This window comes from Pleurodeles waltl, chromosome 3_1 (assembly GCF_031143425.1).
Source record: "Pleurodeles waltl isolate 20211129_DDA chromosome 3_1, aPleWal1.hap1.20221129, whole genome shotgun sequence".
Taxonomy (NCBI): Eukaryota; Metazoa; Chordata; class Amphibia; order Caudata; family Salamandridae; genus Pleurodeles; species Pleurodeles waltl.
In genome coordinates this window covers 1399600692-1399744870 of record NC_090440.1, presented here as the reverse complement: position 1 = coordinate 1399744870, position 144179 = coordinate 1399600692, and positions in this window count along the sequence as shown.

Below are 144179 nucleotides of genomic sequence, written 5' to 3'. Positions count from 1 at the left end.
TAAGTCCATAAAGTGCAGCCCTCACCATTCCAAGTGGGACGATTTTGAGAGTAAGCCAAGTTCTCATGGCCCAAATGAAAAACTAAAACCCAAAATAATCAAATGCCTTCTTGCTTGATGTGGGATAAGGTGTTTTAGAGTGCGGGGGAGAGCTGAAAGACTGTTACCCCCTTCAGTTGAGGTGGGGGCGTAACCAGGCCCATACTGGTTGGTAGCCACCACCCCAATATTTTTTTTTTTTTTTTAATTCCCTGGCATCTAGTAGACTTTCTGCCCCCCCGGGGTGTGGATCAGGGGTAATTGCCCCATCTGCCCACTAGTGGGCAGAACAACTTTGGCCCCATTTATTTGGGGTGGGGATATGGCAATACCCCCACCCTCTTATTTTGGGAAAAAAATCTTCCCGGGCCTCTGGTGGGCTTTCTGCCCCCCCCTTGGGGCTGATGGCCCATCCTAAAAATTAGGCAAGGGTTGATCCCCTGGGGGGGGGGCAAATTGCATTTAGACCATATCTGTCCCCAAGGGGGGCAGATATGGTCTAAATGCAATTTGCCCCCCCCCCCCTAGGGGAGCAACCCTTGCCTAATGGGTCCCTCCCCATCTCTAAAAAAAAAAAAGAAAAAAAAAAAAAAATTTTTTTTTTAGCCCTGGTGCCTACAGGTTTCTGCCCCCCGGGGGCAGATCAGCCTAATAACAATGGGGCGATTTTCCCCCAGGGGGGCAGAAATGGGCTAAGATGAATTTGCCACCCCACCCAACAACCCCTCCCGGGAGCGACCCTTGCCTACGGGGTCACTCCCCTTGCGTGACATTGGCACAAAAAAAAATGGTCTAAATACAATTTGCCCCCCAGGGGAGTGACCCTTGCCTAAAGGGTCGCTCCACAGCTCTAAAAAACAAACAAAACATTTTTTTTAGCCCTGGCGGCTAGAGGTTTCTGCCCCCCCGGGGGCAGATCGGCCTAATAACAATAGGCTGATCTGCCCCCGGGGGGCAGAAATGGCCTAAAATAAATTTGACCCCCCAACCCCCCAAACACACTCCAGGAGCTCCCCTTGCGTGACATTGGCGCAAAAAAAGAAATCCCCGGTGCCTAGTTGTTTCTGCCCCCCTTGGGGGCAGATTGACCTAAAATCGGCTGATCTGCCCCCAAGGGGGGCAGAAATGGTCTAAATTCAATTTGCCCCCAGGGGAGCGACCCTTGCCTAATGGGTCGCTCCCCATCTCTACAAAAACAAACAAACAATTTTTTTTTTAGCCCTGGCGCCTAGAGGTTTCTGCCCCCCTGGAGGCAGATCGGCCTAATAACAATAGGCCGGTCTGCCCCCAGGGGGGGCAGAAATGGCCTAAAATAAATTTGCGCCACCCCCCTGGGGAGCGGCCCTTGCCTACGGGGTCGCTCCCCTTGCTTGACATTGGTGCAAAAAAAAAATCCCCGGTGCCTAGTTGTTTTTGCCCCCCGTGGGGGCAGATTGACCTAAAATCGGCTGATCTGCCCCTAAAGGCGTCAGAAATGGGCTAAATAAATTTTGACCCTCCAGGGGAGCGACCCTTGCCTAAGGGATCGCTCACCATCTGTAAAACAACAAAAAAAAAATCCCTGGTGCCTAGTGGTTTCTGCCCCCCAGAAATGGCCTAAAATAAATTTGCCCCCCAGGGGAACGATCCTTGCCTAAGGGGTCGCTCCCCTTGCGTGAAATTCACAAAGAAAAAAAAACCTCCCTGGTGTCTAGTGGTTTCTGTCCCCCTTGGGGGCAGATTGGCCTCATAAAAATAGGCCAATCTGCCCCTGAGGGGCCTAAATATAATTTGCCCTTTGGGGGGGCGACCCTTGCCTAAGGGGTCGCTCCTCACCTCTAAAAACGAAAACATAACAAAAACAAAACAAAACAAAAAAATGATCCCTGGTGCCAAGAGGTTACTGCCCCCCCGGGGGCAGATCGGCCTAATAATAGGCCAATTTCCACATTGAAACAAAATCATTGGTGTCTAGCGGGTGTTTCAAAAGCCGGATTGCAAAGCAATCCGGTTTTTGAAAAGCTCAGAGAGACTTCAAAGGGAAGGAAATTCATTTCCTTCCCTTTGAAGCCTCCCCGGCCTCCTCCACGTGATCAGAAGAGAAATGCTTTGCATTTCTCTTCCGATCGCGCTGGAAGCTGAGCTTGTTTTTTCGGTAAAGGTCATTTTTAGGGTCTGGAGTGAGTATAGGATTATGCGTGGTAAGTGTCTTCTTAGGGTTTAGGGTGAGTATGGGTTTTTGGGTGTTAAGATGTTTTTAGGGTTTAGGGTGGCTATAAGTTTTTGAGTGGCAAGGTGTTATTACGGTCTAGGGTGATTAAGGTGTTTTTAGGGTTTAGGGTGGGTATGGGTTTTTTGGTGTTAAGGTGTTTTTAGGGTTTAGGGTGGGTTTGGGTTTTTGGGCGGTAAGTGTATTTTTAGGGTTTAGGATGGGTAAGGGTTTTTGGGTGGTAAGGGGTTTTTAGAATTATGGTGCATATGGGTTTTTGGGTGTGTGACCGGATTGGCACGGTGGAAGCACTCACGACACACTTGTGTTATATCGAAGGGTTTTATTAGTAGGTTTTTGTAGGTTACAGGCAAGGTAGATCTGAGTCTATCTTCTCCAGACGGGGACAGGGAGGGTCATCTCTCGTAGTCTGTCCTTCACTCTTCTCTTTTGTCTCCTCGTTTCACAGGTGTCCCCGGGAAGCGTATGTGGAGAGAACAGAACAACAGAGGTAAGTGGTCAGGGTTTGGCCCTCAGTTAGGTTTATTATTCTCACTTCCTGTCTCCTTTCCTGGTGAGCTTTCTTTACTTTCACTCTCTTATAGTCTTGTCTTCTCTGATACTCTTGCTCTGGGGTTTTCTCTTTATCAGTGCATTCTAGGCTATTCTCTTTCTCCCCTTTGTCTGTTCCTTTTCTTTTTATCTGGATCTATGTCTTGTCTATCTTCTTCTGCGGCTGTAGGATCATGCGCTCTGTGCCTTGTGTGATACCTACTGGTGCTACGATGCTTCGATGTGCTTTTAGTGATAGTGCTCCCCAGGTCGTTTCCTTTCTCTCTCTCTTCGCTTTTCTCTCTCTCACCCCCCCTTTATTTAAGTGCCTGCATTTGTGAATTCTCCCCCTTCCCCCCCCTTATCTCTCTCCTTACCCCCCTCTCACTCTTCCACTCTCTCTCCTTTCGGGCAATGGCCCACGCACCTGATTCTGACATGCTTCTCCAGAAGCGTGGCGGGGCGCAGCGTTCCGTCCTCCCAGTTGCCTGCTGTTAGGCCTCCAGCCGGATGCCTCTGAACTCCTCTCTGTGATGGACCGGAGCTCTCCGTCTCAAAACTCCGCTCGCGGTTCCGACTTCTGTCTTCCTCGTCTGTGGGGAATTCGCAATCCTCCTCCGGCTCCCCGGACTCGTCTCTTCTTCCTCCTCTCCCTGTATGTGCTGACACCGGGGTATTTGACCTCCCGACATCCCGCACCCATAGTCCACTCCACCAATCACGGGACGGGAGGCCGGGAAGGTCAGGAGCATGAGTGGCAGCGCCACCACTAGTCCCGTCCATGTGCAGGTGATCCGAAGCCAGCCCATCACAGGGTGGTAAAGTGTTTTTAGGGATTTTGGTAGGTATGGGGTTTTGGATGGTAAGAGGTTTCTAGGGTTTAGCGTCGGTATGGGTTTTTGGGTGATAAGGTGTCTTTAGGCTTTAGGATGGTATGGGTTTTTGGGTGGCAAGTGTTTATTTTGGGTTCAGGGTGGATATTTGTTTTGGGGTGGTAAGGGTTTTTTAGTGTTTAGGGTGTGCTTGGGTTTTTTGGGTAGTAAGGTGTTTTTAGGGTTTAGGATGGGTATGGGGTTTTGGATGGTAAGTGTTTTTTAGGGTTTAGGGTGGGTATGGGGTTTTGGGTGGTAAGTGTTGTTTGGTTCTGGGGCGGATGTGGGGATTTGGGTTAAATGGGTTTTTAGGGTTTAGGGTGGGTTTCATATGCTGTTACCAAACATGCTTCTACATTGAAATTTTCTTTGTAAGGGCATGCGTGGTAAAGGCATATTCTTGGTAAATGTTTTCGTTGGAATTGAATGCATGCTAGTGTCTCAGACGTTGTAGTGACCACAGAGTAACTGCTTGCCTGGCAATGGGACGCGTGCTTCCGTCATACAACCCAGAGGCAGGCCTGAGGCAGGGTTAGTGGGATATTTAAGTGGGTGGCACTATAAGTGCTACAGACCCACTAGTTGCATTTAAGTTACAGGCCATGGGTACTTGTAGTGGCACTTTACTAGGGACTTACAAGTAAATTGAATTGGCAGTTGGGAGGAAGTCAATGTTACCATGCTTAAAGGAGAGAGCACAAGCACTTTAGCACTGGTTAGTAGTGGTAGAGTGTGCAGAGTCCCAAAGGCCAACAGAAATTGGTCCAGAAAACAGGAGAGTGACTGCAAAAGTTTGGGGTTGGCCCTGCAGAAAGGGCCAAGTGAAACAGGGCGCCTAGCCTACCATCAGATCAAATGAAAATGAAAATCTAAGTCAATAATGTTTGCTATGACAAAGTGGCCCGCCAACTTGTCTGAGCCATCATGTAAGCTGTTGTTGAAGATAATGAAAATAACATTTATGCCTACTTTAAATTATGGCTGGGAAATATTTAAATCCTCGCAAATTGTTTGATGCAATTCAATGAAGTCTGTTTAAGCATATGCTTTCACTCCAATTTTCTACATTTCTATCACAGCTAAAACTGGGATTGTGCCTGCTTAGCCAGCAACTCTGGCAAGAATTGTCCATAATAGGCTTTTGGCATAAGTGCATAGCCAGCCTAATTAAAAAGATCTCTTTAGATCGATTTTGAAAATGAGGATTAAACAAGCAAATTTGACCAATCTGCGAAGCTCTATTTAGCTCTAAATATCTCAAACTTGCAAGAACCTTAGGAAGCTAAATATTAGATTAAGCATTTTAAAGAAATTCTAATTAATTAAACATGCCCTCTTTTTTAAATGGATTCAAAGTCTTGCCCCTTGGTGAAATATCATGGTGTATTATAAATTTCCTATGGCAAAAATGAACTGCAGTCTTATCCGGTAGAAAACTCCTTAATGAAATTCTAAAAATTGTATGCCAGACTAATCAAATGTTAAAAAATGACATAGAATCTAAAAAGTATTATTCATTTATTATTATAAATTATATTTATAATATAATTTTAATATAAAAATAAAAGTAGCTTCTATTTTGTAAAAAGTATGCACATTAATTTAAATGAATTTCAATCATTCAGTTCAATTTCAATCTTTCGTCTACCCAAATTTTGATCATAAAAGAATCATCAATAGCCATAAAAAACAGAATATAAAATAGAAGTTAAAAAGTGAATAAGTTAATCACAGCACAACACAATAATTGTCCTTTACTCAGGGCACAGAAGTATAGAAAAACAGTTTGAACTCATTACATAGCCATAGTTGCCCTCAGCCTTATAGCACATTGGATGTATACAGCGGTTAAGGAGCGTATCCTCCGAATTAGATATGTTTGCAGATAAAAAAAAGCTGCTCTGGTGAATCGTATATTGGCCTGCTTTAAAAACGGTAAAAGATAACATTTTCTCAATGCTATATGAAATTTGCACACAAACATAAAGTAGAGAGTGCTTTTTGCAGAACAGCCATCACAAAGACAAGCGGGTAGATTTGTGAAATAGAAGCCCTGGAGGGGAAAGACAGCAAGAAAGTGCATTGTGCTTAGCCTAAACCTAACAAACAAAAGCCTATGATATTGTCTGCACACCTAGGTTAAATAGGGCTCAATGTTAATAGGTCCATCAAGTTGCAGGCAGCCAGTGAGCACAGTCCAATCAAAAAGGTCTGGCTCCTTGCCCAAATTCTAAACCACAAGAGAATATATCTAATCCCAACCTCCGAGTGACATAAAAAGGAGCCGGAGCTTTTAGGGACAGACGATAACCTTTTTGTTAAAGCCGTTCTCGACCCTTTTCCAACCTCTACTGATCACAATTCTCCATACCCCAGCCCCATAAGAGGCAACTGCACAGTACTTTGCTCTGTAGATGACTGTAAGTTCTTGAATTGATTGACCATTGAAGAAGTGAAGGACAGCCTCCACAGCTTTTGAAAAGGTAGTCATTCGGCTAGTCTTCAATGGACTCCACATAAGGTGCTTGTCAAAAAGGATTCCTAAAAATGAGAACGTAAGAAAAGTGTGAACTCTGTCATTATTTACTATGAAATTAGGGTTTCTTTCTTCCTTGCACCAAACACCATGACATGAGTTTTAGCCTGTTCAACCCTCAGATCCAAAATCATCATATATTTGCAGAAACAGTCTAGTAGGGCTGCAGGTCATTAGCAGTCATGGCTATTAGGACTGTGGCACAAACATAGATGAAAGCAGGGATGCTGTGACCTCCTATACAGGGGCAATCTGCTCCAAGTTCTAAGAGCTGCTCTTCCAAACTCTTTATCTACAATTAAAAACAAAAGGGGGCCATCACACTCCTGACGCACAACAATAGCAAGATTAAAAGCTGCTGTAATCTCCCCCCCTGGGCCATACCTCACACTAGCGGTGACTTTATGATGAAGTTCTCTTAAAAAGTTAACTGTATACTGGTCCAACCTCATATCTGAAATAATGCTCCACAATTTGCTTCTATTAAGAGAGTCAAAAGCAGAGCTACACTCCATAAATGCCAGATACAGCTTGCCCTTTTTACCACAGTATATTTTCCAATTAGGAAGTACAAATTAAGGGACTGCTCCACTGTTCCGAGGCTGAATCAAAAACCAAATTGCAGCTCCGACAGCAAATTACGTTCACTAGCCCATGTCTGTAAGCATTCCAGCAATATTCTCCCCATTATTTTGGCAGTTGAATTAATCATAGAGATGGGGTGATAACAATGTGAACCTCCTGTGAAACTCTTTTTGAATATGGTGGCATGAGACCAAGACTTTGGCGGGCCTGTAGCTAGTACAATATTGAGGACATTGTTCAGGAGTGGAGCCCACAATGCGGTGTTGGCCTTAAACAAATAGGAAGAAGCCCCGTCAGGGCCAGAAGCGTTCCCAGCTTGACAATTCTCCAGTGGTAAAATAGCCCCGGTAAATTCGATGTCTGGGGCAGCCGGGGATACAGCCAGCAGCTGGGAAGGCATGAGACAGTCTAGGGATGGCACCTGTAAGTTAACAACTGCTTCACCGGAGAGGAAATGACCCTTGCATCAGGGTTGGCAGAAAAGCTTGTAAAATGAGCAACCCACTTATTAGGTAGGGTCACTATATATTAATCCCTGAGTCATTGTTGATGCCAAAGTAATTACGGTTTACTGTTGTCCAAAAAGCTTTGCTATCTTGTAGCTCACTGGCATGTAGCAGGGAAGAAAAGGCTTCCTCTCTTATATCAGCCCTACTAGCTCTAAGAACATTTCTATACTGGGCCTTGAACCTGCACACCATTTGCTGGTCTCTCGGGGCCAGTTTTAGAGCCACCAATAGCTGGTTGTGTGCTTTAGTGCAGTTTACATGAACCTGAGAGAGCGTAGTTTAAACATTACCTATTTTAGATGTGAAAGGCTTATATTAACAACGCTGCATTAACAATATTATTCATTGAAACGTATTTTAAACGTGGAGAATTTTCACATGCATAAACTAATGTCGACTGTAAGAAATAATTGCTTGTATTATGATTAATTGAATATGTTAACACGTGCGATGATTGCATTTTATTAGAATCCATAAGCCTTAAAGTTAGCGTGAGTCGAAAACTAGCTGTGTAGCTCTCCTATTAAAGCATATTTTTTCTGTTTCTCCAGTGTGCTGACTTGCAAAAGGCCATGACCCAGCATTTGTTCTTTTCTCCGCTTATTGTATCATTGACCGTTATATTCTCATCCGCATGCTAGTTGCTTTAGGATAAAGTTGTACGCTTTGCAACAAAATATGGACACTTTCAAGGACACTGAACCACGGAAAAGAGAACTCTTGACCCGAAGAACGTGCCAGAAAATGAAGTAACCCCGGATGTGCCACCTACGAAAGACGTCAATTATGAAGACCAATCAAAGAGTTGTAAATTATCGTAAAATGACAAATGCATTACTTAATGTATAATTTGATAGGTTACAGATAGTGGGGTGTAGTGACTATCCAATAGAATTTCGGGGGAATGTATTATGAAAAAGGGATAAAAACCCATGACACGAGAGACTCGAGAGCGCTAGGTAGGGAATGATATTGATTGCATCCAGAAACTCTGTCACTTTGTTTGGTGATTTGAGACTTAATAAAACCATCCTCACCCTTTTTCGCCCCATTGCATTTTCCTCCTTATGAGGGAAGTGTCCCCTGCCCTTAGACTAGATAGACTGACGGCGATCTAACTGATGTCCTGAAGACGAAGACTGATCCTGTATGCTGACCTATTCTGAGGAGGGTAATTATGTTGTTGCTATTGAAATTCATTTCTTTGCCTTTTTATTCTAGGTACCAACTGCTGTGTATTTTTTATTAGAGACCTTAGTCAGATGTTTTCCAAATTGATGTTCTAAATTGTTTTGCATGAAGTCCAACATGCTGATGCTAATTTGTGGTTAGATGAGGCATTTCATCTTGACTGACGTAATGGACGTGACTGACGTGGTGCTATGCTGAACTAAACATATATGAGGTTTTATGCATTTAGATTTGTTTATCTTCATATTACTATCTTATGTCTGTGATCTTTGCATTATTACCACATTGTGACTATGCTCTTTGCTTCTTGATTTTGAGATTAATACATTTGCTATTAGATTGTAATCAATAGGGAATAAAATTCACAAAATGTCAATAAGGTGTGGTTATTCATGACTGAAAGGTCATGGTTGCGTCGAAGGTTTAACTAATGTCTACAGTGAAATATATTGTGGTGATATGTGTTGGCAATATTATTGATATATTGCTTGATATATTGATCAGTTATCTCGTCTTACGGTGTCTCACCACTGGGTCCAAAGATTCATCGGCCTAAAACGAGTCCTGATGTGTATAACTTAACATAGAAGGACGCGTTAACAGTTCTGGTAGCAGAGCGACGGTTTGGCCCTTGGGGGCCCTAGGACGGAGTTTCATTGTTTAATTTCTTTTCTGTGATAATGCAATTTGGAGAGATGATGGGTTGCTAAGTTCGCCATGGCTTTCCTGGGATCTCGGAGCCTGCCTAAATGAGTTGGGAATGTTCTCGGCGCTATAGTGTGCGTGGTTAGGGTCTTTGCGCTTACCTAAGCTTATGCATTTTGCAGGTGGTTGTGAAAATGTTGTGTGTATTTAGACCAAATTAAGTGTTGTTTAGCAGGAGTAGGCGTACTCCACAGTATGAGAGTAGGGAAGTTGGCGTACTTCATGTGAATGTAGCACTTGTTGCTCAAAATTATCCACGTGGTTGGTTGTCGTGTACGGACCTGTTGAGGTCTAAGACTCCGGAGTATGATGGTAAATGTGGTTTATGTTGTAATCTGTGCGGTTTAGTAGATCAATCGGGCGTGGTTGACAAGTCGAGTTTGAGTTATGATGCATGTATGAAACCTTCGATGGAGATTTGACAAATTCTAAAGTGCACTAGAAGGAGTCATTGACAAGTCGAGAGTAGAATTTGCGGGTCGAATTCTGCTTGCGTATGCGGGAACTGAGTAGGAGAGAGTAGCGGCCGAGGCTTCAAGTGAAATCTCTGTAAAGTTCTGAAGCAAATGTATTACCTTTCCTGTAGTAAACCGACAGATTTGTGTCGTCATTTTAAGGTGCTCGCAATAATTAGTTTGTATGAGTTGTAGGGATCAGTGAAGAGTGGACAAGCCGCAAGACTTTGTCAGCTGCAGTGTGTGTGAGTGTGACGTCAGTGGTGCCGCGCTGAGATAGGTCAGATGCCGAGAGGGGTCCCGCACGGATTGGCTGCCATCTGTGAGAGGCAATAGGTTGAGAAGGGGCAGGTGAACAGTGTCCTGGGAACTAAGCCATTTCTGATTAATTTTGTCAAGGCATTCAAGAGCGCTCTAAAGGGAGATGTGTACATTGTAGCAACTGATGGGGAATCTACACCACCTGAGGGTACTCCGGCTTACATGGTGATGGAAGAGAAAGGTGTCACACCTTGTTTATGGATGAAACAGTGGCGCAAATTTACAGAAAAAGAAGGGTGTTTAGCGTTTCCAGAACATGGGACGTTTAATCAAAAGGTACTAGAAAATCTGAGGTGGATGTTAAGTACACAGAAGCCACCTCCAAGACCGGCACAATACGAGGCTTTAGCGATTTGGGACTTAATGGCTCTTAGATACAGACAAGAAAGGTTTCAGAGAAGGCTGAGAAGGGCAGAAAAATCATATGCAGAAGCTAGGTGGGACAACGAGAGCAAAATGTGGAGAAGGGGAATCGTAGATGGGTTGAAGTTATTCCCAGCAATAACCCAGGGAGAAGAGACACAGGGAAAGAAAGCCTCCTGTAAAACCGACAAAGATTCTGGCAAAACTAAAGAAAATAAAAGGTCCTGGGAAGAGGAAGATGATTCAGATGTTGAGGAGTTTATGGATAGATTGTTACATGATCGTCCACCACCGTATGCAGTGAGCGACAGCGCTCCAAGCACTAGCTTGGATCCTGGGAACCAGACGCAGGAGAAGGGAGTTACTGATACGGTACAGACTAGCGATACAGCTTTGATACAGAATGGTGTCAGTGTACCCACTGCACCAGACTTGCCGATACAGTTGCAGCCTCCACCGCAGATAAAGAGAATTTACCCTGATGTTCCAGTGCTTGAGACTACTACGAACTTGATAGTGCCGCCAGACCCGATATATACAAAGCCAAAGTTAATACAGATTGAATCGACCCCGAAGCTAATTTCTCAACCGCCACAGTTGATACCTGGGTATAACCCTGTAGCGGGACCACCGTTAGTACCTGTACCGGGTGCACTGGAGCAGACCTATGGTGTTGCGGCTCCAAGAAGTCTGGGTTCAGGTCAGACACCTGCCGCTATATCGTTACCTATTACTGTTGGTCCCCCAGTGCCATTGTATGTGCAAGATAAAACAGGGGCGTGTGATCAGGGAGTTATGACTCAGGAAGCGATAAGAGGAGGGCCTATGAGAACTCCACAGATAATGGCCCCGGGAGAGCAAGTAAATGAGCCACCAAGACCCTTGATGGACCTTAGTCCAGTAGGGGCACCACTCGAAGCGATGCGTCAAGCAGGGTTGGGAGTTTTAACTCCCCAAACCATGAGTACAAATACTTCACACTCTCCAATGATACATGCAGGGAACATTTCACTGCAGGGTTTTACAGTACAACAGTTAAATGAGTGGTTAGAGAAAACTTGTACCTCACAAAAGACTACAGTAACCACAGTTGAACCTGAGAAAGAAAAACAAGACGAATACTTGAGAATTTTGTACGACTAGGGACAGAAGCTGCCGAGTTAGTGGAAGGAACAATGGGAGTAAATAGGTTGGAATCATACACTGAGGCAGAATTGAGATACTTATGTCCCAAGATTATCAAAGAGGTAGGCAAAGTACATCAGAGATTAGCGAATTTGGCAGACAAATACAATATCGATATCGGAAATACTAAACATTTGAAAAGAAGTTACAGATTAGATTTTGACTCCAAAGATTTTGAACACATGAGATCTGCAGGCATGAAGGCACATCTGAGAGAACTGTTGCAAAGTGCACAAATTTGGGGTGCATTGGAGAAATGGGAAGGCCGATGGGCAAAGAAAAGAGATAAGGGAAAGGGAGATAGTCCAGGGTCCAGTGAAGTTAGGACCTCAACTAATCTGGATTCAGTAAAAATCTTACCTATGAGAGAGACAGCTGGTGGTGTTTTAGTGCATGTGCCATGGACTAGAGGAGACATTTTATCCTTTACGAATGATTATCCTAGGCTAAGAGAGAAGCCGATCGAGTGGTATCAACAAACGGACAGGTTCGTGAAGCTTGCAAAGTGTCTCTGGGAAGACTTGAATACTTTGTTTGAGATCATTGTTCCGCCGGATTTGTGGCTTGAGTGCAAGAGAGGGGTAGATTGGCCCACGAAGGAGCCGGCAAGAGATAAGGTGACTGGAGCACCATCAGAAGAGGTGATGAAATATTATCATAAAGTAATTGAGTTCCTGAAACAAAAGGTGTCACCGAAGGTGACCGATTGGCAGAAAATAGACCGGACCTCTCAAGAGGTTAAGGAGTCAATACATGCTTATTACGAGAGATTATTGAAAGCGTTCAAACATTACAGTGGTACTGAGACTATCGAACCGAAAACATGAATCACCTTGTGTTTAGATTTGTTGAAGGGCTGAGACCAGAGATTAGCCAGATGATTAAGAATAATTTGATTTGTTGGCAAGCTAAACCGATTGATGAGGTGTTGCAGTATGCGAAATACTGTAGTGATGAGATAAAGTTGAAGGAGAAAGTGATGGTGATGCAGATAAGGGCTGCACAAGCTGGAATACAGGGAAATGGAGTTCAGCAAATGATACAGCAACAACCGCAAATGAATGGTGTGTTTCAGGCACAGCCGAGAGGCAGAGGTCGAGGGTTTGTGAACCGTGGTTCGGACATGAATAATGTTGTTATTCAAAATGACGGTCAAGGAGTGAAAAAGATGTCACCATGTCACGCGTGCGGGGGCGTGGGGCATTGGAAACGGGATTGTCTAAATATGATGCAGGATGGTGCAGTTCAGCAAAGCATTAATGTTGGTACATTACAAAATCCGCGAGGTCCAAAAGTGAGACATCAAAACCCAAATTTTCAGAATAATTTGGTACAAATGCAAGGGGTACAGCCCATGCAGCAGATGCAAATGCTGCGTTTTCAGTCAGTACCAATGCAACCAGTGCAGCAGCAGATTCCTATGGTGCCTAGACAGCAAATGCAATTACCAATGGCTCCGATGGGACAGCAACAGGTGATGCTTCCTCAGCAGGTCACAGGCCAGGTAACCAATCAAAATAACACTGTGCAACAATTCCCATTACGAGGTGAAAGTGGCATGAATGAGGATTGGTCAGATGATAGCTCAGACAGTGAAGAGTGCAGGCTTGCAGCATCTTTAGAGGTGGATCAGAAAGGCCCATATGTAGAGGGAAAAGTAATGGGCTATAAGGTTTCATTTTTGGTCGACACAGGAGCTACACGCTCTACAGTTCGAAGTGCAGAAGTCCCGAGATTACCTCTCTCAGGGCGTACTATACGAGTGGTTGGTGTGGCAAACCAGTACCTGACTAATCCGATTACTGATCTGGTGCAGGTTGAAATTGGTAATTTCCAAGGCCTGCATAGATTTGTTGTATGCAGTTTAAGCCCAGTATCCTTACTAGGAAGGGACTTACTGTGTAAGACAAAATGTTTCGATTACCTGTTCCAACGATGGAATAGAAGTACAGACAAACAGTGAAGATGAGGGAGACGAGAGTCAATTTGTAGAGGAAGAACCAGAAACAAATGAAGACTACCCTTTGATTACTTTATTCCCAATGCATACTTTGATCGACCTACCTGTTGATCTACAAGGGACCGTAACAGAGAAAGTGTGGGATTTGACTGGGAAAGAAGTAGGGTTGATAAAAGGAGTAGAACCAGTCAAGGTTCAGATAAAGCTGAATGCAGTGTTCCCACAAGTGCCACAATACCACATGACCCAGGATGTCCTCATTGAGGTGTCACAAATAATTGCAGATTTTCTCAGACAGGGAGTCCTGAAAGAAGTTTTGAGCAGTCCGTGTAACTCTCCCATAATGGGTTTAAAGAAGCCCTGTGGGAAAGTTCGAATTGTGCAGGATTTGAGAAAAATAAACGAAATTGTGATAAAATGCTGCCCTGTGGTACCTAACCCAGTAGTAATAATGTTCCAGGTTCCTTGTGATGCTGAATGGTTTACTGTGGTAGACCTATCACAAGCATTCTTTTCGATACCTCTTCATGAAGACAGCCAATTTTTGTTCAGTTTCAAATTCCTGGATAAGGTGTACAGTTGGTGCAGAATTCCTCAAGGGTTTTCTGAGTCACCATCCATCTTCAATCAGATATTGAAGAAGGACTTGGAACCTCTTGTGCTGCCTTTTAATTCGACTCTTGTGCAGTACATTGATGATTTGCTGATTGCATCCAAAACCAGAGACAGTTGTAAATATGATACCATTGCATTATTAAATCATCTGGGAAAAAATTGACACAAGGTGTCACCAGGAAAGTTACAATACTGTCAAAAAGAAGTGAAATACTTGGGACATTTGATTGAGAAAGGGTCTCGAAAGAATATCAAAGGAAAGAATAACAGCTGTTTTGCAGATGAATCCCCCAACAACATAAAGAGACGTCAGGATGTTTTTGGGAATGGTGGGCTACTGTCGCCAGTGGCTACCCAACTTCTCGATCATCTCAAAGCCTTTAATAAAAATGACAAAAAAAGAAGTCAAGGATGAGCCATACACAATAACTTTGACAAAAGAGGAGCTTGAATCATTTGTAGAATTAAAGGAATGCATGTGCAGGGCACCAGCATTAGGAATGCCTGACTATGAGAAACCTTTTCTGTTGTTCTGTCATGAACGTGATGCTTGTTCTTTGTCTGTTTTAACACAGGTCCACGGAGATGCAAATCGCCCCGTAGCATATTTTTCAGCTACCTTGGACCCTGTCGCAGCAGCCTTACCGGGTTGTTTGCGGGCAGTTGCAGCAGTTGGTCAAAGCCTTTCACAATGTGAAGGCATAGTCATGGGATACCCTCTGACAGTAATGGTTCCACATTCAGTTGAAATTCTGTTGACACGAACTAAGACACAACACATGACAAATGCACGACTCACTAGATATGAGACGATTATACTGGGGTCACCAAATGTCACACTAAAGAGATGCACTGTACTGAACCCGGCAACCTTACTTCTCAATGAAAATACTGAAATCAAAGATGGGGAAGAATTTGAACATGATTGTCTTGAGGTGACTGAGCTCTGTACCAAACCTCGCCCAGACACACAGGATACCCAGTTAAAAGAAAACGATTGCATTATGTTTGTTGATGGGTCCTGTCTAAGAGATTCAGCAGCAAAAAATTGAGAGCCGGTTACGCAGTATGTACCATAACTGGCATTGTCGAAGCCTCCTGGCTCGAGAAAGTGTTTTCTGCACAAGTGGCAGAATTAATAGCTCTTACAAAGGCATGTCACGCATCTGTAAATTTAAAAGTCACTATCTATACTGACAGCAGATATGGATTTGGAATTGTGCATGATTTTGGCCAACTCTGGTCACAGAGGGGTTTCATGACCTCCTCTGGTTCTCCTGTGAAAAATGGTGAACAAATAAGAGATTTGTTACATGCGATTCAGTTACCTCTTGAAATTGCCGTGGTGAAGTGCAGTGCTCACACCAGATCACAAGATTTTGTGTCTATGGGAAACAGTTATGCAGATCAGGTCGAAAGATTTTGTGCATTAAATTGTATATCGTTTAAAGAGCAGTGGGAATTGTTACCACAACCTGAAAACGACACGAGTTTAAGTCTAGCATTACGAGTGGTTGATACCTTAGACGAACTGAAAACATTACAAGGTCGTGCTAGCAAGGAAGAAAAACGTTCCTGGCAGAGAATGCAGTGTGTACAAAGGGCAGATGATTTATGGGTTTCAGAAGAGGGAAAATTGGTTCTGCCAAATAGTCTTTTGTCACAGTTTGCCCGGTTATACCATGGGCAGGCACATCTGGGAAGAGACGCCATGATCAGATCCTTTAAGATTGATTGGTTCAATCCAAAATTCAGACATGCCGCAGAAATCACTTGCCACAGATGCGTCATCTGTCAACAGATGAATGCTGGAAAAGGAACTGTGGTAACTTTGAGCCACATTGGGAGAGCTGGAGCTCCATTCAACAAAATGCAAATGGATTTTATCGAAATGCCTGTTTGTGGAGGATTGAAGTACGTGTTGGTGATTGTGTGTGTTTTCAGTCATTGGATTGAGGCATATCCCACACGTAGGAATGACAGTCTTACAGTTGCAAAACTACTACTCAGGGAGCTGATACCAAGATTCGGGTTTCCAGTTTCTATAGAATCAGATAGGGGGAGACACTTCGACAATGAGGTGATTAAACTTTTATGTGCCGCACTCAACATTGAACAAAAGCTGCATTGTAGCTATCGCCCTGAAGCATCAGGACTAGTTGAACAGATGAATGGCACCTTAAAATCAAGAATAGCAAAAATGTGTGCAGCCACAAACATGAAATGGCCAGATGCCTTACCTCTAGTACTGATGTCTATGAGAAACACCCCAGATAAGAAAACGGGACTGTCCCCCCATGAAATCCTCATGGGCAGAGCAATGAGATTACCAGCGGTACCTGCAAATGCACTAGTGAATATTACAGATGATATGGTGTTGGATTACTGCAAAGGCTTGGCTGACGCGATTCGCTCTTTCTCTTACCAGGTGGAAGCTAACACGTTGCCACCAATTGGCGAACCTGGTCACTCTCTGCAAGCTGGAGATTGGGTGGTTGTCAAGAAACACGTGAGAAAATCATGTCTTGAGCCGCGTTGGAAGGGGCCGTATCAAGTAATATTGACGACCACCACTGCTGTGAAGTGTGCCGGGGTTCCCAACTGGATACATGCCAGTCACACGAAAAGGGTAACGTGTCCTGTTGAAGAGGAACTTGAAGTTTTCGGTACAGTAACTCCAGGAAGAGAAGTCTCAGAGTCAGAGATCAGTCAAGAAGGAACTGAGACTACTGGAGAGCCCACTGAGAACAGCCTTGTCCCTCAAACTGTCAATGAGTTCGAGAGAAGTGACAGAGTGCCTATCTCAGTCGAGGCAGCAGGAGAACTAAGCCAAGGAGAGGTTCTCCCAGAAGTAGACGAGTACGGGTTAGAGTCCGAACTCAGCATAGAACCAGAAGACGAAAGAGAAGGAGAAACTGTAGATACAAATCGAAACGTGTCAGAGTCTCCTGAACCAGTTGCAGGTCTGTCAAGAGAAAACACCATATCACAAGAGGAGGGTGCTGTCCAAAGTCCTGAAGGAAAACATCGAACCAAGACACATAGAGGCGATTATTGGCCAGACAAGTCACATCCTAAAATAAGAGAGGTATCGAATGACACAATAATAGAAGAAAGTGATACTTCACAAGCAGATGATCTGAGTGAAGGAGAACAACAAGGTGAACGAAGGCTAAAAAGAAAAAGAATAGCCAACAGAAGATATACAGGTCCTGAATGGGCATATGCTACAACCTCTGAATGGCAACAAGAATTCTTAGCATTCTGTTTTGATCGAGAAGTACCAGGCTAATATTACGGTACCTGAAGATATTCAAAGGGCAAACTCGACTAAAATTGAATTTGTGAAAGCTGAAAAGAGAAAGAGACTTTAGAAACTACTGGAAGTGACACTAAAACCGGATTTGACTTTAAAGAAACCTGATTACGACAAGCTGCTAACCGGAATTGACGAAAAAGGGTCCTGGAGTGAGTGAAGACGCTGTAATATACGCAAAGAGTTTTTTTCTTTTTACTTTTTTCTTCCTCAAATTGATTGTTGATCTGCTATTCTGATTCTATACAAACATGGCTTACAGTAGCAAAGGAAGTAAGGTGTGTGGTTGGTTAGGTCTTATAATAGGTGTTGTATGTGCAGTAATGATTGTGGGAGTGATTGTGGGAATGCCATGGAGAGAGAGAGAAACTATTAATGCAACTTCGAAACCTGAAACTACCACTACTAAACTATCACCGTGGGAGAGATTTGAGCAAGACGCAAGACATATGCATGAGGGAACTAATGCAAAAGGGGAACTTTCTACTAATGTCTTCTATCGCTTATTAAATGAGTATGTGGAAACTATGGATGCGAAAGATTGTTATGTATGTACTAAAATTCCTTCATCTGTGCAGGAGGGAGTTACTTATCATAGCCTCCCTCTTACTTATGGAATTAGTTGCAGCTTGCTATTAACAAGATTCTATAATCAAGAGCATGTGCAATACTTTTATTCAAACTTAGATGTTGTGTTTTCTTTTGTGCCTGTGATTGAATTTATAAATAAATTAGCTAAAGAGCATGATATAAAAATAGTTAGAGGATTCTTTGAGCCAACACTTACATTTGGAACTGCTTATGCACATCGCAATAATTTGACTTGCTTATTGTCTCCTGTAGAGAAAAGCTTTTTAGATCACACAGATGATAGACACAAAGCACTAAAAGAAAGGTTAGAAAAAGGACTAGAAAAACGTACTTATGCAAATGATTATGCTTACACTGCAATCAAAACACAAGGCAAACTAGCTATAGATGCATTACACGTATGTAGGCTCTGTATATATAGACCAAAATCTGATCAAGACAATTTGTTTGTGGGTACAAGTGAATGTAGGCATGTGTTTTTGTTTCAGAGTAAATGGACCTTTATGTTAAATGGACAAGATCCAGCGATCCCTGGAATCTATTATATTTGTGGACTAAATGCATATTACCGTCTCCCTAAGGGATGGTATGGGACATATTATTTGGGAATAGTATTCCCAAAGATATACCAGATTGATGACTTGAAACAAATACCTAAAACGTCAGAATTACAACATCCTAGACAAAAACGAGAATCAGTGGCGGCTGTCATTGGTGATATATTTGGAGCTATAATCCCATCAGTGGGGGTTATCTTGAATTCTATGAAAATTCAAAAGTTGTCTACTGTAGTGGATAACATGCTGACAAATTTTACAGGAGCCATACTCCTGATGGATACTGAACTTGCTGCAGAAAGAGCTATGACTCTTCAAAATCGGCTTGCTTTAGACATTCTTTTAGCAAAGAGTGGAGGTGTTTGCAAAATACTTAATGAGCGTCATTGTTGCTCATTCATACCAGATAATAGTAACAAAATTAGAAGCATGCTTAGTAACCTTACCAGAAATAGTACAGACTTGAAGGATTTGAAAGAACCTGGTGTTTGGGAGAAATTTGGGAAAGGAATTGCCCGAGTGGGAAGCTGGTTTACCAACATTTGGAATGGGGTACTTGCAAAAATTATGATGGGTCTATTAATTGTTTTGATTTGTCTATTAGGATTATGGGGGGCATGTAAAATCAATGACAAAGTGAAAAGAAATTGGACTAAAAGAACCCGACGAAATGAAGAAAGTGAAAGAGAGAAAATGTTCAATGAAATATGGGAAAGCTCACATAAAGGGCAAGATGTTGAAATGCGTATTATGCGCAAGGTGAAAAATTAAGATCAAAGAGAAAGATTGTGTGATGACGAGCGTCATCAGAGGAGGGACTGAGAGAGCGTAGTTTAAACATTACCTATTTTAGATGTGAAATGCTTATATTAACAACGCTGCATTAACAATATTATTCATTGAAACGTATTTTAAACGTGGAGAATTTTCACATGCATAAACTAATGTCGACTGTAAGAAATAATTGCTTGTATTATGATTAATTGAATATGTTAACACGTGCAATGATTGCATTTTATTAGAATCCATAAGCCTTAAAGTTAGCGTGAGTCGAAAACTAGCTGTGTAGCTCTCATATTAAAGCATATTTTTTCTGTTTCTCCAGTGTGCTGACTTGCAAAAGGCCATGACCCAGCATTTGTTCTTTTCTCCGCTTATTGTATCATTGACCGTTATATTCTCATCCGCATGCTAGTTGCTTTAGGATAAAGTTGTACGCTTTGCAACAAAATATGGACACTTTCAAGGACACTGAACCACGGAAAAGAGAACTCTTGACCCGAAGAACGTGCCAGAAAATGAAGTAACCCCGGATGTATCACCTACGAAAGACGTCAATTATGAAGACCAATCAAAGAGTTGTAAATTATCGTAAAATGACAAATGCATTACTTAATGTATAATTTGATAGGTTACAGATAGTGGGGTGTAGTGACTATCCAATAGAATTTCGGGGGAATGTATTATGAAAAAGGGATAAAAACCCATGACACGAGAGACTCGAGAGAGCTAGGTAGGGAATGATATCGATTGCATCCAGAAACTCTGTCACTTTGTTTGGTGATTTGAGACTTAATAAAACCATCCTCACCCTTTTTCGCCCCATTGCATTTTCCTCCTTATGAGGGAAGTGTCCCCTGCCCTTAGACTAGATAGACTGACGGCGATCTAACTGATGTCCTGAAGACGAAGACTGATCCTGTATGCTGACCTATTCCGGGGAGGGTAATTATGTTGTTGCTATTGAAATTCATTTATTTGCCTTTTCTTTCTAGGTACCAACTGCTGTATATTTTTGATTAGAGACCTTAGTCAGATGTTTTCCAAATTGATGTTCTAAATTGTTTTGCATGAAGTCCAACATGCTGATGCTAATTTGTGGTTAGATGAGGCATTTCATCTTGACTGACGTAATTGACATGACTGACGTGGTGCTATGCTGAACTAAACATATATGAGGTTTTATGCGTCTAGATTTGTTTATCTTCAGATTACTATCTTATGTCTGTGATCTTTGCATTATTACCACATTGTGACTATGCTCTTTGCTTCTTGCTTTTGAGATTAATACATTTGGTATTAGATTGTAATCAATAGGGAATAAAATTCACAAAACTTCAATAAGGTGTGGTTATTCATGACTGAAAGGTCATGGTTGCGTCGAAGGTTTCACTAATGTCTACAGTGAAATATATTGTGGTGATGTGTTGACAATATTATTGATATATTGCTTGATATATTGATCAGTTATCTCGTCTTACGGTGTCTCACCACTGGGTCTAAAGATTCATCGGCCTAAAACGAGTCCTGATGTGTATAACTTAACATGGAAGGATGCGTTAACAAACCCATGTGGCAAGCTTCGCCTTGCCAGGCTCAGTTGGGGCCAAGAGTAAAGCATGTGCTGTTCTGCATATCTTATCGAAACTATAAATTATCTCCAACCCACCCCTATGCTTATAATCATCAGCTAAACATCTCAAAATGTCAGGGAGTGAGGAAGTCACAGAGTTTGTCAAAAAAGGGACTACGTCCAACATCGACCACCTCCTAATCACCCCTCTCTTCTTGGAGGATAGACGACGGAGGGGACTATGCACGGTGAGTACTTTGTCAAAAAAAAAAATCTAACCATCTCTTTTAATATTTTTTATACTTAATAGATACATATACATACATTTTACATTAGGTGACTTTCGAAAATAAATCTTAAAATGATTTCAATTGTTATATTTAAATAATGAAATAGTCAATTTTTAAATTAGATTACTGGTATTGTAGCATTTTTCACTTTGTTCTACATTTAAATTAAACATCTAAAATTAATTTACGCTAATTTTTATCTTAAACATATCTTTCCTAATATTTTTTCATTTTTAAGACACTTCACTAAGTTTATAATAGGGAGATCTCTGCCCCTGCGGCGACATAACAGCAGGCGTGAACAAAATTACATGTAGTACCTTTACACTTGAAAATTAGGCTCCAGACCCTGGTTTGAGGAGCTAGAGGGATGTTAGCCTGCACTTTGCTCTAAATTTACACTCTTAAATTGTGAATAACCAAGAGTAAAATTTACTACAAAGACTAAAAGTAAACTCCTGAACTTTATCAACGCTGGGTGGGAAGAATGGCAGATCGACTACTGGAGGTATGCAATGATGCATTAGGGAGGGGGCTGCCCCCGGCATCTATGAGGGATGTGCTTATTGTTATGCTGCCCACTTGAATAGGATGCTTCAGAAGTGGCTTCCTATCACCCCCTGTCAATGCTAAATGTTGATGTGAAAATCCTCAGTAAAATACAGCATCTCGACTACTGGAGCTTATGCCCACAGTGGTCCATGAGGACCAATGTGGATTTATTCCGTGTAGGAATACCATATGCAACTTGAGAAGTCTATCACTGGTTATGCACGCCCCTGTTATCGACAAGGACCAATGTGCACTTGCACTCCTTGATATCGAACAAGCATTTAATTCACTATCATGGGAGATCTTATGGAGAGTACTGCTGAAAGTAGGCATAGGTGTGCATTATCTAAAATGAGTGTGATTGTTGTACAGCAACCCAATGGCAAGAGTGTGAGTGGGAGGGATGGTGCTGTTCCAGTTCTCCCTACACTGAGGAACCAGAAAGAGCTGCCCTCTACCGACCCTGTTTTTCAAGCTAGCGATAGAACTGTTGAGTTGTGAGCTTGGTTGTGGAATACAGATTGAGGAGAATACACATGTGGTCTTCCTCTACGCTGTTGACGGTTTACTCTACCTGCATCAGCCGATATACTCAGTACACATGCTCGATTAACTCGTTTAGGGCCTCATTACGACCCTGGCGGGCGGCGGAGGCCGCCCGCCAGGATGCCGCCCTCCATAATACCGCTCCGCGGTCAGAAGACCGCGGAGGGTATTATGAGTTTTTCCCTGGGCTGGCGGGCGGTCTCCAAAAGACCGCCCGCCAGCCCAGGGAAAAACTCCCTTCCCACGAGGATGCCGGCTCGTAATCGAGCCGGCGGAGTGGGAAGGTGCGACGGGTGCTACTGCACCCGTCGCGTATTTCACTGTCTGCTACGCAGACAGTGAAATACTAGCGGGGCCCTCTTACGGGGGCCCCTGCAGTGCCCATGCCATTGGCATGGGCACTGCAGGGGCCCCACGACAATCCTTACCGCCATCCTGTTCCTGGCGGGCGAGCCGCCAGGAACAGGATGGCGGTAAGGATTGTCAGAATCCCCTCGGCGGCGCAGCGAGCTGCGCCGCCTTGGAGGATTCTTAGGGGCAGTGGAAAACCGGCGGGAGACTGCCGGTTTTCCCTTTCTGACCGCGGCCAAAGCGCCGCGGTCAGAATGCCCAAGGGAGCACCGCCGGCCTGTCGGCGGTGCTCCCGCCCCCGTTGGCCCTGGCGGTTCTCTACCGCCAGGGTCATAATGAGGCCCTTAGTTTGGTGAGTTATCCGAGTTGCACGTTAACCACTCTAAATCAAAACATTTCCCGATGAGGGAACTGTCTGGCAGGCATGAGAGGGACCTTCCCCAATTAGATCTCTCCTGGGAAACGAAAAGTGTCAGGGATCTTGTGATTAGACTCATGCATGGAGCACCGGAGTTCGATGTTACAAATATAGGTAGAGTGCTGGAGAGGCTAAAACCAACAGTACAATTCTGGGACACTTTTCACCTATCTTTAATGGGGAAACTAGTACTAGCTAAAATGATAACATTGCCCCGATGACTTCATATTTTTCAGGGGAAACTCTTTGAGATCCCTAGAAAATACTTTTGTGGAATTGGATAAGGTGATAGTTGAACTTCTGTGCGCCTTAAGGAGAAAAAGAGTTAGTCTGTCCTCTCTGAAATGCCCTTGGAGCCAGGGAGGTCTCAAGTTGGCAAATTTGGAGCTCTGCCTATCATGCAGTTCAACTGCAACGCACAGTGCATTTGATGGACTAACATGAGAACTGGGAACAAAGGTTGCTGAGGGGTACTTGTAATGACATACCATTAATGGAACTATTGATGATGGGTGTGAGGGTTCTGGCCTCTGTGCCCTATTTGGTCAGATAGGTCTGCAGGATTTGGGACAAGGCGGTCAGACTTGTACTGCGTAGGTACCCATTTGCACTGGACATGAATATCTGGGCAGTATGCCCATTCTCGCTTATTGCGCATTTAATGTTGATAGACCAGTGGCAAGTGGGTGATAAGTGACTTTGCAGGACTTATACCCGAATGATCGCTTCATCACTCAGACAGATGTCAAAGTATCGTTCCAATTGGTGACAGGCCCATTCCTACAATTTGTGAAAAAAGCAGCAACGTCCTGTGCCAAAACCCTTGGCCAAGCCTTAAACTCCCCTTTCATTTCATATGTCAACCCTAAGGTAGGCCCTAGGTAGCCCACAGGGCAGGGTGGCGTTTAATAAAAAGGTAGGACATGTACATTTTAGTTTTACGCGTCCTAGTAGCAAAAAACTGCCAAATTGTTAGGGTTTGTACACAGCAAAGAGCATGTCCCCTCTCACTGCACTAGTGGGTTTTGTAATAGCTCCCTTTTAAACTTACTATTGAAAGCCTTTCTTGTTATCTCACCTTCCCCCCCCCTAGGCTTCTGTGTATGTTGTTTAATGTGCTGTTTTGTTTACACATTGGGCCTTGCTTTTACCAAGGCTTCTTTAAAATACTCCTCCCTAGGCCATGTGTTAATCCAACTCATTTGTATAATAACTGAAACTCTGCACACCTTTCAAGAACATGTGCAGCATGTGAGGACCACACCCAGCTCTTCAAACCACACCCAGCTCTGCACACCTTCCAAGAACATGTGCAGCATGTGAGGACCACACCCAGCCCTTCAAACCACACCCAGCCCTGTCTATAAAAGGCATCCCCCGAGCCTCACCCAGTGCTTGTGCTCGTCTACCTCCCGCTTACCTGAGAACAGATCCCTCGGCGCTGGCACTCCTGCTCTTTACAGACTTTCATTGACTTCAATGGGCGCAGCTTCTGGCTCTTCCTTCTTCCGGTTTCCGGTTCCTCCTTGCTTCAGCCTCTCTCCTATGAGTAACCTGCAAAAGAGAAAGAAGACAAGGTTAGACTGATCAGTATCTCTTGCCAGCAACAAGTAAGTGCAAAACCTTTTATTACCTGAAAGAACTTTGACAACAATTTCTGGATTCGTGTATAGACAGTTTGAAGCGAAATACCTTCCACGAACATTGTGATTCAAACTCTTTGTTACAAGAATATTTTGCAGAACTTTGTGAAGCAAACATTGTTTTTTCTCATGGAACTTTTAAGAATCGAACAGTGGAAACCATTAACAGCAAGGCAAACAGTAAATCAAGGACTTGCACAAATTACATGCTGTATTTTGATGTAAAAGTACAGTATTTGTTTTATAAAAGATTCTGGAAATATGGGAAAAGTGAGTCTGCTATTGGGAATTTAGGCTTTAGTTATATTATGATGAATGTTTGATATTGGTAATTCTGATAACGGTATTTGTTTAATGTTTTAGAAGCTTTACAGTAATAGAAAACACATCCCAGAGCAGTAACGCATTCCAAACCTGGAAACTAGAGACCAGGATCCAAGAGGTACTTTTAGAAGAAAATTTCTAATAAATAAAGGGATAGTCAGGAACCCATTTAGGAATAGGTTGCACTTATCTGTTCTTTGTTTATGTTTCATTAGGCACCAGTTTCTACAGAAGTCAGAAAGGGCTGCAGATGTGTGCAGCACTTAAACAGTGGAAACGCAAGAACGGTGTTGTCTCTCTTTTTTATTTTATCCACTTCCCCCCTTCCCTTGAGCTTCTGTTCTTAGTGCACTGTTTTAAAAACTAGTGTGCTGGAACAAGCAGTTTCAGGGTGGGGTCGGATTGTCTTCAACCTCCATCAGAACTGAACAAGAACTCAGGTGAGCTGGGCTTTGACACAAATGTGTTTTTTCACTACTGTGAGGCCTACCCCTCTTATAGGATCAATCAATTAATCAATCAATACATTTGCAGAGCGCACTACCCACCCGTAAGAGTATCAAGGCACTGAGGGGAGGGGGGGTGCTGCTACTGGTCGAATAGCCAGGTTTTGAGGCGCTTCCTGAAAGTCAGCAGGTCTTCGGTCTGTCGTAGGAGCAAAGTACCGGTGTTCCAGGTCTTGGCGGCGAGGTGGGAGAAGGATCTGCCTCCGGTGGTCACTCTTCGGATGCGGGGGACGGTGGCGAGAGCGAGGTCGGCTGAGCAGAGTTGGCAGGACGGGGTGTAGAAGGTGAGTCGTCTTTTGAGGCAGGCTGGACCGGTGTTGTGGAGTGCCTTGTGTGTGTGGGTGAGGAGCTTGAAGGTTATCCTTTTGTTGATGGGGTGCCAGTGTAGGTCTCTCAGGTGGGGAGTGATGTGGTGGGGTGCATCGAGGATCAGGCGTGCGGAGGCGTTTTGTGCGCGTTGCAGTTGTTTGAGGAGTTTGGCCGGGGCTCCTGCGTAGAGGGTGTTTCCGTAGTCAAGTTTGCTGCTGGCGAGGGCCTGGGTGACTGTACTTCTTGTATTTGTGGGATCCATCTGTAGATCTTGTGGAGCATGTGGAGGGTGTTGAAGCAGGACGAGGAGACGGCGCTGACTTGCTTGGTCATGGAGAGTGTTGAGTCGAGGATGACGCCCAGGTTGCGTGCGTGGTCGGTGGGTGTTGGGGCTGCTCCTAGAGCGGTCGGCCACCAGCAGTCATCCCAGGCTGAGGGGTTGGGGCCGAGGATGAGGACCTCCATCTTATCTGAGTTCAACTTCAGTTTGCTGTTCCTCATCCATTCAGCGACTGCCTTTTTTCCTTCGTGGAGGTTACATTTGGCGGTGTTGGGGTCCTTGGTGAGGGAGAGGATCAGTTGGGTGTCGTCGGGGTAGGAGATGATGTTGAGGTTGTGTAGCCGGGCGACGTGGGCGAGCAGGGCCATGTAGATGTTGAATAGTGTAGGGCTGAGGGACGATCCTTGGGGGGCGTCGCAGATGATCTTGCAGGCTTCGGATCGGAAAGAGGGAGGTGGATGCTCTGGGTTCTGCCGGAGAGGAAGGAGGTGATCTACTCCAGAGCTTTGTCCCGGATCCCTGCATTTTGAAGGCGTGTGCATAGGGTGCGGTGGCAGACAGTGTCGAAAGTGCCAGAGAGGTCCAGGAGGATGAGGACCGCGGTATCCCCGTTGTCAAGCAGGGCCCTGATGTCATTGGTGGCGGCAATGAGGCAGTTTCGGTATACTTATTAAGCTGTAATGCTTAAACCAGAGGTGGTTTATATGTCACGTTTGGTATCTGTGAACATGTAATGATAAACCCTCTTTAATGGTAATGTCAGATTCATCATTACGAGTTTGAAAATTGCATGCTCCTGCCCTTAGTCCTCTGTGCCTGCAGACTACCATAGGTCACATGACTGGGTGTAACTGATGGTTGAGACTTTCTGAATTCACCCTAGACAGTCACACAATAGTGGGATTAGCACAGCCTGAATTGGCCATTACATAAATCGATGTGGGTGGAGCTAAGCACAGACCCACTTACACCTGAATAGGCTGAGCTTAGCTGCCACACAATAGGCTTAACAACCCCGTATTGTCAGTGCAGTCAGCTAGGAGCCAGGAGGGGGAGGGACAGGAAACTCCTGGAACTTCAGAGAACCCTTCTGGAAACTTCTCCCATCCTCTAGGAGCAGGTGACCAGAATATAGGAATAGGGCTCTCAGACCTACTCCTCAGTTCACTACTGAAACTGCGGAAGGACTCTCAGAGGACTGCCTGCTGCTGTGATCTGCTGTGCACTCTACTAGACTGCTGCTGTACCTGGAAGGACTGCTTTGCTGCCTGGAGCCTGCTTTGAAACTTCAGAGGCCAGCCCTGTTGTGGAGCCCTGCAACTTCGCCTGCACCAGGGACTTCAGAAGTGACTCCATGTGCTAGTTTAGCTGGCCTCCTTTTCAGAGCCACAGGGACAAAACAGGCTCCCACCATCCTGAACCCGCACCTGGACCCAGGCTGAGTGAGTCTTAAACCCCCAAGAGGTCTCCATCCACTCCTGGACCCTTAATTGTGGTGCTAAATGTGCTCAGGTGGCCATTTTCCAAAACGGAGAGCTTGCTGTTTTGAAACTAAAACTTTAGAAAATAATAACTATGGTTCTACTAATTGGATTTTGATGGATTGTTCTTGTGTTTTGTTGTCACTGTATTGCTATTTGTGTACTGCATAAATACTCAGCACGTTGCCTCCAAGTTAAGCCTGACTGCTTTTTATACCAAGCTACCCAGGGTTAAGCACAGTTTAATTAAGTGGCCTTTTGTGGTTCACCCTTCTAGGGATTATGGCTGTTGCTTGACCATAGCTCACACCCCAGCTAACCAACAACCCAATTTCTCACACCTGGCTCTATTATGATGTTTGATCCTGATGTAGAGTTTGGTGAATACTCTATTGAAAACGTGATAGAGTACCCTCCTCGCCAAAACCTTTATTAGCCCGCCTCATTTAGAGACAGGAAGACTTTTAGTATTCTATCAAAGGAGCGTCCTTAGTTCTGTCAACAAAATAGTTTGTCCAATGGAGTAAGCGTCATGAGAGTAAGGGCATCACACCATCAACTCTATCCCTTTTTTCCCTGTCTGTCAGGGATAGAAAAAAAAGCTGAAATGATCTGCACATCCTGAAAGAAAACTCCCAGGGTGTGGGGGTCATTTGTTTTTTTGTTTTTGAACAGCAAACTCTCTATTTGTTTTTTAAATTAAAAAAGTTTGGAAAGTTTGAGGGCTGGCTGCCCTGGTTGATGTTGCCACCCATCAAACTTTCCCTACATTGACAGGAACTGCCATGACAGTTCATGACGGTTTCTGTCATTGTAGAGAAATGTCCATGGAGCTGGTGGATATATCTAAATTTGGGGACAGAATATCCCTCAGGGCAGCGGATTAACATACTCAGTCACACTGATAGACATTACTCTGTCCGCCAAATTCTAAAACAGCCCTACAATCTTTTCCAACAAGTAAGATCTTACTCATGACTTTGAGAGTTCTAAACATTCTCTCGTAGGTTCACAGCATACATGACAGAATATATGCTGATCTCCTTACACACAAATAAGCCCTCATTATGACATTGGCAGTAAATACTGCTTACCGCCACGGTGACGGTTGCCAACATACCGCTGTAGTGGCAGATATCCGTTTGCCATATTATGACACACACCAAACCGACAGAATACAGCCACATACACAAAACCACCAGCCCAAAGGTTAGTGCTAAAGTGGCGGTATCAACATCCATATTGTTACGCTAACGAAACAACGCCCACCACATCATGACCCATGAATCACCACGGCGGACATTTAACGGCGGTAAACCATGGGCGGTACACGCTGCTGTGCTCAGAAAGGACACCCAAATACTAAAGTACACAACATTGGCCAGTTAAAAAAATACCCACCTGGCACTCTTACACACACCACACCCACCCACCCACACCACTACAAAACACACACACACATTACCCGCAACCCCTAACAAATACAAATCATTGCCACCAGACAGACATCAAGACCACTGCGACAACTACACTCACACACCCATACATCCCTCATGCACTCCACTACACACACCCAGCCACACTACCAAACACCCACACACTTACAAACACCACACAACATCCATGGCCCCCTGGCCCCACAAAGGCACCCCCATTTTACAGATGAGGAGTTGCAGGTCATGGTGGAGGAAATAGTCAGGGTAAAGCCACAGGTCCCTGAAGCACAGGTCGAGCAGATATCCATTGCAAGGAAGATGGATCTATGATGGAGAATCGTGGACAGTCTGAACGCCGTGGGACAGCATCCAAGAACAAAGGACAACCTCAGGAAGCGGTGGAACGAACGTGGCAGCAAGACACCTGCTCATCATACAGAGGACTGGCGGTGGACCCCCACCTCCTCCCCCACTGCTCACAGCATGGGAGGAGCAAGTATTGGCATGACTGCATCCAGAGGGACTCACTGGTTTAGCCGGAGGTCTGGACACTGGTAAGTCAACATTTACCACTTATCACCACCATACCTAAATGCAATCTCACACCCTCACCCTCACTCACATCACTCCACTCCATCTCACACACTGCACCAATGCAGATGAATAACCCCAATGCCAGGCCCTGCATGCCATGCCAATGCATGGATAGCCCTCCCAGCCCTGCATGGACACCCATCACCAAAGCATGCACAGCATAGGGTACTAACAATCCCTCAATACATCACCATACACATTCCAAGGTGACAAGGCAACAGCAATGATAGAGGGGAAGCTAGGGATTTACAACATGTCAAAGGCATGAAGCATAACACATCACTTACATCCCCACAGGTGCCCCTTCCAATGTCAGCGGAGAGGAGGTGCCATAACAAACCAGTCCCCCAACAGACGATGTCCCCAGTGATAACAGTAAGTCAGGATCTGGATCAACAACCTGGCCCATCAGGGACCACTGGACAGTCGGTCACCCCAGCCCACTCTCAGTCCACCACAGAGCCTCCCCCATCAGTATCCAACACCACAGCACCCACCCAGCGTCCCCACACCTCTGTCCCCAGGGCACATCAATCAGCAGTGTGCCCACCTGTACAGGGACCCCAGTCCACACATCGCCCCTAAGACAATCAGGGACCTGGGGTCAGTGGCAGTGGGCACACCGTTCTGGAGACAAGGGCACCGGGCAACAAGGACACTGGGAGGACAACTGTACGCCAGGGGAAGGACAGGCCCAGGGAACCGACTCTCCAGGAAGCACTCACTAATGTCCTGGGGGCTTACCAACAATCCCAGGACACAATGGGCCGGATTCTGAACAACATGCAGGAGGCCAAGCGGCTGCAGGAGGAACACCATCAGGAGATCAGGGAGGACCTGCAGGCCCTCAAACAACAGGATCTCCATAGCAGGGGTGCTGACTGACATGGCCAACATAATGAGGGAATGCACAGCACACCAGTGGGCCCCTACCATTAGCCAGTCTATTGACCAGCCCACAACGTCCGCTGCAGCTAGTGGACAGGAGGCCCCGCCACAGGACCAACAGGCCACCAGCACTCCTCCCCCTTCAGAAGGTGAACTACCCCGCAAACGTTCCCTGTGAGCCACACAGAAGCCAGAGACACTTGCCAAGACCAAGACCACCGCCAGGAAATGAGACTCTCCTGATTGTCCCTCTTGTGTCCCACCCTGTCACCTTTTCCACTTCGAAATGCATTGCTCCCCTTCCTGTTGCCCCTTGGACACTGGACCTGTGCTACAAACAGACTGGATCAATACCCTGGACTTTCCTCCACCATCACCCCATTCCATTGCAGTTTCCAGTCAATTATTTACACTACAAAAAACACATTTGAACTCAATTTGATTGACACTGTTTTATGTGTTGACATTTTTTATTTTTAGGAACAGTCACATCTAGTGTAAATGATCTGAACACTGTGATAGCATACAATTAATGAGCTGTAACTGTCTGTAGTGATAACATCAGGACATTGTTGTCATATCACCAACATCTAAAGTAAATTGACATGCAAGGAAAGTGAATGCCATCATGCTACAGTCACACAAATGACATCAATAGTCAGAGCAATGATCAGTTCGACTGTCTCACCTTTGTGTCATTGGAAGGATTGACGTATAACTGATGTTCTGGTGTCCACATCCTCATCCTCTGCCTCCTCCTCCTCACTGTCCTCAGGGTCCACTGCTGCCACAGGGGCATCTCCAGTCACCTCCTACTGCAGAAAAGGCACATGCCGTCTGAGGGCCAGGTTGTGCTACATGCAGCATGCCACTACTATCTGGCAGACCTTTCTGGGTAACTAGCACAGGGATGGCAGGCAGATGGAGGCACCTGAACCTAGCCTTCAGGAGGCCGAAGGTCCTCTCGATTATTGTTCTTGTTCGCCCATGTGCTTCATTTTAACGGTCCTCAGCCCCTGTCCTGGCATTCCTCACAGGGGTCAGCAGCCATGAGTTTGGGTAGCCAGAGTCACCTGCAAGTATTGAGGGACACCATTTAGCCTCACACAATGCTATGGGTATGACACCTGAAGGCATACTCTAACATACAGTGGGTGGGGACCCTGTCTCACCTATTAGCCACATCCTGTGTCTCTGTAGTTGGGCCATCACATTTGGGATGCTGCTATTCCTCAGGACAAAGGCGTCATGCACTGACCCAGGATACATGGCAGTGATGTGGGAGATGTACTGGTCCGCTAGGCACACCATTTGTATATTCAGTGAGTGGAAACTTTTACGATTCCTGAACACCTGTTCATTCTGGCGGGAGGGGGACAAACACAATATGTGTACTATCAATCGCACCAATAATATTGGGGATATGCCCCATTGCATAGAATCCTGCCTTCACAGTGGTCAAATCTTCCACCTGGGGAAAGCAATGTAGCTGCATATGTGTTTTACCAGGGCAGACAAAATCCTTGCCAGCATGATTGAGAACATTGGCTGTGACATCACTGCTGCCAAGCCCACTGTCACCTGGAAAGAACCAGTTGCCACGAAATGGAGCAATGATAGCACTTGCACAAGAGGGGGAATCCCAGTGGGATGACGGGTAACTGATTTCAGGTCAGGCTCCCATTGGGCACACAGCTCTGTGATTGTGGCCCATTCCAGTCTACAAGTCAGCATAATGTGCCTGTCCTCCAGTGTAACCAAGTCCACAAGGGATCTGTACACGGGGGTTTATCTTCTTCTCCCATTCATTTGCAGCGGTAGATATCTAAGGGAAACAAGAGTGAGTAGGCTGTCACAATTTGAACAATCGAACCCCCACATAAGTGTACATAGTGCATTTATGTGATGTGACAGTAGGAATGGCAAGGTATGTGCACATCTAGGCAGTGACGCAGTTATGATCGTTGTCCACCACCATGAAATGGCGACCGCCTGTCCTGTATGTAGGGACAGGTGGAAGTGAGGTAACTCTGCCGTCGTTGGGCATCATGGTGGAAGGCGGTCTTGCACCGCCGTGCAATTCCTCATTGGATACTATGGGGCTCTATGGAGTACAGTGGCCAATGGGGATCAGCGCCGGCAGTGACGGTGTACACCGACGCGGACGTGACCGCCATTTTTCATTTGAATCCTCACTTGTTTCCTGTACTTCAACAGAATACCTACACTGTGTATGCTGCTGTGACCTGTGTCTGGAACCTACCATGGCCCATGTGAGTGGGGAAAGGGCTCCTGCCTTCACTCAGGGGGGGTGGAGCGATTGGTGGATGGGGTCCTACCCCAGTATGGACTGCTGTATGGGGCTCCAGACCAACAGGTGAGTGCACCTTGGACACGATGCTTGCAGGAAGGATGCATGGAGGTGTGGTGCAAGTATTGTGTCATGGGGGGGATGTAATGTAGTGCTGTACATGGAGTGCGCTAGCCGATGTGTGTGCCAATGGTCACGGAAACGGGATTAGTGGGCCATTTGTGTGACAGTCTGGATTGTATGTGTAACGGTGTCCTCCCATCTGTATTACCTCTGCAGGTCAGCGCCCATCAAAAGAAGGGATTATGGCATGCCATTGCCAAGGATGTGCGGACCCTGGGGGTCTATGGCAGGCAGAGCATCCACTGTCGGAAACTGTGGGAGGACCTGAGACGCTGGGCGTGGAAGACCGCGAAGGCCCAGCTCGGGATGGTCTCCCAACAAGGATGGGGTGCCAGTCAGAACCTGACCCCTCTGATGGCCCGCATACTGGTGGTCACCTACCCAGAGCTGGATGGGCACTTGAGGGCATCACAGCAGTCACAAGGGGTGAGTACAGTGGCCGGTACAGTAATATTTGTTAGGTGGCATGGGATCCGGGTGGTGGGTGTCAGTTATTGTGTGCTCCTTCTTGTAGCATGATCCATCTCAAGGGTACTGGTTGAAAGGGAAATCAAGGTAACCTAGCTAGGTTGCATTCCATGTCAGACAGGGCTTAGTGGGTCCCAGGAGGGGTGCAGTTGGTGGTGGTTGGCCCTCATCTTGCTGAGGCATCTAGCCAATTGTTTGGCAGTGCAATGCATAGTGCTCAATCCTGATCCCTGTGTGTGACGATACTGTGTATGCCTTCTGTGGTGGTTGTTCAGAAATTGACCTAGTGCTTCCTTTCTCTCTCCCCTCTATTTTCTACTGTCATCCTGTCCATGTGTGCATTTGCATCATCTGGCGGAGGAGCAGGGGCACCAGCGACAGAGGGAGGTGCATCCCACAGGACACAGGAGGAAGAGTCCACCAACGCCGAGGGAACAAGTGGTATGGAGGGCGAGGGGAGCACCGCGGCGGGGACAGGATGTGACAACACTGACTCAGATACCTCCTCTGATGGAAGCTCCCTGGTAGTGGCAGACACCTCTGTGACCACCCCAGCTGCAGGTACAGCCGCCACCCCCTGTACCAGCACTGCCCTCCCAGTAGACCCTCAGCGAGTTTCCCGTGCCCGCTCACCCAGGCGGGTGGGCATCTCCTTCGCCCCAGGCACATCAGGCCCTGCCCCAGTGAGACCTGCTGCCCTGAGTGAGGAGGCTATTGACCTCCGGAGATCCATCTCTGTAGGGCAGTCAACTATTGTGAATGCCATTCAGGGGCTGGCATCCCAGATGCAGCAATGGAGTGCATTCCTGGAGGGCATCCACGGTGGATTGGTTGCCCAACAGAGATCGATTCAGGCTCTGGCCTCTTCTCTGAAGGCAGCCATTGTCCCTGTACCTACCGTCCCCCCTCCAACTACCACTTCCCAGTCTCAGTCTCCTCAACCCCAACCCATCCCATGCACACATTCAGATGAGCATGGACACAAGACATCACACAAGATTGGCACAGTCAAACACAGGCACCACACTTCAGCCCACAAGCACTCACGCAAACACCAGACAGTTGCACACACAACCATATCCACTGCCTCCACTTTCTCCCCTCCTCCTTCTCCACCTCCCTCACAGTCACGTCCACACTCACACCTGCATGCACTGCTTCAGCATCCACCACCAACTTCACCACACCAAGTAGCACACACACCTCACTAGCAGACACCTCCACAAAATCCATGCACCCACCCCCTGTGTCCTCTCCCACCCTGTCTGACCCCACCTCCTAAAGCACCCAAATGCAAGCACTCAGACACCCAACAGCCATCCACCTCACACACGCACACTGCCCATGCACCCACACTCAAGTCCAGCAGACATACTCCTCTAACAACCACTCCCTCAACCTCCACTCCCATCCCTCCTCCCTCCTCCCTCTTCCCGTCCCACCATCCCTAAGAATCTTTTCCTTGCCCAACTTGACCTCTTCCCTCCCCCTCTGCCCCTGTCCTGCCCTTAAGAGCAGGGCCCCAACGGCCCAGCCCAGCACCTCAGCGAAACAGTCCATGGGGATAGTGGAGGCAAGACAGTGAAGGATCCCACTCCACCAACCAAGAAGGGTAAGGATCCCACACCTCCTGTCATGAAGGGGAAGAAGCCCTCAACTCCTGCCATGAAGGGGAAGGAGCCCTCAACTCCTGCCATGAAGGGGAAGAAGCCCTCCTCTCCTGCCATGAAGGGGAAGAAGCCCGTACCTCCTGCCATGAAGGAGAAGAAGCCCGCACCTCCTGCCATAAAGAAGAAGACGCCCTTGACTCCTGCCATGAAGGGGAAGGAGCTGTCTACTCTAGCCATGAAGGGGAAGGAGACCTCACCTCCAGCAGAGGCTGGCAGGGTGACACCACCACCACCAGTGGATGCGGAGACCTCACCTCCAGCTGAGACAGAGCAGTCCTCTACTCCTGCAGAGGCTACACCTTCACCTGCTGAGTCAATGCAGCCCTCACCTCCAGATGAGACAGTACAGCTCTCACCTCCAGCAGAGGCTGCTCAGGAGGCACCTTCCCCTGCTGGCACAGTGCAGCCCTCACCTCCAGCAGAGGCTGGCAGAGTGACACCACCACCAGTGGTCATGGAGCCCAACCTCCAGCTGAGGCAATGCAGCCCACTCCTCCTGCATAGGCTGCACCTTCACCTGCTAAGACAGTGAAGCCCTCACCTCAAGAAGAGGCTGGCCAAGAAGCACCTTCACCTGCTGACACAGTGCAGCCCTCACCTCCAGATGAGACAGTGCAGCCCTCAAGTCCAGCAGAAGGCATGTAGGCCACCCTTCAGGGACTGCTGTACAAGGAGCCCCCTCCAGAACCAGTGGGCAAGTCACCCACCTGAGAGACTACGACCTTGAATTTCCAAGCAAAGATAATGGGCATTGAGACTCCTCCAGAACCAGTGGGCAAGTCACCCACATGAGAGACTGTGACCTTGCACTCCCCAGCAAAGATAATGGGCATGGACCCCCCTCCAGAACCAGTGGGAAAGTCACCTACCTGAGAGACTGTGAGCTTGCACTCCCCAGCAAAGATAATGGGTAAGGGGCCCCCTCCAGAACCAGTGGGCAAGTTCCCAACTTCGACTGAGGTGCTCCCAACCCCCCATCCCCCTGAGGTGCATGCCCACTTGCAAAATGATGCCCCTGCAGAGTTCTGTGCGGATGATGTCAGGAAACAAGTTGGGCCTTGGGCTGTGCCCTGTGGCCATCTGGGCCCTTAGTACTTTGAACTGGGCATTGGCCCTTTGTGGACATTTGTACATATCTCTTTGTTATCCAATTGGTTCATTTGGTGGCTGTTCCCATTCAATACATTCTCATTACTGCCTTCTTGTTGCCCTTGTATTATTATGCTGTGTGTTGTGTGTCACTGTTTTTCATTTGCAGCTGGTTGTGTGTATGGTGTGTGTGTGTGTGTGTGTGTGTCGGGTGTGTATTGTGCGTGTGTCACTCTCATTTTCCTCCCTCCCTCCCTTGTATGCTAGGTGGCTCTACTCACCGTCATCGTCTTCGTCGGCGTTGGTGTTGCAGGAGGAGCATGGCATAGAAGAGCATCGGGAAGACTTGCAGTTCCGGTTCCTTGGCGGCATTGTCCTTCTCTGTGTCTCTGATGGTGAGTCTTTCGTCTTCTGTGCAGTGTTTCCGCCAGACTTTTGATGGCGTTGGTTCCGCCCTGGAAATCGTGGCGGTGTGCTGTGTCGTGGTATGATGGGCGGTACTTTGTCTTCCGCCTGGCTATTGATAGCTACCGCAATTGTGCGTGGTGGATGGTGTGGTAAATTGGCTGTCTATGGGAGGTCTCACTGCATGGTCATTATTTGGCGGTAATTACCACCGGCCAGTTGGTGGTATTTCCACCAATTTATCAATCACCGCCAATGTCATAATGACCACCATGGTTTGTTATTCTATGCAACATCATGTAACTATGCGGTGTAATTGTTTTCCACGCTACAAAGTGACTGATGCGAACTATGTTTATTTCCACTCTATTAGGCATTCTGCCACGCCAGACATGGTCAATTTCTGGCTTCATAAAACAATTAAAAAAATAGTTGAATAAAAATATTTAACTAAAAGATTCAAGTGAAGGATGGAGATATGAAAGCTTAAAATAGGCAAGTTAATGGAGCAAAATGATACCCAGGATTCAACTCTTAGGGTAACGTTCTGGGGGGTTTTCAGATTTGTGATGGGTATACTGCACTGTGTGCTTAGGGACAATTACGTTACAGTACAATAATACAGTGCTTCCAAATGCCTGCATTTGTTGTCTTCATGTATCTTTAAATCTCCATCCCTGTTTTGTTTGGTGTTCTCTGTATTCTGTATGTCCTACCCATTCCCTTTCTTAAAATTTTTACGTACAGTTAAGGTGTCCATGTTTCTTTTTTATTGATTTTTACTTATAAAAACACATGGAAACAATGTATCTCTCAGACAGTATTTATCATTTTTTTATATAAAAAAACAGCAAGGGCCTAATTGTGTGTGCCCTCTGTTTAATCCAATATTTATTTCACTGCAGGGGTCGGAGTTTTCTGGGTTTAATAAATAGCTATTACAAAGTTATGGCAATAATGTCATTTTCCGTGCTTATCACACCAAAAAACGCATGCTCAGGTAAATACCAGGCATTTTCCCCAGTAAATTTGAGTAGATGTCAGCCAGTAGAAATTTACCTTGGGAAAATTGTGCATTGCAGTGTTTGTCGTAAAACGTATAATTAGAGTATATGCAGTAGCAAGAGGTACTCCGCATATAAGCAATGAACGGGCCCGTCGTAATGAGAGCCAAATCAGGGTTTCTTTTGAGTGATTCCCCTTGCTGTGGGTCACGACTACTTGGCCGATCTATTTGCAAAATGAGAGCATGTAGAATTAAAACAAGTGATGAGATTTTCTCACAGAGCAGTTGATTTGTTTTTGATATAATATATTCAGATGAATGTATTTTTTGTGTTAGATGCTTATTCACAGCGCTAACAATCAACTGGCACGCAAGTGTGAATTGAAATTCATTGCTAAAATAAATGTGAAAATGTAATAGCTGCAACTTCATGTTTTTCACAGAAATTTTGAAAAATGCAGAGAAAATTAGAAAAAATAAGAATAGATATAGATGGAAAGGTAAAAAAGCTACAAGCATTACCAATTCGACACCTACTTATAATTACATATCGTACATACCTGTTTTTTTGGAAATGGCAAACTGGCTATTCGGGCATAAACTAAACTGTCACTTCCAGAATACTAGAGAAGCAACAAACATTTCAGGTGAATCCAGGAACTTCGTTCGGCAGAGTACACAAGATAGTTGGGCTTCTCTAACTCGCCTGCGATATATAGTCTGTCAGTGGTATCTCCTCCACTGCATCAAACTACTTTATATTCGACAGCCTTTAAGAAAACTGTTTCTGATCCAAAACTTTTCGCCTGAAAAATATTATATTAATATTCCAGGGTTTCATCTCAGTTCCTTCAAAGGAAACAAAACAAGATTGCAACACCCAGGATGGCTGTAGACTATCACAATAAAGTCCAGCACTGAAAACTCTGCCGGTAATTAGCAGTGGGTTGATACTGTGGACGCACTATTATTAAGGCTATTTTCAACAGGAAAATAATAACATAAATCCCACACAATCAGAGCAAGCACATGTGCAGTCATCGTTACCCACTGAACAAATAAGTAGGAAACACATCTATGTATGAGTATCAGCTATTTAGTCATTCTTGTTCTGACGGTTCCAGGTCTCATTCGACCACAGTAATAACAGTTTGGAAACAGTCTGTAGTCCCTTCTGTAACAGGTCAGAGTCTAAAAAATTGGGCACATTTGTGTTTTGCGCTCCTAGGGCATTTTATATAATGTGAGGGATAAGGTACCCAAAGCTGTCCATTATGAGGATATTGCAAGTCACAGAGGAGTTCAATAACCATATACAGAAATGAGGGCAAAGAATGAGTTCCTTCGTCAGGTATGGAACTTCGAGGTGACTTGCAATGTACCTATCATGCATGCCGGGGGTACTTTATCCTATATAATACATGGTCACACCATCACCTTCCCCACAATCCACATAAAACCTTGGAGGCATATTTATCAAAGGTTTTGCGTTACTCATGTGCCACGCAAGGGTACGAAGAGTGAAGCAAAACCTAGAATGAGAATTACCAAGCCATGCAAGGCCACCTTGCTTAGCTCTGTGTGGTTTGGTAAAGCTGGAGTAATGCAAGGCAGCACAAGCCACTGCCTTGCGTTACTCTGCCCTAAGAAGGCATTCCAAGGATGGAGCGTGGGTGTTTGAAGATTCTAAGATTTACCACGAGTGGTATACCTGGGAATGTATCAAAATGGTATGTCTTCCCAGGGGAGGCATAAGAGGAGAAATATCTTTATTTCTCCTTTAGTTTGTCTTCTTTCTACGTGGGCTGCATTCTAAAGCATACATAGAAACATAGAAAGAGGAAAATTCCTCAAAGGATTGTTTTTGTGCTGAAAGGTTCCCTTTCTGCACCAAAACAATCCTGCCTGTAGCATAGGCACCCTTACACCACAGTGCAAAGGTGTCTGCATTGGTGCTAGGCAGCACACAGTGAGACAGTTCTAGGAAAGGACAGGAATTGGCCACAGAATGTTAAATATGGAGCATTTCTTCCCACTCCCTGTCATGCAACACAACCCGGCAAGGTGTCTTGCTGCGCTGCATTGTGTAGCATTTTGATAAATCTGCCCCTCAGTCTGTAGCTCTTTCATATGAAAGAGCAAACATGTTTGTAAACATGAAGAATAAAAAATAAAACCTCTAGTGCAAAATTAAACACATTAAAAAACTGTTAGATATTTGCTGCAAAGAGATATTAGAAACAGTTCAATACAAGTCAGTCAGAAAAGTTATGTTCAGTTTTGTTGCTTTGAGCAGCTGGTTCACTTATGCTCTGGGACTGACCTGACTTTCACCGTGGCTGCTGGACTGGCAGCAGGCATTGTGATGTCAGAACGCGACTGCAATAACTTACAATGGTCAATTTTGACATCTTGTAAAGACATTAGAGACTGGTATTTATACAGGGATTACAGAATCCCTTGTATGACAACAACACTCATTGTTAAAGAATGCATTTTTTTTTTTTTACATCTTCACGTAACCAGCAATATTAAAATGAATGCCCGTTTTTGGTCATCTTCTGACTCACCTCCACCACTCTAAAGAGAATTAGGAGTTCCTTGACAGATGGTTTAGTAATTGTGAATGCCATGTTTACATAATCAATAATGCTTGACAACATTTTTAGACTGTTTCTGTCCTGTAGAAATGGCCTCTGGCTGAAGTTCATTTGGTTAAAATAATGGGCGCACAGATTACCTGCAACCTTTTCTTTGGGTCAGTAATACATACATTGTTACCTTAGATTATGAGCCTGTCCTCATATTCAGTGCAAACAGCAAGGTCTCTGAGGGGTATTTCTCCCCTCTTTCTTTACACCCTGCTTCTTCCCTATTGAGTATCCATTCATTTGATGACAATCTAAAGTATTCATTGCTTTCCTTCTATCCTGTGAAAGTTAGAGGGATTCCTCAGACGCAGCATGTTTGGACCTCAGTCCCTTAACCTCTCATCCTGCAGTGGAGTGCAGTTTGCTTGGATGGCATGTGACACAGAACCCTTGTGCTGACACCTATGTTTGAAGACCTTATTACTACATTCCCCATACAATAATTACCACCCGCCTGAGCTCACTCTACATTGTTGTCTAGTCTCTGCCTCCAAGTACAGAATCCTATCTCAAATTAAGACTAGTGCCCATGGCAATGCGTTTCACCTTTAAACATGCAAACTCTCACCTCAGCACCATGGCACCTCTTTTGTCATCATGTCTTTTTAAATGGGCATTCCAGGTGTACCCAGCCTGGGCTTTCAGTTAAAAGAAAGAGCAACTTTTCACAACAAAGTCCCTTTTTGGCCTGATGGGTGAAAGTGAGGTTACGGGCCAGGCTCCCTGCCCCATTCCCCTCCTCTCCATAACTACCCTTTTACCTTGGCACAACTTCTCTCTGATACATCCCTAACTACTGTGGCAGCTAGTACATAGTACCAGACTTCACAACTCAGAGAACTCAGAGAAAGGCAACAGTAAGTTATTTAATAGCGTTTGGAAGCTGTGCCTCCCTGTGAGCTGAATTTTAACTGTCTGGTTGTTCTCCATGTTCTTTTATCCCCTGGAGAAACAGCAGAGAGTTATTTACTTGGTGGTCATGGAATCTGTGTCTTCTGGTCAGTGATGGTTCTTAAGTCCATTATTGTGGTTGACGTCTGCATCTTACTCTGAGTTTAAATTGCACAAAAGATAGTAGACATCATAGATTCTTAACTCATTGGATAATCTTGGAAGCTGTGCCTTCCTTTGGGGGGCACTTACCTGGTCCTAGAGATCCTGCAAAGATTCCTAGTTCCCTGTTGATATTTGGATTCCTGTGGATTGTGTCATGAAGAATGTAGAAACGAGAGAAGGCCTACCCATGTTAATGCAAGCATCAGAAGAAAGAAGTGTAGAAATGCACCTGATAAAGGAAAAGCAAACACCCAATCTGTTTACAATACCAGAACAGAGAGTAAGAATAGGGTCAGAGCCTGTCGGGAAGCCAGACATGAGCTCTAGTATATAGAAGAATATAATTAATAAACACAGAACAAATGGAAAGTCACAGCATGTATCACAGGCACTCAGTACAACAACAAATCTCTGAGAAAATATTCAGTTAAAAGAAGACAGACAAGAACAAGATAAGCAAGTGGTTAGACATTGCAGAAAGTAGAAGTGTAGGGAGGAAAGCATTGATATGCTTCAAAGCACGAGGCAGTGAAGGACACTGTGCACTTTAGTCGCATTCTGTAACAGGTGGCTAAATTTTTTTTTGCAGAAACTGCTGCTTCTTGCTGAAATTAAAAGAAATAATGATGTGCCTGAGCAAGCACTTGATTTAATATGCTAACAAGATGAATAAAATATTGCGGTTTTGAGACTATTAGACACCATCAGTTATGTTGCAGTTTCATTTCAGTGTCAGTTCCACGGAGCTGTCTGACCTTCAGGTTGTATTTTGAACAAACCATACTATGTTGCCAGCAGAACTTGTCTTGTCTTTTTATTTCTCCATCAACATTTGGCATTGCCAGCCAGGAGCCCACCTCACCTTCCCGGACTGTGGCCAAGGAAGATGCCACCTGCCCTGATTGACTAGAGTAATTTGCAGATAAATCATATCCGCCTATTAAAAAAAAAAGCAGATGGGGTTCCAAGATGTTGCTGTGAAAAGGGTGAAGAAAGGTCAGATTTCATACCTTAAAATTCTAATTGCATGATTCTTTGGCAATCATAGTATGGAGGGATGAGGAAATGTATGCATGATTAATGCAGGGTCTAATGATATGTCTTGAGAAATTAAATGTGGTGATTACGAGGTTAGACCGGAAGACTAGATAGTGTGAAGCCCCTTTGAAATAGAAGGGAGGAATAACAGGCAGTAGTGTCTTACCCATGGGAAAGCTCCTAGAAGTGACATTCCTTCTAGGGGTAAACAAAATGTACTAGCAGAGCACAACAATTTTTTCTTTCTTTCTTTCTTTTTTTTAAAAGTATTGATAATCAAAAAAGTCAAATATGACTATATAATTAGTAAATTGTGATAGACTGTCCACAATCCATATACATTCATATATTATTGACCTCAAGCAATGTAGGTTCTCATAATTTTATATAATGAAAATATTTATTTCAAAAATTGGTGACAATAATAAATAACATACAACACTAAACCCATGCAGTAGACAACAAATCAACATAAAAGACATAGGGGGTCATTCTGACCCCCGCGGGCGGCGGTCGCCGCCCGCCTGGAGGGAGCCGCCATATGGCCGCTCCGCGGTCGAAAGACCGCGGAGGCCATTCTGGCTTTCCCGCTGGGCTGGCGGGCGACCGACAGAAGGCCGCCCGCCAGCCCAGCGGGAAACCCCTCCCCACGAGGAAGCCGGCTCCGAATGGAGCCGGCGGAGTGGGTATGTGCGACGGGTGCAGTGGCACCCGTCGCGTATTTCAGTGTCTGCAAAGCAGACACTGAAATACAAAGTGGGGCCCTCTTACGGGGGCCCCTGCAGTGCCCATGCCATTGGCATGGGCACTGCAGGGGCCCCCAGGGGCCCCACAACACCCCATACCGCCATCCTGTTCCTGGCGGGCGACCCGCCAGGAACAGGATGGCGGAATGGGGTGTCAGAATCCCCATGGCGGCGCAGCAAGCTGCGCCGCCATGGAGGATTCTGCAGGACAGCGGAAAACCGTCGGGAGACCACCGGTTTTCCTGTTCTGACCGCGGCTGAACCGCCGCGGTCAGAATGTCCTGAGGAGCACCGCCAGCCTGTTGGCGGTGCTCCCGCATTCCCGGCCCCGGCGGTCCTTGACCGCCGGGGTCGGAATGACCCCCATAATGTAAATAGATACAATAAAAGTCCATAATCTAACACAGAAATAAACTATGAGTCAAAGGACCGGATGATATTTTGTCGAATCCACATGTAACATCAGCTGACACGTGTTTCGTCCACACATTGGACTTCTTCAAGGCTGATAAATCATAATTCAAAAATATTACATTAATAATTTAAAAATACAAAATCTGAAAAACAACTCCAAAGACTAAAGAAAGGATCACAGTTAGTCAACCTGCACCAAAAGTGTGTTGCAAATAGCAAAAGTGTCATGGAGAACCTACATCCCAAATTAGTCTTTGAGATTAATAAAATTATATAGTACGTATGAGTGATAGGGATGAAATTTGATATGAATGTGAAGATGAGTCACTATTTTTAAGTATAAAAGAGTGACCTGTGTAACCCCCAAAAAGAGTTTTGAAGGGAAAGTACCTTAATCTCTCCATTTACCACTTGTATCTCCAAATGATATTCAAATCTCTAATTGACAGAGAAACAGGGGAAAAGATCCAATCATCAACTGTCAAAATGTAGACCATATGTGTTACCTATATTCAAAATCCAGTACCCCACTAACCTTGGTATTGTCCGCACTAAGCTTGTTCATTGTACAAAAAAAAACACAACTGATTTTCATTTTTTTGATAATATAATTTTAGTTCATCAGCTTATAGTTGGTCCTACAAATAAATAAAAATAACATATATGCACATATTAGTAGCTGATACAGGCCATGTTATGGCCTTTATTTATCATATCCTTCTTATCAAAGGAACCGTAATCCAATCTAAGCAAAATATCTAAACCGTCACAATAACATAAAACCTGGTTCCCTACAAAGTGCAATTTAACTCCATACAGATACATCACGTCACAAATGAAACTAACCTCTATATGTTGTTCAGAGTGCTTGGCCATAACAATGTCAGGCCACAAATAGAAAGTCACATAAGAAAATGTATCACCGATATTAAATAAAGTCATGATATGAGAGAGAATATTCAAACCTGGATCAATATCAAAGGTATAATAAAGTCAGAAAACCATATCCAAAAGAATATATCTTGTCCATGATAGTATAAAAAAGGAATGTCCCACATAACTATGTGGCCAATGAGTAATGAAAATCAATGGGGCACCCCCAAGACAAGCTAGCCTTTACGCCTTCAAAACTAACCTGTATCCTGCATAATAGCAATCTGCGTCCCGTGTTGCTTCGTTGCAATACCAACGAAGGTGTGTGCATTGAAGAGAGCACGGATGTCTTCTTAAATCTGGTTGGTGTCAGCAATTTAGCCAATGCCGACCCTGGGTTTCAAACCCACAATTAGAATATTCTTATAGTAGAACGAGAAAAGGGCCCACTACAAACATCACGAACATGGCGGCCATCTTAGAATAGTTCGTTTTCATATTACTCAGACCTGTTGTCCTATTGTCAGAGAACCTAATTGATACATACTAATCATCAGGCGGAATATATATCAGTATATTGGGCCAACGAGTGAAGCTCTTATCAAATACTCTGATCTTTAGATTTAAATAAACCTAAATTGAAAAATCTTCTGTGTAGGTAATAAACCATCCTCAATGTATGGACAGAATAAGGTAACCAACAAGACTCCGAATGATAGGAAGGAGAAAGGAGGACCTGGAAGAAAGATCCTCTACATATTAGTCCAATATGTGCACATTATCATAGAAAATTATATATGATAAAAAGTGATTGGAAGCCACCTGATCTTCATTAGATATTCTACTTTCAAAATCAAAAACAACTGACTCTAACAGAATTGTTGACAGTTATTGACAATCATGACTGCAATGATATCTCTATTGTGAATCTATCTGACTGTATATTGACTGATGAACAAATAAAAGTATTACGTAAAGGATTAGGTTACTGTGTGTCCATTTTTTTCAATATGACACAAATACACATAGATTTGTTCAAATGTTTACAACAACTCAAACTCAAACAATATTTTGCAGACAAAACTGGCATACAGACTACAGATACATCTCACACTACTGTCAGTTCCTATTCCATAAGAGATATTATGGATATTGAACTTTTATTAACTTTGGACAACATGAATCAAGATATTTTCAATAGAAAGAAACTATTAGAAGATCTCAAAGTTGCACAAGATTTGACACTAAATAGTGGCCTTAAGCCAAAGTCTTTGTTCTTTCCCAGTTTACCAAGTAACAGCGTGATAGACACCTTTGGCAAAATGGTCAAAGAGGATCTATATAGATTGGAAAATCAAATTAAGAAAGGTCAATGTCACAAATCACATAATCTGACTCTTAAACAAAAATCAGCTTTAAAAGAACTTAGCGATAATCAAAACATAGTTATCAAAGAGGCGGATAAAGGAGGCAATATTGTTATCCTTAATAGGACAGATTATGTTAAGGAAATAGACAGACAGCTTATGGATAGTGTTGCATACACTAAACTACAGACCAATCCCTTACAAAGGATCATAATAAACTTAGAAAGATGGTTACGAGTGTGGCGGGAAGAGGGTTTGATTTCCGATTCGGAATTCAAATACATATTTAACCCACACCCCACATCACCATGTATTTACATCTTACCGAAACTACATAAAAGTAGAACGTCACCTCCCGGTAGACCCATCATATCAGGAATAGGGGCACCTACTGAAAGACTTTCCGAATTTATCGATAGTTACTTGCAACCTGTTGTTAAGAATATACCCTCGTATCTACAAGATACAAAAGATGTTCTTGCAAAATTAGAGGATATAGGGGGTCATTCCAAGCTTGGCGGGCGGCGGGAGCCGCCCGCCAAGCGGGAACCGCCAGAAGACCGTACCGCGGTCAAAAGACTGCAGCGGTCATTCTGGGTTTCCCACTGGGCTGGCGGGCGACCGCCAAAAGGCCGCCCGCCAGCCCAGCGGGAAACACCCTTCCACGAGGATGCCGGCTCCGAATGGAGCCGGCGGAGTGGAAGGGGTGCGACGGGTGTAGTAGCACCCGTCGCGAATTTCAGTGTCTGCTAAGCAGACACTGAAATTCTAAGTGGGGCCCTCTTACGGGGGCCCCACGACTCCCCATACCGCCATCCTGTTCCTGGCGGCCGAAACCGCCAGGAACAGGATGGCGGTATGGGGGTCGGAATCCCCATGGCGGCGCAGCAAGCTGCGCCGCCATGGAGGATTCCCCTGGGCAGCGGAAAGTCGGCGGTACACCGCCGACTTTCCGTTTCTGGCCACGGCTGTACCGCCGCGGTCAGAATGCCCAAAGGAGCACCGCCAGCCTGTTGGCGGTGCTCCCGCGGACCACGGGCCTGGCGGTTTTTACCGCCAGGGTCAGAATCAGGCCCATAGTGTGGACAACAGGAATGATCTGGGTTACACTAGATGTTACCTCACTATATACTTGTATACCTAAGGATAAGGGATTGCAAGCAGTACGTCATTTTTTATCAGGAAGATCAGCATCAATCTATGAACATACAGAGATGCTATTACATATGATAGAATTCACACTAGATAATAATGTCTTCATACATGAAGGACAGTGGTTCAAACAAGCGCAAGGAGTTGCTATGGGGTCTAGATTTTCCCCATCATATGCAAACTTGTATATGGGTTGGTTTGAACAAATCCATATTTGGAAGAACGGTCCCCCACTTCTGACGGAAAATATCTTTTTTTGGGGGAGGTATATTGATGATGTTATCATGATTTGGACTGGATCAGAACAACAACTAGTGGAATTTTGTAATCATTTGAATTTGAATATGTACAATATACAAATGACTTATGAATATAGTAAGGAATATATATGTTTCCTGGATTTGAACATATTCACCAAAGACAACCTGATACACACAAAAATTTACCGTAAACCAACAGCTTGCAATGCAATATTGCATGCGGAGAGTGCTCATCCTAAAACTCAGATCTCAGCTATTCCTCTTGGGGAAATGACTAGACTCAAGAGGAACTGTAGTGAGCCAAATACATGCAATATGGAATTAGACATTTTGGAAAAAAGATTCCTACAAAGGGGATATTCCAAACAAACTATTGATGTAGCAAGAAACAAAATCAATAGGACATGTAGGACAAACTTGCTGAATAGGCATAGCACATCTCCGAAAAGGTCCCAGGGCACAATGGTGAGTTTCTGTACGGAGTATAGTCAGAATAGCCGTAATATACATCGTATTCTACAAAAACATTGGAACATATTACAAATGGACAATACACTAGCAAAAATATTACCTAAAAGACCGAGAATGATCCACAAAAAGGGCAAAACAATTAGAAATGTAATATGTAAAAGTTATTTGCCACCTTTAAGGGAAGAAACACCAACATGGTTACCAGGCAAAATCAATGGTTTTTACAAATGTGGTCATTGTAATATGTGTGGTTTCACAATGCATAAAACCCTGGAATTTGAGTACAATGGAAGCGGACCACATAAAATTACTACCTTTATAAATTGTAACACTAAATTCACTGTGTATATTTTGGAATGCGAATGTGGCCAGATATATGTGGGAAGTACTATAAGGCCTTGAAAGAACGCATTCAGGAACACATCCACGCCCTGCGAAACAATGACACAATCTCACCAGTAGTCCGACACATGAACATCAAACATACAGGGAGAGAAATTCCTTCGATTGAATACATTGGAATTTATCATACCCCTGTTAACCCTAGAGGAGGTAATAGAACATTGGAGCTAAGAAAAAATGAGGCGAAATGGATTATCAGGTTAAGAACTATAGAAATGGGGATGAATATTGATGATGAACTATATCATTTTTTACAATAATGTATACATGATTGTGGATTATAAGATATGTCTTCTTATTACCAATACATCTCTTTACAGGCTGATAATACATTGGGATCAGTGGTTTGTTGTGCCTAAATGTTTAACTAATGTATACTCACATACCATTGTGATGGATGCCTCTCTTTGAGCGATATTGGATATCTCCTGTCTGTCCAATCACTTTTTATCATATATAATTTTCTATGATAATGTGCACATATTGGACTAATATGTATAGGATCTTTCTTCCAGTTCCTCCTTTCTCCTTCCTATCATTCGGAGTCTCGTTGGTTCCCTTATTTTGTCCATACATTGAGGATGGTTTATTACCTACACAGAAGATTTTTCAATTTAGGTTTATTTAAATCTAAAGATCAGAGTATTTGATAAGAGCTTCACTCGTTGGCCCAATATACTGATATATATTCCGCCTGATGATTAGTATGTATCAATTAGGTTCTCTGACAATAGGACAACACGTCTGAGTAATATGAAAACGAACTATTCAACGATGGCCGCCATGTTCGTGATGTTTGTAGTGTGCCCTTTTCTCTTTCTACTATAAGAATATTCTAATTTTGGGTTTGAAACCCAGGGTCGGCATTGGCTAAATTGCTGACACCAACCAGATTTAGGAAGACATCTGTGCTCTCTTCAATGCACACACCTTCGTTGGTATTGCAACGAAGCAACACAGGACGTGGATTGCTATTATGCAGGATACAGGTTAGTTTTGAAGGCGTAACAGCTAGCTTGTCTTAGGGGTTCCCCATGGATTTTCATTACTCATTGGTCACATAGTTATGTGGGACATTCCTTTTTTATACTATCATGGACAAGACATATTCTTTTGGATATGGTTTTCTGACTTTATTATACCTTTGATATTGATTCAGGTTTGAATATTCTCTCTCATATCATGACTTTATTTAATATCGGTGATAAATTTTCTCATGTGACTTTCTATTTGTGGCCTGACATTGTTATGGCCAAGCACTCTGAACAACATATATAGGTTAGTTTCATTTGTGACGTGATGTATCTATATGGAGTTAAATTTCACTTTGTAGGAAACCAGGTTTTATGTTATTGTGACGGTTTGATATTTTGCTTAGATTGGATTACGGTTCCTTTGATAAGAAGGATATGATAAATAAAGGCCATAACATGGCCTGTATCAGCTACTAATATGTGCATACATGTTCTTTTCATTTATTTGTAGGACCAACTATAAGCTGATGAACTAAAATTATATTATCAAAAAAATGAAAATCAGTTGCAGTTTGTTTTGTACAATGAACAAGCTTAGTGCGGACAATACCAAGGTTAGTGGGGTATTGGATTTTGAATATAGGTAACACATATGGTCTACATTTTGACAGTTGATGATTGGATCTCTCCCCCTGTTTCTCTATCATTTAGAGATTTGAATATCATTTGGAGATACAAGTGGTAAATGGAGAGATTAAGGTACTTTCCCTTCAAAACTCTTTTTGGGGGTTACACAGGTCTCTCTTTTATACTTAAAAATAGTGACTCACCTTCACATTCATATCAACTTTCATCCCTATCACTCATACTTACTATATAATTTTATTAATCTCAAAGACTAATTTAGGATGTAGGTTCTCCATGGCACTTTTTCTATTTCCAACACACTTTTGGTGCAGGTTGACTAACTGTGATCCTTTCTTTAGTCTTTGGAGTTGTTTTTCAGATTTTGTATTTTTAAATTATTAATGTAATATTTTTGAATTATGATTTATCAGCCTTGAAGAAGTCCAATGTGTGGACGAAACACGTGTCGGCTGATGTTACATGTGGATTCGACAAAATATCATCCGGTCCTTTGACTCATAGTTTATTTCTGTGTTAGATTATGGACTTTTATTGTATCTATTTACATTATGTCTTTTATGTTGATTGGTTGTCTACTATAGGGGTTTAGTGTTGTGTGTTATTTATTATTGTCACCAATTTTTGAAATAAATATTTTCATTATATAAAATTATGAGAACCTACATTGCTTGAGGTCAATAATATATTAATGTATATGGATTGTGGACAGTCTATCACAATTTACTAATTATATAGTCATATTTGACTTTTTGACTTTTTTGATTATCAATACTTTAAAAAAAAGAAAGAAAGAAAGAAAAAAATAGTTGTGCTCCGCTAGTACATTTTGTTTGGTTCTATTGTTACGGTCTTTTCTTTGAAAAAACGGAAAGCACATCAGGGCAACGATGTGCATTAGTGTATGAGCACTACCTAACAGCATTTATACTTGGGTAAATTAGGAAATGTGCATTGATACTGTTGCTAAGTGTTGCCAAATTTATTCCTTCTAGGGGTGGCCACAGGTATCCCGGTCAGAACCATAGGGCTAGAGTAGAAGCAGAGAGATGGACTGGGTAATAGGTGTAAAGTCTGATGTGATAAAGAGATGGTCATGTGATCAGCGCCGGCAGGCCTTATTCTGAATGAGTCAAACTGGGCTGATTGCAGAAGCCCCCTCACTTTTTGCGCCCATTTGTAGCTAATATTGGTGTTTTCTGACTCTGACTGTGCCCTGGGCACTGCTAGCCAGTCCCAGGGCAGGTGCTCCGTGTAAAATGGTATATGCAAATTATGCATAATTATGATTGGCTGTGACAACCTACCACTAAGTCCCTCGTATATGGTACAGCATGTAGGTTTAGGGACCCCAGGGTAGATAGGGCAGCCCTGGGTACACTACTGGAGTCCCTGTTGTCATTTTAAAGGCAGGCCTGCTGCTGGCTGCTTTTCAGTTAAAGTTAATCCCAAATTTGACTTTGGAATTAAAAGTACTTCCAAAGTCATAAACTACCTTATGTTTACATATAAGTCACCAATAAGGTCTGGTTTAGGTGCCCCAGGGTTGGGTGCAGTGTAAATATAAGCAAGGACTTTATAGAATATGTTTTATAAGCCCTGATGCGGGAAAAAAAGCCAAATTCATTTTCCACATTTTAGGCAATGGGCCCCCTTATGCTAACATTGAGAGACTTTATTTTAAACTAATAAAGTCCGACTTTTTCATAGAGATGACCCAAATATAGCAAGTTTGGTATCACATTAAATGTCATAATAAATCCAACAACTTGCCAGTGTTGAATTTAGTATAACTACCCCAGGGAAAGAGTTTTAGAACTCTTTCTGAAAGTTACCAGATTTGACCCTGTAGTGCCCTTCCCTGATTGGTCAACCTCTGGCAGCCTGAGCCAGGCTGCCTTGATGAGGTGTAAAGTGGCCTAGGCTTGAACAAAGGAATAACCCAGTGGGTGGAGAACTGCTACAGCAGATGGCAGAACAGAATGGGGGAACAGTAGCAAAACTGGTCTTTAAAGGAGGGAAAGTCACTTGGGACAGAAACTGGTTTTACCCCATTTTCTGCAGCCCCAGACACTTAGGAGCCCCCTGATTAGATTAGAGTCCGGAAAGGGGAGTGTTAAGGGAGACCTGGCCACACCAGTGGGTGGATTCAGCCAGATCTAAAGACTAGGACTAAATGTTTGCCATCTTGGATTTTTGAAGAGTGTTGCTCTCTCTGACTAATTTTTGCCACACCTTCCAGGAAGTGATCAATCAAGAGAGTGGTGGCCTGCAGACAGGAGCACCCCCCTGCTTCACACCCCCGGGATAAGTATAAATGTGGCAGAGTTGCCCCATAATTCAGATCCCTGCTTGCTGGGAGAAGATGCCGGAGAAGAAGGGCTGACTTGATAGACCCAAACCCTGCACCTGGACCCTGCACTCAGAAGGACTGCACCAGCTGCACACTTTGGGCTTCATCAAGAAAAGGACTTTGTCTTTCTTCAGCTACTCCAGGAGTGGACTCCCAGTAAGCTATAGGTACAAAGGAGTGACAGGAGTTCCCTGCATCACATCCTCCAAAAATAGCCCAGTGTCCGGTGACCATTTAAGGATTCTGACAAGGTGCATTCTGGGAACTGAGTCCCAACTTCCAAGGAGCGACTCAGAGCTTCTGGCACCTTGGAGCAAGTTTGTGGACTGTTTGAGGACCCAAAAAGTACTTCTGGAACAAGATCCAGATGTTTGGAGAGGTTTGGAGCAACTTTAGAAAAAAGCTCCATAAGTGGACCGACTCAAGATTGAGACTCAAGCAGGCCACCGTCAACTGCGACTCAGCCTAAATTGCAGGTTCGTCCCACTGAAAAGCTCCAGAGCCCCAGACTTCCAGGATTTGATCGGGGGCTCGCTGAATGTCAATCCAACTACGTTGCATTGAAATCAGCTTGCTGAGCCGGACCGTCCGATGTTGGTGAAGAAAAGGTCCTTAAAAGCTGCTTAGTGTGCCGGTAAAATTTGACCGAGGCCTCCCACGCAGTGTATCCAAGAAGGGTTTCATCGTGGTCGGGCTCAACTTTTGACTTTGCCCCAGTCAAAGAAAATCTCCAAGAATGTTTTTAAACGTAAAGGTGGAGCTAATCGAGGCCCCCCACTCAGTGTATCCGAGCAGGGTTCCCTCACGGTCAGCCTCAAATTGGACTTTGGTCCAGTCGAGTGTGACCAAATGGCCCTGGTTGGTGCTTTTGGTTTTTAGGCGCTAGAAAGCATTTTTTCATTTAATCTTTAAAAATTCATGTCTCTGGTTTCCTACATTGGATTTTTGTTGTTTTTATGTTGTTTTATAGACAAAAATGTTTTCTATTTTTATAAATTGGATTGGTGTTAGGAGACAGGTGTGTAAAGCATTTAATATCAACAAAGCATTAATTAAGGAAAACACAAAACACAATAAAAAATCTATGTTAAGCCTAAATGCTCCTGGGCCAAGCTACCAAGGGTTGATCAAGGATTAATTTACTGAGACCTTGATTTGATCTAGTGTGGGTTTGTGGCCTAATGCTAAGTGTAGGTACATACCTGCTTGTATCAGTAATCCACTTTCCAACACATAGAAAACTCTAAAGTGTACTGGAAGTGGGAAAACATTATATCAGATAAAAACACAGGGAACCAAAATAAAACATCCCAAGATAAGTCTAAAGATTAATAATAATTCTCTATGAGTGACACTGATGATTCACTGTGGCAGAAAACAGATGATATTGAATAAAAATCAATATTTCAGTGGGCCCTGGTGTCCATGTAACACCCCTCGGTTTTAAATAATAACAGGCAACCAAAAATACTAGAGGCCCTCTTTGATGCATTTCTCACAGATATTCACAATTCAGGAGTTCAAAACATGAGTGGGAGACCACATCCCAAGCACCACAAATAGTTATTTATATTCACGATAATGTAACATGCATTGCGTCAGGCAAAACCCACTTAGACCTCCCATAAATGCATCTGCCCCAGCTATAACCATAGAAGAGGTATTACACAGACTAGCAATAAGTATGGCTGATGTTCAGAGATTTGGACTCACATCAATATATGTGAAGGCAGGAAACACTGCATGAGATTAACACATGTTCACCACTGCCATAAAGTAGTCATATCCATAAATGGCACATATACCAATGAAGGGGATGAGGTCCAAAAGGGGCATAAGACAGTGAGCAAACAAATAAGCGACCAAAAGTGGCACTTTGACTACACATAAGAAACACACAAACCCTTAGGTGACCATGGAGACCCCTCTGGAACACATGATGAAACCTTTCCCATCAGGTAGGAAGATGATACAAAAGTACTGCGAACAATGGTACAATGGTACTAAGGGCCACACTCAGCCATGGCCAAAGGAAGGGATGTTTGATGAAGACATAACTGAACATAAATTGATTGACATTCACTCTAAGTATAAAAGAAAGAAAAGACAGCAAGAAAATGGAAGCTACCCTGTCAATATGGAGGGTATTCTGTGATACAAAAACAAAGGTGAAACAAACAGCACCCAAAGAGGCAAAAACACAACCCCAGAGAAGCCTTTACAGGAGCACCCGTCTTATGGTCTTTATACCATTCTGCCAGCTGTAGGGTATCAGGATCCTATTAGAGTTGCTCCTTAAGAGGAGGGAAAGTGCCTAGCTGTGCCTAGCTGTGGATTTTCGCCTCTAGCTCAGCTGGCACCTGGGGAAACCTAGCAAACCTGTGCATTTCCGAAAACTAGGCACCTAGGGAAATCCAAGATGGGGTGACTTGTGGGGCTCTGACCATGTTCTGTTACCCGGAATCCTTTGCAAACCTCAAGATTTGGCCACAAAAACACTTTGGGCCATATGTACAAACAAATTTTCCCATCGACACAGAATGGGTAAAACCCTTTGGTACATCTGGCCCCTTTTCCTGTCATTTCGGTGACAGAAAGTTCTGGAATCTGAGAGGAGCCACAAATTTCCTTCTGCCTAGCGTTCCCCTAAGTATCCTGATAAAAACGGTACCTCACTTGTCTGGGTAGGCCTAGCGCCCGCAACAGGAAATGCCCCAAAACAAAACGTGGACACATCACATTTTCAGAAAGAAAACAAAGCTGTTTTTTACAAAATGCCAAGCTATGGATTTTGGCCTCTAGCATAGCCAGCACCTTGGGAACTCTAGCAATCCTGCACATTTATTAAAACTAGACACCTAAGGGAATCCAAGATGGGGTGAATTGTGGGGATCTGACCATGTTCTGTTACCCAGAATCATTTCCAAACCTCAAACTTTTTCCCAAAAAATACTTTTTCCTTGTCATTTCGGTGGCAGAAAGTACTGGAATCTGAGAGGAGACACAATTTCCTACCACCCAGCGTTCCACCAAGTCTCCCGATAAAAATGGTACCTCACTTTTGTGGGTAGGACTAGCGCCTGCGACAGGAAATGCCCCAAAACACAACGTGGACACATCACATTTTCAGAAAGAAAATAGAGCTGTTTTTTACAAAATGCCTAGCTGTGGATTTTGGCCTCTAGCTCAGCCGGCACCTGGGGAAATCTAGCAAACCTGTGCATTTTTCAAAACTGGACACCTAGGGGAATCCACGATGGGGTGACTTGTGGGGCTCTGAACAGGTTATGTTACCCAGAATCCTTTGCAAACCTTAAACGTTGGCAACAAAAATACTTTTTTCTGTCATTTTGGTGACAGAAAGTTCTGGAATGTGAGAGGAGCCACACATTTCCTTCCCCCCATGTCTCCCGATACAAATGGTACCTCACTTGTGTGGGTAAGCCTAGCGCCCGCGACAGGAAATGCCCAAAAACACAATGTGGACACATCACATTTTCAGAAAGAAAACAGAGCTGTTTTTCACAAATGCCTAGCTGTGGATTTTTTTGCCTTTAGCTCAGCCGGTGATAGAGCGGTCCGTAGTAATAATTTACCTGTGTTCGGACGCTCTTTAGGCCGATGAATCTTTGACTAAGTGGGACTCTCCGTACTCTTAATCGATCAATTGCATGAAATCAATAATCAATAACGAACATAAGCAATACCTTGATCAACATAACACTTAACAATTAATCCAGAATACATTTCGGCGAACCCTGACCTCTCAGTCAGGAATAACCACACCAGTTTATTGCAAAGTTAGTGAATTTTATTTCCCTATATTAACAAAGCTAGCACAATATAAATGTGTCTCAACACCAAATGATAAACATATATGAACATTAATAGCTGTCCATAACGGCGAAACAAGTGCAATCTATGTAGCATTTGAATCACAAGGCATTCGATAATAGCAATGCAAATCACTAATACGATAATCTGTAATGAACTAATTGCATACATTTAGTCAGCATAACAAGATCTCAAATTGCATCGTGCGACATATGGAATCCTCGTCTAACCTCTAATTAGCATCGGCATGTGGGACTTCATGCAAAAACAATTTAGCAACATAAATTTAGAAAAACTCCTAACTAGGGCTCTTATCAAAATCAGCAGTTGGTTACCTAAAGGAAACACAATGCAATTTTACAATTTCCTTTCATATTTACCAATTACGATCAGCAATCAAGGAAGTCTTCGTCTCACAGGTACCGTTCTTCGGTCAGCATGGGTACCGTTTCGATCAGCATGGGACGGGGCAAAAGGGGCAGGGGTGGACGGGGCAATTGCCTCACAGCGGCAAGGTAAAACTACTACTTCATGCAAGGGATTAAATCAAAGTTAAAGTCTCTAGGGCAAGAATCATCTAAAGTCTCTTTCTCTCGATTAGAGAAAGAATCAAAGTCTCTTTCAAAATGGCGTCGCAGCAAAGTGGGCCATAATAGCTGCAATGTCCAAATGTTCGTAATCGCTGGCAAATGGCTAACTTCTTCTCGTGCACCTGGTTTAAATAGACAACAGTTCAAATCCAGTAGGGTCTTCCATTGGAGGGTTCATAGGTTAGCTTCAAATTGTCCAATCAAAAACGACAGTTCTCAAGCTTTTACTTAAGCATACATTATCCTTGGAGATGGGTACGCAAGTTGCAACATTTTATACCAATTAACTCACTTTCAGAGCTTCCATTGTCCGCACCTGCAGATCGACCTTGGAGTAAAGAGAAAATATGCCAGGCTGGCACGAAACCTTAAGATAAGCATGTGAACGGTCTCAGTGGAAAAGTACAGCTTCAAGCAAAAATACACGTTTATTAGCACATTGGAAAAATACGAGCATCTAAACCGTGAGACCAGGCCACTAGGCCGAAGCCTGCACAAAAGTAATGCTAAGCTAAAACATTTCAAACAAGCAAATCATAGCACACGTTTACGATTATGTCGGATTAGTGCAATTCTAATACATCACGTTATATAAAGCACGCTTATAAATGTTGGCAAACTACTCTGAGGGCACATTTTGTCCCCGTACAATCTTTATTAGTTCGGTTAAAGTGACACATGATTATTTCACACTACGTTTACGTGTTAATAAATGTAAAACCTTCATTTTCTGCTTCATCAATCCCTCCTCTGATGACTACTTGTCATCACACCAAACCATGCCCACAAATTTTATTCCATTAAAATTCTGTCAGTTCTCTTTTCCTTTTAATTCCCCTAGTTTGCGCTTTGTATTCTTCTGCCATTCTTTTCATAATTTTCTCTTCTTTTCTTCTCTTAATTCTTTCCATAATCATTATTATTCCCCTTTTTATTCCCCAAATTCCAAATATGCAAATTATCACTATTAAAATTCCCTCTATTATTTTTAACAATATTCCATTCCAAATTCCCCCAATCCAATGTCCCACTGAAGCAAGACCTTTTCCAACCTTCTCCCACACTCCTGGTTCTTTCAATTCCTTCAAATCTGCACTCTCTTTTGTTAGGTTAGCAAGCATAGTTTTAATTTTCACACTATTGTCTGGAATATAAGTACAACAGTGTCGGGTACCAAGCATTTTGCAAACGCCACCATCCTTTGCTAAAAGAATGTCTAAAGCAAGCCTATTTTGAAGAGTCATAGCTCTTTCCGCTGCAAGTTCAGCATCTATCAGGATTATAGCACCTGAAAACTTTGTCAACATGTTATCCACTATAGTAGACAACTTTCTTATTTTGATGGAATTCAGCACAACTCCCAATGAAGGAATCATGGCTCCAAATATATCTCCTACTACAGCAGCTGCGGTCTCTCTTTTCTGGATACGATGGGATCCAGATGTCTTTTGAATCATCGATAGGTCATCCAGTTGATAAACCTTTGGGAACACTATACCCAAATAACATCTCCCCCACCATCCCTTTGGAAGACGATAATAGGCATTATACCCACAAATGTAATATACACCTGGAATGACAGGGTCAAGTCCGTTCATCATGAATGTCCATTTGGCCTTAAAGATAAACGTATGTTTACACTCACTCGCTCCTACAAAAATGTTATCATAATAAGATTCACCTCGATATATACAAAATTTCCCTACATGCCAAGCATCTAAAGCTATTTTCCCTTGTGTCTTTATTGCAGCAAAATCATAATTATCTACTGAAGTCCTCTTATGTAGCTCTTTTTCTAATTTCGCATTCATTTGTGCCCTTCTATCATCTGTGCGATCTAAAAAGCTTATTTCTATTGCAGAGAGCGTGCAGGTAAGGTTTTCCCTATGAGCGTGAGCCGTTTCAAAAGGTTGCATTGGCTCGAAAAATTCCCTCATTATTTTAGCATCCCAATCTTTAGCAATCTGGCTTAACTGCGCTATTATAGGAACATATGCAAAGGTAACATCATAATTTGAGTAAAAATACTGTATGTTAGTTTGACCATAAAACCTAGACATTACTATACTACATGTAATCCCGTATGTAAGAGGCATGTGGTGATATGTCACCCCTTCCTTTACTGATGTCGGTATCTGTGTACACACATAACAATCTTTTGCATCCATAGTCTCAACATATTCTGTTAGCAAGCGATAGAAAACATTATACGAAAGTTCTTTCTTATCATGCAAGAGCCTCTCATCCAATGCTAGTCTTTTCAATGCGGTTAGTTCGGTGACAGTAACAGGAGCAAGAGTAGAAGCATCAATTCTCTCATTCTCAGTCTTACCATGTATTCCAAGCACAATTGCCATTATTATTAGTACACATGCAATTATCAAGCCTATACACACATATTTACAATATTTCTTTCTATTGTTTTGCGTCATAATCTGTATAGAATCAGAGAGCTGGAAGCACCTGTAAAAGAAACTATTTAGCAATTCAGTTACAAAGCTGAGCGAGCGCAATGTTCACACAGTCTTCTTCAAGAGGCCAGTCACTTATCGGTTAGCAGCATTTGTCTCAATGACGCAATAACTCAGTCTTTATCAGTTCAGCAAATGTCTCATCCGGTTTAGCAATGTCTCAGCTGGTTTTATCACTTTAGATTGTAGCAGGCAATGTCATTTATCACCCTTTCAATCAACACTGTCCATAAAACTTTTCTTTTCTATTGGTATCTCTTCTTCTTCTTCGTTCTCGATGCTTAGAGATACAAACTCGTCAGTCCAATCGTCATTGACTACATATGCCCATTCAGGACCGGAATATCTCCTGTTTGGTATCCTTTTCCTTTTCAATTTTGCTTCTCTTTTTGATTCTGCTTCGCTGGTACTTTCCTCTTTTGTCAAGTCTTTTTCTTCACTTGAGGATTGTTCCACAACAGTCACTTCCTTTCTTTTCTCTTTCACTTTTGGCCTTTCTCCATCGTTCAAACTTTCTTTAGTCCTTTCTTTTATTGGTGAAATACTTAGTCTCCTCTTTGCACCGTGTCCATTTGATGGACCTGCAACCTTTTCTGTGGAGGCTTGAACTTTTTCGTTCTGTTCTGCCTCGTCCCCTCCTTCTGGGGAATCGATCACGTTCTCTTTTTCTTTTTCTGTATAGTCTGCTTCTGGGAAAGCCCTCCTCTGATCAGGCTCTCCTGCTTTTTCACCTCTTTCGAGCCCTTCGTCACCTTTACTTTCGTCAGGCTCTTTATCACTTTCAGCTGCTTCAGGTTCCTTGTCACCTTCAGCTGCTTCAGGCTCTTTGCTACCCTCAGCTGCTTCAGGTTCTTTGTCACCTTCAGCTGCTTCGTCACTGTCTGAACTTTCTCCTTGGTCTCCCCCAAGCGAATTGGTCTCTTCGTCCTCAGAGAATATCTCTCTCTATCCCGTTTCTGCCTGTTCGCTTTCAGTTTGGTTTTGCTCTGTCTCAGCACTGTTTTGTCAGGCACTGGCAGTTTTAGCGCTTCAACTTCCTCATCCGTGGGACACAACACTTTCTTTGTGTGACTGGCGTGAATCCAGTTGGGAACCCCCGCACACTTCACAGCGGTAGTTGTTGTCAGGATCACTTGGAAAGGGCCTTTCCAACGGGGTTCCAGACACGACTTTCTCACGTGCTTCTTTACCACGACCCAGTCACCTGCTTTCAGTGCGTGTCCTGGACCTTGGATCGGTGGCAAGGTGGTTGCTTCCACCTGGTGAGAGAAAGAGCGAACCACGTCAGCCAGACCCTTGCAGTAGTCTAACACCATATCATCTGTAATATTCAAAAGCGCGTTTGCGGGAACTGCAGGAAGTCTCATAGCCCTGCCCATGAGAATTTCGTGCGGAGACAATCCTGTCTTTCTATCAGGGGTGTTTCTCATTGACATTAGCACTAAGGGCAATGCGTCAGGCCATTTCAAATTTGTCGATGCACATATTTTCGCCATTCTTGATTTCAGTGTACCATTCATTTGCTCCACCAGTCCTGAGGCTTCAGGGCGATAGCTACAATGTAGTTTTTGCTCAATGTTCAGCGCTTCGCAAAGTAACTTTATCACCTCGTTATTGAAGTGACTTCCCCTATCTGATTCTAAAGAGATCGGGAATCCGAAACGTGGTATTAACTCTCTCAACAATAGCTTTGCAACTGTAAGGCTGTCATTTCTACGTGTGGGGTATGCCTCAATCCAATGACTAAAAATGCACACAATCACCAACACATACTTCAGACCTCTATGCACAGGCATCTCAATGAAGTCCATCTGCATACGACTAAAAGGCCCGCTTGCCCTACCAATGTGGCTCGCGTTCACAACTGTTCCCTTTCCTGGGTTCATCTGCTGGCAAGTGACACATCGATGGCAAACTGCTTCTGCAGCTTGACGAAATCTGGGGTTAAACCAATCAGTTTTGAACAATCTTATCATGGCATCTCTCCCTAGGTGAGCTTGCCCATGATAGAACCGCGCAAGCTGTGATAAGAGACTGTTTGGCAAAACAAATTTTCCCTCATTTGAAACCCATAACTCGTCTGGTCTCTTTATACATTGTGATTTAATCCAGGAATCTCTTTCATCCTCCCTGACATTATTTTGTAATGCTTTTAATTCATCTATTGTATCTACGACCTTCAAGGCAAATGCTTCAGCTGGTTCTAGTTCTGGCTCACTTATTGAATTCCATTCGTCCCTAAGTAATATACAGTTCAAGGCACAAAATCTCACGACTTGATCCGCATATGCATTTCCCAGAGAAACATAGTCCTGTCCTTTCGTGTGAGCACTGCACTTTACCACTGCAACTTCGGCTGGCACTTGAATGGCGTGTAACAATTCCCTTATTCTTTCCCCGTTTTTCACTGGGGATCCTGAAGAAGTCAGGAAACCTCTCTGTGACCATAGTTGTCCAAAGTCATGCACAATCCCAAACCCGTATTGACTATCAGTGTAAATGGTAACTTTCATCAATGCAGACAGTTGACATGCTCTTGTAAGGGCTACAAGTTCTGCTACTTGTGCAGAATAGACTCCTTGAAGCCATCCCGCTTCCAAGACCCCTGTTACAGTACATACAGCATATCCTGCTTTCAAAATCCCCATCCCGTCTCTTAGACATGAACCATCAACAAAAAGAATTTGGTCATTTTCATCAAGCTTAGTATCCTTAATGTCCGGTCGAGGTTTTGTGCAAAATTCAGTCACCTGAAGGCAGTCATGCTCGACGTCTTCAGCGTTCTCAATTTCGACATTTTCTCCAGGGAGCAAGGTTGCTGGATTCAACGTAGTGCACCTTTTCAGCTGCACATTCGGTGAGCCCAGAATTATCGTTTCATACCTTGTGAGTCTAGCTCCAGTCATGTGCTGCGTTCGGGAGCGGGTCAAAAGTATTTCAACTGAGTGAGGGACCATGACTGTTACTGGGTGTCCCATCACTATTCCTTCACTCTGAGTGAGGCTGATACCAACTGCTGCTACGGCGTGCAAACACCCTGGGAGTGCTGCTGCGACCGGATCCAAAGTAGCTGAAAAATATGCTACTGGTCTGTTTACGCCACCATGGGCTTGAGTCAAGACAGACAAAGAACATGTCATGACAAAACAATGTGAAAGGCTTTGTGTAGTCAGGCATACCTAAAGCTGGAGCCCTGCACATGCATTCTTATGGTTCAACAAAAGCATCCATCTCATCTCCTTTCAGCTCAATTTGATCCAAGGCATCCTTCTGGGTCAATTTCAGTAAAGGCTTCGCCAGAGTCGAGAAGTTGGGAATCCACTGGTGACAATAACCCACCATCCCCAAAAACTTCCTCACCTCCCTCCTTGTCTTTGGTGGACTCATTTGAAGTACGCTTGTTATTCTTTCCTTCATTATTCTCCGTGACCCTTTCTCTATCTGGTGACCCAAGTATTTCACTTTCTTCTGACAGAACTGCAATTTGGAAGGAGACACTTTATGTCCATTCCTTCCCAAATGGTTCAACAGAGCAATGGTATCGGCTGTGCAGCCACTTTCTGTCTTTGATGCAACCAGTAAGTCATCAATGTACTGTACTAGGGTTGACTCGGATGGCAATTCTAATGCTTCCAAATCTTTCTTTAGAATCTGATTGAAGATTGACGGTGACTCAGAAAACCCTTGAAGAATTCGACACCAACTGTACACTCTGTCTAGGAATTTGAAACAAAAGAGAAATTGGCTGTCCTCATGAAGAGGCACCGAGAAGAATGCTTGTGACAAATCGATGACTGAGAACCACTCAGCATCGCAAGGGACCTGGAACATTATCACAGCTGGATTCGGTACTACTGGGCAGCATTTGACTATGATGTCATTTATTTTCCTCAAGTCCTGCACGAGTCGGAGCTTTCCACACGGCTTTATTAGTCCCATTATTGGTGAATTACATGGACTGCTTAACACTTCTTTCAGTACTCCCTGTTTTACAAATTCGTCAATAAGTTGAGCAACTTTCATGAGGGTGTCTTGTGCCATGTGGTATTGTGGGGTCTGGGGAAAGATTGCATTGGGCTTTACAGTCACTTTCACTGGTTCCACTCCTTTCATCAATCCCACCTCTTTCCCTGTCATGTCCCACACTTCCTTTCCGACTGTCTCCCGTAATTCGGCTGGAATATCTTCTTCAGTTATCATCGGGAAAAGACAAATCAGAGGATACTCTTCATCTACAGTTTCCATCTCATCCCCCTCTACACTGTCCTCTTCTTCCCCATCACTGCTCGTCTGTATTGTTATTCCTTCGTTCGAACACATGATCGAACAACCCAATTTGCACAATAGGTCTCTCCCTAATAGTGCTATCGGGCTTGAGTCACATACCACAAACTGATGTACCCCTTGATAGTTACCGATGCTGACTGGTACCGGATCTGTTATTGGGTTCGTCAGATGTCTGTTTGCTACTCCCACCACTTGAACCGTCCTCCCTGAGAGTGGCAAATTTGGTACTTCACTGCTCTTAACAGTTGAACGTGTGGCTCCTGTGTCCACCAGGAATGAAACACGATGACCCATTACTCTTCCCTCTACGTACGGACCCTTTTGATCAACTTCCAAGGATGCTGCAAGCACACAATCTCCTTCTTCTTCTGAACTTTCACTCTCCCATACATTGTTTATTCCACTCTCACTGTGTAATGGGAACTGTTGTACGGTGCCATTTGTACTCATTACCTGACCCGAGACCTGTGGAGGAACCATCACTTGCTGCTGACTCATTGGTGCCAAAGGTATTTGCATTTGCTGATTAGGTACCATGGGTAACTGCTGTTGCATTGGCTGCACTTGCGTCATCTGCATACGAGGCATCTGCATCTGCTGCGGCTGCATAGGTTGCAATCCCTGCAATTGATTTATGGTCTGAAAATTTGGGTTTGGACTTCTCATTTTCGGTCCTCATTGTCTGAAATGCATTGACATCATTGTTTTGCTGACCAACACCTACACCTGCACCTGCACCTTCCTGCACCACCATCGGGCACTCGCGTTTCCAATGACCGACAATTCCGCACACGTGACACGGCATCACCTTCTTCATTGCCTGCACACCATTCACAACAGTGTTCAAATCCGGACCATTATTCACAAAACCTCCTCTGCCTCTGCCTCTCGCCTGTGGCTGAAACGCCATGTTTCCCTGCAACTGCGGCTGCGGTTGCGGCACCTGCTGTTGGAACCCTTGCAACCCTTGCAGACCTTGCAAACCTGTCTGAGCTGCGTTAAGCTGCATCATCATCACCTTCTCTTTCAACTTTTTCTGTTTTACTTCAATTTCGTCGCTACAGTATTTCGCATAGTTCAAGACTTCGTCAATCGGTTTAGACTGCCAGCAAATCAAATGCGACTTTATCATCTGACTTATCTCTGGCCTCAGCCCTTCCACAAATCTAAACATAAAATGGAGCATGTCCTTCGCCTCTATTGTTTCCGTACCGCTGTAGTTCTTGAACGCCTTTAACAACCTCTCATAGTAACTATGAATCGACTCTTTAGCCTCTTGGGCAGTTCGATCGATCTTCTGCCAATCCACATTTTTCGCGGCTACCTTCGTCTTCAAATGCTCAATCACCTTATAGTACAAGCTCATCGCCATAGGTGATGGTGCACCCGTCTCCCTGTCTCTCTCTGGTTCACTCGTCGGCCAACCTACAGCTATTTTGCAATCCTCCCACAAATCTGCCGGAACCACAATCTCAAATAGAGTGTTCAGGTCTTCCCAGAGACATTTTGCAAGCTTCACAAACCTGTCAGTCTGCTGATACCATTCAATCGGTTTCTCTCTCAGTTTGGGAAAATCATCCGTAAAAGACTGAATATCACTTCTGTGCCATGGTACATGTATTAATTTTCCCCCTGCTGTCTCCCTCATTGGTAACATAGTTACTGTATCACTGCTCTGTGGTCTTTTCTCACTGTGCTCTGTAGCACTGTCCCTCCTCTTTTCCTTTCTCTTTACCCACCTGCTTTCCCACTTGTCTAAACACCTCCACACTTGTGCACTCTGCAACAATTCTCTAAGGTGTGCCTTCATGCCTGCTGACCTCATGTGTTCAAAATCTGTGGCCCCAAAATCCAACCTGTAGCTCCTGTTCAAGTGTTTTGTCTTGTCTATGTCAACCCCGTTTTTGTCAGCTATTTCCTGCAAGCTTTTATGTACCTTGTTCACTTCCTTCGTAATCTTTGGACATAGATACCTCAACTCTTCTTCCGAGTAGGACTCTAACCTATTCACACCCATAGTCCCTTCCACCAATTCTTGTGCTTCCATGTTTAACCTCATCCTATTCAGATAATCTTCTCCTTTCCCACTGGCGGAGCCCTGGGTAGAATTCAAACTGTTGAACCACTGTGTCAGCTGTTGCGCATTCACCCCCATTCCCACACCATGGGTCATCATTGCCGGCATGCCCATCTGACTCCCCGTCATTTGAGCATGTGCGTTTCCCCCCTGCATCTGCTTTTGGGGCATCAAAAACTGAGTTGACTCAACTTGTGCCAATGTCTGGTTGTGATCATTCTGTACTCCCCTTACGGTTTGTTCTAGAATCATTCCTCCACTGTTGTCACTGCTGTAGTACCCTGGCATCTGCGGCTGATAATTTTCTGCTGGTTTCAACATGGGCACATCTGGATATATTCTCCTAACCTGCAGTATCTGCGGGGTGAACAATAAACTCGGGTCCTCAGATCCTGATGACGCTCCTGAACTCTGGGTTTCACTGTTCTGTACCGGTGCCGGAGGGGCAGAACTGGTACTTGGACCTTGTCCATTCTCCGCATAAGGTGGTGGACGGTCGTTCAGCAATTGCATTATTAACTCCTCATCCTCTAACTCCTCTTCTCTTCTCAACTTTTCCTCGTCCTCTCTATCCTTGGAACACTTCCTGTCTGTTTTACAGGTAGCTTTCTTACCTGCCTCCCCTTCTTCCTTAGTAATTGCGGGAAACAATTTTATCCCCTGCAATACATCTGACCTCCACACCTTCTGTGCATTATCCCACCTAGCGTCCGCTAGTGTCTTTTCTACCTTTCTCATCCTGGTCTCAAACTTCTTCTGCTGTTGCTGTCTGCCCATTAGTTCCCAAATCGCTAGAGCCTCGAACTGGGCTGGCCTTGGAGGCACCTTCATGTCGTACATCGTGAATCTCAAATTCTCTAGGATCCTTATATTGAATGTCCCATGTATCGGGAACGCTACGCTCCCATGTTTCTCTGTCAACTTGTGCCATTGCTTTAGCCAAAGACACAGAGCTACCCCCTTCTCTTCCATTACAATGTAAGCTGGTGTGCCCTCGGGCAGCGTCTCCTCTCCTACGCTCGCTTTAATGTAAGACTCCCCCTTCATCGCACTCCTGAATGCTTTAAAGAATTTCATTTTCTCGTCTTTTATTTCACAAAGTTTGTAATCAATAGGTGACTTTAATTCCCGGAATACTCTTCGCTTGCCTTTCCCCTTCCAATCGAGTCCCACGGACTGCGTCCAATCCGTGCGCGACCCTTCTCTGCAACCAACCTATCCCAGCGCGGCTCCTAGTGACGTCACACTCACACACACTGCGGCTGACAAAGCCTCGCGGCTAGTCCTCCTTCACTCAGCTCCTCTCGTAACAACTTCTGGCATGTATCGCGAGCTACCAAAAATAAAACAGATCTGTCGGTTTACTACAGGAAGGGTAACACAATCGCTTCAGGACCTTAGGGACTTTTCACTAGCCTCGGCCGCTATTCCGTCTTTCTCGGTCCCCACGTTCGCAAGCAAATCTGACCCGCAGACCTACTCTCAACTTGTCAATGATCTATTCTAGTGCACTTAGAATCTTGTCAAAGCCCGAAGTCGAAGTTTCTTTCACTCCCTAACACACGTACCGACTCGTTGACCACGCCCGATCAACCTACTAAACCGCCCAGACCACAACATGGATCAACATACTCCGGAGTCTCTTGACCTCGCAGGGCCCGTCTCAACAACAACAACCACGTGGACCTTTTCATGCACAAAGCGCCACACGCACATGAAGTTCGACGACTTCCCTACTCTCACACTCGGAGTCGCACCTCCGCTATTTCTATGAAGTTCGACGACTTCACTACTCCTACACTCGGAGTCGCACCTCCGCTATCCTCAAAAAAAGAAAAATCCTCGCAACCTTTTCACATACCCTGCGGCAATAAGCTGTGCAAGCGCAAAACCCTAACTTCACTCATACCATCACTAGTACCGCCAACGCCGATTCCACACCTCCGTTCTCTCCATTCGCAAGCTCCGAGATCCCGGGAAAGTCGCGGTGGACCTAGCCCATCATCATTCTGTCAATCTGTTTTACCCAAGAAAAATCTAATTCAACTTCTCGAGTGGGGTCTCAAAATGCGTAACCGTTAATTCAATACCATGTACTTTAAGAGTACAGGGTCCCAAAAGACGAAACCGTCCTCTGCTACCATCTACTGATAGAGCGGTCCGTAGTAATAATTTACCTGTGTTCGAATGCTTTTTAGGCCGATGAATCTTTGACTAAGTGGGACTCTCCGTACTCTTAATCGATCAATTGCATCAAATCAATAATCAATAACGAACATAAGCAATACCTTGATCAACATAACACTTAACAATTAATCCAGAATACATTTCGGCGAACCCTGACCTCTCAGTCAGGAATAACTACACCAGTTTATTGCAAAGTTAGTGAATTTTATTTCCCTATATTAACAAAGCTAGCACAATATAAATGTGTCTCAACACCAAATGATAAACATATATGAACATTAATAGCTGTCCATAACGGCGAAACAAGTGCAATCTATGTAGCATTTGAATCACAAGGCATTCGATAATAGCAATGCAAATCACTAATACGATAATCTGTAATGAACTAATTGCATACATTTAGTCAGCATAACAAGATCTCAAATTGCATCGTGCGACATATGGAATCCTCGTCTAACCTCTAATTAGCATCGGCATGTGGGACTTCATGCAAAAACAATTTAGCAACATAAATTTAGAAAAACTCCTAACTAGGGCTCTTATCAAAATCAGCAGTTGGTTACCTAAAGGAAACACAATGCAATTTTACAATTTCCTTTCATATTTACCAATTACGATCAGCAATCAAGGAAGTCTTCGTCTCACAGGTACCGTTCTTCGGTCAGCATGGGTACCGTTTCGATCAGCATGGGACGGGGCAAAAGGGGCAGGGGTGGACGGGGCAATTGCCTCACGGCGGCAAGGTAAAACTACTACTTCATGCAAGGGATTAAATCAAAGTTAAAGTCTCTAGGGCAAGAATCATCTAAAGTCTCTTTCTCTCGATTAGAGAAAGAATCAAAGTCTCTTTCAAAATGGCGTCGCAGCAAAGTGGGCCATAATAGCTGCAATGTCCAAATGTTCGTAATCGCTGGCAAATGGCTACCTTCTTCTCGTGCACCTGGTTTAAATAGACAACAGTTCAAATCCAGTAGGGTCTTCCATTGGAGGGTTCATAGGTTAGCTTCAAATTGTCCAATCAAAAACGACAGTTCTCAAGCTTTTACTTAAGCATACATTATCCTTGGAGATGGGTACGCAAGTTGCAACATTTTATACCAATTAACTCACTTTCAGAGCTTCCATTGTCCGCACCTGCAGATCGACCTTGGAGTAAAGAGAAAATATGCCAGGCTGGCACGAAACCTTAAGATAAGCATGTGAACGGTCTCAGTGGAAAAGTACAGCTTCAAGCAAAAATACACGTTTATTAGCACATTGGAAAAATACGAGCATCTAAACCGTGAGACCAGGCCACTAGGCCGAAGCCTGCACAAAAGTAATGCTAAGCTAAAACATTTCAAACAAGCAAATCATAGCACACGTTTACGATTATGTCGGATTAGTGCAATTCTAATACATCACGTTATATAAAGCACGCTTATAAATGTTGGCAAACTACTCTGAGGGCACATTTTGTCCCTGTACAATCTTTATTAGTTCGGTTAAAGTCACACATTTGCTTCATCACCGGCACTTGAGGAAACCTAGAAAACCTGTACATTTTTGAAAACTAGACACATAGGGAAATCCAAGATGGGGTGACTTGTGGGGCTCTGACCAGGTTCTGTTACCCAGATTCCTTTTCAAACCTCAAAATGTGGCCAAAAAACACATTTTCCTCTCATTTCGGTGACAGAAAGTTCTGGAATCTGAGAGGAGCCACAAATTTCCTTCCACCCAACGTTTCCCCAAGTCTCCCAATAACAATGGTACCTCACTTGTGTGGGTAGGCCTAGCGCCCGCTACAGGAAATGCCCCAAAACACAACGTGGACACATCACATTTTCAGAAAGAAAACAGAGCTGTTTTTTTACAAAGTGTCTAGCTGTGGATTTTGGCCTCTAGCTCAGACGGCACTTTGGGAAACCTAGCAATCCTGCACATTTTAAAAAAATAGACACCTAGGGGAATCTAATATGGGGTGACTTGTGGAGCTCTGACCAGGTACTGTTACCCAGAACTCTTTGCAAACCTCAAGATTTGGCTAAGAAAACACTTTTTCCTCTCATTTCGGTGACAGAAAGTTCTGGAATCCTAGAGGAGCCACAAATTTCCTTCCACCCAGCATTCCCCCTCGTCTCTCGATAAAAATGGTACCTCACTTGTGTGGGTAGGCCTAGCGTCCGCAATAGGAAATGCACCAAAACAAAACATGGACACACCACATTTTCAGAAAGAAAACATAGCTGTTTTTTACAAAGTGCCTAGCTTTGGATTTTGGCCTCTAGCTCAGCCAGCACCTGGAGAAATCTAGCACACCTGCGCATTTTTTTCAACTAGCCACTCCAAGATGTGGTGACTTGTGGGGCTCTGACCTGGTTCTGTTGCCCAGAATCCTTTGCAAACCTCAAAATGTGGCCACAAAAAAACTTTTTCCTCTAGTTTCGGTGACAGAAAGTTCTGGAATCTGAGAGAAACCACAAATTTCCTTTCACCCAGCATTCGCCCATGTCTCCAGAGAAAAATGGTACCTAACTTGTGTGGGTAGGCCTAGCGCCCGCGACAGGAAATGCCCCAAAACACAACGTGGACATATCACATTTTCAGAAAGAAAACAGAGCTGTTTTTTACAAATGCCTAGCTGTGGATTTTGGCCTCTAGCTCAGCTGGCACTTGAGGAAACCTAGAAAACCTGCACATATTTGAAAACTAGACATCTAGGGGAATTCAAGATGAGGTGACTTTTGGGGCTTTGACCATGTTCTGTTACCCAGAATCCTTTGCAAACCTCAAAATATCGCCACAAAAACACTTTTTCCTTGTCATTTCGGTGACAGAAAGTACTGGAATCTGAGATGAGCCACAAATTTCCTTCCACCCAGCGTCCCCCCAAGTCTCCTGATAAAAATGGTACCTCACTTGTGTGGGTAGGCCTAGCGTCCGCGACAGGAAATGCCCCAAAACACAACGTGGACACATCACATTTTCAAAAAGAAAACAGAGTTGCTTTTTACAAACTGCCTAGCTGTGGATTTTGGCTTCTAGCTCAGCCGGCACCTTGGGAAACCTAGCAAACCTGCGCATTTTTGAAAACTAGACACCTAAGGGGAATACAATATGGGGTGACTTGTGGGGCTCTGATCAGGTTCTGTTACCCATAATCCTTTGCAAACCTCAAAATTAGGCCAAAAAACACTTTTTCCTGTCATTTCGGTGACAGAAAGTACTGGAATCTGAGAGGAGCCACAAATTTCCTTCTGCCTAGCTTTCCCCCCACGTATCCTGATAAAAATTGTACCTCACTTGTGTGGGAAAGCCTAGCGCCCGCGACAGGAAATGTCCCAAAACACAACGTGAACACATCACATTTTCAGAAAGAAAACAGAGCTATTTTTTACAAAATGCCTAGCTGTGGATTTTGGCCTCTAGCTCAGAGAGCACCTGGGGAAATCTAGCAAACCTATGCATTTTTGAAAACTGGACACCTATGGGAATCCAAGATGGGGTGACTTGTGGGGCTCTGACCAGGTTCTGTTACCCAGAATCCTTTGTAAACCTCAAAAGTTGGCCAGAAAAATACTTTTTTCTGTCATTTCGGTGACAGAAAGTTCTGGAATCTGAGAGGAGCCACACATTTCCTTCCGCCCAAGTCTCCCGATAGAAATGGTACCTCACTTGTGTGGGTATGCCTAGCGTCTGCGACAGGAAATGATCAAAAACACAACGTGGACACATCACATTTTCAGAAAGAAAACAGAGCTGTTTTTTACAAAGTGCCTAGATGTGGATTTTGGCCTCTAGCTCAGCTGGCACTTGGGGAAACCTAGAAAACCTGCACATTTTTTAAAACGAGACGCCTAGGGGAAACCAAGATGGGGTGACTTGTGGGGCTCTGACCAGGTTCTGTTACCCAGAATCCTTTGCAAACCTCAAAATGTTGCCAAAAAAACACTTTTTCCTTGTCATTTTGGTGACAGAAAGTACTGGAATCTGAGAGGAGCCACAAATTTCCTTCCACCCAGCGTTCCCCCAAGTCTCCCGATAAAAATTGTACCTCACCTGTGTGGGTAGGCCCAGCGCCCGCGACAGGAAATGCCCCAAAACACAACATGGACACACCACATTTGCAGAAAAAAACAGAGCTGTTTTTTTACAACTTGCCGTGCTGTGGAATTTGGCCTCTAGCTCAGCCGGCACCTTGAGAAACCTAGCAAACCTGCAAATTTTTTAAAACTAGACACCTAGGGGAACCCAAATTGGGCTGACTTGTGGGCTCTGACCAGGTTCTGTTACCCAGAATCCTTTGCAAACCTCAAAATGTGGCCAAAAAAAACACCTTTTCCTCTGATTTTGGTGACAGAAAGTTCTGGAATCTGAGAGGAGCCACAAATTTCCTTCCACCCAACGTTTCCCCAAGTCTCCCGATAAAAATGGTACCTCACATGTGTGGGTAGGCCTAGCGCCCGCAACAGGAAATTCCCAAAAACACAACGTGGACACATCACATTTTCAGAAAGAAAACAGAGCTGTTTTTTACAAAGTGCCTAGCTGTGGATTTTGGCCTCTAGCTCAGCCGGCACTTGGGGAAACCTAGAAAACCTGCACATTTTTGAAAACAAGACACATAGGGGAAACCAAGATGGGGTTACTTGTGGGGCTCTGACCAGGTTCTGTTACCCAGAATCCTTTGCAAACCTCATAATTTGGCCAAAAAAACACTTTTTCCTCTGATTTCGGTGACAGAAAGATCTGGAATCTGAGAGGAGCTGAGAGAGCGTAGCTTTATATTACATATTATAGACGTGAAATGCTTATGATTAACAATACTGCATCAAATAAAATATTCATTGAAATATATTAATTAACATAAAGGATTTTATGTGTGTGTATACTAATGTCAACTATAAGAAATAATCATTCATAAATTGCTAAAACTGTGCACATTTAAACGCATAACACTGCATTCATTAGAACTCGTATATCTTAAGTTAGCAAGAGTCAAGCAAAGCTGTGTAGCTCTCATATTAAACTGTATTTTTCCGTTTATTCAGTATGCTGACTCACAAAAGGCCATGACCCAGCGATTGTTCTTTTCCTTTCAATAGTTTGCAACAGGACCACATTTTCTCATCCACATGCTAGCAGCTTTTAGGATAAAGATATGCGCTTCGAAACATTATTGGACACTTCCAAGGACGATGGAGCGAGAAGAAGAGAACTTTTGACCTGATACGTGCAAAGACAATGAAGTAACCCCGGATGAGCCACCTACGAAAATACGTCAATTATGATGACCAATTAGAACATGATAAATTATCCAAAAGGACAAAATGCATTACTTAATGTATAATTTGATAGGTTGACAATGGTAGGGTGTATTGACTGACCAATAGAATTTTGGGGGAATGAATCACGAAAAAGGGATAAAAACCCATGACACAGGAAACAAGCAGCATTAGGCAGGGAATGATATCGATTGCATCTCGAAACTCTGTCACTCTATTTGGTGACCTGAGACTTAGAGAAAACCCTCCTTGCCTATTAGACTGCCCCTACACTTTTCTCCTTATGAGGAGAGTGTCTTTGCCTTTTAAACTTAGATAGACTGACGGCGATCTAACTGAAGACGAAGGCTAATCCTGAATGCTGACCTAATCAGAGGAGGGTAATTATAATGTTGCTAATGAAAATTTGTTTTATTTGCCTTTTCTTTCTAGGTACCAACTGCTGTATGTTTTTGATTAGAGACCTTAGTTAGATGTTTTTCCAAATTGGTGTTCAAAAATTGTTTTGCATGACGCCCAACATGCTAATGCTAATTAGAGGTTAGATGAGGTATTCATTTTGTCTGACAAACTGACGTGACTGACATGATGCTATGCTGAACTTGTATCTTAGAACATTCGATGTATTGTGATCTGGTTATACTCATCTGATTATCTATGCTTCTGATTTCTGCACTATTCAAAGCTTACTGTGGTTGTCATCTTGTAATTGTGCTTATATGCTTCTTGACCTTGAGATTGATGCCTTTGCTACTAGATTGTAATCAATAGGGAATAAAACTCATAAAACTTCATTAAGGTGTGGTTACTCATGACTGAAAGGTCATGGTAGCGCCGAATGTTTATTAATGCCTAAAGCGAGATATATTTTGGTGTTAAATATTGACAATGTTATTGACATATCGATTAGTGTTTTGATCAGTTATCTCGTCCTACGGTGTCTCACCACTGGGTCCAAAGATTCATTGGCCTAAAACGAGTCCTGATGTGTATAGATTAACATAGACGGACGCGTTAGCAGAGCCATGAATTAACTTCCACTCAGCGTTCCCCCAAGTCTCCCGATAAAAATGGTACCTCACTTGTGTGGGTAGGCCTAGCGCCCGCAACAGGAAATGCCCCAAAACACAACGTGGACACATCACATTTTCAGAAAGAAAACAGAGCTGTTTTTTTACAAAGTGCCTAGCTGTGGATTTTGGCCTCTAGCTCAGCCGGCACTTTGGGAAAGCTAGCAATCCTGCACATTTTGTTAAATTAGACACCTAGGAGAATCCAATATGGGGTGACTTGTGGAGCTCTGACCAGGTTCTGTTACCCAGAACCCTTGGCAAACCTCAAAATTTGCCCAAAAAAACATTTTTCCCTTGTCATTTCGGTGACAGAAAGTACTGGAATCTGAGAGGAGCCACAAATTTCCTTCTACCCAGCGTTCACCCAAGTCTGCCGATAAAAATGGTACCTCACTTGTGTGGGTAGGCCTAGCGCCCGCAACAGCAAATGCCCCAAAACACAACTTGGACACATCACATTTTCCAAAAGAAAACAGAGCTGTTTTTTACAAAGTGCCTCGCTGTGGATTTTGGCTTCTAGCTCAGCCGGCACCTTGGGAAACCGAGCAAACCTGTCCATTTTTGAAAAGTAGACACCTAGGGGAATCCAATATGGGGTGACTTGTGGTGCTTCGACCAGTATCTATTACCCAGAATCCTTTGCAAACCTTAACATTTTGCCAAAAAAACACATTTTTCTTGCCATTTTGGTGACAGAAAGTACTGGAATCTGAGAGGAGCCACAAATATCCTTCCAGTCAGCGTTCCCCGAAGTCTCCCGATACAAATGGTACCTCACTTGTGTGGGTAGGCCTAGCGCCCGCAACAGGAAATGCCCCAAAACACAACGTGGACACATCACATTTACAGAAAGAAAACAGAGCTGTTTTTTTACAAAGTGCCTAGCTGTGGATTTTGGCCTCTAGCTCAGCCGGCACTTTGGGAAACCTAGCAATCCTGCACATTTTTTAAATTAGACACCTAGGAGAATCCAATATGGGGTGACTTGTGGAGCTCTGACCAGGTTCTGTTACCCAGAACCCTTGGCAAACCTCAAAATTTGCCCAAAAAAACACTTTTCCCTTGTCATTTCGGTGACAGAAAGTACTGGAATCTGAGAGGAGCCACAAATTTCCTTCTACCCAGCGTTCACCCAAGTCTGCCGATAAAAATGGTACCTCACTTGTGTGGGTAGGCCTAGCGCCCGCAACAGCAAATGCCCCAAAACACAACTTGGACACATCACATTTTCCAAAAGAAAACAGAGCTGTTTTTTACAAAGTGCGTCGCTGTGGATTTTGGCTTCTAGCTCAGCCGGCACCTTGGGAAACCGAGCAAACCTGTCCATTTTTGAAAACTAGACACCTAGGGGAACCCAATATGGGGTGACTTGTGGTGCTTCAACCAGTATCTATTACCCAGATTCCTTTGCAAACCTTAACATTTTGCCAAAAAAACACATTTTTCTTGTCATTTTGGTGACAGAAAGTACTGGAATATGAGAGGAGCCACAAATATCCTTCCAGTCAGCGTTCCCCCAAGTCTCCCGATAAAAATGGTACCTCACTTGTGTCGGTAGGCCTAGCACCCGCGACAGGAAATGCCCCAAAAGACAACGTGGACATATCACATTTTCAAACAAGAAAACAGAGCTGTTTTTTTACAAAGTGCCTAGCTGTGGATTTTGGATTCTAGCTCAGTCGTCACCTTGGGAAACCTAGCAAACCTGCGCATTTTTGAAAACTAGACACCTAGGGGAATACAATATGGGATGACCTGTGGGGCTCTGACCAGGTTCTGTTACCCAGAATCCTTTCTAAACCTCAAAATGTGGCCAAGAAAACAGTTTTTCCTCTCATTTCAGTGACAGAAAGTTCTGGAATCCTAGAGGAACCACAAATTTCCTTCCACCCAGCGATCCCCCCGTCTCTTGATAAAATCGTACCTAACTTGTGTGGGTAGGCCTAGCGCCTGCAACAGGAAATGCCCCAAGATAAATCATGGGCACACCACATTTTTAGAAAGAAAACAGAGCTGTTTTTTACAAAGTGCCTAGCTTTGGATTATGGCCTGTAGCTCAGCCAGCACCTGGGGAAACCTGCATACCTCACACTTTTTAAAACTAGACACCTAGGGGAATACAAGATGGAGTGACTTTGGGGCTCTGACCAGGTTCTGTTACCCAGAATCGTTTGCAAACCTCAAAATTTTGACAAAAAAACACTTTTTCCTTGTCATTTCGGTGACAGAAAGTACTGGAATCTGAGAGGAGCTACAAATTTCCTTCTGCCTAGCTTTCCCCCACGTATCCTGATAAAAATTGTACCTCACTTGTGTGGGAAAACCTAGCGCCCGCAAGAGGAAATGTCCCAAAACACAACATGGACACATCACATTTTCAGAAAGAAAACAGAAATGTTTTTTACAAAATGCCTAGCTGTGGATTTTGGCCTCTAGCTCAGAGAGCACCTGGGGAAATCTAGCAAAACTATGCATTTTTTAAAACTGGACACCTAGGGGAATCCAAGATGGGGTGACTTGTGGGGCTCTGACCAGGTTCTGTTACCCAGAATCCTTTGTAAACCTCAAAAGTTGGCTAGAAAAACACTTTTTTCTGTCATTTCGGTGACAGATAGTTCTGGAATCTGAGAGGAGCCACACATTTCCTTCCACCCAAGTCTCCCGATAAAAATGGTACCTCACTTGTTTGGGTATGCCTAGCGTCCGCGACAGGAAATGCCCAAAAACACAACGTGGACACATCACATTTTCAGAAAGAAAACAGAGCTGTTTTTTACAAAGTGCCCAGCTGTGGATTTTGGCCTTTAGCTCAGCCGGCACTTGGGGAAACCTAGAAAACCTGCACATTTTTTAAAACGAGACGCCTAGGGGAAACCAAGATGGGGTGCCTTGTGGGGCTCTGACCAGGTTCTGTTACCCAGAATCCTTTGCAAACCTCATAATTTGTCCAAAAAAACACTTTTTCCTTGTCATTTTGGTGACAGAAAGTACTGGAATCTGAGAGGAGCCACAAATTTCCTTCCACGCAGCGTTCCCCCAAGTCTCCCGATAAAAATTGTACCTCACCTGTGTGGGTAGGCCTAGCGCCCGTGACAGAAAATGCCCCAAAACACAACATGGACACACCACATTTTCAGAAAAAAACAGAGCTGTTTTTTTACAACGTGCCGTGCTGTGGATTTTGGCCTTTAGCTCAGCCGGCACCTTGAGAAACCTAGCAAACGTGCACATTTTTTAAAACTAGACACCTAGGGGAATCCAAATTGGGCTGACTTGTGGGCTCTGACCAGGTTCTGTTACCCAGAATCCTTTGCAAAGCTCAAAATGTGGCCAAAAAAAACACCTTTTCCTCTGATTTTGGTGACAGAAAGTTCTGGAATCTGAGAGGAGCCACAAATTTCCTTCCACCCAACGTTTCAAAGTCTCCCAATAATATTGGTACCTCACTTGTGTGGGTAGGCCTAGCGCCCGTGACAGGCAATGCCCCAAAACACAGCATGGACACATCACATTTTCAGTAAGAAAACAGAGCTGTTTTATACAAAATGCATAGCTGTGGATTTTGGCCTCTAGCTCAGACAGCACCTGGGGAAATCTACCAAACCTGTGCATTTTTGAAAACTGGACACCTAGGGGAATCCAAGATGGGGTGACTTGTGGGGCTCTGACCAGGTTCTGTTACCCAGAATCCGTTTCAAACCTCAAAAGTCGGCCAGAAAAACACTTTTTTCTGTCATTTCGGTGACAGAAAGTTCTGGAATCTGAGAGGAGCCACACATTTCCTTCCGCCCAAGTCTCCCGATAAAAATGGTACCTCACTTGTGTGGGTATGCCTAGCGTCCGCGACAGGAAATGCCCAAAAACACAACGTGGACACATCACATTTTCAGAAAGAAAACAGAGCTGTTTTTTACAAAGTGCCTAGCTGTGAATTTTGGCCTCTAGCTCAGCCGGCAGTTGGGGAAACCTAGAAAACCTGCACTTTTTGAAAACGAGATACATAGGGGAAACCAAGATAGGGTGACTTGTGGGGCTCTGACCAGGTTCTGTTACCCAGAATCCTTTGCAAACCTCATAATTTGTCCAAAAAAACACTTTTTCCTTGTCATTTTGGTGACAGAAAGTACTGGAATCTGAGAGGAGCCACAAATTTCCTTCCACCCAGCGTTCCCCCAAGTCTCCCGATAAAAATTGTACCTCACCTGTGTGGGTAGGCCCAGCGCCCGTGACAGAAAATGCCCCAAAACACAACATGGACACACCACATTTTCAGAAAAAAACAGAGCTGTTTTTTTACAACGTGCCGTGCTGTGGATTTTGGCCTCTAGCTTAGCCGGCACCTTGAGAAACCTAGCAAACGTGCACATTTTTTAAAACTAGACACCTAGGGGAATCCAAATTGGGCTGACTTGTGGGCTCTGACCAGGTTCTGTTACCCAGAATCCTTTGCAAACCTCAAAATGTGGCCAAAAAAAACACCTTTTCCTCTGATTTTGGTGACAGAAAGTTCTGGAATCTGAGAGGGGCCACAAATTTCCTTCCACCCAACGTTTCCCCAAGTCTCCCAATAATATTGGTACCTCACTTGTGTGGGTAGGCCTAGCGCCCGTGACAGGCAATGCCCCAAAACACAGCATGGACACATCACATTTTCAGTAAGAAAACAGAGCTGTTTTATACAAAATGCATAGCTGTGGATTTTGGCCTCTAGCTCAGACAGCACCTGGGGAAATCTACCAAACCTGTGCATTTTTGAAAACTGGACACCTAGGGGAATCCAAGATGGGGTGACTTGTGGGGCTCTGACCAGGTTCTGTTACCCAGAATCCGTTTCAAACCTCAAAAGTCGGCCAGAAAAACACTTTTTTCTGTCATTTCGGTGACAGAAAGTTCTGGAATCTGAGAGGAGCCACACATTTCCTTCCGCCCAAGTCTCCCGATAAAAATGGTACCTCACTTGTGTGGGTATGCCTAGCGTCCGCGACAGGAAATGCCCAAAAACACAACGTGGACACATCACATTTTCAGAAAGAAAACAGAGCTGTTTTTTACAAAGTGCCTAGCTGTGAATTTTGGCCTCTAGCTCAGCCGGCAGTTGGGGAAACCTAGAAAACCTGCACTTTTTGAAAACGAGATACATAGGGGAAACCAAGATAGGGTGACTTGTGGGGCTCTGACCAGGTTCTGTTACCCAGAATCGTTTGCAAACCTCAAAATTTGGCCAAAAAGACACTTTTTCCTCTGATTTCGGTGACAGAAAGATCTGGAATCTGAGAGGAGCCACAAATTTCCTTCTACCCAGCGTTCACCCAAGTCTCCCGATAAAAATGGTACCTCACTTGTGTGGGTATGCCTAGCGTCCGCAACAGGAAATGCCCCAAAACATAACATGGACACATCACATTTTCAGAAAGAAAACAGAGGTGTTTTTTTACAAAGTGCCTAGCTGTGGATTTTGGCCTCTAGCTCAGCCGGCACTTTGGGAAACCTAGCAATCCTGCACATTTTTTAAAATTAGACACCTAGGAGAATCCAATATGGGGTGACTTGTGGAGCTCTGACCAGGTTATGTTACCCAGAACCCTTGGCAAACCTCAAAATTTGCCCAAAAAACACTTTTCCCTTGTCATTTCGGTGACAGAAGGTAATGGAATCTGAGAGGAGCCACAAATTTCCTTCTACCCAGCGTTCACCCAAGTCTCCCGATAAAAATGGTACCTCACTTGTGTGGGTAGGCCTAGCGCCCGGAACAGCAAATGCCCCAGAACACAACTTGGACACATCACATTTTCCAAAAGAAAACAGAACTGTTTTTTACAAAGTGCCTCGCTGTGGATTTTGGCTTCTAGCTCAGCCGGCTCCTTGGGAAACCGAGCAAACCTGTCCATTTTTGAAAACTAGACACCTAGGGGAATCCAATATGGGGTGACCTGTGGTGCTTCGACCAGTATCTGTTACCCAGAATCCTTTGCAAACCTCAACATTTTGCCCCAAAAAAACATTTTTCTTGTCATTTTGGTGACAGAAAGTACTGAAATCTGTGAGGAGCCACAAATATCCTTCCAGTCAGCGTTCCCCCAAGTCTCCCGATAAAAATGGTACCTCACTTGTGTGGGTAGGCCTAGCACCCGCGACAGGAAATGCCCCAAAACGCAACGTGGACACATCACATTTTCAAAAAAGAAAACAGAGCTGTTTTTTTTACAAAGTGCCTAGCTGTGGATTTTGGATTCTAGCTCAGTCGTCACCTTGGGAAACCTAGCAAACCTGCGCATTTTTGAAAACTAGACACCTAGGGGAATACAATATGGGATGACCTGTGGGGCTCTGACCAGGTTCTGTTACCCATAATCCTTTCCAAACCTCAAAATGTGGCCAAGAAAACAGTTTTTCCTCTCATTTCGGTGACAGAAAGTTCTGGAATCCTAGAGGAGCCACAAATTTCCTTGCAACCAGCGTTCCCCCTCGTCTCTTGATAAAATGGTACCTAACTTGTGTGGGTAGGCCTAGCGCCCGCAACAGGAAATGCCCCAAGAGAAATCATGGGCACACCACATTTTGAGAAAGAAAACAGAGCTGTTTTTTACAAAGTGCCTAGCTTTGGATTATGGCCTCTAGCTCAGCCAGCACCTGGGGAAACCTAGCATACCTCACATTTTTTAAAACTAGACACCTAGGGGAATCCAAGATGGAGTGACTTTGGGGCTCTGACCAGGTTCTGTTACCCAGAATCGTTTGGAAACCTCAAAATTTTGACAAAAAAACACTTTTTCCTTATAATTTCGGTGACAGAAAGTACTGGAATCTGAGAGGAGCCACAAATTTCCCTCCCCCCAGTGTTCCCCCAAGTCTCCTGTAAAAATGGTACCTCACTTGTGTGGGTAGGCCTAGCGCCCGCAACAGGAAATGCCCCAAAACACAAGGTGGACACATCACATTTTCAGAAAGAAAACAGAGCTGTTTTTTTACAAAGTGCCTAGCTGTGGATTTTGGCCTCTAGCTCAGCCGGGCACTTTGGGAAACCTAGCAATCCTGCACATTTTTAAAAACTAGGCACCTAGGAGAATCCAATATGGGGTGACTTGTGGGGCTCTGACCAGGTTCTGTTACCCAGAACCCTTTGCAAACCTCAAAATGTGGCCAAAAAAACACTTTTCCCATGTCATTTCGGTGACAGAAAGTACTGGAATCTGACAGGAGCCACAAATTTCCTTCCACCCAGCGTTCAACCACGTCTCCTGATAAAAATGATACCTCACTTGTGTGGGTAGGCCTAGCGCCCACAACAGCAAATGCCCCAAAACAAAACATGGGCACACTAAATTTTCAGAAAGAAAACAGAGCTGTTTTTTACAAAGTGCCTAGCTTTGGATTTTGGCTTCTAGTTCAGCCAGCACCTGGGGAAACCTAGCAAACCTGCACATTTTTTAAAACTAGACACCTAGGGGAATCCAAGATGGAGTGACTTGTGAGGCTCTGACCAGGTTCTGTTACCCAGAATCCTTTGCAAATCTCAACATTTTGCCAAAAAAACACTTTTTCCTTGTCATTTCGGTGACAAAAAGTACTGGAATCTGAGAAGAGCCACAAATTTCCTTCCACCCAGTGTTCCCCGAAGTCTCCCGATAAAAATGGTACCTCACTTGTGTGGGTAGGCCTAGCGCCCGCGACAGGAAATGCCCCAAAACACAACGTGGACACACCACATTTTCAGGAAGAAAACAGAGCTGTTTTTTTACAAAGTGCTGTGCTGTGGATTTTCGCCTCTAGCTCAGCCGGCACCTTGAGAAACCTAGAAAACCTGCACATTTTTGAAAACTAGACACCTAGGGTAATCCAAGATGGGGTGACTTATGGGGCTGTGGCCAGGCTCTGTTCCCAGAATCCTTTGCAAACCTCAAAATGTGGCCAAAAAAACACTTTTTCCTCTGATTTCGGTGACAGAAAGTTATGGAATCTGAGAGGAGCCATAAATTTCCTTCCACCCAACGTTACCCCAAGTCTCCAATAATATTGGTACCTCACTTATGTGGGTAGGCCCAGCACCCGCAAATGGAAATGCCCCAAAACACAACATGGAAACACCACATTTTCAGAAAGAAAACAGAGGTGTTTTTTACAAAGTGCCTAGTTGTGGATTTTGGCCTCTAGCTCAGCCGGCACCTTGAGAAACCTAGCAAACCTGCACATTTTTTAAAACTAGACACCCAGGGGAATCCAAGATGGGGTGACTTGTGGGGCTCTGGCCAGGTTCTGTTACCCAGAATCCTTTCCAAACCTCAAATTGTTGCCAAAAAACACTTTTTCCTTGTCATTTCGGTGACAGAAAGTACTGGAATCTGAGAGGAGCCACCAATTTCCTTCCACTCCGCGTTCCCCCAAGTTTCCCGATAAAAATGGCACCTCACTTGTATGGGTAGGCCTAGCGCCCGCGCCAGGAAACGCCCCGAAACACAACATGTACACATCACATTTTCCAAAAGAAAACAGAGCTGTTTTCTACAAAGTGACTAACTGTGGATTTTGGCTTCTAGCTCAGTCGTCACCTTGGGAAACCAAGCAAACCTGTGCATTTTTTAAAACTAGACACCTAGGGGAATACAATATGGGGTGACTTGTGGGGTCTGACCAGGTTCTGTTACCCAGAATCCGTTGCAAACCTCAAAATTTGGCCCAAAAAAAACTTTTTCTACTGATTTCGGTGACAGAAAGTTCTGGAATCTGAGGAGAGCCACAAATTTCCTTCCACCCAGTGTTCCCCGAAGTCTCCCGATACGAATGGTACCTCACTTGTGTGGGTAGGCCTAGCGCCCGCGACAGGAAATGCCCCAAAACACAACATGGACACGCCACATTTTCAGGAAGAAAACAGAGCTGTTTTTTTACAAAGTGCTGTGCTGTGGATTTTCGCCTCTAGCTCAGCCGGCACCTTGAGAAACCTAGAAAACCTGCACATTTTTGAAAACTAGACACCTAGGGTAATCAAAGATGGGGTGACTTATAGGGCTTTGGCCAGGCTCTGTTCCCAGAATCCTTCGCAAACCTCAAAATGTGGCCAAAAAAACACTTTTCCTCTGATTTTGGTGACAGAATGTTATGGAATCTGAGAGGAGCCACAGATTTCCTTCCACCCAACGTTACCCCAAGTCTCCAATAATATTGGTACCTCACTTGTGTGGGTAGGCCCAGCGCCCGCAAATGGAAATGCCCCAAAACACAACATGGACACACCACATTTTCAGAATGAAAACAGAGCTGATTTTACAAAGTGCCTAGTTGTGGATTTTGGCCTCTAGCTCAGCCGGCACCTGGGGAAACCTAGCAAACCTGCGCATTTTTGAATACTAGACACCTAGAGGAATCCACGATGGGGTGACTTGTGGGGCTCTGACCATTTTCTGTTACCCAGAATCCTTTGCAAACCTTCAAATTTGGCCACAAAAACACTTTTTCCTTGTCATTTCGGTGACAGAAAGTACTGGAATCTGAGAGGAGCCACAATGTTCCTTCCCCCCAGCATTCCCCCAAGTGTCTCGATAAAAATGGTACCTCATTTGTGTGGGTAGGCCTAGCGCCCATGACAGGAAATTACCCAAAACACAACGTGGACACACCACATTGTTAGAAAGAAAACAGAGCTCTTTCTTTACAAAGTGCCTAGCTGTGGATTTTGGCCTCTAGCTCACCCGGCACCTGGGGAAACCTAGGAAACCTGCGCATTTCTGAATACTAGACACCTAGGGGAATCCACAATGGGGTGACTTGTGGGGCTCTGACCATTTTCTGTTACCCAGAATCCTTTGCAAACCTTAAAATTTGGCCGCAAAAACACTTTTTCCTTGTCATTTCGGTGACAGAAAGTACTGGAATCTGAGAGGAGCCACAAATTTCCTTCCACCCAGTGTTCTCCGAAGTCCCCCGATAAAAATGGTACCTCACTTGTGTGGGTAGGCCTAGCGCCCGCGACAGGAGATGCCCCAAAACACAACATTGACACACCACATTTTCAGAAAGAAAACAGAGCTGTTTTTTTACAAAGTGCTGTGCTGTGGATTTTCACCTCTAGCTCAGCCGGCACCTTGAGAAACCTAGAAAACCTGCACATTTTTGAAAACTAGACACCTAGGGTAATCCAAGATGGGGTGACTTATGGGGCTGTGGCCAGGCTCTGTTCCCAGAATCCTTTGCAAACCTCAAAATGTGGCCAAAAAAACACTTTTCCCTCTGATTTCGGTGACAGAAAGTTATGGAATCTGAGAGGGGCCACAAATTTCCTTCCACCCAAATCTACCCCAAGTCTCCAATAATATTGGTACCTCACCTGTGTGGGTAGGCCCAGCGCCCGCAAATGGAAATGCCCCAAAACACAAAATGGACACACCACATTTTCAGAAAGAAAACAGACCTGTTTTTTTACAAAGTGCCGTGCTGTGGATTTTGGCATCTAGCTCAGCCGGTACATTGAGAAACCTAGCAAACCTGCACATTTTTTAAAACTAGACACCTAGGGGAATTGAAGATGGGGTGACTTGTGGGGCGCTGGCCAGGTTCTGTTACCCAGAATCCTTTGCAAACCTCAAATTTTTCCAAAAAAACACTTTTTTATTGTCATTTCAGTGATAGAAAGTACTGGAATCTGAGAGGAGCTGCAAATTTCCTTCTACTCAGCGTTCCCCCAAAAGTCCCGATAAAAATGGTACCTCACTTGTGTGGGTAGGCCTAGCTCCCACAACAGGAAATGCCCAAAAACACAACATGGACACGTCACATTTTCAGAAAGAAAACAGATCTGTTTTTTTACAAAGTGCCTAGCTGTGGATTTTGGCCTCTAGCTCAGCCGGTACTTTGGGAAACCTAGAACTCCTGCACATTTTTTAAAACTAGACACCTAGGAGAATCCAATATGGGGTGACTTGTGTGGCTCTGACCAGGTTCTATTACCCAGAACCTGGTTGCAAACCTCAAAATTTGGCCAAAAAAACACTTTTCCCTTGTCGTTTCGGTGACAGAAAGTACTGCAGTCTGTGAGAAGACACGAATTTCCTTCTACCCAGCTTTCACCCAAGTCTCCCGATAAAAATGGTACCTCACTTGTGTGGGTAGGCCTAGCGCCCGCAACAGGAAATGCCCCAAAACACAACGTGACCCATAACATTTTCAGAAAGAAAACAGAGCTGTTTTTTTACAAAGTGCCTCGCTGTGGATTTTGGCTTCTAGCTCAGTCGGCACCTCGGGAAACCTACCAAACCTGTCCATTTTTCAAAACTAGACACTTAGGGGAATCCAATATGGGGTGACTAGGGGGGCGCTGACCAGTTTCTGTTACCCAGAATCCTTTGCAAACCTCAAACTTTTGCCAAAAAAACACGTTTTCCTTGTCGTTTCGGTGACAGAAAGTACTGGAATATGAGAGGAGCCACGAATTCCCTACCAATCAGCATTCCCCCAAGTCTCCTGATAAGAATGGTACCTCACTTGTGTGGGTAGGCCTAGCGCCCGCAACAGGAGATGCCCCAAAACACAACGTGGACACATCACATTTTCAGAAACAAAACAGAGCTGTTCTTTTATAAAGTGCCTAGCTGTGGATTTTGGCCTCTAGCTCATCCGGCACTTTGGGAAACCTAGCAATCCTACACATTTTTAAAAACTAGACACCTAGGAGAATCCAATATGGGGTGACTTATGGGGCTCGGACCAGGTTCTGTTACCCAGAACCCTTTGCAAACCTCAAAGTTTTGCCAAAAAAACACATTTTCCTTGTTGTTTCAGTGACAGATAGTACTGGAATATGAGAGGAGCCACGAATTCCCTTCCAATCAGCGTTCCCCCAAGTTTCCTGATAAGAATGGTACCTCACTTGTGTGGGTAGGCCCAGCGCCTGCCACAGGAAATGCCCCAAAACACAACATGGACACACCACATTTTCAGAAAGAAAACAGAGCTGTTTTTTTACAAAGTGCCGTGCTGTGTATTTTGGCATCTAGCTCAGCCGGCACCTTGAGAACCCTAGCAAACCTGCACATTTTTTAAAACTAGACACCTAGGGGAATCCAAGATGGGGTGACTTGTGGGGCGCTGGCCAGGTTCTGTTACCCAGAATACTTTGCAAACCTCAGAATTTAGCCAAAAAAAACACTTTTTTGTGGTCATTTCGGTGACAGAAAGTACTGGAATCTGAGAGGAGCCACAAATTTCCTTCTACTCAGCGTTCCCCCAAAAGTCCCGATAAAAATGGTACCTCACTTGTGTGGGTAGGCCTAGCGGGCATGATAGGAAATGCCCCAAAACACAACGTGGACACGTCACATTTTCAGAAAGAAAACAGATCTGTTTTTTTACAAAGTGCCTAGCTGTGGATTTTGGCCTCTAGCTCAGCCGGCACTTTGGGAAACCTAGAAATCCTGCACATTTTTAAAAACTAGACACCTAGGAGAATCCAATATGGGGTGACTTATGGGGCTCGGACCAGGTTCTGTTACCCAGAACCCTTTGCAAACCTCAAACTTTGGCCAAAAAACACTTTTCCCTTGTCGTTTTGGTGACAGAAAGTACTGCAGTCTGTGAGGAGACACAAATTTCCTTCTACCCAGCTTTCACCCAAGTCTCCCGATAAAAATGGTACCTCACTTGTGTGGGTAGGCCGAGCGCCCGCAACAGGAAATGCCCCAAAACACAACATGGACCCATACCATTTTCAGAAAGAAAACAGAGCTGTTTTTTACAAAGTGCCTCGCTGTGGATTTTGGCTTCTAGCTCAGTCGGCACCTTGGGAAACCTACCAAACCTGTCCATTTTTCAAAACTAGACACTTAGGGGAATCCAATATGGGGTGACTTGGGGGGCGCTGACCAGTTTCTGTTACCCAGAATCCTTTGCAAACCTCAAACTTTTGCCAAAAAAACACGTTTTCCTTGTCGTTTCGCTGACAGAAAGTACTGGAATATGAGAGGAGCCACGAATTCCCTACCAATCAGCATTCCCCCAAGTCTCCTGATAAGAATGGTACCTCACTTGTGTGGGTAGGCCTAGCGCCCGCAACAGGAGATGCCCCAAAACACAACGTGGACACATCACATTTTCAGAAACAAAACAGAGCTGTTCTTTTATAAAGTGCCTAGCTGTGGATTTTGGCCTCTAGCTCATCCGGCACTTTGGGAAACCTAGCAATCCTACACATTTTTAAAAACTAGACACCTAGGAGAATCCAATATGGGGTGACTTATGGGGCTCGGACCAGGTTCTGTTACCCAGAACCCTTTGCAAACCTCAAAGTTTTGCCAAAAAAACACATTTTCCTTGTTGTTTCAGTGACAGATAGTACTGGAATATGAGAGGAGCCACGAATTCCCTTCCAATCAGCGTTCCCCCAAGTTTCCTGATAAGAATGGTACCTCACTTGTGTGGGTAGGCCCAGCGCCTGCCACAGGAAATGCCCCAAAACACAACATGGACACACCACATTTTCAGAAAGAAAACAGAGCTGTTTTTTTACAAAGTGCCGTGCTGTGTATTTTGGCATCTAGCTCAGCCGGCACCTTGAGAACCCTAGCAAACCTGCACATTTTTTAAAACTAGACACCTAGGGGAATCCAAGATGGGGTGACTTGTGGGGCGCTGGCCAGGTTCTGTTACCCAGAATCCTTTGCAAACCTCAAAATTTAGCCAAAAAAAACACTTTTTTGTGGTCATTTCGGTGACAGAAAGTACTGGAATCTGAGAGGAGCCACAAATTTCCTTCTACTCAGCGTTCCCCCAAAAGTCCCGATAAAAATGGTACCTCACTTCTGTGGGTAGGCCCAGCGCATGCCAGAGGAAATGCCCAAAAACCCAACATGGACACACCACATTTTCAGGAAGAAAACAGAGCTGTTTGTTTCCAAAGTGCCGTGCTGTGGATTTTGGCATCTAGCTCAGCCTGCACCTTGAGAAACCTAGCAAACCTGCACATTTTTGAAAACTAGACACCTAGGGGAATCCAAGATGGGGTGACTTGTGGGGCGCTGGCCAGGTTCTGTTACCCAGAATACTTTGCAAACCTCACAATTGTACCAAAAAAACACTTTTTTTTTTTGTCATTTCGGTGACAGAAAGTACTGGAATCTGAGAGGAGCCACAAATTTCCTTCTACTCAGCGTTCCCCCAAAAGTCCCGATAAAAATGGTACCTCACTTGTGTGGGTAGGCCTAGCGGGCATGATAGGAAATGCCCCAAAACACAACGTGGACACGTCACATTTTCAGAAAGAAAACAGATCTGTTTTTTTACAAAGTGCCTAGCTGTGGATTTTGGCCTCTAGCTCAGCCGGCACTTTGGGAAACCTAGAAATCCTGCACATTTTTAAAAACTAGACACCTAGGAGAATCCAATATGGGGTGACTTATGGGGCTCGGACCAGGTTCTGTTACCCAGAACCCTTTGCAAACCTCAAACTTTGGCCAAAAAACACTTTTCCCTTGTCGTTTTGGTGACAGAAAGTACTGCAGTCTGTGAGGAGACACAAATTTCCTTCTACCCAGCTTTCACCCAAGTCTCCCGATAAAAATGGTACCTCACTTGTGTGGGTAGGCCGAGCGCCCGCAACAGGAAATGCCCCAAAACACAACATGGACCCATACCATTTTCAGAAAGAAAACAGAGCTGTTTTTTACAAAGTGCCTCGCTGTGGATTTTGGCTTCTAGCTCAGTCGGCACCTTGGGAAACCTAGCAAACCTGTCCATTTTTCAAAACTAGACACCTAGGGGAATCCAATATGGGGTGACTTGGGGGGCGCTGACCAGTTTCTGTTACCCAGAATCCTTTGCAAACCTCAAAATTTTGCCAAAAAAACACGTTTTCCTTGTCATTTCAGAGACAGAAAGTACTGGAATATGAGAGGAGCCACAAATTTCCTTCCACTCAGCGTTCCCCCAAGTCCACTGATAAAAATGGTACCTCACTTGTGTGGGTAGGCCTAGCGTCCGCGACAGGAAATGCCCCAAAACACAACGTGGACACATCACTTTTTCAGAAAGAAAACAGAGCTGTTTTTTTACAAAGTGCCTAGCTGTGGATTCTGGCCTCTAGCTCAGCCGGCACTTTGGAGAAACCTAGCAATCCTGCACATTTTTAAAAACTAGACACCTAGGAGAATCCAATATGGGGTGACTTATGGGGCTCTGACCAGGTTCTGTTACCCAGAACCCTTTGCAAACCTCAAGATTTGAGCAAAAAAACACTTTTCCCTTGTCATTTCGGTGACAGAAAGTACTGGAATCTGAGAGGAGCCACAAATTTCCTTCCACCCAACATTCACCCAAGTCCCCCAATAAAAATGGTTCCTCAATTGTGTGGGTAGGCCTAGCACCCGGAACAGGAAATGCCCCAAAACTCAACGTGGACACATCACATTTTCAAAAAGAAAACAGAGCTGTTTTTTACAAAGTGCCTAGCTGTGGATTTTGGCTTCTAGCTCAGTCATCACCTTGGGAAACCTGGCAAACCTGCACATTTTTTAAAACTAGACACCTAGGGGAATCCAAGATGGGGTGACTTGTGGGGCTCTGGCCAGGTTCTGTTACCCAGAATCCTTTGCAAACCTCAAATTCTTGCCAAAAAACACTTTTTCCTTCTCATTTCGGTGACAGAAAGTACTGGAATCTGAGAGGAGCCACAAATTTCCTTCTACTCAGCGTTCCCCAAGACTCCCGATAAAAATGATACCTCACTTGTGTGGGTAGGCCTACCGCCCACAACAGGAAATGCCCCAAAACACAACATGGACACATTACATTTTCAGAAAGAAAACAGTTCTGTTTTTTGACATAGTGCCTAGCTGTGGATTTTGGACTCTAGCTCAGCCAGCACTTTGGGAAACCGAGCAATCCTGCACATTTTTTAAAACTAGACACCTAGAAGAATCCAATATGGGGTGACTTGTGGGGCTCTGACCAGGTTCTGTTACCCAGAACCCTTTCCAAACCTCAAGATTTGAGCAAAAAAACACTTTTCCCTTGTCATTTCGGTGACAGAAAGTACTGGAATCTGAGAGGAGCCACAACTTTCCTTCCACCCAACGTTCACCCAAGTCCCCCAATAAAAATGGTTCCTCAATTGTGTGGGTAGGCCTAGCACCCGGAACAGGAAATGCCCCAAAACTCAACGTGGACACATCACATTTTCAAAATGAAAACAGAGCTGTTTTTTACAAAGTGCCTAGCTGTGGATTTTGGCTTCTAGCTCAGTCATCACCTTGGGAAACCTAGCAAACCTGCACATTTTTGAAAACTAGACACCTAGGGGAATCCGAGATGGGGTGACTTGTGGGGCTCTGGCCAGGTTCTGTTACCCAGAATCCTTTGCAAACCTCAAATTCTTGCCCAAAAACACTTTTTCTTTCTCATTTCGGTGACAGAAAGTACTGGAATCTGAGAGGAGCCACAAATTTCCTTCTACTCAGCGTTCCCCAAGACTCCCGATAAAAATGATACCTCACTTGTGTGGGTAGGCCTACCGCCCACAACAGGAAATGCCCCAAAACACAACATGGACACATTACATTTTCAGAAAGAAAACAGTTCTGTTTTTTGACATAGTGCCTAGCTGTGGATTTTGGACTCTAGCTCAGCCAGCACTTTGGGAAACCGAGCAATCCTGCACATTTTTAAAAACTAGACACCTAGAAGAATCCAATATGGGGTGACTTGTGGGGCTCTGACCAGGTTCTGTTACCCAGAACCCTTTGCCAACCTCAAAATTTGGCCAAATAAACACTTTTCCCTTGTCATTTCGGTGACAGAACGTATTGGAGAATGAGAGTAGCCACAAATTTCCTTCTACACAGCTTTCACCCATGTCTCCCAATAAAAATGGTACCTCATTTGTGTGGGTAGGCCTAGCGCCCACTACAGGAAATGCCCCAAAACACAACGTGGACCCATCACATTTTCAGAAAGAAAACAGAGCTGTTTTTTACAAAGTGCCTTGCTGTGGATTTTGGCCTCTAGCTCAGTCGGCACCTTGGGAAAACTAGCAAACCTGTCAATTTTTGCAAACTAGACACCTAGGGGAATACAACATGGGGTGACTTGTGGGTCTCTGACCAGGTTCTGTTACCCAGAATCCTTTGCAAACCTCAAAATTTGGCGAATAAAACACTTTTCCATTGTCATTTCGGTGACAGAAAGTACTGGAATCTGAGAGGAGCCACAAATTTCCTTCCACCCAACGTTCACCCAAGTCTCCCAATAAAAATGGTTCCTCAATTCTGTGGGTAGGCCTAGCACCCGTGACAGGAAATGCCCCAAAACACAACGTGGACACATCACATTTTCAGAAAGAAAACAGAGCTGTTTTTTACAAAGTGCCTAGCTGTGGATTTTGGCCTTTAGCTCAGCCGGCACTTGGGGAAACCTAGAAAACCTGCACATTTTTGAAAACGAGACACCTAGGGGAAACCAAGATGGGGTGCCTTGTGGGGCTCTGACCAGGTTCTGTTACCCAGAATCCTTTGCAAACCTCATAATTTGTCCAAAAAAACACTTTTTCCTTGTCATTTTGGTGACAGAAAGTACTGGAATCTGAGAGGAGCCACAAATTTCCTTCCACCCAGGGTTCCCCCAAGTCTCCCGATAAAAATTGTACCTCACCTGTGTGGGTAGGCCCAGCGCCCGTGACAGGAAATGCCCCAAAACACAACATGGACACACCACATTTTCAGAAAAAAACAGAGCTGTTTTTTTACAACGTGCCGTGATGTGGATTTTGGCCTCTAGCTCAGCCGGCACCTTGAGAAACCTAGCAAACGTGCACATTTTTTAAAACTAGACACCTAGGGGAATCCAAATTGGGCTGACTTGTGGGCTCTGACCAGGTTCTGTTACCCAGAATCCTTTGCAAACCTCAAAATGTGGCCAAAAAAAACACCTTTTCCTCTGATTTTGGTGACAGGAAGTTCTGGAATCTGAGAGGAGCCACAAATTTCCTTCCACCCAACGTTTCCCCAAGTCTCCCAATAATATTGGTACCTCACTTTTGTGGGTAGGCCTAGCGCCCGTGACAGGCAATGCCCCAAAACACAGCATGGACACATCACATTTTCAGTAAGAAAACAGAGCTGTTTTATACAAAATGCATAGCTGTGGATTTTGGCCTCTAGCTCAGAAAGCACCTGGGGAAATCTACCAAACCTGTGCATTTTTGAAAACTGGACACCTAGGGGAATCCAACATGGGGTGACTTGTGGGGCTCTGACCAGGTTCTGTTACCCAGAATCCGTTTCAATTCTCAAAAGTCGGCCAGAAAAACACTTTTTTCTGTCATTTCGGTGACAGAAAGTTCTGGAATCTGAGAGGAGCCACACATTTCCTTCCGCCCAAGTCTCCCAATAAAAATGGTACCTCACTTGTGTGGGTATGCCTAGCGTCCGCGACAGGAAATGCCCAAAAACACAACGTGGACACATCACATTTTCAGAAAGAAAACAGAGCTGTTTTTTACAAAGTGCCTAGCTGTGGATTTTGGCCTCTAGCTCAGCCGGCAGTTGGGGAAACCTAGAAAACCTGCACTTTTTGAAAACGAGATACATAGGGGAAACCAAGATAGGGTGACTTGTGGGGCTCTGACCAGGTTCTGTTACCCAGAATCGTTTGCAAACCTCGAAATTTGGCCAAAAAGACACTTTTCCCTTGTCGTTTCGGTGACAGAAAGTACTGCAGTCTGTGAGAAGACACGAATTTCCTTCTACCCAGCTTTCACCCAAGTCTCCCGATAAAAATGGTACCTCACTTGTGTGGGTAGGCCTAGCGCCCGCAACAGGAAATGCCCCAAAACACAACGTGACCCATAACATTTTCAGAAAGAAAACAGAGCTGTTTTTTACAAAGTGCCTCGCTGTGGATTTTGGCTTCTAGCTCAGTCGGCACCTCGGGAAACCTACCAAACCTGTCCATTTTTCAAAACTAGACACTTAGGGGAATCCAATATGGGGTGACTAGGGGGGCGCTGACCAGTTTCTGTTACCCAGAATCCTTTGCAAACCTCAAACTTTTGCCAAAAAAACACGTTTTCCTTGTCGTATCGGTGACAGAAAGTTCTGGAATATGAGAGGAGCCACGAATTCCCTACCAATCAGCATTCCCCCAAGTCTCCTGATAAGAATGGTACCTCACTTGTGTGGGTAGACCTAGCGCCCGCAACAGGAAATGCCCCAAAACACAACGTGGACACATCACATTTTCAGAAACAAAACAGAGCTGTTCTTTTATAAAGTGCCTAGCTGTGGATTTTGGCCTCTAGCTCATCCGGCACTTTGGGAAACCTAGCAATCCTACACATTTTTAAAAACTAGACACCTAGGAGAATCCAATATGGGGTGACTTATGGGGCTCGGACCAGGGTCTGTTACCCAGAACCCTTTGCAAACCTCAAAATTTTGCCAAAAAAACACATTTTCCTTGCTGTTTCAGTGACAGATAGTACTGGAATATGAGAGGAGCCACGAATTCCCTTCCAATCAGCGTTCCCCCAAGTCTCCTGATAAGAATGGTACCTCACTTGTGTGGGTAGGCCCAGCGCCTGCCACAGGAAATGCCCCAAAACACAACATGGACGCACCACATTTTCAGAAAGAAAACAGAGCTGTTTTTTTACAAAGTGCTGTGCTGTGTATTTTGGCATCTAGCTCAGCCGGCACCTTGAGAACCCTAGCAAACCTGCACATTTTTTAAAACTAGACACCTAGGGGAATCCAAGATGGGGTGACTTGTGGGGCGCTGGCCAGGTTCTGTTACCCAGAATCCTTTGCAAACCTCAAAATTTTGCCAAAAAAAACACTTTTTTATGGTCATTTCGGTGACAGAAAGTACTGGAATCTGAGAGGAGCCACAAATTTCCTTCTACTCAGCGTTCCCCCAAAAGTCCCGATAAAAATGGTACCTCACTTGTGTGGGTAGGCCCAGCGCATGCCAGAGGAAATGCCCAAAAACCCAACATGGACACACCACATTTTCAGGAAGAAAACAGAGCTGTTTGTTTACAAAGTGCCGTGCTGTGGATTTTGGCATCTAGCTCAGCCGGCACCTTGAGAAACCTAGCAAACCTGCACATTTTTTAAAACTAGACACCTAGGGGAATCCAAGATGGGGTGACTTGTGGGGCGCTGGCCAGGTTCTGTTACCCAGAACCCTTTGCAAACCTCAAAATCTTGCCAAAAAAACACATTTTCCTTGCTGTTTCAGTGACAGATAGTACTGGAATATGAGAGGAGCCACGAATTCCCTTCCAATCAGCGTTCCCCCAAGTCTCCTGATAAGAATGGTACCTCACTTGTGTGGGTAGGCCCAGCGCCTGCCACAGGAAATGCCCCAAAACACAACATGGACACACCACATTTTCAGAAAGAAAACAGAGCTGTTTTTTTACAAAGTGCTGTGCTGTGTATTTTGGCATCTAGCTCAGCCGGCACCTTGAGAACCCTAGCAAACCTGCACATTTTTTAAAACTAGACACCTAGGGGAATCCAAGATGGGGTGACTTGTGGGGCGCTGGCCAGGTTCTGTTACCCAGAATCCTTTGCAAACCTCAAAATTTTGCCAAAAAAAACACTTTTTTATGGTCATTTCGGTGACAGAAAGTACTGGAATCTGAGAGGAGCCACAAATTTCCTTCTACTCAGCGTTCCCCCAAAAGTCCCGATAAAAATGGTACCTCACTTGTGTGGGTAGGCCCAGCGCATGCCAGAGGAAATGCCCAAAAACCCAACATGGACACACCACATTTTCAGGAAGAAAACAGAGCTGTTTGTTTACAAAGTGCCGTGCTGTGGATTTTGGCATCTAGCTCAGCCGGCACCTTGAGAAACCTAGCAAACCTGCACATTTTTTAAAACTAGACACCTAGGGGAATCCAAGATGGGGTGACTTGTGGGGCGCTGGCCAGGTTCTGTTACCCAGAATCCTTTGCAAACCTCACAATTGTACCAAAAAAACACTTTTTTTTTTTGTCATTTCGGTGACAGAAAGTACTGGAATCTGAGAGGAGCTACAAATTTCCTTCTACTCAGCGTTCCCCCAAAAGTCCCGATAAAAATGGTACCTCACTTGTGTGGGTAGGCCTAGCGGCCACGATAGAAAATGCCCCAAAACACAACGTGGACACGTCACATTTTCAGAAAGAAAACAGATCTGTTGTTTTACAAAGTGCCTAGCTGTGGATTTTGGCCTCTAGCTCAGCCGGCACTTTGGGAAACCTAGAAATCCTGCACATTTTTAAAAACTAGACACCTAGGAGAATCCAATATGGGGTGACTTGTGGGACTCTGACCAGGTTCTGTTACCCAGAACCTGGTCGCAAACCTCAAACTTTGGCCAAAAAACACTTTTCCCTTGTCGTTTTGGTGACAGAAAGTACTGCAGTCTGTGAGGAGACACAAATTTCCTTCTACCCAGCTTTCACCCAAGTCTCCCGATAAAAATGGTACCTCACTTGTGTGGGTAGGCCGAGCGCCCGCAACAGGAAATGCCCCAAAACACAACGTAGACCCATACCATTTTCAGAAAGAAAACAGAGCTGTTTTTTACAAAGTGCCTCGCTGTGGATTTTGGCTTCTAGCTCAGTCGGCACCTTGGGAAACCTAGCAAACCTGTCCATTTTTCAAAACTAGACACCTAGGGGAATCCAATATGGGGTGACTTGGGGGGCGCTGACCAGTTTCTGTTACCCAGAATCCTTTGCAAACCTCAAAATTTTGCCAAAAAAACACGTTTTCCTTGTCGTTTCAGTGACAGAAAGTACTGGAATATGAGAGGAGCCACAAATTTCCTTCCACTCAGCGTTCCCCCAAGTCTCCTGATAAAAATGGTACCTCACTTGTGTGGGTAGGCCTAGCGTCCGCGACAGGAAATGCCCCAAAACACAACGTGGACACATCACTTTTTCAGAAAGTAAACAGAGCTGTTTTTTTACAAAGTGCCTAGCTGTGGATTCTGGCCTCTAGCTCAGCCGGCACTTTGGGAAACCTAGCAATCCTGCACATTTTTAAAAACTAGACACCTAGGAGAATCCAATATGGGGTGACTTATGGGGCTCTGACCAGGTTCTGTTACCCAGAACCCTTTGCAAACCTCAAAATTTGAGCAAAAAAACACTTTTCCCTTGTCATTTCGGTGACAGAAAGTACTGGAATCTGAGAGGAGCCACAAATTTCCTTCCACCCAACGTTCACCCAAGTCCCCCAATAACAATGGTTCCTCAATTGTGTGGGTAGGCCTAGCACCCGGAACAGGAAATGCCCTAAAACTCAACGTGGACACATCACATTTTCAAAAAGAAAACAGAGCTGTTTTTTACAAAGTGCCTAGCTGTGGATTTTGGCTTCTAGCTCAGTCATCACCTTGGGAAACCTAGCAAACCTGCACATTTTTTAAAACTAGACACCTAGGGGAATCCAAGATGGGGTGACTTGTGGGGCTCTGGCCAGGTTCTGTTACCCAGAATCCTTTGCAAACCTCAAATTCTTGCCAAAAAACACTTTTTCCTTCTCATTTCGGTGACAGAAAGTACTGGAATCTGAGAGGAGCCACAAATTTCCTTCTACTCAGCGTTCCGCAAGACTCCCGATAAAAATGATACCTCACTTGTGTGGGTAGGCCTACCGCCCACAACAGGAAATGCCCCAAAACACAACATGGACACATTACATTTTCAGAAAGAAAACAGTTCTGTTTTTTGACATAGTGCCTAGCTGTGGATTTTGGACTCTAGCTCAGCCAGCACTTTGGGAAACCGAGCAATCCTGCACATTTTTAAAAACTAAACACCTAGAAGAATCCAATATGGGGTGACTTGTGGGGCTCTGACCAGGTTCTGTTACCCAGAACCCTTTGCCAACCTCAAAATTTGGCCAAATAAACACTTTTCCCTTGTCATTTCGGTGACAGAACGTATTGGAGAATGAGAGTAGCCACAAATTTCCTTCTACACAGCTTTCACCCATGTCTCCCAATAAAAATGGTACCTAATTTGTGTGGGTAGGCCTAGCGCCCACTACAGGAAATGCCCCAAAACACAACGTGGACCCATCACATTTTCAGAAAGAAAACAGAGCTGTTTTTTACAAAGTGCCTTGCTGTGGATTTTGGCCTCTAGCTCAGTCGGCACCTTGGGAAAACTAGCAAACCTGTCCATTTTTGCAAACTAGACACCTAGGGGAATACAACATGGGGTGACTTGTGGGTCTCTGACCAGGTTCTGTTACCCAGAACCCTTTGCAAACCTCAAAATTTGGCGAATAAAACACTTTTCCATTGTCATTTCGGTGACAGAAAGTACTGGAATCTGAGAGGAGCCACAAATTTCCTTCCACCCAACGTTCACCCAAGTCTCCCAATAAAAATGGTTCCTCAATTGTGTGGGTAGGCCTAGCACCCGGAACAGGAAATGCCCCAAAACTCAACGTGGACACATCACATTTTCAAAATGAAAACAGAGCTGTTTTTTACAAAGTGCCTAGCTGTGGATTTTGGCTTCTAGCTCAGTCATCACCTTGGGAAACCTAGCAAACCTGCACATTTTTTAAAACTAGACACCTAGGGGAATCCAACATGGGGTGACTTGTGGGGCTCTGGCCAGGTTCTGTTACCCAGAATCCTTTGCAAACCTCAAATTCTTGCCCAAAAACACTTTTTCTTTCTCATTTCGGTGACAGAAAGTACTGGAATCTGAGAGGAGCCACAAATTTCCTTCTACTCAGCGTTCCCCAAGACTCCCGATAAAAATGGTACCTCACTTGTGTGGGTAGGCCTACCGCCGACAACAGGAAATGCCCCAAAACACAACATGGACACATTACATTTTCAGAAAGAAAACAGTTCTGTTTTTTGACATAGTGCCTAGCTGTGGATTTTGGACTCTAGCTCAGCCAGCACTTTGGGAAACCGAGCAATCCTGCACATTTTTAAAAACTAGACACCTAGAAGAATCCAATATGGGGTGACTTGTGGGCTCTGACCAGGTTCTGTTACCCAGAACCCTTTGCCAACCTCAAAATTTGGCCAAATAAACACTTTTCCCTTGTCATTTCGGTGACAGAACGTATTGGAGAATGAGAGTAGCCACAAATTTCCTTCTACACAGCTTTCACCCATGTCTCCCAATAAAAATGGTTCCTCATTTGTGTGGGTAGGCCTAGCGTCCGCGACAGGAAATGCCCCAAAACACAACGTGGACACATCACTTTTTCAGAAAGTAAACAGAGCTGTTTTTTTACAAAGTGCCTAGCTGTGGATTCTGGCCTCTAGCTCAGCCGGCACTTTGGGAAACCTAGCAATCCTGCACATTTTTAAAAACTAGACACCTAGGAGAATCCAATATGGGGTGACTTATGGGGCTCTGACCAGGTTCTGTTACCCAGAACCCTTTGCAAACCTCAACATTTGAGCAAAAAAACACTTTTCCCTTGTCATTTCGGTGACAGAAAGTACTGGAATCTGAGAGGAGCCACAAATTTCCTTCCACCCAACGTTCACCCAAGTCCCCCAATAAAAATGGTTCCTCAATTGTGTGGGTAGGCCTAGCACCCGGAACAGGAAATGCCCTAAAACTCAACGTGGACACATCACATTTTCAAAAAGAAAACAGAGCTGTTTTTTACAAAGTGCCTAGCTGTGGATTTTGGCTTCTAGCTCAGTCATCACCTTGGGAAACCTAGCAAACCTGCACATTTTTGAAAACTAGACACCTAGGGGAATCCAAGATGGGGTGACTTGTGGGGCTCTGGCCAGGTTCTGTTACCCAGAATCCTTTGCAAACCTCAAATTCTTGCCAAAAAACACTTTTTCCTTCTCATTTCGGTGACAGAAAGTGCTGGAATCTGAGAGGAGCCACAAATTTCCTTCTACTCAGCGTTCCCCAAGACTCCCGATAAAAATGATACCTCACTTGTGTGGGTAGGCCTACCGCCCACAACAGGAAATGCCCTAAAACTCAACGTGGACACATCACATTTTCAAAAAGAAAACAGAGCTGTTTTTTACAAAGTGCCTAGCTGTGGATTTTGGCTTCTAGCTCAGTCATCACCTTGGGAAACCTAGCAAACCTGCACATTTTTAAAAACTAGACACCTAGAAGAATCCAATATGGGGTGACTTGTGGGGCTCTGACCAGGTTCTGTTACCCAGAACCCTTTGCCAACCTCAAAATTTGGCCAAATAAACACTTTTCCCTTGTCATTTCGGTGACAGAACGTATTGGAGAATGAGAGGAGCCACAAATTTCCTTCTACACAGCTTTCACCCATGTCTCCCAATAAAAATGGTACCTCATTTGTGTGGGTAGGCCTAGCGCCCACTACTGGAAATGCCCCAAAACACAACGTGGACCCATCACATTTTCAGAAAGAAAACAGAGCTGTTTTTTACAAAGTGCCTTGCTGTGGATTTTGGCCTCTAGCTCAGTCGGCACCTTGGGAAAACTAGCAAACCTGTCCATTTTTGCAAACTAGACACCTAGGGGAATACAACATGGGGTGACTTGTGGGTCTCTGACCAGGTTCTGTTACCCAGAACCCTTTGCAAACCTCAAAATTTGGCAAATAAAACACTTTTCCATTGTCATTTCGGTGACAGAAAGTACTGGAATCTGAGAGGAGCCACAAATTTCCTTCCACCCAACGTTCACCCAAGTCTCCCAATAAAAATGGTTCCTCAATTGTGTGGGTAGGCCTAGCACCCGGAACAGGAAATGCCCCAAAACTCAACGTGGACACATCACATTTTCAAAAAGAAAACAGAGCTGTTTTTTACAAAGTGCCTAGCTGTGGATTTTGGCTTCTAGCTCAGTCATCACCTTGGGAAACCTAGCAAACCTGCACATTTTTGAAAACTAGACACCTAGGGGAATCCAACATGGGGTGACTTGTGGGGCTCTGGCCAGGTTCTGTTACCCAGAATCCTTTGCAAACCTCAAATTCTTGCCCAAAAACACTTTTTCTTTCTCATTTCGGTGACAGAAAGTACTGGAATCTGAGAGGAGCCACAAATTTCCATCTACTCAGCGTTCCCCAAGACTCCCGATAAAAATGATACCTCACTTGTGTGGGTAGGCCTACCGCCGACAACAGGAAATGCCCCAAAACACAACATGGACACATCACATTTTCAGAAGGAAAACAGATCTGTTTTTTGACATAGTGCCTAGCTGTGGATTTTGGCCTCTAGCTCAGCCAGCACTTTGGGAAACCGAGCAATCCTGCACATTTTTAAAAACTAGACACCTAGAAGAATCCAATATGGGGTGACTTGTGGTGCTCTGACCAGGCTATGTTACCCAGAACCCTTTGCCAACCTCAAAATTTGGCCAAATAAACACTTTTCCCTTGTCATTTCGGTGACAGAACGTACTGGAGAATGAGAGGAGCCACAAATTTCCTTCTACCCAGCTTTCACCCAAGTCTCCCAATAAAAATGGTACCTCATTTGTGTGGGTAGGCCTAGCGCCCACTACAGGAAATGCCCCAAAACACAACGTGGACTCATCACATTTTCAGAAAGAAAACAGAGCTGTTTTTTACAAAGTGCCTTGCTGTGGATTTTGGCCTCTAGCTCAGTCGGCACCTTGGGAAAACTAGCAAACCTGTCCATTTTTGCAAACTAGACACCTAGGGGAATACAACATGGAGTGACTTCTGGGTCTCTGACCAGGTTCTGTTACCCAGAACCCTTTGCAAACCTCAAAATTTGGCGAAAAAAACACTTTTCCCTTGTCATTTTGGTGACAGAAAGTACTGGAATCTGAGAGGAGCCACAAATTTCCTTCCACCCAACGTTCACCCAAGTCTCCCAATAAAAATGGTACCTCAATTGTGTGGGTAGGCCTAGCACCCGGAACAGGAAATGCCCCAAAACTCAACGTGGACACATCACATTTTCAAAAAGAAAACAGAGCTGTTTTTTACAAAGTGCCTAGCTGTAGATTTTGGCGCCTAGCTCAGTCGTCATCTTGGGAAACCTAGCAAACCTGCACACTTTTTTAAACTAGACACCTAGGGGAATCCAAGATGGGGTGACTTGTGGGGCTCTGGCCAGGTTCTGTTACCCAGAATCCTTTGCAAACCTCAAATTCTTGCCAAAAAAACACTTTTTCCTTGTCATTTCGGTGACAGAAAGTGATGGAATATGAGAGGAGCCACAAATTTCCTTCTACTCAGCGTTCCCCCAGGACTCCCGATAAAAATGGTACCTCACTTGTGTGGGTAGGCCTAGCGCCCGCGACAGGAAATGCCCCAAAACACAACGTGGACACATCACATTTTCAGAAAGAAAACAGAGCTGTTTTTTTTACAAAGTGCCTAGCTGTGGATTTTGGCCTCTATCTCAGCCGGCACTTTGGGAAACCTAGCAATCCTGCACATTTTTAAAAACTAGACACCTAGGGGAATCTAATATGGGGTGACTTGTGGGGCTCTGATCAGGTTTTGTTACCCAGAACCCTTTGCAAACCTCAAAATGTGGCCAAGAAAACACTTTTTCCTCTCATTTCGGTGACAGAAAGTTCTGGAATCCTAGAGGAGCCACAAATTTCCTTCCACCCAGCGTTCCCCCTTGTCTCTTGATAAAAATGGTACCTCACTTGTGTGGGTAGGCCTACCGCCCACAACAGGAAATGCCCCAAAACACAACATGGACACATCACATTTTCAGAAAGAAAACAGATCTGTTTTTTGACATAGTGCCTAGCTGTGGATTTTGGCCTCTAGCTCAGCCAGCACTTTGGGAAACCGAGCAATCCTGCACATTTTTAGAAACTAGACACCTAGAAGAATCCAATATGGGGTGACTTGTGGGGCTCTGACCAGGTTCTGTTACCCAGAATCCTTTGCAAACCTCAAAATTTGGCGAAAAAAACACTTTTCCCTTGTCATTTTGGTGACAGAAAGTACTGGAATCTGAGAGGAGCCACAAATTTCCTTCCACCCAACGTTCACCCAAGTCTCCCAATAAAAATGGTACCTCAATTGTGTGGGTAGGCCTAGCACCCGGAACAGGAAATGCTCCAAAACTCAACGTGGACACATCACATTTTCAAAAAGAAAACAGAGCTGTTTTTTACAAAGTGCCTAGCTGTGGATTTTGGCGTCTAGCTCAGTCGTCATCTTGGGAAACCTAGCAAACCTGCAAATTTTTTTAAACTAGACACCTAGGGGAATCCAAGATGGGGTGACTTGTGGGGCTCTGGCCAGGTTCTGTTACCCAGAATCCTTTGCAAACCTCAAATTCTTGCCGAAAAAACACTTTTTCCTTGTCATTTCGGTGACAGAAAGTACTGGAATATGAGAGGAGCCACAAATTTCCTTCTACTCAGCGTTCCCCTAAGACTCCCGATAAAAATGGTACCTCACTTGTGTGGGTAGGCCTAGCGCCCGCGACAGGAAATGCCCCAAAACACAACGTGGACACATCAAATTTTACAAAGTGCCTAGCTGTGGATTTTGGCCTCTATCTCAGCCGGCTCTTCGGGAAACCTAGCAATCCTGCACATTTTTAAAAACTAGACACCTAGGGGAATCTAATATGGGGTGACTTGTGGGGCTCTGATCAGGTTCTGTTACCCAGAACCCTTTGCGAACCTCAAAATGTGGCCAAGAAAACACTTTTTCCTCTCATTTCAGTGACAGAAAGTTCTGGAATCCTAGAGGAGCCACAAATTTCCTTCCACCCAGTGTTCCCCTAAGTCTCCTGATAAGAATGGTACCTCACTTGTGTGGGTAGGCCTAGCGCCCACAACAGGAAATGCCCCAAGACAAAACATGGTCACACCACATTTTCAGAAAGAAAACAGAGCTGTTTTTTACAAAGTGCCTAGCTTTGGATTTTGGCCTCTAGCTCAGCCAGTACCTGGGGAAACCTAGCACACCTGCACATTTTTGAAAACTAGACACCCAGGGGAATCCAAGATGGAGTGACATGTGGGGCTCTGACCAGGTTCTGTTACCCAGAATCCTTTGCAAACCTCAACATTTTGCCAAAAAACACTTTTTCCTTGTCATTTCGGTGACAGAAAGTACTGGAATCTGAGAGGAGCCACAAATTTTCTTCCACCCAGTGTTCCCCCAAGTCTCCTGATAAGAATGGTACCTCAATTGTGTGGGTAGGCCTAGCGCCCGCAACAGGAAATGCCCAAAACACAACGTTGACACATCACATTTTCAGAAACAAAACAGAGCTGTCTTTTTACAAAGTGCCTAGCTGTGGATTATGGCCTCATGCTCAGCCGCCATTTTGGGAAACCTAGCAATCCTGCACATTTTTTAAAATTAGACACCTAGGAGAATCCAATATGGGGTGACTTATGGGGCTCTGACCAGGTTCTGTTACCCAGAACCCTTTGCAAACCTCAAAATTTGGCCCAAAAAACACTTTTCCCTTGTCATTTCGGTGACAGAAAGTACTGGAATCTGAGAGGAGCCACAAATTTCCTTCCACCCAGCGTTCACCCAAGTCTCCCAATAAAAATGGTACCTCAATTGTGTGGGTAGGCCTAGCACCCGCGACAGGAAATGCCCCAAAACACAACGTAGACACATCACATTTTCAAAGAGAAAACAGAGCTGTTTTTTACAAACTGCCTAGCTGTGGATTTTGGCTTCTAGCTCAGTCGTCACCTTGGGAAACCTAGCAAACCTGCGCATTTTTGAAAACTAGACACCTAGGGGAATCCAAGATGGAGTGACTTTTGGGGCTCTCACCAGGTTCTGTTACCCAGAACCCTTTGCAAACCTCAAAATTTGGCCACAAAAACACATTTCCCTTGTCATTTTGGTGACAGAAACTACTGGAATCTGAGAGGAGCCACAAATTTCCTTCCACCCAGCGTTGACCCAAGTCTCCCAATAAAAATGGTACCTCAATTTTGTGTGTAGGCCTAGCACCCGCGACAGGAAATGCCCCAAAACACAACGTGGACACATCACATTTTCTGAAAGAAAACAGAGCTGTTTTTTACAAAGTGCCTCACTGTGGATTTTGGCTTCTAGCTCAGTCTGCACCTTGGGAAACCTAGGAAACCTGTCCATTTTTGCAAACTAGACACCAAGGGGAATCCAATATGGGGTGACTTGTTGGGCTCTGATCAGTTTCTGTTACCCAGAATCCTTTGCAAACCTCAAACTTTTGCCAAAAAAAAAAACGTGTTCCTTGTCATTTCGGTGACAGAAAGTACTGGAATCTGAGAGGAGCCACAAATTTCCTTCCACCCAGTGTTCCCCCAAGTCTCCTGATAAGAATGGTACCTCACTTGTGTGGGTAGGCCTAGCGCCCGCAACAGGAAATGCCCCAAAACACAACGTTGACACATCACATTTTCAGAAACAAAACAGAGCTGTCTTTTTACAAAGTGCCTACCTGTGGATTATGGCCTCATGCTCAGCCGCCATTTTGGGAAACCTAGCAATCCTGCACATTTTTTAAAATTAGACACCTAGGAGAATCCAATATGGGGTGACTTATGGGGCTCTGACCAGGTTCTGTTACCCAGAACCCTTTGCAAACCTCAAAATTTGGCCAAAAAAAAACTTTTCCCTTGTCATTTCGGTGACAGAAAGTACTGGAATCTGAGAGGAGCCACAAATTTCCTTCCACCCAGCGTTCAACCAAGTCTCCCAATAAAAATGGTACCTCAATTGTGTGGGTACGCCTAGCACCCGCGACAGGAAATGCCCCAAAACACAACGTAGACACATCACATTTTCAAAAAGAAAACAGCTGTTTTTTACAAACTGCCTAGCTGTGGATTTTGGCTTCTAGCTCAGTCGTCACCTTGGGAAACCTAGCAAACCTGCGCATTTTTGAAAACTAGACACCTAGGGGAATCCAAGATGGAGTGACTTTTGGGGCTCTCACCAGGTTCTGTTACCCAGAACCCTTTGCAAACCTCAAAATTTGGCCACAAAAACACATTTCCCTTGTCATTTTGGTGACAGAAACTACTGGAATCTGAGAGGAGCCACAAATTTCCTTCCACCCAGCGTTGACCCAAGTCTCCCAATAAAAATGGTACCTCAATTTTGTGGGTAGGCCTAGCACCCGCGACAGGAAATGCCCCAAAACACAACGTGGACACATCACATTTTCTGAAAGAAAACAGAGCTGTTTTTTACAAAGTGCCTCACTGTGGATTTTGGCTTCTAGCTCAGTCTGCACCTTGGGAAACGTAGGAAACCTGTCCATTTTTGCAAAATAGACACCAAGGGGAATCCAATATGGGGTGACTTGTTGAGCTCTGACCAGTTTCTGTTAACCAGAATCCTTTGCAAACCTCAAACTTTTGCCAAAAAAAAAACGTTTTCCTTGTCATTTCGGTGACAGAAAGTACCGGAATATGAGAGGAGCCACAAATTTCCTTCCACTCAGCGTTCCCCCAAGTCTCCTGATAAAAATGGTACCTCACTTGTGTGGGTAGGCCTAGCGCCCACGACAGGAAATGCCCCAAAACACAACGTGGACACATCACTTTTTCAGAAAGAAAACAGAGCTGTTTTTTTACAAAGTGCCTAGCTGTGGATTCTGGCCTCTAGCTCAGCTGGCACTTTGGGAAAGCTAGCAATCCTGCACATTTTTAAAAACTAGACACCTAGGAGAATCCAATATGGGGTGACTTATGGGGCTCTGACCAGGTTCTGTTACCCAGAACCCTTTGCAAACCTCAAAATTTGGCCAAAAAAACACTTTTCCCTTGTCATTTCGGTGACAGAAAGTACTGGAATCTGAGAGGAGCCACAAATTTCCTTCCACCCAACGTTCACCCAAGTCTCCCAATAAAAATGGTTCCTCAATTGTGTGGGTAGGCCTAGCACTCGGAACAGGAAATGCCCCAAAACTCAACGTGGACACATCACATTTTCAAAAAGAAAACAGAGCTGTTTTTTACAAAGTGCCTAGCTGTGGATTTTGGCTTCTAGCTCAGTCATCACCTTGGGAAACCTAGCAAACCTGCACATTTTTTAAAACTAGACACCTAGGGGAATCCAAGATGGGGTGACTTGTGGGGCTCTGGCCAGGTTCTGTTATCCAGAATCCTTTGCAAACCACAAATTCTTGCCAAAAAAACACTCTTTCCTTGTCATTTCAGTGACAGAAAGTTCTGGAATCTGAGAGGAGCCACAAATTTCCTTCCACCCAGTGTTCCCCCAAGTCTCCTGATAAAAATGGTACCTCACTTGTGTGGGTAGGCCTAGTGCCCGCGACAGGACATGCCCCAAAACACAACGTGGACACATCACATTTTCAGAAAGAAAACAGAGCTGTTTTTTTTAGAAAGTGCCTAGCTGTAAGTTTGGCCTCTAGCTCAGCCGCCACTTTGGGAAAACTAGCAATCCTGCACATTTTTAAAAACTAGACACCTAGGGGAATCCAATATGGGGTGACTTGTGGGGTTCTGACCAGGTTCTGTTACCCAGAACCCTTTGCAAACCTCAACATTTTGCCAAGAAAACACTTTTTCCTCTCATATCGGTGACAGAAAATTCTGGAATCGTAGAGGAGACACAAATTTCCTTCCACCCAACGTTCCCCCTCATCTCTTGATAAAAATTGTACCTCACTTGTGTGGGTAGGCCTAGCGCCCGCTACAGGGAATACCTCAAAACAAAACATGGACACACCACATTTTCAGAAAGAAAACAGAGCTGTTTTTTACAAAGTGCCTAGCTTTGGATTTTGGCCTCTATCTCAGCCAGCACGTGGGAAACCTAGCAAACCTGCGCATTTTTTAAAATCAGACACCTAGGGGAATCCAAGATGGAGTGACATGTGGGGCTCTGACCAGGTTCTGTTACCCACAATCCTTTGCAAACCTCAAAGTTTTGCCAAAAACACTTTTTCCTTGTCATTTCGGTGACAAAAAGTACTGGAATCTGAGAGGAGCCACAAATTTCCTTCCACCCAGCGTTCTCCCAAGTATCCCAATAACAATGGTACCTCAATTGTGTGGGTAGGCCTAGCACCCGGAACAGGAAATGCCCGAAAACACAACGTGGACACATCACATTTTCAAAAAGAAAACAGAGCTGTTTTTTACAAAGTGCCTAGCTGTGGATTTTGCCTTCTAGCTCAGTCGTCACCTTGTGAAACCTAGCAAACCTGCACATTTTTAAAAACTAGACAGCTAGGGGAATCCAAGATGTGGTGACTTATGGGGCTCTGGCCAGGTTCTGTTACCCAGAATCCTTTGCAAACCTCAAATTCTTGCCAAAAAACACTTTTTCCTTCTCATTTCGGTGACAGAACGTACTGGAGAATGAGAGGAGCCACAAATTTCCTTCTACCCAGCTTTCACCCAAGTCTCCCAATAAAAATGGTACCTCACTTGTGTGGGTAGGCCTAGCGCCCACTACAGGAAATGCCCCAAAACACAACATGGACCCATCACATTTTCAGAAAGAAAACAGAGCTGTTTTTTACAAAGTGCCTTGCTGTGGATTTTGGCCTCTAGCTCAGTCGGCACCTTGGGAAAACTAGCAAACCTGTCCATTTTTGCAAACTAGACACCTAGGGGAATACAACATGGGGTGACTTGTGGGTCTCTGACCAGGTTCTGTTACCCAGAACCCTTTGCAAACCTCAAAACTTGGCGAAAAAAACACTTTTCCCTTGTCATTTTGGTGACAGAAAGTACTGGAATCTGAGAGGAGCCACAAATTTCCTTCCACCCAACGTTCACCCAAGTCTCCCAATAAAAATGGTACCTCAATTGTGTGGGTAGGCCTAGCACCCGGAACAGGAAATGCCCCAAAACTCAACGTGGACACATCACATTTTCAAAAAGAAAACAGAGCTGTTTTTTACAAAGTGCCTAGCTGTGGATTTTGGCTTCTAGCTCAGTCGTCATCTTGGGAAACCTAGCAAACCTGCACATTTTTTAAAACTAGACACCTAGAGGAATCCAAGATGGGGTGACTTGTGGGGCTCTGGCCAGGTTCTGTTACCCAGAATCCTTTGCAAACCTCAAATTCTTGCCAAAAAAACACTTTTTCCTTGTCATTTCGGTGACAGAAAGTACTGGAATATGAGAGGAGCCACAAATTTCCTTCTACTCAGCGTTCCCCCAAGACTCCCGATAAAAATGGTACCTCACTTGTGTGGGTAGGCCTAGCGGCCGCGACAGGAGATGCCCCAAAACACAACGTGGACACATCACATTTTCAGAAAGAAAACAGAGCTGTATTTTTTACAAAGTGCCTAGCTGTGGATTTTGGCCTCTAGCTCAGCCGGCACTTTGGGAAACCTAGCAATCCTGCACATTTTTAAAAACTAGACACCTAGGGGAATATAATATGGGGTGACTTGTGAGGCTCTGATCAGGTTCTGTTACCCAGAACCCTTTGCAAACCTCAAAATGTGGACAAAAAAAACACTTTTTCCTCTCATTTCGGTGACAGAAAGTTCTGGAATCCTAGAGGAGCCACAAATGTCCTTCCACCCAGCGTTCCCCCTTGTCTCTTGATAAAAATGGTACCTCACTTGTGTGGGTACGCCTACCGCCCACAACAGGAAATGCCCCAAGACAAAACATGGTCACACCACATTTTCAGAAAGAAAACAGAGCTGTTTTTTACAAAGTGCCTAGCTTTGGATTTTGGCCTCTAGCTCAGCCAGTACCTGGGGAAACCTAGCAAACCTGCACATTTTTTAAAACTAGACACCTAGGGGAATCCAAGATGGAGTGACATGTGGGGCTCTGACCAGGTTCTGTTACCCAGAACCCTTTGCAAACCTCAAAATTTGGCCAAAAAAACACTTTTCCCTTGTCATTTCGGTGACAGAAAGTACTGGAATCTGAGAGGAGCCACAAATTTCCTTCCACCCAACGTTCACCCAAGTCTCCCAATAAAAATGGTTCATAAATTGTGTGGGTAGGCCTAGCACCCGGAACAGGAAATGCCCCGAAACTCAACGTGGACACATCACATTTTCAAAAAGAAAACAGAGCTGTTTTTTACAAAGTGCCTAGCTGTGGATTTTGGCTTCTAGCTCAGTCATCACCTTGGGAAACCTAGCAAACCTGCACATTTTTGAAAACTAGACACCTAGGGGAATCCAACATGGGGTGACTTGTGGGGCTCTGGCCAGGTTCTGTTACCCAGAATCCTTTGCAAACCTCAAATTTTTGCCACAAAAACACTTTTTCCTTGTCATTTCAGTGACAGAAAGTTCTGGAATCTGAGAGGAGCCACAAATGTCCTTCCACCCAGTGTTCCCCCAAGTCTCCTGATAAAAATGGTACCTCACTTGTGTGGGTAGGCCTAGCGCCCACGACAGGACATGCCCCAAAACACAACGTGGACACATCACATTTTCAGAAAGAAAACAGAGCTGTTTTTTTTAGAAAGTGCCTAGCTGTAAGTTTGGCCTCTAGCTCAGCCGGCACTTTGGGAAAACTAGCAATCCTGCACATTTTTAAAAACTAGACACCTAGGGGAATCCAATATGGGGTGACTTGTGGGGCTCTGACCAGGTTCTGTTACCCAGAACCCTTTGCAAACCTGAACATTTGGCCAAGAAAACACTTTTTCCTCTCATTTCGGTGACAGAAAGTTCTGGAATCTTAGAGGAGACACAAATTTCCTTCCACCCAACGTTCCCCCTCATCTCTTGATAAAAATTGTACCTCACTTGTGTGGGTAGGCCTGGCGCCCGCTACAGGGAATACCTCAAAACAAAACATGGACACACCACATTTTCAGAAAGAAAACAGAGCTGTTTTTTACAAAGTGCCTAGCTTTGGATTTTGGCCTCTATCTCAGCCAGCACGTGGGAAACCTAGCAAACCTGGGCATTTTTTAAAACCAGACACCTAGGGGAATCCAAAATGGAGTGACATGTGGGGCTCTGACCAGGTTCTGTTACCCACAATCCTTTGCAAACCTCAAAGTTTTGCCCAAAACACTTTTTCCTTGTCATTTCGGTGACAGAAAGTACTGGAATCTGAGAGGAGCCACAAATTTCCTTCCACCCAGCGTTCTCCCAAATCTCCCAATAAAAATGGTACCTCAATTGTGTGGGTAGGCCTAGCACCCGGAACAGGAAATGCCCCAAAACACAACGTGGACACATCACATTTTCAAAAAGAAAACAGAGCTGTTTTTTACAAAGTGCCTAGCTGTGGATTTTGCCTTCTAGCTCAGTCGTCACCTTGGGAAACCTAGCAAACCTGCGCATTTTTTAAAACTAGACACCTAGGGGAATCCAAGATGCGGTGACTTATGGGGCTCTGGCCAGGTTCTGTTACCCAGAATCCTTTGCAAACCTCAAATTCTTGCCAAAAAACACTTTTTCCTTCTCATTTCGGTGACAGAAAGTACTGGAATCTGAGAGGAGCCACAAATTTCCTTCTACTCAGCGTTCCCCCAAGACTCCCGATAAAAATGATACCTCACTTGTGTGGGTAGGCCTACCGCCCACAACAGGAAAAGCCCCAAAACACAACATGGACACATCACATTTTCAGAAAGAAAACAGATCTGTTTTTTGACATAGTGCCTAGCTGTGGATTTTGGCATCTAGCTCAGCCAGAACTTTGGGAAACCGAGCAATCCTGCACATTTTTAAAAACTAGACACCTAGAAGAATCCAATATGGGGTGACTTGTGGGGCTCTGACCAGGTTCTGTTACCCAGAACCCTTTGCAAACCTCACAATTTGGGGGAAAAAACACTTTTCCCTTGTCATTTTGGTGACAGAAAGTACTGGAATCTGAGAGGAGCCACAAATTTCCTTCCACCCAACGTTCACCCAAGTCTCCCAATAAAAATGGTACCTCAATTGTGTGGGTAGGCCTAGCACCCGGAACAGGAAATGCCCCAAAACTCAACGTGGACACATCACATTTTCAAAAAGAAAACAGAGCTGTTTTTTACAAAGTGCCTAGCTGTGGATTTTGGCGTCTAGCTCAGTCGTCATCTTGAGAAACCTAGCAAACCTGCACATTTTTTAAAACTAGACACCTAGGGGAATCCAAGATGGGGTGACTTGTGGGGCTCTGGCCAGGTTCTGCTACCCAGAATCCTTTGCAAACCTCAAATTCTTGCCAAAAAAACACTTTTTCCTTGTCATTTCGGTGACAGAAAGTACTGGAATATGAGAGGAGCCACAAATGTCCTTCTACTCAGCGTTCCCCCAAGACTCCCAATAAAAATGGTACCTCACTTGTGTGGGTAGGCCTACCGCCCGCGACAGGAAATGCCCCAAAACACAACGTGGACACATCACATTTTCAGAAAGAAAACAGAGCTGTTTTCTTTACAAAGTGCCTAGCTGTGGATTTTGGCCTCTATCTCAGCCGGCACTTTGGGAAACCTAGCAATCCTGTCCATTTTTGCAAACTAGACACCTAGGGGAATTCAATATGGGGTGACTTATGGGGCTCTGACCAGGTTCTGTTTCCCAGAACCCTTTGCAAACCTCAACATTTGGCCAAAAAAACAATCCTGCACATTTTTTAAAACTAGACACCTAGGGGAATCTAATATGGGGTGACTTGTGGGGCTCTGATCTGATCATGTTCTGTTACCCAGAACCCTTTGCAAACCTCAAAATGTGGCCAAGAAAACACTTTTTCCTCTCATTTCAGTGACAGAAAGTTCTGGAATCCTAGAGGAGCCACAAATTTCCTTCCACCCAGCGTTCCCCCTTGTCTCTTGATAAAAATGGTACCTCACTTGTGTGGGTAGGCCTACCGCCCACAACAGGAAATGCCCCAAGACAAAACATGGTCACACCACATTTTCAGAAAGAAAACAGAGCTGTTTTTTACAAAGTGCCTAGCTGTGGATTTTGCCTTCTAGCTCAGTCGTCACCTTGTGAAACCTAGCAAACCTGCACATTTTTAAAAACTAGACAGCTAGGGGAATCCATGATGTGGTGACTTATGGGGCTCTGGCCAGGTTCTGTTACCCAGAATCCTTTGCAAACCTCAAATTCTTGACAAAAAACACTTTTTCCTTCTCATTTCGGTGACAGAAAGTACTGGAATCTGAGAGGAGCCACAAATTTCCTTCTACTCAGCGTACCCCCAAGACTCCCGATAAAAATGATACCTCAATTGTGTGGGTAGGTCTACCGCCCACAACAGGAAATGCCCCAAAACACAACATGGACACATCACATTTTCAGAAAGAAAACAGATCTGTTTTTTGACATAGTGCCTAGCTGTGGATTTTGGCCTCTAGCTCAGCCAGCACTTTGGGAAACCGAGCAATCCTGCACATTTTTAAAAACTAGACACCTAGAAGAATCCAATATGGGGTGACTTGTGGGGCTCTGACCAGGTTCTGTAACCCAGAACCCTTTGCAAACCTCAAAATTTGGCCAAATAAACACTTTTCCCTTGTCATTTCGGTGACAGAACGTACTGGAGAATGAGAGGAGCCACAAATTTCCTTCTACCCAGCTTTCACCCAAGTCTCCCAATAAAAATGGTACCTCACTTGTGTGGGTAGGCCTAGCGCCCACTACAGGAAATGCCCCAAAACACAACATGGACCCATCACATTTTCAGAAAGAAAACAGAGCTGTTTTTTACAAAGTTCCTTGCTGTGGATTTTGGCCTCTAGCTCAGTCGGCACCTTGGGAAAACTAGCAAACCTGTCCATTTTTGCAAACTAGACACCTAGGGGAATACAACATGGGGTGACTTGTGGGTCTCTGACCAGGTTCTGTTACCCAGAACCCTTTGCAAACCTCAAAACTTGGCGAAAAAAACACTTTTCCCTTGTCATTTTGGTGACAGAAAGTACTGGAATCTGAGAGGAGCCACAAATTTCCTTCCACCCAACGTTCACCCAAGTCTCCCAATAAAAATGGTACCTCAATTGTGTGGGTAGGCCTAGCACCCGGAACAGGAAATGCCCCAAAACTCAACGTGGACACATCACATTTTCAAAAAGAAAACAGAGCTGTTTTTTACAAAGTGCCTAGCTGTGGATTTTGGCTTCTAGCTCAGTCGTCATCTTGGGAAACCTAGCAAACCTGCACATTTTTTAAAACTAGACACCTAGGGGAATCCAAGATGGCGTGACTTCTGTGGCTCTGGCCAGGTTCTGTTACCCAGAATCCTTTGCAAACCTCAAATTCTTGCCAAAAAAACACTTTTTCCTTGTCATTTCGGTGACAGAAAGTACTGGAATATGAGAGGAGCCACAAATTTCCTTCTACTCAGCGTTCCCCCAAGACTCCCGATAAAAGTGGTACCTCACTTGTGTGGGTAGGCCTAGCGGCCGCGACAGGAGATGCCCCAAAACACAACGTGGACACATCACATTTTCAGAAAGAAAACAGAGCTGTATTTTTTACAAAGTGCCTAGCTGTGGATTTTGGCCTCTAGCTCAGCCGGCACTTTGGGAAACCTAGCAATCCTGCACATTTTTAAAAACTAGACACCTAGGGGAATCTAATATGGGGTGACTTGTGAGGCTCTGATCAGGTTCTGTTACCCAGAACCCTTTGCAAACCTCAAAATGTGGCCAAAAAAACACTTTTTCCTCTCATTTCGGTGACAGAAAGTTCTGGAATCCTAGAGGAACCACAAATGTCCTTCCACCCAGCGTTCCCCCTTGTCTCTTGATAAAAATGGTACCTCACTTGTGTGGGTAGGCCTACCGCCCACAACAGGAAATGCCCCAAGACAAAACATGGTCACACCACATTTTCAGAAAGAAAACAGAGCTGTTTTTTACAAAGTGCCTAGCATTGGATTTTGGCCTCTAGCTCAGCCAGTACCTGGGGAAACCTAGCAAACCTGCACATTTTTGAAAACTAGACACCTAGGGGAATCCAAGATGGAGTGACATGTGGGGCTCTGACCAGGTTCTGTTTCCAGAACCCTTTGCAAACCTCAAAATTTGGCCAAAAAAACACTTTTCCCTTGTCATTTCGGTGACAGAAAGTACTGGAATCTGAGAGGAGCCACAAATTTCCTTCCACCCAACGTTCACCCAAGTCTCCCAATAAAAATGGTTCATAAATTGTGTGGGTAGGCCTAGCACCCGGAACAGGAAATGCCCCGAAACTCAACGTGGACACATCACATTTTCAAAAAGAAAACAGAGCTGTTTTTTACAAAGTGCCTAGCTGTGGATTTTGGCTTCTAGCTCAGTCATCACCTTGGGAAACCTAGCAAACCTGCACATTTTTGAAAACTAGACACCTAGGGGAATCCAACATGGGGTGACTTGTGGGGCTCTGGCCAGGTTCTGTTACCCAGAATCCTTTGCAAACCTCAAATTTTTGCCACAAAAACACTTTTTCCTTGTCATTTCAGTGACAGAAAGTTCTGGAATCTGAGAGGAGCCACAAATTTCCTTCCACCCAGTGTTCCCCCAAGTCTCCTGATAAAAATGGTACCTCACTTGTGTGGGTAGGCCTAGCGACCGCGACAGGACATGCCCCAAAACACAACGTGGACACATCACATTTTCAGAAAGAAAACAGAGCTGTTTTTTTTAGAAAGTGCCTAGCTGTAAGTTTGGCCTCTAGCTCAGCCGGCACTTTGGGAAAACTAGCAATCCTGCACATTTTTAAAAACTAGACACCTAGGGGAATCCAATATGGGGTGACTTGTGGGGCTCTGACCAGGTTCTGTTACCCAGAACCCTTTGCAAAACTCAACATTTGGCCAAGAAAACACTTTTTCCTCTCATTTCGGTGACAGAAAGTTCTGGAATCTTAGAGGAGACACAAATTTCCTTCCACCCAACGTTCCCCCTCATCTCTTGATAAAAATTGTACCTCACTTGTGTGGGTAGGCCTGGCGCCCGCTACAGGGAATACCTCAAAACAAAACATGAACACACCACATTTTCAGAAAGAAAACAGAGCTGTTTTTTACAAAGTGCCTAGCTTTGGATTTTGGCCTCTATCTCAGCCAGCACGTGGGAAACCTAGCAAACCTGGGCATTTTTTAAAACCAGACACCTAGGGGAATCCAAAATGGAGTGACATGTGGGGCTCTGACCAGGTTCTGTTACCCACAATCCTTTGCAAACCTCAAAGTTTTGCCAAAAACACTTTTTCCTTGTCATTTCGGTGACAGAAAGTACTGGAATCTGAGAGGAGCCACAAATTTCCTTCCACCCAGCGTTCTCCCAAATCTCCCAATAAAAATGGTACCTCAATTGTGTGGGTAGGCCTAGCACCCGCAACAGGAAATGCCCCAAAACACAACGTGGACACATCACATTTTCAAAAAGAAAACAGAGCTGTTTTTTACAAAGTGCCTAGCTGTGGATTTTGCCTTCTAGCTCAGTCGTCACCTTCGGAAACCTAGCAAACCTGCGCATTTTTGAAAACTAGACACCTAGGGGAATCCAAGATGCGGTGACTTATGGGGCTCTGGCCAGGTTCTGTTACCCAGAATCCTTTGCAAACCTCAAATTCTTGCCAAAAAATACTTTTTCCTTCTCATTTCGGTGACAGAAAGTACTGGAATCTGAGAGGAGCCACAAATTTCCTTCTACTCAGCGTTCCCCCAAGACTCCCGATAAAAATGATACCTCACTTGTGTGGGTAGGCCTACCGCCCACAACAGGAAATGCCCCAAAACACAACATGGACACATCACATTTTCAGAAAGAAAACAGATCTGTTTTTTGACATAGTGCCTAGCTGTGGATTTTGGCCTCTAGCTCAGCCAGCACTTTGGGAAACCGAGCAATCCTGCACATTTTTAAAAACTAGACACCTAGAAGAATCCAATATGGGGTGACTTGTGGGGCTCTGACCAGGTTCTGTTACCCAGAACCCTTTGCAAACCTCACAATTTGGGGGAAAAAACACTTTTCCCTTGTCATTTTGGTGACAGAAAGTACTGGAATCTGAGAGGAGCCACAAATTTCCTTCCACCCAACGTTCACCCAAGTCTCCCAATAAAAATGGTACCTCAATTGTGTGGGTAGGCCTAGCACCCGGAACAGGAAATGCCCCAAAACTCAACGTGGACACATCACATTTTCAAAAAGAAAACAGAGCTTTTTTTTACAAAGTGCCTAGCTGTGGATTTTGGCGTCTAGCTCAGTCGTCATCTTGGGAAACCTAGCAAACCTGCACATTTTTGAAAACTAGACACCTAGGGGAATCCAACATGGGGTGACCTGTGGGGCTCTGGCCAGGTTCTGTTACCCAGAATCCTTTGCAAATCTCAAATGTTTGCCAAAAAAACACTTTTTCCTTCCACCCAGTGTTCCCCCAAGTCTCCTGATAAAAATGGTACCTCACTTGTGTGGGTAGGCCTAGCGCCCGCGACAGGACATGCCCCAAAACACAACGTGGACACATCACATTTTCAGAAAGAAAACAGAGCTGTTTTTTTTAGAAAGTGCCTAGCTGTAAGTTTGGCCTCTAGCTCAGCCGGCACTTTGGAAAACCTAGCAAACCTGTCCATTTTTGCAAACTAGACACCTAGGGGAATTCAATATGGGGTGACTTATGGGGGTCTGACCAGGTTCTGTTACGCAGAACCCTTTGCAAACCTCAACATTTAGCCAAAAAAACACTTTTCCCTTGTCATTTCGGTGACAGAAAGTACTGGAATCTGAGAGCCACAAATTTCCTTCCACCCAGCATCTCCCCAAGTCTCCCGTTAAAAATGGTACCTCACTTGTGTGGGTAGGTCTAGCGCCCATGACAGGAAATGCCCCAAAACACAAAGTGGACACATCACATTTTAAAAAAGAAAATAGAGCTTTTTTTACAAAGTGCCTAGCTGTGGATTTTGGCTTCTACCTCAGCCGGCACCTTGGGAAAGCTAGCAAACCTGTGTATTTTTTAAAAATTTACACCTAAGGGGAATACAATATGGGGTGACCTGTGGGGGCTCTGACCAGGTTCTGTTACCCAGAATCCTTTCCAAACCTCAAAATGTGGCCAAGAAAACAGTTTTTCCTCTCATTTCGGTGACAGAAAGTTCTGGAATCCTAGAGGAGCCACAAAATTTCCTTCCACCCAGCGTTCCCCCTCGTCTCTTGATAAAATGGTACCTAACTTGTGTGGGTAGGTCTAGCGCCCGCAACAGGAAATGCCCCAAGAGAAATCATGGGCACACCACATTTTTAGAAAGAAGACAGAGCTGTTTTTTACAAAGTGCCTAGCTTTGGATTATGGCCTCTAGCTCAGCCAGCACCTGGGGAAACCTAGCATACCTCACATTTTTTAAAACTAGACACCTAGGGGAATCCAAGATGGAGTGACTTTGGGGCTCTGACCAGGTTGTGTTACCCAGAATTGTTTGCAAACCTCAAAATTTTGACAAAAAAACACTTTTTCCTTGTCATTTCGGTGACAGAAAGTACTGGAATCTGAGAGGAGCAACAAATTTCCTTCTGCCTAGCTTTCCCCCACGTATCCTGATAAAAATTGTACCTTACTTGTGTGGGAAAGCCTAGCGCCCGCAAGAGGAAATGTCCCAAAACACAACGTGGACACATCACATTTTCAGAAAGAAAACAGAAATGTTTTTTACAAAATGCCTAGCTGTGGATTTTGGCCTCTAGCTCAGAGAGCACCTGGGTAAATCTAGCAAACCTATGCATTTTTGAAAACTGGACACCTAGGGGAATCCAAGATGGGGTGACTTGTGGGGCTCTGACCAGGTTCTGTTACCCAGAATCCTTTGTAAACCTCAAAAGTTGGCCAGAAAAACACTTTTTTCTGTAATTTCGGTGACAGAAAGTTCTGGAATCTGAGAGGAGCCACACATTTCCTTCCGCCCAAGTCTCCCGATAGAAATGGTACCTCACTTGTTTGGGTATGCCTAGCGTCCGCGACAGGAAATGCCCAAAAACACAACGTGGACACATCACATTTTCAGAAAGAAAACAGAGCTGTTTTTTTACAAAGTGCCTAGCTGTGGATTTTGGCCTTTAGCTCAGCCGGCACTTGGGGAAACCTAGAAAACCTGCACATTTTTGAAACGAGACGCCTAGGGGAAACCAAGATGGGGTGACTTGTGGGGCTCTGACCAGGTTCTGTTACACAGAATCCTTTGCAAACCTCAAAATGTTGCCAAAAAAACACTTTTTCCTCTGATTTCGGTGACAGAAAGATCTGGAATCTGAGAGGAGCCATGAATTTCCTTCCACTCAGCGTTCCCCCAAGTCTCCCGATAAAAATGGTACCTCACTTGTGTGGGTAGGCCTAGTGCCCGCAACAGGAAATGCCCCAAAACACAACGTGGACACATCACATTTTCAGAAAGAAAACAGAGCTGTTTTTTTACGAAGTGCCTAGCTGTGGATTTTGGCCTCTAGCTCAGCCGGCACTTTGGGAAACCTAGCAATCCTGCACATTTTTAAAAATTAGACACGTAGGAGAATCCAATATGGGGAGACTTGTGGAGCTCTGACCAGGTTCTGTTACCCAGAACCCTTGGCAAACCTCAAAATTTGCCCACAAAAACACTTTTCCCTTGTCATTTCGGTGACAGAAAGTACTGGAATCTGAGAGGAGCCATAAATTTCCTTCTACCCAGCGTTCACCCAAGTCTCCCGATAAAAATGGTACCTCACTTGTGTGGGTAGGCCTAGCGCCCGCAACAGCAAATGCCCCAAAACACAACTTGGACACATCACATTTTCAAAAAGAAAACAGAGCTGTTTTTTACAAAGTGCCTCGCTGTCGATTTTGGCTTCTAGCTCAGCCGGCACCTTGGGAAACCGAGCAAACCTGTCCATTTTTTAAAACTAGACACCTAGGGGAATCCAATATGGGGTGACTTGTGGTGCTTCGACCAGTATCTGTTACCCAGAATCCTTTGCAAATCTCAACATTTTGCCAAAAAAACAAATTTTTCTTGTCATTTTGGTGACAGAAAGTACTGGAATCTGAGAAGAGCCACAAATATCCTTCCAGTCAGCGTTCCCCCAAGTCTCCCGATAACAATGGTACCTCACTTGTGTGGGTAGGCCTAACACCCGCGACAGGAAATGCCCCAAAAGACAACGTGGACACATCACATTTTCAAAAAAGAAAACAGTGCTGTTTTTTTACAAAGTGCCTAGCTGTGGATTTTGGATTCTAGCTCAGTCGTCACCTTAGGAAACCTAGCAAACCTGCGCATTTTTTAAAACTAGACACCTAGGGAATACAATATGAGATGACCTGTGGGGCTCTGACCAGGTTCTGTTACCCAGAATCCTTTCCAAACCTCAAAATGTGGCCAAGAAAACAGTTTTTCCTCTCATTTCGGTGACAGAAAGTTCTGGAATCCTAGAGGAGCCACAAATTTCCTTCCACCCAGCGTTCCCCCTCGTCTCTTGATAAAATTGTACCTAACTTGTGTGGGTAGGCCTAGCGCCCGCAACAGGAAATTCCCCAAGAGAAATCATGGGCACACCACATTTTTAGAAAGAAAACAGAGCTGTTTTTTACAAAGTGCCTAGCTTTGGATTATGGCCTCTAGCTCAGCCAGCACCTGGGGAAACCTAGCATACCTCACATTTTTTAAAACTAGACACATAGGGGAATCCAAGATGGAGTGACTTTGGGGCTCTGACCAGGTTCTGCAAACCTTAAATTTAGCCTAAAAAAACACTTTTTCCTCGTTATTTTGGTGTCAGAAAGTACTGGAATCTGAGAGGAGCCACAAATTTCCTTCTGCCTAGCTTTCCCCCATGTATCCTGATAAAAATTGTACCTCACTTGTGTGGGAAAGCCTAGCGCCCGCAAGAGGAAATGTCCCAAAACACAATGTGGACACATCACATTTTCAGAAAGAAAACAGAAATGTTTTTTACAAAATGCCTAGCTGTGGATTTTGGCCTCTAGCTCATAGAGCACATGGGGAAATCTAGCAAACCTATGCATTTTTTAAAACTGGACACCTAGGGGAATCCAAGATGGGGTGACTTGTGGGGCTCTGACCAGGTTCTGTTACCCAGAATCCTTTGTAAACCTCAAAAGTTGGCCAGGAAAACATTTTTTTCTGTCATTTCGGTGACAGAAAGTTCTGGAATCTGAGAGGAGCCACACATTTCCTTCCGCCCAAGTCTCCCGATAAAAATGGTACCTCACTTGTGTGGGTAGGCCTAGCGCCCGCAACAGGAAATGCCCCAAAACACAACGTGGACACATCACATTTTCAGAAAGAAAACAGAGCTGTTTTTTTACAAAGTGCCTAGCTGTGGATTTTGGCCTCTAGCTCAACCGGCACTTTGGGAAACCTAGCAATCCTGCACATTTTTAAAAATTAGACACCTAGGAGAATCCAATATGGGGTGACTTGTGGATCCCTGACCAGGTTCTGTTACCCAGAACCCTTGGCAAACCTCAAAAGTTTCCCACAAAAACATTTTTTCCTTGTCATTTCGGTGACAGAAAGTACTGGAATCTGAGAGGAGCCACAAATTTCCTTCTACCCAGCGTTCACCCACGTCTCCCGATAAAAATGGTACCTCACTTGTGTGGGTAGGCCTAGCGCCCGCAACAGCAAATGCCCCAAAACACAACTTGGACACATCACATTTTCCAAAAGAAAACAGAGCTGTTTTTTACAAAGTGCCTCGCTGTGGATTTTGGTTTCTAGCTCAGCCGGCACCTTGGGAAACCGAGCAAACCTGTCCATTTTTGAAAACTAGACACCTAGGGGAATCCAATATGGGGTGACTTGTGGTGCTTCGACCAGTATCTATTACCCAGAATCCTTTGCAAACCTCAACATTTTGCCAAAAAAACACATTTTTCTTGTCATTTTGGTGACAGAAAGTACTGGAATCTGAGAGGAGCCACAAATATCCTTCCAGTCAGCGTTCCCCCAAGTCTCCCGATAAAAATGGTACCTCACTTGTTTGGGTAGGCCTAGCACCCGCTACAGGAAATGCCCCTAAAGACAACGTGGACACATCACATTTTCAAAAAAGAAAACAGAGCTGTTTTTTTACAAAGTGCCTAGCTGTGGATTTTGGATTCTAGCTCAGTCGTCACCTTGGGAAACCTAGCAAACCTGCCCATTTTTTAAAACTAGACACGTAGGGGAATACAATATGGGATGACCTGTGGGGCTCTGACCAGGTTCTGTTACCCAGAATCCTTTCCAAACCTCAAAATGTGGCCAAGAAAACAGTTTTTCCTCTCATTTCAGTGACAGAAAGTTCTGGAATCCTAGAGGAGCCACAAATTTCCTTCCACCCAGCGTTCCCCCTCGTCTCTTGTTAAAATGGTACCTAACTTGTGTGGGTAGGCCTAGCGCCCGCAACAGGAAATACCCCAAGAGAAATCATGGGCACACCACATTTTTAGAAAGAAAACAGAGCTGTTTTTTACAAAGTGCCTAGCTTTGGATTATGGCCTCTAGCTCAGCCAGCACCTGGGGAAACCTAGCAAACCTCACATTTTTTAAAACTAGACACCTAGGGGAATCCAAGATGGAGTGACTTTGGGGCTCTGACCAGGTTCTGTTACCCAGAATCGTTTGCAAACCTCAAAAGTTTGACAAAAAAACACTTTTTCCACTGATTTTGGTGACAGAAAGTTCTGGATTCTGAGAGGAGCCACAAATTTCCTTATGCCTAGCTTTCCCCCACGTATCCTGATAAAAATTGTACCTCACTTGTGTGGGAAAGCCTAGCGCCCGCGACAGGATATGTCCCAAAACACAACCTGGACACATCACATTTTCAGAAAGAAAACAGAGCTGTTTTTTACAAAGTGCCTAGCTGTGGATTTTGCCTCTAGCTCAGAGAGCACCTGGGGAAATCTAGCAAACCTATGCATTTTTGAAAACTGGACACCTAGGGGAATCCAAGATGGGGTGACTTGTGGGGCTCTGACCAGGATCTGTTACCCAGAATCCTTTGTAAACCTCAAAAGTTGGCCAGAAAAACACTTTTTTCTGTCATTTCGGTGACAGACAGTTCTGGAATCTGAGAGGAGCCACAAATTTCCTTCCACCCAGCTTTCCTCCTTGTCTCTTGATAAAATGGTACCTAACTTGTGTGGGTAGGCCTAGCGCCCACAACAGGAAATGCCCCAAGAGAAATCATGGGCACACCACATTTTTAGAAAGAAAACAGAGCTGTTTTTTACAAAGTGCCTAGCTTTGGATTATGGCCTCTAGCTCAGCCAGCACCTGGGGAAACCTAGCATACCTCACATTTTTTAAAACTAGACACCTAGGGGAATCCGAGATGGAGTGACTTTGGGGCTCTGACCAGGTTCTGTTACCCAGAATCGTTTGCAAACCTCAACATTTTGACAAAAAAACACTTTTTCCACTGATTTCGGTGACAGAAAGTTCTGGATTCTGAGAGGAGCCACAAATTTCCTTCTGCCTAGCTTTCCCCCACGTATCCTGATAAAAATTGTACCTCACTTGTGTGGGAAAGCCTAGCGCCCGCGACAGGATATGTCCCAAAACACAACCTGGACACATCACATTTTCAGAAAGAAAACAGAGCTGTTTTTTACAAAGTGCCTAGCTGTGGATTTTGCCTCTAGCTCAGAGAGCACCTGGGGAAATCTAGCAAACCTATGCATCTTTGAAAACTGGACACCTAGGGGAATCCAAGATGGGGTGACTTGTGGGGCTCTGACCAGGATCTGTTACCCAGAATCCTTTGTAAACCTCAAAAGTTGGCCAGAAAAACACTTTTTTCTGTCATTTCGGTGACAGACAGTTCTGGAATCTGAGAGGAGCCACACATTTCCTTCTGCCCAAGTCTCCCTATAAAAATGGTACCTCACTTGTGTGGGTATGCCTAGCGTCCGTGGCAGGAAATGCCCAAAAACACAACGTGGACACATCACATTTTCAGAAAGAAAACAGAGCTGTTTTTTACAAAGTGCCTAGCTGTGGATTTTGGCCTTTAGCTCAGCCGGCACTTGGGGAAACCTAGAAAACCTGCACATTTTTTAAAACGAGACGCCTAGGGGAAACCAAGATGGGGTGACTTGTGGGGCTCTGACCAGGTTCTGTTAGCCAGAATCCTTTGCAAACCTCAAAATGTTGCCAAAAAAACACTTTTTCATTGTCATTTTGGTGACAGAAAGTACTGGAATCTAAGTGGAGCCACAAATTTCCTTCCACCCAGCGTTCCCCCAAGTCTCCCGATAAAAATTGTACCTCACCTGTGTGGGTAGGCCCAGCGCCCGTGACAGGAAATGCCCCAAAACACAACATGGACACACCACATTTTCAGAAAAAAAAAGAGCTGTTTTTTTACAACGTGCCGTGCTGTGGATTTTGGCCTCTAGCTCAGCCGGCACCTTGAGAAACCTAGCAAACGTGCACATTTTTTAAAACTAGACATCTAGGGGAATCCAAATTGGGCTGACTTGTGGGCTCTGACCAGGTTCTGTTACCCAGAATCCTTTGCAAACCTCAAAATGTTGCCAAAAAACACTTTTTCCTTGTCATTTCGGTGACAGAAAGTACTGGAATCTGAGAGGAGCCACCAATTTCCTTCCACTCCGCGTTCCCCCAAGTTTCCCGATAAAAATGGTACCTCACTTGTATCGGTAGGCCTAGCGCCCGCGACAGGAAATGCCCCGAAACACAACATGGACACATCACATTTTCCAAAAGAAAACAGAGCTGTTTTCTACAAAGTGACTAGCTGTGGATTTTGGTTTCTAGCTCAGTCGTCACCTTGGGAAACCTAGCAAACCTGTGCATTTTTTAAAACTAGACACCTAGGGGAATACAATATGGGGTGACTTGTGGGGTCTGACCAGGTTCTGTTACCCAGAATCCGTTGCAAACCTCATAATTAGGCCAAAAAAACACTTTTTCCACTAATTTCAGTGACAGAAAGTTCTGGAATCTGAGGGGAGCCACAAATTTCCTTCCTCCCAGTGTTCCCCAAAGTCTCCCGATACAAATGGTACCTCATTTGTGTGGGTAGGCCTAGCGCCCGCGACAGGAAATGCCCCAAAACTCAACATGGACACACCACATTTTTAGGAAGAAAACAGTGCTGTTTTTTTACAAAGTGCTGTGCTGTGGATTTTCGCCTCTAGCTCAGCCGGCACCTTGAGATACCTAGAAAACCTGCACATTTTTTAAAACTAGACACCTAGGGTAATCAAAGATGGGGTGACTTATGGGGCTCTGGCCAGGCTCTGTTCCCAGAATCCTTCGCAAACCTCAAAATGTGGCCAAAAAAACACTTTTCCCTCTGATTTCGGTGACAGAATGTTATGGAATCTGAGAGGAGCCACAAATTTCCTTCCACCCAACGTTACCCCAAGTCTCCAATAATATTGGTACCTCACTTGTGTGGGTAGGCCCAGTGCCCGCAAATGGAAATGCCCCAAAACACAACATGGACACACCACATTTTCAGAAAGAAAACAGAGCTGTTTTTTACAAAGTGCCTAGTTGTGGATTTTGGCCTCTAGCTCAGCCGGCACCTGGGGAAACCTAGCAAACCTGCGCATTTTTGAAAAATAGACACTTAGGGGAATACAATATGGGGTGACTTGTGGCGCTCTGACCAGGTTCTGTTACCCAGAATCCTTTGCAAACCTCAAAATGTTGCCAAAAAACACTTTTTCCTTGTCATTTCGGTGACAGAAAGTACTGGAATCTGAGAGGAGCCACAAATTTCCTTCCACTCAGCGTTCCCCCAAGTTTCCCGATAAAAATTATACCTCACTTGTGTGGGTAGGCCTAGGGCCCGCAACAGGAAATGCCCCGAAACACAACGTGGATACATCAGATTTTCCAAAAGAAAACAGAGCTGTTTTCTACAAAGTGACTAGATGTGGATTTTGGCTTCTAGCTCAGTCGTCACCTTGGGAAACCTAGCAAACCTGTGCATTTTTGAGAAATAGACACCTAGGGGAATACAATATGGGGTGACTTGTGGGGTCTGACCAGGTTCTGTTACCCAGAATCCGTTGCAAACCTCAAAATTAGGCCAAAAAAACACTTTTTCCACTGATTTCGGTGACAGAAAGTTCTGGATTCTGAGAGGAGCCACAAATTTCCTTCCACCCAACGTTTCCCCAAGTCTCCCAATAATAATGGTACCTCACTTGTGTGGGTAGGCCTAGCGCCCGCAAAATGAAATGCCCCAAAACACAACGTGGACATATGACATTTTCAGACAGAAAACAGAGCTGTTTTTTACAAAGTGCCTAGCTGTGGATTTTGGCCATTAGCTCAGCCGGCACTTGAGGAAACCTAGCAAACCTGCACATTTTGAAAACTAGACACCTAGGGCAATCCAAGATGGGGTGACTTTTGGGGCTCTGACCAGGTTCTATTACCCAGAATCCTTTGCAAACCTCAAAATGTGGCCAAAAAAACACTTTTTCCTCTCATTTCCGTGACAGAAAATACTGGAATCTGAGAGGAGCCACAATGTTCCTTCCCCCCAGCATTCCCCCAAGTGTCTCGATAAAAATGGTACCTCATTTGTGAGGGTAGGCCTAGCGCCCATGACAGGAAATTACCCAAAACACAACGTGGACACACCACATTGTCAGAAAGAAAACAGAGTATTTTTTTTCCAAAGTGCCAAGCTGTGGATTTTGGCCTCTAGCTCAGCCGGCACCTGGGGAAACCTAGCAAACCTGCGCATTTCTGAATACTAGACACCTAGGGGACTCCACGATGGGGTGACTTCTGGGGCTCTGACCATTTTCTTTTACCCAGAATCCTTTGCAAACCTTAAAATTTGGCCACAAAAAACACTTTTTCCTTGTCATTTCGGTGACAGAAAGTACTGGAATCTGAGAGGAGCCACAAATTTCCTTCCACCCAGTGTTCTCCGAAGTCTCCCGATAAAAATGGTACCTCACTTGTGTGGGTAGGCCTAGCGCCCGCGACAGGAAATGCCCCAAAACACAACATGGACACACCACATTTTCAGAAAGAAAACAGAGCTGTTTTTTTACAAAGTGCTGTGCTGTGGATTTTCACCTCTAGCTCAGCCGGCACCTTGAGAAACCTAGAAAACCTGCACATTTTTTAAAACTAGACACCTAGGGTAATCCAAGATGGGGTTACTTATGGGGCTGTGGCCAGGCTCTGTTCCCAGAATCCTTTGCAAACCTCAAAATGTGGCCCAAAAAACACTTTTTCCGCTGATTTCGGTGACAGAATGTTATGGAATCTGAGAGGAGCCACAAATTTCCTTCCACCCAAATTTACCCCAAGTCTCCAATAATATTGGTACCTCACTTGTGTGGGTAGGCCCAGCGCCCGCAAATGGAAATGCCCCAAAACACAACATGGACACACCACATTTTCAGAAAGAAAACAGATCTGTTTTTTTACAAAGTGCCTAGCTGTGGATTTTGGCCTCTAGCTCAGCCGGTACTTTGGGAAACCTAGAACTCCTGCACATTTTTAAAAACTAGACACCTAGGAGAATCCAATATGGGGTGACTTGTGGGGCTCTGACCAGGTTCTGTTACCCAGAACCTGGTTGCAAACCTCAAAATTTGGCCAAAAAAACACTTTTCCCTTGTCGTTTCGGTGACAGAAAGCACTGCAGTCTGTGAGAAGACACAAATTTCCTTCTACCCAGCTTTCACCCAAGTCTCCCGATAAAAATGGTACCTCACTTGTGTGGGTAGGCCTAGCGCCCGCAACAGGAAATGCCCCAAAACACAACGTGGACCAATAACATTTTCAGAAAGAAAACAGAGCTGTTTTTTACAAAGTGCCTCGCTGTGGATTTTGGCTTCTAGCTCAGTCGGCACCTCGGGAAACCTACCAAACCTGTCCATTTTTCAAAACTAGACACTTAGGGGAATCCAATATGGGGTGACTTGGGGGGCGCTGACTAGTTCCTGTTACCTAGAATCCTTTGCAAACCTCAAACCTTTGCCAAAAAAACACGTTTTCCTTGTTGTTTCAGTGACAGAAAGTACTGGAATATGAGAGGAGCCACGAATTCCCTAGCAATCAACATTCCCCCAAGTCTCCTGATAAGAATGGTACCTCACTTGTGTGGGTAGGCCTAGCGCCCGCAACAGGAAATGCCCCAAAACACAACGTGGACACATCACATTTTCAGAAACAAAACAGAGCTGTTCTTTTATAAAGTGCCTAGCTGTGGATTTTGGCCTCTAGCTCATCCGGCACTTTGGGAAACCTAGCAATCCTACACATTTTTAAAAACTAGACGCCTAGGAGAATCCAATATGGGGTGAGTTATGGGGCTCGGACCAGGTTCTGTTACCCAGAACCCTTTGAAAACCTCAAAATTTTGCCAAAAAACAAGTTTTCCTTGTCGTTTCGGTGACAGATAGTACTGGAATATGAGAGGAGCCAATAATTCCCTTCCAATCAGCGTTCCCCCAAGTCTCCTGATAAGAATTGTAGCTCACTTGTGTGGGTAGGCCCAGCGCCTGCCACAGGAAATGCCCCAAAACACAACATGGACACACCACATTTTCAAAAAGAAAACAGAGCTGTTTTTTTCCAAAGTGCCGTGCTGTGTATTTTGGCATCTAGCTCAGCCGGCACCTTGAGAAACCTAGCAAACCTGCACATTTTTGAAAACTAGACACCTAGGGGAATCCAAGATGGGGTGACTTGTGGGGCGCTGGCCAGGTTCTGTTACCCAGAACCCTTTGCAAACCTCAACATTTTTACCAAAAAAAACACTTTTTTATTGTCATTTCGGTGACAGAAAGTACTGGAATCTGAGAGGAGCCCCAAATTTCCTTCTACTCAGCGTTCCCCCAAAAGTCCCGATAAAAATGGTACCTCACTTGTGTGGGTAGGCCCAGCGCATGCCAGAGGAAATGCCCAAAAACCCAACATGGACACGTCACATTTTCAGAAAGAAAACAGAGCTGTTTTTTTACAAAGTGCCGTGCTGTGGATTTTGGCATCTAGCTCAGCCGGCACCTTGAGAAACCTAGCAAACCTGCACATTTTTGAAAACTAGACACCTAGGGGAATCCAAGATGGGGTGACTTGTGGGGCGCTGGCCAGGTTCTGTTACCCAGAATCCTTTGCAAACCTCAAAATTTTACCAAAAAAACACTTTTATTTTTGTCATTTCGGTGACAGAAAATACTGGAATCTGAGAGGAGCCACAAATGTCCTTCTACTCAGCGTTCCCACAAAAGTCCCGATAAAAATGGTACGTCACTTGTGTGGGTAGGCCCAGCGCATGCCAGAGGAAATGCCCAAAAACCCAACATGGACACACCACATTTTCAGAAAGAAAACAGAGCTGTTTTTTTATAAAGTGCCTAGCTGTGGATTTTGGCCTCTAGCTCAGCCGGTACTTAGGGAAACCTAGAACTTCTGCACATTTTTAAAAACTAGACACCTAGGAGAATCCAATATGGGGTGACTTGTGGGGCTCTGACCAGGTTCTGTTACCCAGAACCTGGTTGCAAACCTCAAAATTTGGCGAAAAAAACACTTTTCCCTTGTAATTTCGGTGACAGAAAGCACTGCAGTCTGTGAGAAGACACAAATTTCCTTCTACCCAGCTTTCACCCAAGTCTCCCGATAAAAATGGTACCTCACTTGTGTGGGTAGGCCTAGCGCCCGCAACAGGAAATGCAACAAAACACAACGTGGACCCATACCATTTTCAGAAAGAAAACAGAGCTGTTTTTTACAAAGTGCCTCGCTGTGGATTTTGGCTTCTAGCTCAGTCGGCACCTTGGGAAACCTACCAAACCTGTCCATTTTTCAAAACTAGACACCTAGGGGAATCCAATATGGGGTGACTTGGGGGGCGCTGACCAGTTTCTGTTACCCAGAATCCTTTGCAAACCTCAAAATATTGCCAAAACAACACGTTTTCCTTGTCGTTTCGGTGACAGAAAGTACTGGAATATGAGAGGAGCCACGAATTCCCTTCCAATCAGCGTTCCCCCAAGTCTCCTGATAAGAATGGTACCTCACTTGTGTGGGTAGGCCTAGCGCCCGCAACAGGAAATGCCCCAAAACACAACGTGGACACATCACATTTTCAGAAACAAAACAGAGCTGTTCTTTTAGAAAGTGCCTAGCTGTGGATTTTGGCGTCTAGCTCAGCCGACACTTTGGGAAACCTAGCAATCCTGCACATTTTTTAAAACTAGACACCTAGGAGAATCCAATATGGGGTGACTTATGGGGCTCTGACCAGGTTCTGTTACCCAGAACCCTTTGCAAACCTCAAAATTTGGCCAAAAAAACACTTTTCCCTTGTCATTTCAGTGACAGAAAGTACTGGAATCTGAGAGGAGCCACAAATTTCCTTCCACCCAACGTTCACCCAAGTCTCCCAATAAAAATGGTTCCTCAATTGTGTGGGTAGGAGTAGCACCCGGAACAGGAAATGCCCCAAAACTCAACGTGGACACATCACATTTTCAAAAAGAAAACAGAGCTGCTTTTTCCAAAGTGCCTAGCTGTGTATTTTGGCTTCTAGCTCAGTCATCACCTTGGGAAACCTAGCAAACCTGCACATTTTTTAAAACTAGACACCTAGGGGAATCCAAGATGGGGTGACTTGTGGGGCTCTGGCCAGGTTCTGTTACCCAGAATCCTTTGCAAACCTCAAATGTTTGCCAAAAAACACTTTTTCCTTGTCATTTCAGTGACAGAAAGTTCTGGAATCTGAGAGGAGCCACAAATTTCCTTCCACCCAGTGTTCCCCCAAGTCTCCTGATAAAAATGGTACCTCACTTGTGTGGGTAGGCCTAGCGCCCGCGACAGGACATGCCCCAAAACACAACGTGGACACATCACATTTTCAGAAAGAAAACAGAGCTGTTTTTTTTAGAAAGTGCCTAGCTGTAAGTTTGGCCTCTAGCTCAGCCGGCACTTTTGGAAAACTAGCAATCCTGCACATTTTTGCAAACTAGACACCTAGGGGAATCCAATATGGGGTGACTTGTGGGGTTCTGACCAGGTTCTGTTACCCAGAACCCTTTGCAAACCTCAACATTTTGCCAAGAAAACACTTTTTCCTCTCATTTCGGTGACAGAAAGTTCTGGAATCTTAGAGGAGACACAAATTTCCTTCCACCCAACGTTCCCCCTCATCTCTTGATAAAAATTGTACATCACTTGTGTGGGTAGGCCTAGCGCCCGCTACAGGAAATACCTCAAAACAAAACATGGACACACCACATTTTCAGAAAGAAAACAGAGCTGTTTTTTACAAAGTGCCTAGCTTTGGATTTTGGCCTCTATCTCAGCCAGCACGTGGGGAAACCTAGCAAACCTGCGCATTTTTTAAAACCAGACACCTAGGGGAATCCAAGATGGAGTGACATGTGGGGCTCTGACCAGGTTCTGTTACCCACAATCCTTTGCAAACCTCAAGATTTTGCCAAAAACACTTTTTCCTTGTCATTTCGGTGACAGAAAGTACTGGAATATAAGAGGAGCCACAAATTTCCTTCTACTCAGCGTTCCCCCAAGACTCCCGATAAAAATGGTACCTCACTTGTGTGGGTAGGCCTAGCACCCGCGACAGGAAATGCCCCAAAACACAACGTGGACACATCACATTTTCAGAAAGAAAACAGAGCTGTTTTCTTTACAAAGTGCCTAGCTGTGGATTTTGGTCTCTATCTCAGCCGGCACTTTGGGAAACCTAGCAATCCTGCACATTTTTAAAAACTAGACACCTAGGGGAATCTAATATGGGGTGACTTGTGGGGCTCTGATCAGGTTCTGTTACCCAGAACCCTTTGCAAACCTCAAAATGTCGCCAAGAAAACACTTTTTCCTCTCATTTCAGTGACAGAAAGTTCTGGAATCCTAGAGGAGCCACAAATTTCCTTCCACCCAGCGTTCCCCCTTGTCTCTTGATAAAAATGGTACCTCACTTGTGTGGGTACGCCCAGCGCCCGTGACAGGAAATGCCCCAAAACACAACATGGACACACCACATTTTCAGAAAAAAACAGAGCTGTTTTTTTACAACGTGCTGTGCTGTGGATTTTGGCCTCTAGCTCAGCCGGCACCTTGTGAAACCTAGCAAACCTGCACATTTTTTAAAACTAGACATCTAGGGGAATCCAAATTGGGCTGACTTGTGGGCTCTGACCAGGTTCTGTTACCCAGAATCCTTTGCAAACCTCAAAATGTTGCCAAAAAACACTTTTTCCTTGTCATTTCGGCGACAGAAAGTACTGTAATCTGAGAGGAGCCACCAATTTCCTTCCACTCCGCGTTCCCCCAAGTTTCCCGATAAAAATGGTACCTCACTTGTATGGGTAGGCCTAGCGCCCGCGACAGGAAATGCCCCGAAACACAACATGGACACATCACATTTTCCAAAAGAAAACAGAGCTGTTTTCTACAAAGTGACTAGCTGTGGATTTTGGCTTCTAGCTCAGTCGTCACCTTGGGAAACCTAGCAAACCTGTGCATTTTTTAAAACTAGACACCTAGGGGAATACAATATGGGGTGACTTGTGGGGTCTGACCAGGTTCTGTTACCCAGAATCCGTTGCAAACCTCAAAATTAGGCCAAAAAAACACTTTTTCCACTGATTTCAGTGACAGAAAGTTCTGGAATCTGAGGGGAACCACAAATTTCCTTCCACCCAGTGTTCCCCGAAGTCTCCCGATACAAATGGAACCTCACTTGTGTGGGTAGGCCTAGCGCCCGCGACAGGAAATGCCCCAAAACTCAACATGGACACACCACATTTTCAGGAAGAAAACAGAGCTGTTTTTTTACAAAGTGCTGTGCTGTGGATTTTCGCCTCTAGCTCAGCCGGCACCTTGAGAAACGTAGAAAACCTGCACATTTTTGAAAACTAGACACCTAGGGTAATCAAAGATGGGGTGACTTATGGGGCTCTGGCCAGGCTCTGTTCCCAGAATCCTTCGCAAACCTCAAAATGTGGCCAAAAAAACACTTTTCCCTCTGATTTCGGTGACAGAATGTTATGGAATCAGAGAGGAGCCACAAATTTCCCTCCACCCAACGTTACCCCAAGTCTCCAATAATATTGGTACCTCACTTGTGTGGGTAGGCCCAGCGCCCGCAAATGGAAATGCCCCAAAACACAACATGGACACACCACATTTTCAGAAAGAAAACAGAGCTGTTTTTTACAAAGTGCCTAGTTGTGGATTTTGGCCTCTAGCTCAGCCGGCACCTGGGGAAACCTAGCAAACCTGCGCATTTTTGAAAAATAGACACTTAGGGGAATACAATATGGGGTGACTTGTGGCGCTCTGACCAGGTTCTGTTACCCAGAATCCTTTGCAAACCTCAAAATGTTGCCAAAAACCACTTTTTCCTTGTCATTTCGGTGACAGAAAGTACTGGAATCTGAGAGGAGCCACAAATTTCCTTCCACTCAGCGTTCCCCCAAGTTTCCCGATAAAAATTATACCTCACTTGTGTGGGTAGGCCTAGGGCCCGCGACAGGAAATGCCCCGAAACACAACGTGGATACATCAGATTTTCCAAAAGAAAACAGAGCTGTTTTCTACAAAGTGACTAGATGTGGATTTTGGCTTCTAGCTCAGTCGTCACCTTGGGAAACCTAGCAAACCTGTGCATTTTTTAAAACTAGACACCTAGGGGAATACAATATGGGGTGACTTGTGGGGTCTGACCAGGTTCTGTTACCCAGAATCCGTTGCAAACCTCAAAATTAGGCCAAAAAAACACTTTTTCCACTGATTTCGGTGACAGAAAGTTCTGGATTCTGAGAGGAGCCACAAATTTCCTTCCACCCAACGTTTCCCCAAGTCTCCCAATAATAATGGTACCTCACTTGTGTGGGTAGGCCTAGCGCCCGCAAAATGAAATGCCCCAAAACACAACGTGGACATATGACATTTTCAGACAGAAAACAGAGCTGTTTTTTACAAAGTGCCTAGCTGTGGATTTTGGCCATTAGCTCAGCCGGCACTTGAGGAAACCTAGCAAACCTGCACATTTTGAAAACTAGACACCTAGGGCAATCCAAGATGGGGTGACTTTTGGGGCTCTGACCAGGTTCTATTACCCAGAATCCTTTGCAAACCTCAAAATTTGGCCAAAAAAACACTTTTTCCTCTCATTTCCGTGACAGAAAGTACTGGAATCTGAGAGGAGCCACAATGTTCCTTCCCCCCAGCATTCCCCCAAGTGTCTCGATAAAAATGGTACCTCATTTGTGTGGGTAGGCCTAGCGCCCATGACAGGAAATTACCCAAAACACAACGTGGACACACCACATTGTCAGAAAGAAAACAGAGTTTTTTTTTTACAAAGTGCCAAGCTGTGGATTTTGGCCTCTAGCTCAGCCGGCACCTGGGGAAACCTAGCAAACTTGCGCATTTCTGAATACTAGACACCTAGGGGAATCCACGATGGGGTGACTTCTGGGGCTCTGACCATTTTCTGTTACCCAGAATCCTTTGCAAACCTTAACATTTGGCCACAAAAAACACTTTTTCCTTGTCATTTCGGTGACAGAAAGTACTGGAATCTGAGAGGAGCCACAAATTTCCTTCCACCCAGTGTTCTCCGAAGTCTCCCGATAAAAATGGTACCTCACTTGTGTGGGTAGGCCTAGCGCCCGCGACAGGAAATGCCCCAAAACACAAAATGGACACACCACATTTTCAGAAAGAAAACAGAGCTGTTTTTTTACAAAGTGCTGTGCTGTGGATTTTCACCTCTAGCTCAGCCAGCACCTTGAGAAACCTAGAAAACCTGCACATTTTTGAAAACTAGACACCTAGGGTAATCCAAGATGGGGTGACTTATGGGGCTGTGGCCAGGCTCTGTTCCCAGAATCCTTTGCAAACCTCAAAATGTGGCCAAAAAAACACTTTTTCCGCTGATTTCGGTGACAGAATGTTATGGAATCTGAGAGGAGCCACAAATTTCCTTCCACCCAAATTTACCCCAAGTCTCCAATAATATTGGTACCTCACTTGTGTGGGTAGGCCCAGCGCCCGCAAATGGAAATGCCCCAAAACACAACATGGACACACCACATTTTCAGAAAGAAAACAGATCTGTTTTTTTACAAAGTGCCTAGCTGTGGATTTTGGCCTCTAGCTCAGCCGGTACTTTGGGAAACCTAGAACTCCTCCACATTTTTAAAAACTAGACACCTAGGAGAATCCAATATGGGGTGACTTGTGGGGCTCTGACCAGGTTCTGTTACCCAGAACCTGGTTGCAAACCTCAAAATTTGGCCAAAAAAACACATTTCCCTTGTCGTTTCGGTGACAGAAAGCACTGCAGTCTGTGAGAAGACACAAATTTCCTTCTACCCAGCTTTCACCCAAGTCTCCCGATAAAAATGGTACCTCACTTGTGTGGGTAGGCCTAGCGCCCGCAACAGGAAATGCCCCAAAACACAACGTGGACCAATAACATTTTCAGAAAGAAAACAGAGCTGTTTTTTACAAAGTGCCTCGCTGTGGATTCTGGCTTCTAGCTCAGTCAGCACCTCGGGAAACCTACCAAACCTGTCCATTTTTCAAAACTAGACACTTAGGGGAATCCAATATGGGGTGACTTGGGGGGTGCTGACCAGTGGTTACCCAGAATCCTTTGCAAACCTCAAACCTTTGCCAAAAAAACACGTTTTCCTTGTCGTTTCGGTGACAGAAAGTACTGGAATATGAGAGGAGCCACGAATTCCCTACCAATCAGCATTCCCCCAAGTCTCCTGATAAGAATGGTACCTCACTTGTGTGGGTAGGCCTAGCGCCCGCAACAGGGAATGCCCCAAAACACAACGTGGACACATCACATTTTCAGAAACAAAACAGAGCTGTTCTTTTATAAAGTGCCTAGCTGTGGATTTTGGCCTCTAGCTCATCCGGCACTTTGGGAAACCTAGCAATCCTACACATTTTTAAAAACTAGACACCTAGGAGAATCCAATATGGGGTGACTTATGGGGCTCGGACCAGGTTCTGTTACCCAGAACCCTTTGCAAACCTCAAAATTTTGCCAAAAAACAAGTTTTCCTTGTCGTTTCGGTGACAGACAGTACTGGAATATGAGAGGAGCCAAGAGTTCCCTTCCAATCAGCGTTCCCCCAAATGTCCTGATAAGAATGGTACCTCACTTGTGTGGGTAGGCCCAGCGCCTGCCACAGGAAATGCCCCAAAACACAACATGGACACACCACATTTTCAAAAAGAAAACAGAGCTGTTTTTTTCCAAAGTGCCGTGCTGTGTATTTTGGCATCTAGCTCAGCCGGCACCTTGAGAAACCTAGCAAACCTGCAGATTTTTGAAAACTAGACACCTAGGGGAATCCAAGATGGGGTGACTTGTGGGGTGCTGGCCAGGTTCTGTTACCCAGAACCCTTTGCAAACCTCAACATTTTTACCAAAAAAAAAACTTTTTTATTGTCATTTCGGTGACAGAAAGTACTGGAATCTGAGAGGAGCCTCAAATTTCCTTCTACTCAGCGTTCCCCCAAAAGTCCCGATAAAAATGGTACCTCACTTGTGTGGGTAGGCCCAGCGCATGCCAGAGGAAATGCCCAAAAACCCAACATGGACACATCACATTTTCAGAAAGAAAACAGAGCTGTTTTTTTACAAAGTGCTGTGCTGTGGATTTTGGCATCTAGCTCAGCCGGCACCTTGAGAAACCTAGCAAACCTGCACATTTTTGAAAACTAGACACCTAGGGGAATCCAAGATGGGGTGACTTGTGCGGCGCTGGCCAGGTTCTGTTACCCAGAATCCTTTGCAAACCTCAAAATTTTACCAAAAAAACACTTTTTTTTTTTGTCATTTCGGTGACAGAAAGTACTGGAATCTGAGAGGAGCCACAAATTTCCTTCTACTCAGCGTTCCCCCAAAAGTCCCGATAAAAATGGTACCTCACTTGTGTGGGTAGGCCCAGCGCATACCAGAGGAAATGCCCAAAAACCCAACATGGACACACCACATTTTCAGAAAGAAAACAGCTGTTTTTTTATAAAGTGCCTAGCTGTGGATTTTGGCCTCTAGCTCAGCCGGTACTTTGGGAAACCTAGAACTTCTGCACATTTTTAAAAACTAGACACCTAGGAGAATCCAATATGGGGTGACTTGTGGGGCTCTGACCAGGTTCTGTTACCCAGAATCTGGTTGCAAACCTCAAAATTTGGCCAAAAAAACACTTTTCCCTTGTCATTTCGGTGACAGAAAGCACTGCAGTCTGTGAGAAGACACAAATTTCCTTCTACCCAGCTTTCACCCAAGTCTCCCGATAAAAATGGTACCTCACTTGTGTGGGTAGGCCCAGCGCCCGCAACAGGAAATGCCCCAAAACACAACGTGGACCCATAACATTATCAGAAAGAAAACAGAGCTGTTTTTTACAAAGTGCCTAGCTGTGGATTTTGGCTTCTAGCTCAGTCGGCACCTCGGGAAACCTACCAAACCTGTCCATTTTTCAAAACTAGACACTTAGGGGAATCCAATATGGGGTGACTTGGGGGGCGCTGACCAGTTTCTGTTACCCAGAATCCTTTGCAAACCTCAAACTTTTGCCAAAAAAACACGTTTTCCTTGTCGTTTCGGTGACAGAAAGTACTGGAATAAGAGAGGAGCCACGAATTCCCTACCAATCAGCATTCCCCCAAGTCTCCTGATAAGAATGGTACCTCACTTGTGTGGGTAGGCCTAGCGCCCGCAACAGGAAATGCCCCAAAACACAACGTGGACACATCACATTTTCAGAAACAAAACAGAGCTGTTCTTTTATAAAGTGCCTAGCTGTGGATTTTGGCCTCTAGCTCATCCGGCACTTTGGGAAACCTAGCAATCCTACACATTTTTGAAAACTAGACACCTAGGAGAATCCAATATGGGGTGACTTATGGGGCTCGGACCAGGTTCTGTTACCCAGAACCCTTTGCAAACCTCAAACTTTTGCCAAAAAACACGTTTTCCTTGTCGTTTCGGTGACAGATAGTACTGGAATATGAGAGGAGCCACGAATTCCCTTCCAATCAGCGTTCCCCCAAGTCTCCTGATAAGAATGGTACCTCACTTGTGTGGGTAGGCCCAGCGCCTGCCACAGGAAATGCCCCAAAACACAACATGGACACACCACATTTTCAGAAAGAAAACAGAGCTGTTTTTTTACAAAGTGCCGTCCTGTGTATTTTGGCATCTAGCTCAGCCGGCACCTTGAGAAACCTAGCAAACCTGCACATTTTTGAAAACTAGACACCTAGGGGAATCCAAGATGGGGTGACTTGTGGGGCGATGGCCAGGTTCTGTTACCCAGAACCCTTTGCAAACCTCAAAATTATGCCAAAAAAAACACTTTTTCCTTGTCATTTCGGTGACAGAAAGTACTGGAATCTGAGAGGAGCCACAAATTTCCTTCCACTCAGCGTTCCCCCAAGTTTCCCGATAAAAAATATACCTCACTTGTGTGGGTAGGCCTAGGGCCCGCGACAGGAAATGCCCCGAAACACAACGTGGATACATCAGATTTTCCAAAAGAAAACAGAGCTGTTTTCTACAAAGTGACTAGATGTGGATTTTGGCTTCTAGCTCAGTCGTCACCTTGGGAAACCTAGCAAACCTGTGCATTTTTGAAAACTAGACACCTAGGGGAATACAATATGGGGTGACTTGTGGGGTCTGACCAGGTTCTGTTACCCAGAATCCGTTGCAAACCTCAAAATTAGGCCAAAAAAACACTTTTTCCACTGATTTCGGTGAAAGAAAGTTCTGGATTCTGAGAGGAGCCACAAATTTCCTTCCACCCAACGTTTCCCCAAGTCTCCCAATAATAATGGTACCTCACTTGTGTGGGTAGGCCTAGCGCCCGCAAAATGAAATGCCCCAAAACACAACGTGGACATATGACATTTTCAGACAGAAAACAGAGCTGTTTTTTACAAAGTGCCTAGCTGTGGATTTTGGCCATTAGCTCAGCCGGCACTTGAGGAAACCTAGCAAATCTGCACATTTTGAAAACTAGACACCTAGGGCAATCCAAGATGGGGTGACTTTTGGGGCTCTGACCAGGTTCTATTACCCAGAATCCTTTGCAAACCTCAAAATTTGGCCAAAAAAACACTTTTTCCTCTCATTTCCGTGACAGAAAGTACTGGAATCTGAGAGGAGCCACAATGTTCCTTCCCCCCAGCATTTTCCCAAGTGTCTCGATAAAAATGGTACCTCATTTGTGTGGGTAGGCCTAGCGCCCATGACAGGAAATTACCCAAAACACAACGTGGACACACCACATTGTCAGAAAGAAAACAGAGTTTTTTTTTTACAAAGTGCCAAGCTGTGGATTTTGGCCTCTAGCTCAGCCGGCACCTGGGGAAACCTAGCAAACCTGCGCATTTCTGAATACTAGACACCTAGGGGAATCCACGATGGGGTGACGTCTGGGGCTCTGACCATTTTCTGTTACCCAGAATCCTTTGCAAACCTTAAAATGTGGCCACAAAAAACACTTTTTCCTTGTCATTTCGGTGACAGAAAGTACTGGAATCTGAGAGGAGCCACAAATTTCCTTCCTCCCAGTGTTCTCCGAAGTCTCCCGATAAAAATGGTACCTCACTTGTGTGGGTAGGCCTAGCGCCTGATAGAGCGGTCCGTACTAATAATTTTACCTATTTCGGACGCTCTTTAGGCCGATGAATCTTTTGACTAAGTGGGAACTCTCTGTACTCTTAATCGATCGATTGCATTCAAAATCGATAATCAATAACGAACATAAGCAATACCTTGATCGACATAACACTTAACAATTAATCCAGAATACATTTCGGCGAACCCTGACCTTTCAGTCAGGAATAACCACACCAGTTTATTCAAAGTTAGTGAATTTTATTTCCCTATATTAACAAAGCTAGCACAATATAGATGTGTCTCAACACCAAATGATAAACGTAAATGAACATTAATAGCTGTCCATAGCGGCGAAACAGGTGCAATCTATGTAGCATTTGAATCACAAGGCATTCGATAATAGCAATGCAAATCACTAATACGATAATCTGTAACAAACTAATTGCATACATCTAGTCAGCATAACAAGATCTCAAATTGCATTGTGCGACAAAAGGAATCCTCATCTAACCTCAAATTAGCATCGGCATGTGGGACTTCATGCAAAAACAATTTAGCAACATTAATTTAGAAAACTCCTAACTAGGGCTCTTATCAAAATCAGCAGTTGGTTACCTAAAAGAAACACAATGCAATTTTACAATTTCCTTTCATATTTACCAATTACGATCAGCAATCAAGGAAGTCTTCGTCTCACAGGTACCGTTCTTCGGTCAGCATGGGTACCGTTTCGATCAGCATGGGACGGGGCAAAGGGGCAGGGGTGGACGGGGCAATTGCCTCACGGCGGCAAGGTAAAACTACTACTTCATGCAAAGGGACAAATCAAAGTTAAAGTCTCTAGGGCAAGAATCATCTAAGGTCTCTTTCTCTCGATTAGAGAAAGCATCAAAGTCTCTCAAAATGGCGTCGCAGCAAAGTGGACCATAATAGCTACGAAGTCTGCAAAATGGCGGGATGTCCAGTAAAGGAGCGAGCTTCCTCTCGTGCACCTGGTTTTTATAGACAACAGTTCGAATCCAGTAGGGTCTCCATTGGAGGGTTCATAGGTTAGCTTAAAATTGTCCAATCAAAAACGACAGTTCTCAAGCTTTTACTTAAGCATACATTATCCTTGGAGATGGGTACGCAAGTTGCAACATTGTCTACCAATTAGCTCACTTTCAGAGCCTCCATTGTCCGCACCTGCAAATCGACCTTGGAGTAAAGAGAAAATATGCCAGGCTGGCACGAAACCTTAAGATAAGCATGTGAACGGTTTCTGTGGAAAAGTACAGCTTCAAGCAAAAATACACGTTTATTAGCACAGTGGAAAAATACGAGCATCTAAACCGTGAGACCAGGCAACTAGGCCAAAGCCTCCGCTAAAGTAATGCTAAGCTAAAACATTTCAAACAAGCAAATCGTAGCACACGTTTATGATTATGTCGGATTAGTGCAATTCTAATACACCACGTTATATAAAACACGCTTATAAATGTTGGCAAACTACTCTGAGGGCACATTTTGTTCCCGTACAATCTTTATTAGTTCGGTTAAAGTCACACATGATTATTTCACACTACGTTTACGCTAATAAAAGTAAAACCTTCATTTTCTGCTTCATCAATCCCTCCTCTGATGACTACTTGTCATCACACCAAACCATGCCCACAAATTTTATTCCATTAAAATTCGGTCAGTTCCCTTTTCCTTTTAATTCCCCTAGTTTGCGCTTTGTATTCTTCTGCCATTCTTTTCATAATTTTCTCTTCTTTTCTTCTTTTAATTCTTTCCATAATCATTATTATTCCCCTTTTTATTCCCCAAATTCCAAATATGCAAATCAGTACAATTAATATTCCCTCTATTATTTTTAGTAATATTCCATTCCAAATTCCCCCAATCCAATGTCCCACTGAAGCAAGTCCTTTTCCAACCTTCTCCTACACTTCTGGTTCTTTCAGTTCCTTCAAATCTGCACTTTCTTTTGTTAGATTAGCAAGCATAGTTTTAATTTTCACACTATTGTCAGGAATATAAGTACAACAGTGTTGTGCACCAAGCATTTTGCAAACGCCACCATCCTTTGCTAAAAGAATGTCTAAAGCAAGCCTATTTTGAAGAGTCATAGCTCTTTCCGCTGCAAGTTCAGCATCTATCAGGATTATAGCACCTGAAAACTTTGTCAACATGTTATCCACTATAGTAGACAACTTTCTTATTTTGATGGAATTCAGCACAACTCCCAATGAAGGAATCATGGCTCCAAATATATCTCCTACCACAGCAGCTGCGGTCTCTCTTTTCTGGATACGATGGGATCCAGATGTCTTTTGAATCATCGATAGGTCATCCAGTTGATAAACCTTTGGGAACACTATACCCAAATAACATCTCCCCCACCATCCTTTTGGAAGACGATAATAGGCATTATACCCACAAATGTAATATACACCTGGAATGACAGGGTCAAGTCCGTCCATCATGAATGTCCATTTGGCCTTAAACATAAACGTATGTTTACACTCACTCGCTCCTACAAAAATGTTGTCATAATAAGATTCACCTCGATATACACAAAAGTTCCCTACATGCCAAGCATCTAAAGCTATTTTCCCTTGTGTCTTTATAGCAGCAAAATCATAATTATCTACTGAAGTCCTCTTATGTAGCTCCTTTTCTAATTTCGCTTTCATTTGTGCCCTTCTATCATCAGTGCGATCTAAAAAGCTTATTTCTACTGCAGAGAGCGAGCAGGTAAGGTTTTCCCTATGAGCGTGAGCCGTTTCAAAAGGTTGCATTGGCTCGAAAAATTCCCTCATTATTTTAGCTTCCCAATCTTTAGCAATCTGGCTTAGCTGCGCTATTATAGGAACATATGCAAAGGTAACATCATAATTTGAGTAAAAATACTGTATGTTAGTTTGACCATAAAACCTAGACATTACTATACTACATGTAATCCCGTATGTAAGAGGCATGTGGTGATAAGTCACCCCTTCCTTTACTGATGTCGGTATCTGTGTACACACGTAACAATCCTTCGCATCCATAGTCTCAACATATTCTGTTAGCAAGCGATAGAAAACGTTATACGAAAGCTCTTTCTTATCGTGCAAGAGTCTCTCATCCAATGCTAGTCTTTTCAATGCGGTTAGTTCGGTGACAGTAACAGGAGCAATAGTAGAAGCATCAATTCTCTCATCCTCACCCTTTCCATGCATTCCAAGTACAATTGCCATTATTATTAGTACACATGCAATTATCACGCCTATACACACATATTTACAATATTTCTTTCTATTGTTTTGCGTCATGATCTATATAGAATCAGAGAGCTGGAAGCACCTATAAACTATTTAGCAATTCAGTTACAAAGCTGAACGAGCACAATGTTCACACTGTTTTCTTCAAGAGGCCAGTCACTTATCGGTTAGCAGCATTTGTCTCAATTCGGCAATAACTCAGTCTTTATCAGTTCAGCAAGTCTCATCCGGTTTAGCAATGTCTCAGCTGGTTGTTTGTTTCACGTTAGATTGTAGCAAGCAATATCATTTATTACTCTTTCAATCGACAGAGTCTATAAAACTTTTCTTTTCTGTTGGTATCTCTTCTTCTTCTTCGTTCTCAATGCTTAGAGATACAAACTCGTCAGTCCAATCGTCATTGACTGCATATGCCCATTCAGGACCGGAATATCTTCTGTTCGGTATCCTTTTCCTTTTCAATTTTGCTTCCCTTTTCGATTCTGCCTCGCTGGTACTTTCCTCTTTTGTCAAGTCTTTTTCTTCACTTGACGATTGTTCCACAACAGTCACTTCCTTTCTTTTCTCTTTCACTTTTGGCCTTCCTCCCTCGTTCAAACTTTCTTTACCCCTTTCTTTTATTGGTGAAATACTTAGTCTTCTCTTTGCACTGTGTCCATTTGATGGACCTGCAATCTTTTCTGTGGAAGCTTGAACCTTTTCGTTCTGTTCTGCCTCGTCCCCTCCTTCTGGGGAATCAATCACGTTCTCCTTTTCTTTTTCTTTATCGTCTGCTTCTGGGAAAGCCCTCCTCTGATCAGGCTCTCCTGCTTTTTCACCTTTTTCGAGCCCTTCGTCACCGTTACTTTCGTCAGGCTCTTTATCACTTTCAGCTGCTTCAGGTTCTTTGTCACCTTCAGCTGCTTCAGGCTCTTTGCTACCCTCAGCTGCTTCAGGTTGTTTGTCACCTTCAGCTTCTTCGTCGCTGTCTGAACTTTCTCCTCGGTCTCCCCCAAGCGAGTTGGTGTCTTCGTCCTCAGAGAATATCTCTTTCTCTCCCGTTTCTGCCTGTTCACTTTCAGTTCGGTTTTGTTCTGTCTCAGCACTGTTTTGTCAGGCACTGGCAGTTTTAGCGCTTCAACTTCCTCATCTGTGGGACACAACACCTTCTTTGTGTGACTGGCGTGAATCCAGTTGGGAACCCCCGCACACTTCACAGCGGTAGTTGTCGTCAGGATCACTTGGAAAGGGCCTTTCCAACGGGGTTCCAGACACGACTTTCTCACGTGCTTCTTTATCACGACCCAGTCACCTGCTTTCAGTGCGTGTCCTGGACCTTGTATCGGTGGCAAGGTGGTCGCTTCCACCTGGTGAGAGAAAGAGCGAACCACGTCAGCCAGTCCTTTGCAGTAGTCTAACACCATATCATCTGTAATATTCAAAAGCGCGTTTGCGGGAACTGCAGGAAGTCTCATAGCCCTGCCCATGAGAATTTCATGCGGAGACAATCCAGTCTTTCTATCAGGAGTGTTTCTCATTGACATTAGCACTAAGGGCAATGCGTCAGGCCATTTCAAATTTGTTGATGCACATATTTTCGCCATTCTCGATTTCAGTGTACCATTCATCTGCTCCACCAGTCCTGAGGCTTCAGGGCGATAGCTACAATGCAGCTTTTGCTCAATGTTCAGCGCTTCGCAAAGTAACTTTATCACCTCGTTATTGAAGTGACTTCCCCTATCTGATTCTAAAGAGATCGGGAATCAGAAACGTGGTATCAACTCCCTCAACAATAGCTTCGCAACTGTAAGGCTGTCATGTGTGGGGTATGCCTCAATCCAGTGACTAAAAATGCACACAATCACCAACACATATCTCAGACCTCCATGCACAGGCATCTCAATGAAGTCCATCTGCATACGACTAAAAGGCCCGCTTGCCCTACCAATGTGGCTCGCGTTCACAACTGTTCCCTTTCCTGGGTTTATCTGCTGGCAAGTGACACATCGATGGCAAACTGCTTCTGCAGCTTGACGAAATCTGGGGATAAACCAATCAGTTTTGAACAATCTTATCATGGCATCTCTCCCTAGGTGAGCTTGCCCATGATAGAACCGCGCAAGCTGTGATAAGAGACTGTTTGGCAAAACAAATTTTCCCTCATGTGAAACCCATAACTCGTCTTGTCTCTTTATACATTGTGATTTAATCCAGGAATCTCTTTCATCCTCCCTGACATTATTTTGTAATGCTTTTAATTCATCTATTGTGTCTACGACCTTCAAGGCAAATGCTTCAGCTGTTTCTAGTTCTGGCTCACTTATTGAATTCCATTCGTCCCTAAGTAATATACAGTTCAAGGCACAAAATCTTGCGACCTGATCCGCATATGCATTTCCCAGAGAAACATAGTCCTGTCCTTTCGTGTGAGCACTGCACTTTACCACTGCAACTTCGGCTGGCACTTGAATGGCGTGTAACAATTCCCTTATCCTCTCCCCGTTCTTCACTGGGGATCCTGAAGAAGTCAGAAAACCTCTCTGTGACCATAGTTGTCCAAAGTCATGCACAATCCCAAACCCGTATTGACTATCAGTGTAAATGGTGACTTTCATCAATGCAGACAGTTGACATGCTCTTGTAAGGGCTACAAGTTCTGCTACTTGTGCAGAATAGACTCCTTGAAGCCATCCCGCTTCCAAGACACCTGTTACAGTACAGACAGCATATCCTGCT